Source organism: Megascapheus bottae, chromosome 6, assembly GCF_031878675.1.
Source record: "Megascapheus bottae isolate mThoBot1 chromosome 6, mThoBot2.hap1, whole genome shotgun sequence".
Taxonomy (NCBI): Eukaryota; Metazoa; Chordata; class Mammalia; order Rodentia; family Geomyidae; genus Megascapheus; species Megascapheus bottae.
In genome coordinates, this window is record NC_143514.1 from 20,278,908 (window position 1) to 20,416,990 (window position 138,083).

The following is a 138,083-nucleotide window of genomic DNA, read 5'->3' on the forward strand; positions in this document are numbered from 1 at the left end:
GCCCCGCCCATTGAACTGGGCTTCAAGGAAAGTCCAGCCAATAGAGGATATATCTTGGTCCCTGGTCCCAGCTCCTGCAGTATCATAGTCCTCTTCAGACAAAAGAATCATATTTGGAGTTCTCACTAAAGTAGAAGATGGTGACAGAGTCTTGGTCAGGCCTTGGTCTGATAAGGCCAAGATCTCAGAGAAACTTCCAGCAGGGCAGTGGACACAGGTGATACAGGAAGAAGGCATAATGGGTATTCAGTGAGAATGCAGTTAAATTTAGAGTTATTAAACTGAGGAGATTGCCTAGTAACTGTTCCATACAAACTTGTGAGCTGTTTGTATTATATGGAATTTGATCAAGATATAGAGAAGCTACATTCTGAGAGGGTGAATAGGGAGTCTTTATTAGAAAGCCAGTGACTGCAAGCAGACTCATGCCCCCCACCACTGAAAAAAAAACCTTGCAGCTTCCAGTACACTTAATATTGTTAGCTACAAGGGTAGTAAAGAAAGTAGGGCTGGCATGTAGCTCAGTGGCAAGGTGCTTGCCTAGCAAGTATAACATCCTGGGTTCTATCCCCAGTATCAAACAAGAAAAGACAGAAAAAGGAAGGAAGGAAGGAAGGAAGGAAGGAAGGAAGGAAGGAAGGAAGGAAGGAAGGAAGGAAGGAAGGAAGGAAGGAAGGAAGGAAGGGAGAAAACCAATTTCAACAAACCAGATCAACTAAAATGGAGAGGTAAAGAGGGACACCATGGTGAACTGAGGAGAGGCAGAAGACAGGAGGTATGATGCAATGGCAGCGGGGGTAGAGAGGCCTAAATAAGGTCATGGTTAAGGGGCAAGGCCACAGGGAGCTCAAGAGTTGAGTCTCATGAGTTCATGGTTCAGGACTGGCAGGTCTAGGAACGAATTATTAGGAATTTGGGTGCCTATCAGCTGGGAAAGGAGGGAGAAACGTATAAGCTTATAACCTTAAAATTAGGCAGAAGCTTTAAAGGCTCCAAATTATGCAGAAGACAGCCTAGAAGAAAATCCTAAGGAATTTTAGATGGGGCCCTTCCCATGGTGTGTGTGTGGTTGATTAGAGCTTCTGAGGGCATCCCCAGAGGAACTCTAGTCAACTGACTGAGGGAACAAGTAACAAGAAGGATCTTCCCTTACAATCGCTGAGTCCCAAACATGGAAGGGAAGCAACAAGACGGGTCATTTCCATGCAACGTTGGATCTCCAGTCTACGCTGGCTGTTGAGCAGCCTTGGCCTCTTGGGCTGGACTTAGAACTTGGTATTGAGCTTTTACCGTTGTGCTCACCACTGAAGAGGGGAGGATCAGCTGGTGCTGGACACAGGGAAGGTACTTGGTCAGGAGGAATTCTCCTCGTGGTTGTCTGGGTGGGCCTGAGCTCAGTACCAGGTCCTTGGGAAGCCATGCCCCAAAGGAGAAAAGCAAAACTCACTGGGGGATCCTAGATCCGAGTCACAGCACCAATTAAAGCACCAGCTCAGAAAACCATATGGACACACAGTTACATACAGAGAAAGGAGTTTCTAATGTCAGCTAGGGCTGACAGGCTAGCTCTCTCAAGATGGAGAGAGTAGCAGCCTGTCCCTGAGAAGGACATGTCTTTTATGGTCAAGGGGATAGAGGTGAGAGGATTCCACTTGGGGCAGGTGAGTGTTCAGCACCAGATATATCCCTTATCCAGGGCAGGTCAGCAGCTGTGGTCAGAACCAAGAGAACAACATTCTGCTAATGCAGCTGGACGTTAAAAATACCTGTAGCTTCAGGAATGGGGTGGGAGCTAATGGCCAGGCTAGACCCAGTCATCCAATTTTGGGGAAAGAATAAAGGATCTAAGATGGAGTCAGTTAAACCAAAATGGGGGAGGACACGCTAAGAATAAGTTCTTGTCCATTTAGAAGAAAGACAAGTATGAACATTCGACATGAATGCTTATGAACTATTTGGAATGGATAAGATATTCTGTTTGCACTTTAAATAAAAGTAATTTTGGGAGCTGGGGGTGTGACCTAGTGGTAGAGTGGCTTGCCCAGCATGCATGAAGCTATTTCAGCCATTTCAGGGATAGGAGAAGTTGTTTGCATGTAAAAAGAGGCGGGCAAAACACTACTCACTCTAACTTGGAGAAAAGTGGGCTGGAAATACTTGAATTAAAGGAAGTGTTGGATTTTCTGGTGGATCTTGGAATTTGATGACTAGGTGACTTCATGCTACAAGGACCTAGAGATACTCCTTCACATTTTCCTACCTCACACCTTCCATTCAGCATTTTTCTCCCCCTTCTTCCTAACATAGTTAAAAGCAGGGACAGAGCTTTTTCCCTGCTCCCACCCTATGTTAACCTTCCACCATCAGCCTCCTTGCCCACTGGTAGCTTTTCTAGTAGCCTCTCTGGTAAGCCTCCATAACAGCTGCCTTATTCCAAAGTAGCAGCCACACACAGCACACATCTCCCTGAGTCCCTGTCTTCTTGATGTAAAACAAAACAAACCGGTTCAGATGGAAAAACTGGGAGAAAGAAAGGGTAGGGGTGTCCAAAACAAATTATACTATTTACCTGACTTTTATAACTGTGACCCCTCTGTATATCACCTTTATAATAACAATGAAAACATTTAAAACAGATTCACAACAAACACTCTATAATACTGGTTTTGAAGGTGGTAGTTTTGTGTTACTGGTTACTGGTGCTGCAAACTGGATAATAGTGACTGCTGTTTGTGATGGTGATGATATGTTGCAGTTCTCCTCTAATGGTATGGTAGAAAAGTCAATGTACCTCTCTCCTCAAATACATCCACGTCCTCATATCAGAAACCTTGAAATGTGTGATCGTATACAACAAAAAGTCTATGGAATATAAGTTATGCATCTTGAAATAGGAAGCTATTGTCAACTATGGAAGCTAGTTCAGTATGGTCCAAGAGTTCTTGTAAGAAGGAATCAGAAAGACATGTCAGGATTGGAAAGATATTTTAGGACAATTGGTCACTGGTTTTAAAGATAACAGAAGGGGCCATAGGCTAAGGTAGGCATGTGACCTCATAGTTGAAAAACAAATTCAATAAATTTGAGATGTTTGAAGGTATATTAAATGCCTTTTCTGAGCACATCATAGTAATGCAACAAATCAATAATAAAGGAATAAAATTCACAAATATTTAGAAAAATATTTAAAAAGTGACAAAACTTGCCAGGTACCAAAGGCTCATGCCGGTAATCCTAGCTACTCAGGAGGCTGAGATCTGATGATCTTGGTTCAAAGCCAACCCAGGCATGAATGTCTGTGAGACTCTTACCTCCAATTAACCATCAGAAAACCAGAAATAGTGAGGCTCAAACTGGTAAAGCACTAGTCTTGAGCTGAAGAGCTCAGGGACAGTGACCAGGCCCAGTGTTCAAGCCCCAGGACCGACAAAAACAAACAAAAGAATAAAGTGACAAAACTGCAAGGTGCTTATAGTGACCCTTGATTAAATTCACCCCTTCATCACTCTACCTCATCTGTTTCCTTCCCAAAACAATCCCAAGAGGCTTCTTCATTTCTCTCTGGGGGGAAGGTGAACAGAGACAGTGAAGGAGGGCATATATAGTCTAAACACTCCACATCCATGTATGAAAATGGAATAATGAACTTTATTAATACTGGTTTTACAAGGAACAATGGGAAATAAGAGAGAGTGATGAAAATGATGAGTGTGGTCAAGGTACATTGCACACATATATGGGCGTATCAACATGAAATTCCTTGTACAAATAATTCATGCTAAAAGTTGTGGAAATGTGAAGAAAAAAATTATTGGGATCATTCAAGAGTTTTTAGGAGTCCCTGCTACAAACTAGGACAGAGATAAAATATATTTCTGTGATATATTTCTTCATTAGGTATTTCAACTACTAATTTTATTTCAATAGTATGCCTTAAATTATTCTTTCATAAAAAGAATGAAGTTGCTATGTACTGGCAGCTTATACCTGTAATCCTAGCTACTCATGTGACAGAGATCTGAGGATCAGGGTTCCAAGCCAGTCCAGGCATGAGACTCTTATCTCCAATAAACTACTCTAGAAAGCCAGAAGATAGAGTGCTAGCCTTGAACAAAAAAACTTCTCGCAATCTATGCTAGTAGCAGAATGTATTTGAAGTTTGTATCATGTATCAGAAATTACAAAATAGGTTCTGGTAGCACATGCCTGCAATGCTAGCTACTCAAGCACTGAGATCTAAGGATTACCATTCAAAACGATGCTGGGCAGGACAGTTTGAAACTTTTATCTCAAATTAAATACCAAAAGCCAGAAACAGAGACGTGTCTGAAGTGGTAGAGTGCCCATCTTGAGGGAAAAGCTCTCCCCCCTCTCTTTCTCGTGTGCATGTGCACACACACGCATGCGTGTACACACACACACACACACACACACACACACACAATTACAAAATAGTCTTTTTACAAAATGACTAAATGGCATAAACACTGAAATAGGCTTCCCTGAAATGGTCTTGCTCTAAGGAAGTAATAGACTTTACTATGGTTATCAGTATTAGTCTTGAACCTTTTGAAAATGTATCACTAATAATTGCTTTACCACCTCCACCTCTTCAGCTTCAATCCAGATTCTTCCTTTAGCTTGACACAGTGATAAAGTTGGATGGAAGTTAACTAAAATGGAAATAACACTGAATTTGAAGTTAGACATTAGTTGACACGTTTGTACATTCCTTTGATTGATAAATATTCCCTTAAAATGCCTACTAAGAACTGAAATATGAGTGGAGAGTAATAAAGTAGTGATTAGGTAGACATTCTCTGTCCTTGAAGGGTTTCCACACTCTCATAGCTCTCTCATGTTCTTCTGCCTGGCCAGCTGAATGAGTCACTTCAGAACAGAGCCTGGATTTCTTCTAGTGTCAAGTGGTGCAGTGTACAGAGGGGCTGTGAGGACTGCAGGTGGCTAGAATCAGGGCAAGTGCAATGGCATTTATTGGATACTTAACAAATCAAAAATCTGTGAGGACAAAATTTCCTGAAGTCTGAGAAGGGTACTAGAACAAAAAATAGTTCAGTTCTATAGGGAGAAAAATGAGATTGCTTCAGGTGGTTAATTATTTCATCATTTTTTATTGCACATCTTTTTGTGGTACTGGAGATTCGTGGTGTTGGACTGGCTAGGCATGTACTTTGCCACTTAAACTATGCACCCCACTCCCATTGGTTATGCTTCTATAGAGCTATGATAACTTGTTACTTGGAATAAATGTCTCTCTAGTTTATTAATGGTGGTCAGTTAATGCATTAATTAACTTTAATTCCATGAAGTTTTCACTCACAAACTTACATTTTTACTTTATCTTTTCCCGGTCTTAACAATAAATATTTGCTATTTTAGATACATGTTTTAATCCCTCATCAATCCTACCACTGGAAGGAGATGCACAGTAATTTTACTTTCAGAGGATAGGAAGAAATCAGATGCTCCCTTCAAATGATTGATTCAACCCATTCTGCTCTAGTACAGCAAATCATGCATGCCAATGAAAGCTCCAGGTCAAGGTTGAATAAATATAATCGAAGTCAAAGTTTACCACAAAGCAACGGAACAAAGAGATTCTCAAAGGTGAATGTACCTTGCTGTCATAATTGGCAAGATAAACAGCAATTCCCCACCAGAGCCATTTGGGAAATGTCCGTGATCACCAGTGTTAGGGGAGGTGATGGCTTTGCCCACAGAGGGCCATGAGTTTACACAGAAGGAGCATGAGAATTGAGCCCAAACTCAGCTGGTCTCCTAGATTTAGAGAAACAGCTTCTAGATTTAGAGGACTTAGATTTTGTCAATTGCAAAAGAAGATGTATTTATAGATGAAAGATTCTGAATATGCATCTTGTGGGTGAATGTGCTATGCTTTCTAGAGCTTGGCCCTAGAAAATAGAAGCAGACCTTCCAAGGCACAGGTAAGGGAAGCTCATCTATTTTGATGAGTTTCATGTCATTTTCTTTCCTGTTTTGAATTTGTCATTTGCAAGATGAGACCAGAGAACAATTCCTTAATGTTCTATTCCAACAACCAGTTCAGTAGCAAAACATCCTATTTGTCTATTTGATAAATTGAGATGATCTGCACCTGACATGAGCCAACTATCTTTATCAGCTGGATGCTGCCTTAGTTGATGGGCTGCTCGTTGACACACACACTCCCACATAACATTCAGTTTAGACAATGGTTCCCACACAGGTAACTTGAGCCACTTCTCTGTTTTTGTTTCTTAGTGAAAATGACAGAACCTGTGGATAATTTACTGACTATTTATGTTTTAGTTTGTTTTGTGATAAGTCCTTTCTTTCCCATCAACTTGTTTCATGTATGTTTCCTGGAGGAATGAAATATTTCTCAATTAGAAAAAAAGAAATGCCTTAACAAACTCCAGTTTGGAAGAAATGCTAACCGTCATCATTCCAAGCTTAGTATAGTGGTTCATAGCTTTAATACCAACACTGGGAGACTAAGGCAGACGACCAATAAATCTAGCTTGCCTAGGCTACATGGTAAGATCCTATCTGAAAAATTAAAGGAAAGACAACAACTAGTAGCTCACACCTATAATCCAAACTACTGAGGACTGAGGTTTGAAACCAACCTGGGCAGACAAAATCTGAGAAACTCTTACCTCCAAATTAACTAACAAAATGACAAAATGAATGTTTGGCTCAAGTAGTAGAACAAAAGCATGAGCAAGAAAATTGAGAAAGTGACACCCAAGTGAAAACCCCAGAGCTGGCAATAAATAAATAAATGAAATGAAATTACCAATTTAAATAATTTTTAACACTTGGATGTTTGAATTTTCTTCCTGGGCTATTTTTACTAAACTCCAATGAAAAGGACCAGATTCCTTATCAAAAGAGCCCATCTATTGAACTTTTTTTTTCTTTTCTTTTCTTTCTTTTGGACTCTTGATAATACAAATAGTTGGGTGGGAAACAGAGGAAAAAGAGAGAGCAGAGCACAGGCAATAATTAAAGGGAAAGAGGGGAAAAAATGATTCGAAGGATAGGAGAAGAAGGGAGGGACTTCACTGTTTACTGAGTACCGTCTCTGGACTCAACAATGAGTCAGTAATTACAAGATATATTGGGTTATTTATGTGTGTGTGCAGGGTGGGGGGCTACTAGGGTTTGAACTCATGGCCTCTCTCACTTTTTTGCTTAAAGCTGGCTATCACTTGAGTTATACTTCTATGTTAAGGTTCTTGCTGGATAATTACAGATGAGTCTCAGAGGTTTTTCTGTCCAGGATGGCTTTGAACCATGATCTTTCTATCTCAGCCCCCTGAGGAGGTAGGATTGTAAATGTGAGCCATTGGGAGCTGGCTGGGTAATTTCTAAAGATTGTGGCTCCCGAGTCAAGCAACCTCTGTGCAGAAAATTAACACAAAAGCACATACCTCTTTTCAACAATATCCTTTTAAAATTCATTCATTCTCTCTTGTTCTCTTTCCCACCCCTCCACTCCCTCTTGGATAAGGTCTCACTATATATTCTAGCTGGATGCTAGAAATACAGGTATGCACAACCATACCCAGCTATTTTGCTTACTTTTACTGAGAACATGGTGAAAAGATAGTGGCTGCATGCTAGGATGGGAGAAGTCAGAATCATCCACTTTCCCGCTGCCCTTGAAAGCCTGAGAACTGATCTGCCTTCAAGGTTGTCAGCCTGCTCTTGCCCTCATATCTTTGCAGTATCTGGGATTTGAAGCCCATGTCCCATCAGGCTTCACTATTTGTCTAGTAGTGTTGCTCTGAATACAGGTGGCGAATCTGCTCTTCAGAAGCCACACCATTGCCTAGTATAGAATCAGGGACAACTTCTTCTACATGAAGGGTCCTGATGTTATGTGGGGGGGGAGAGAGGGAGAGAGGGAGGGAGGTGGATGTGTGTATATGTATGTGTGTGAGCGAGTGCTGGAACCTGACCTCAGAACCTGATCACTGTCCCCCAGCATTTATGCTCAAGGCCAGCACTCCTCTACTTGAACCATAGCTCCACTTTCCAAATTTGATTGGTTGGTTGGAGATAAAAAGCCTCAAAGACTTTCCTGCCTTTGAACAACAGTCTTCAGACCTCAGCCTCCTGAGTACCTACGATTACAGGTATGAGCCATTAGCACCTGCCCCTGACAATTTTTAAGGTGCTGGATTACCCTGAAACTTTTCTGACTACAAAGAAAAAGAAAACATTCAAGTAGCAGTGTGAAATTCAGTCCAGGAAAGAATATAGAAATCATGAGAGAGTATAATGGTTTATGGAATTGTAACATTACAAATAAAGGAGGCCAGGATCTCCCTGAAGTTAAATTTAGGATGGAAGACTGCCCTGTGGAACCTTTCCTCTTCCTACTTCATCACTAAGCGCTGATACAAACTAGCTTTTGTAGGCAGAGAGACAGAGCTGAGTGAGCAAGATGCACAGCGAGTCTCAGACTCATGGCTGCCCTTTTCTAGCTGATGAGCATGAGTAACCAGTTAGGGTCTATGTGTCTCCTGCCTCACCTGGAAAAAAAAGTGGTGCATGGTTAAGAGACCTCAACACACAGCGTTTGGGTGAAAATTAGGTGACTCCTATATTTTCCATCACTTAGAAGACTTCCAATGCTCTTCCAGAGCAGGGAGTGGTTTTCTATTATCTGTGTTCCTTGATCAGTAAAGCTCTCTCTAAGATCTCAGGTCAGTAGGAGTGCTTCCCAGTGGGTGGCAAGAAGTCCATTCTTTCCTCTTTCACATGCTCTACCTAGTGAGTTTAAGATCTGAATCATCAAATGCTGGGTATCCTCCTTTGAGACCCAGAACAGCCAGGAAGGAGCCCTCGCAGGTTAGTTTTCGAAGTCACAAGGCTGGATCTACTGGTCCACAGACTGGGCCCTAGGAAACCGACTCAGTGTATAACAGGATCAGGGAATTTCCAAAAGATTGTTGATGTGATCAAAGGTGGCAGGTGTTAAGAAAATGGAGGAGAAAGGAAGAAAACAGGCCGGACTCAGTCTTCCACCAATTATTGAGATAGGACAGCCAGGGACACAGCATTCCTATGGGCTTAGAGACTGTGCAAAGAGCTGAGACAGGAGTTGGGTTTTTATGAGGCCTGAGCAAAGGTTAATGAAAAAGCCAGGGAGGAGGGGGCGCTTTTCAGCTGGGCCCAGGATGGAATGATTACAGCCAGGCTTAGCTAGATTACCCTGCCACCATCACACAGTCTTCACTTATCTTTGGCAGCTTTCCTGAGGTCTGCATGCACCTGGGAAAACAGGGTGGGGTAAATCCTTCAGCAGGAACAGCTTAATGAGCCCCATAATTCCATGAGCGCGTGTGTGCGCATGCATGTGCACACACACACACACACACACACACACACACTTTATCTCAAAGACTGAGAGATTGGGCCAGGCAAGGTAGCTCATGGAGTCCCAGCTATAAGGTGTCTTAGGAAGGAGGATTGCAATCTGAGGCCAACTCTGAGCAAAAATGTAAAAATCTATCTGAAAAATAACCTAAAACAAAATGGGCCAGAGGTGTGGGTCAAGTGGAACATCACTTGCCTCGCAAGCAGAAGACTCTGAGTTCAATCCCCTAAACACTGCTTTGTCCTTTTGCTCCCCATAGACTGTGATTTGGTGCCCATGGCCCTTCAATGGTAAATAGATGTCTGTCTGGGTGCTGGTAGCTCGTGCCTGTAATCCTAGCTACTCAGAAAGCTCAGATCTGAAAATCTCAGTTTGAAGCCAGCCCAAGTCAGGAAGTCTGTGAGACTTCTTATCTCAACCACTAGAAAACTGAAAGTGGAGCTGTGGCTCAAAGTGGTAGAGTGCTAGCCTTGAGCAAAAAGAGCTCATGGTAAAGGCTGAAGCCCTAGTTCAAGCCCCATGACTAACAAAAACATAAAAACAAAAAAGAAAAACAAATGCTCAGATAGCAAATAAGGTCCAATCTGTTCATTTATATGATTTTTGTATTTGTAAGAATTCATAAAGCCGGGCACTGGTGCCTGTAATCCTAGCTACTCAGGAAGCTAAGATCTGAGAATCATGGTTCAAAGCCAGCACACCAGGCCACCAGCCTGGGCAGAAAAGTTCATGAGACTCTTATCTCCAATTAACCACCAGAAAACCAGAAGCAGTTCTGTAGCTCAAAGTGCTAGAACACTATCCTTGAACAAAACAGCTCAGAAACAGTGCCCAGGCTTTGAGTTCAAGCTCCATGACTCACACACACACACACACACACACACACACACACACACACACAAAATACATGCCTATGTAAGCTCTTTGTCAGTTCCAAACCTGTTTTGCTGATGACAAACTAGCTGACTGGATGACAGAGAATCTCTGGCTTTCTTTAAGGCTCTTTGGCCACTCACGGTATTATAGCCACGTGTGTGTACTATATCTAATATAGATTTGGTCACTTATCATTGTCTACTTCAGTCACATGGTCCTCCATAACTGCCTAAGGAGATGTAGATTCAGATCTGGGGGAAAGTGGTCTTAGTTTCTAACCCTGCTGTGGCCACCATAATGTTTGAGGGTCAGATTCTTTATCTATCCCAAGCTCTGAGGTGAGTGAATGGCTCTAACCAAGGTTGTACTGCAAAACATGACATTCTTTCACTCATTCAAAAGAGCCCAAAGCTAGCTAGGTGCCAGTGGCTCACACCAGTAGTCCTAGCTACTAAGAGGCTGAGATCGGAGGATAGTAGCCAGCCTGGGCAGGAAAATCAGTGAAACTCTTCTCTATTTAACCAGAAGTGGAGCCGTGGCTTAATGGTAGAGCTCTATCTTTGAGCAAAATAGTTTAGGGACAGCACCCAGACCCCAAGTTCAAGCCCCAGTAGGAGCACATGTATACACACACACACACACACACACACACACACACACACACACACACACACACTCAGGTTGCTCATACAAACTTTCTCTGGCCATCTGGTTCTGAATCTTCTCCTGTTTTGTTGCACTAAAAGATAAAATCTTTTTATACAGGTCCTAGTTTATCTATTGAACACTGTGAGAGAAAAACCCAGCCCAGTGTTACACTTACTTCACACTGACCTCAGAATTACAGAATTTCCCACATCACACTCATTTGATCTTCTCTACAGGGTGTCATGGAAACAAAACAGAAATAAGAAACTTTCCTCCCTATTCACCCAGAGGCTGAGTGGAGAGGAACATACAATTGGTATGCTAAGGGCCATTTCCTTGAAGGTCAACACTGAGGGGAGGGCACATAGGTTCTATGATCTGGCTTCTAGGTTCTCCAGGTCTCTCAGAGACACTCCACCTAGTGTAGCTTTCATTGTCTCTCTGGCCCATTTCCCTTTAGGTCTTCTTCCTTTCCACTCCCACATCCACACATCCCACACTGCACTCCAGAAGAGCAAATACGAAGTGAGCCTTCCTGCCCTTTGTATTCCTCTTTCTCTGTATTCTGTTTCTGCTGTCCATAGACTAAGGTTGTCCTGATGGAATGGCAATACAAGGCAGGGAGGAAGGAAAGGTTATTGAATGCACATGTTCTTGTTCTGTCTCTCTGTCTCTTTGTCTTTCTGTCTCTGTCTGTGTGTGTCTGTCTCTCTCTGTCTCTTTGTCTCTCCATGTCTCTGTCTCTGTCTCTGTCTCTCTGTCTCTCTCTGTCTCTGTCTCTGTCTCTGTCTCTCTCTCTGCTGTTGCTGGCATTCTACCACTTAAGCCACATCTCCAGCCTAGCTTTTTGTGTATGCTGATACTGGGGCATGAACTTGGGGCTTAGGCACTACCTCTGAGTATTTTAATTCAAGACTGGCTCTCTGGGGATGGGGCATAGCCTAGTGGTACATTGCTCATCTAGCATGCACTGAGCCCTGGGTCTGATTTCTCAGTACCACATACCCGAAAAAGCCAGAAGTAGAGCTGTGGCTCAAGTGGCAACTACCACTTGAGCACACAGATCCACTACTGACTTCTTTTGCCAGTCCTGGGACTTGAACTCAGGGCCTGGGTACTGTCCTTGGGCTTTCTCAAGGCTAGAACTCAACCACTTGAGTCACAGCACCACTTCTGGCTTTTTCTGTTTATGTGGTAACTGAGGAATCGAACCCAGGGTTTCAGGCATGCTAGGCAAGCACTCTACCACTAGGCCTCACTCCCGGCCCAACTACTGGCTTTTTGCTGCTAGTTCATTGGCAATAGCAAAGAGTTTCATGGACTTTCCTGTACCTGCTAGCTTCAAACCACAAGCCTCAGTTCTTAGCCTCTGAGTAGCTAGGATTACAGGTATGACCTTCCAGCACCCATCAACAGCATCTTCAGCACAGTTTTGTGTTGTTTATTTCAAAGATGGAGTCACACATATAGATTTTTCTACCAAGGCTGGCTTTGAACTTCCATGTTCTATATCTCAACATCACTAATAGCTAGGATTTTAGGAGTAAACCTTTAGATCCTTGTTAAAGTTATACTTTTCTTTTAAACCAGTCCTGCACTTCAACTCAGGGTCTGGGTCCTGTCCTTGGTCATTTTTGCTCAAGGCTAGTGCTCTGCCACTTGAGCTACAACACCACTTCCAGCCTTTTCTGTGTATCTGGTACCTGGGAATCAAACCCCATGCTTTGTGCATGCTAGACAAGTACTCTACCACTAGGCTATGCTTCCGGCCCAGTTATACATTCTCATTCTAAAGTCCTTTTCTCTTTCCTTCCTATTCTAGGCCTTGAAACAAAACCACACTAAAAAACATCTTCCCAAACCCCAGTGGTTTTGTATGTCCATATTTTCTGTCAACTAGAACCTTCTAGGTTTTACAGGTTTTATCACCGTGTGTTCTGCTTCGAAGACATGGCTATCCTACCCTGGGAAAACCAAACAATGATAGTGGAATTTGTGCTTCAAGGATTTTCTTCCATTCTGCAGCTAAATATTTCCCTCTTTCTGCTTTTTTTTCTATGCTATGTGTTAACACTTTCTGGAAACATCTTGATTGTCCTCATCGTTTTATGCAACCACACCCTCCATACTCCCATGTACTTCTTCCTGGTGAACTTGTCCTTTCTGGAGATCTGGTACACATCCAACATCATCCCCAAGATGTTACTGATCATCATAGCTAAACAGAAGACTATTTCTGTAGCTGGCTGCCTGGCACAGTTCTACTTCTTCGGATCCCTAGCAGCAACCGAGTGTCTTTTGCTCGCTGTGATGTCCTATGATCGCTACCTGGCCATCTGCCATCCTCTCCGCTACCCTATCCTCATGACCCGACCCCTCTGCATTCTATTGGCTACTGGCTCTTGGTTCTGCTGCTTCCTCCTCACAGCAATCACCGTGGTCCTGCTGTGTAGACTAACCTTCTGTGGACCCAATGAAATCAATCACTTCTTTTGTGACTTCACCCCTCTCATCCATCTCTCCTGCTTGGACACCTCACTGACTGAGACCATTGCTTTTGCCACTTCCTCAGCAGTCACTCTAGTCCCATTTCTTCTCATCACGGCTTCTTATTCTTGCATTCTTTCTGCTATCCTTAGAATCCCATTGGGCACAGGCCGGAGAAAGGCTTTCTCCACCTGCTCTTCCCATCTCATTGTGGTCACCATGTTTTATGGGACACTGGTTGCAACCTACCTTGTGCCCTCAGCCAATTCGTCCCAATGTTTGCGTAAAGGGTTCTCTGTGCTCTATACCATCCTGACACCCACATTCAACCCCATTATCTACAGCCTGAGGAACAAGGACATTCATGAAGCCCTGAGGAAGTGTGTGAGTAAAAAGCCAGTTGTCTTCAGATGATGCCAAAGGAAAAGACCTATTTCAGTGACCAGGATTTGAGCATGACTATGAACACTACCAAATTCCAACAGCCTCAGGTGAACCAGTCTCCCAGACCTGTGTGTCTGCAGATCAGATCCTGCACCATCTTCTGCAGTAATCTTGGATTCTTGTGACAAGGCCTCTATGTGAACAGATAAAGGCATCCACACATTCACTCTGCTCAAGGCACTGTGCTAGACATAATGATAAAAGACTTAAAAAAAAACAGACATAAATTCCCGCGGTCATTAAACTAAGTCTTGGAGAGGAAACCATTAATTGAGCAATTCAAAACTGCAAATGTAAATACCAAGTTACACTTATTCAAAATTGAAACTAATTACTACCAGATGACCTATTAATTAGAATGGTCAAAATATTAACAACATTTGATGCTGACAAGGATGTGGAGGCACAAAAACTCTCAATTATCCCTGGTGGGAACGTGAAATGGTCTTGTACTTTCTCACAAAACCAAACATATGCATTCACAATATAAATGCCTCGTCATGATTTTAGAATTTCCTCAAGTTCGTGAATAGAATGTAATGTAAACAGTGAGCCCTTACTGGACACTGGGTGATAATGCTGTGGCACTACAGGTTCCTTGGTTATACCAATTGTGCCAGTTAGGTGTGGGATTTAGGTATTTATAGAAGGCTTTATGTAAGTGGGGGCAGAAGGTATGTGAGAATTCTTGGTCCTTTTTATTCAATTGTGCTATGAACTTAAAACTTCTTTGAAAACAAATCTACTTAAAAATTAAAATCATTGTAATATGGAACTTCAGTTCCTTTCCCTGGAGTAGATTTGGCAATGTGCTATCTAATCCGTTTCACTCTAGGCTTTAGAAGTGGTAATACAAAGATTTGGAGAAATGAAGCTAAGGTAAGGAAAACCACTATACCTCCAGCACACCATCAGCTCTGCTACTATAAAGAAGAGCTCAATTTGCTGTTAGGGTTTGATATTTAGTGAATGTCACCTCGTCTTGGCAGGCCTTCTTCTAGGCCCTTGTCTACACTTGCTCCTCTTTCCTGCTGACACATGCTCTCAGTTATTAAAACATAGGTGTGTGTGTGTGTGTGTGTGTGTGTGTGTGTGTGTGTGTGTGTGTGTTCTTAGCTTTATAAGATACTAAAGAGTTGCACTGACTTCAGAGTAGAAAATCTGAGGTTAGCATTACACACTCAGATGTATGCTCCCTTTGTGCTAAGAACAGAAGCATATATTGCCTGAACTCTTCTCTTTATTGAATTCATTTATTTTCTAAGAAATTGTATTCCCTCTTCATGGAAGTTGCTCAAAAGTCCAGATGAAAAGTACGTGTTACTGCACTAGATGTCTGAAAATATGCTCAAGCTTTGCTTTCTGAAGAGAGGATTTTTCTCTTGCAACCCTTCTAAGCTGAGAGAATATTGCTGGGATCATCCCAGTGAATGCGAAAGCTGTCAGCTTTCAAATCGGGCTTATTCGCAGCAAGTATTAGATCAGATTGGTGTTGGGGGAAGTTGGCTGGCTGGCTAAGAGAGCTGGCATTTGTATCATGGACAAGTTTTGAATTCATGTGCTGCCATTTTTTAGCACCATGACTTTGGGTAAATTATAGCACTTACAAATCTAAGTCTCGCTTTACTGACAAGGAAGACAAACACCTCTGTGTGCCCATCTCCTATCTCTGAGGAGTCAGGGTATGGATGGCGGGCTGGCTGTCTCACAAGAAGAGCTCAGTGAATGGAGAAATTCATCAGCTCATCTTCCACACCAAAACCTAGCCTACATTATTACCCAGCAGAATTCACTTTGATATTTTAAAGTGATAAATAGCCTGGCACCAGGGACTCACCACTATTACTGGTTACCCAGGAAGCTGAGATCTGAAGCTAGCCTGGGCAGGAAAGTCCAGAAGACTCTTACTTCTAACTAAACACCAAAAACCCAGAAGTGGAGCTCCAGTGGTAAAACACCAGTCTTGAGTGAAAAAGCTACCTGAGTTCAAGCTCTAAAAAGTGACAAATGTTAAGACTCAAGAAGAGAACAACTCTATATTCTTTCATAGATAAGGACAATTAGGGACATTTTCCTCGGATATTTATAGAACAAGGAATAGCTTGTACCACGTCTGTTTCTTAGTCCAGGCTTCTATCCTCAATGCCACACTAACCTATTTACCAAGCAACCAATTTCTATTCTTGCTATGGGAATTCCCATTAGGAACTCCCCTTAAAATGCCCCCAGGATCATCATTTTTCTCTTCTTAGAGAGAGTACAGTGTTTCATAGCACATGTCAAAACCCTTGATGCCCCCAGGACACAGCTTCAAGACTCACAGAGCATCTCCTCTAAGATCACAGCCTGAAATCAGGTCACAAAGTCTCAAGGCTTTTGTGGTCAGCAAATCCCTGTCAATAGGGAAAATATTTCCTCTTTATTCCTTCTATAGGAAGCCACAACTCCCAACCTCTTAAATAGGAAAGAAATAAGTTGGGTTGGAACGAGCTTCCTCTTTGCATTTGACATGAAATGAAATATGAAGGCTAGAGTTGGAAAAGTCTATAGGCCTCCAGGAACCACATTCCTGGTCCTAAAACTGGAAATAAATCCCAAACAGTAGCAGAGAACCACAAAGTACAACATCTGGACCAGTGAGTTTTAACAGACTTAACAGTTTGAGCAAAGACAACTATGAAACCACTAAAAAAAGGAAGTAAAAAAAGCAGTGTTTAAGTCTCACCGGAAAGCAGTTCTGCTTTCATCTATTTTGTTTATTGCTTCTCCATTTAAAACATTATTTGAATATTCTTCTTTTCCTACACACTCCCCACACACATTTTTTTCATGTGTGTGTGTGTGTGTGTGTGTGTGTGTGTGTGTGTGTGTGTGTGTGTGTCAGTAGTAGGGCTTATCCCTTAGCTTTCCCTGTTCAAGGCTACCAGTCAAAACTCAGCTCCATTTGTTTGGGTTTTGGTTTTGGTTTTGGTTTTTTAATTTACTTTTATTGTGTTGTAAAGGTGATGTACAGAAGGGTTACAGATATATAAGTAAAGTAATAAGTACATTTCCTGTCAAACATTGTTACCCCCTCCTCATTTTTTCCCCACTTTCCTTTCCCCCTGACTTCCCCTGCCTCCAAGTTGTAGAGTTCATTTCTGAGCTAGCGTCTTCTGGGTATTACTGTTGCATTGGTTCACCTTTTGACCTCTTTTTCTCCATTTTGTTAGTCCCTATCCTTTACCCAAATCAGATAAACATATATGCATGGCACGGGTACCAGAATCACATACAGTTACTCCCCGCCCCCCCCCTCTCTCTCTCCCTCCCCCTCCTTCCATCCCTCCCCCTTTCTCTATCCTGCTACAGCTGGCTTTGAACCTTAATCCTCAGCTCTCAGCCTCTTGAGTAGCTAAGATTACAGGTGTGAGTCACAGGCTTAGCTCATATTTCTTCCTCCTCCTCATCTCCCTTCCTCCTCCTCCTCTTCCTCTTCTTCCTCCTCATCCTCTTCTTCTTCCTCTTCCTCCTTCTCTTCTTCCTCTTCTTCCTCCTCTCCTCCTCTTTTCCTCTACCTCCTCCTCCACTTCCTCCTGTTCTCTTCCACCTCCTCCTCTCCTCCTCCTCCTTCTTCCTCTTCTTCTTTAACAAACTTTCCAATTTATATAGTTTCTTTCATTTGTGGCATTTGTTTTATTTTTGCTGGAAAAATATACAAAACATGTTTGGTTCAGTGTATATCTTGTAAGTTCAGGAAGGGTGGGTAGACCCTGAATAAGAGGAGGATGAGAGAAGAGTATACAAAGAAGACTCCAGCCCCTGGGATTATCAGCTTCCGTAAAATGATGTTGCCAATCTACCAGCACCATCGCAGCACTGTAAGTTTTAAATTTTTTACTTTTACTTGAAATATAATAACTGTACACACTTACAGAGTGATAACTTGATACATGCATAGAATGTATAATGATCAATTGAGGGTAATTAGCATTTCTATTGACTTAAACATTTACCATTTCTTTGTGTTGGAACCTATGAACTCCTCTATTGTGGTTCTTTATAAAACATAAGCAATTGCTATGCAATACTAAAAGTTTTTCCCATCCTAATTATATTCTGGTACTCATCACCTGGCCTCCCTTCACCCCCCCCATCCTCCCTAGTTCTAATAATTGATATTTTACTCTCCCCTATAAGATCAACTTTTCTATTAGCTCTGCATATGGTGAGAATATGTAGTATTTAACTTTTTGCCTGATTTATTTCACTATATGCAATGTCCCCCAAATCCACCCATGTTACTATACATGACAATATTTTCTTTTTCTTTTTGGTACCAATTCTGGGATTTGAACTTAGGGCTTGGGTGCTGTCCCTGAGCTTTTTGCTCAAGACTAGTAATGCTTTACCACTCGAGCCACAACTCCAGTTCTGCTTGTTTTGATGCTTAATTGCAAATAAAAGTTTCATGGACTTTCCTGCCTTGACTGGCTTTGAACTACAGCCCTCAGATCTCAGCTTCTTGAGTAGCTAAGATCACAGCTGTAAACAATGGCTCCTGGGTAGGATTTCCTTATTTTTAGAATAATAACCTATTTTGTAGTATATGCTTGTACTGTACTATCAGCTCATCTGCTGATGGACATTTTGGTTGTGGGTAAAGGGTAGCCTCTTTAAAAAGTGATGCTGGACCAGGCACTGGTGGTTCACACTGAAATCAAAACTACATAGGAGACTGTGCTCTAAGGACCATGGCTCAAAGCAGCCAGGGCAGGAATGTCTGTGAGATTTTATATCCATTTTTACCACCAAAAGTCATAAGTAGACCTGTGGCTCAAATGGTGGAGGGACAGTCTTGAGTAAAATAGCTTAGGAAAAGTGCCCAAGCCTCCTCTGTTCAAGCGCTAGCATCTCTCCCCCACCTCTTCCCCCCACCCTCCCTCCCCTCCCTCCTCCCTCCCTCCCTCCCTCTCCCTCCCTCCCTCCCTCCCTCCCTCCCTCTCCTCTCTCTCTCTCTCTCTCTCTCTCTCTCTCTCTCTCTCTCTCTCTCTCTCTCTCTCTCTCTCTCCTCTCTCCTCTCCTCTCTCCTCTCTCTCTCTCTCTCTCTCTCTCTCTCTCTCTCTCTCTCTCTCTCTCTCTCTCTCTCTCTCTCTCTCTCTCTCTCTCCTTCTCTCTCTTCCGCGCTCTCTCTCCCCCTCCCTCCCTCCCTCTCTCCCACTCATTGGGCAGATGGACCAAATTGGCATTTTTCAAGAGAGGAAAAACAACCAACAAGCAGAGTGAAGGTGCAAAATTACTAATCAAGAAGACATAAATTGCAACCACATCTTACTGCAGTCAGAAGGCCTGTTTTTTAAAAATAAAAGTAAAAAAAAATACTAAAAAGGATATAGAGAAAGGGGAATTCTTATAAACTGTGGGTGAGAATGTAAATTAAGAAGTTCATTATATAACACATATATGATGTACAGGTTTCTTGTAAAACTAAGAATGGAACTATTAGATGATCCAGCCTCACTGTTTTTGTGGGTAAAGATTGGAAGAAAATGAAATCATCATATCAAAGAGACACCACATACCATGATTGTTTCTAAATAAAAAAAATTTCTGTGCCAGTGTGCGAACTTGAATTAAGGGCCTCTCACTCTCACTTGGCTATTTTTATTTAAGGCCAATGTTCAGCCACTTGAGCCACCTCCACTTATGGCTTTTTTTTTGTGGGTCATGGGGCTTGAACTTGGCCTGGGCACAAGGCTACCACCCTACTCCTGGGCCTGGGCACTGTCCCCTGAGCTCTTTGGCTCAAGGCTAACACCCTACCCTTGAGCTACAGCCCCACTTCCCGTTTTCTAGAGGTTAATTAGAGATAAGAGTCTCAGGTTCTTTTGTGCCCAGGCTGGCTTTGAACCTTGATCCTCAGATCTCAGCCTCCTGAGTAGATAGGATTACAAGCATGAGCCACTGTACCTGGCTCACTTCTGACTTTTTATTGGTTATTGGACATAAGATACCAGCTTGGCCTAGCTTTGAATCTCAGTCCTCAGATCTCAGCTTCCTGAGTAGCTTAGATTACAGATATGAGCACAGGCACCTGGCCTCCTACCATATTTATTGTAGCACTGTTCAAAAGTAGCCAAGGTTTGTGCATTCGTACTGTTGGCTTTTGATTTGGGTGGGGTTTTTTTTTCTCTTGAATGCCTATAATTTCTGGAAGTTAACTTTTAACTCAACATTTGGCAGTAATTTGCCTTGCTTCCTAAAGAGCTGTCCTGTGGGACACAGGACACCCCTACATGGTGGTGGCAATGCCCTCACGTATCTTTAAGGCTCACTTGTGGGTTGGTATGTAAAAGAAGTCTATTGTAAATCCTCTGTACATCACCTTTACAATATTTTTTTTAATGTAAGTCTGCCACAGATGGTTAGATTCCTTCTCATGACAAAAGAAGAGAATGCTACCTGTTCTATAAGATCGTGATGCGTGTCTCGGGGCTATAGAGTCCTTTAGTGATGATGGGGGAGGATATATAGATTTACAGTCAGGGTTGGATTGGAGCAGTGGCAGGAGGGAGCTAGCATAGCCACTGTGGAAATCACTGTGTCTGTTGTTTTCTTATTTTCTTTTCCTTTCTTCCTCCCTCCTTCCTTCCCTTTCATTTGGCTTTTTTGTTCAAGTCTGTTGCTCTACCACTTGAACCACAACTCCACTTCCAGTCTTTTGCTAGTTAATTGGAGATAAGAATCTTTCAGATCTATCTTCTCAGGTGACTTCAGACTGGACTTTCAGATATCTGCTTCCTGAATAGTTGCAATTACAGGTGTGAGCTGCTAACACCGGCTTGGTTGTATTTTCTGAGACCTGTCACTGTTTTCTCAAGCAAGAGAGCATGAAAGAGTACCCAGTCTGCTACTGCAGTGTCATCCCATCTCCATGGTTTCTACTGTCCTTACTCATGTGAGCTCAAAGAAGACAGGACCTTAATAAGAGGGAATTCCCACGTTCATATTGCAATCCAGAGTCTGCAGGACAAGGGGAGCACTTCCTGTGTATTCTTCTATGGCTTACCTGTCCTGCTAAACAAGGAATAAATGGAGGATTGTGGTGTCTGCTTAATTCCCGAATAACTGAGATCAGGGCCCAATCTATTATCCATGTTAAGTGGGCTCTGATTCTGAAAAAGTCAGAAAGATTAGCTAGGTGGTTTACTATTCTGATAGTAAAGACTGACATCATGTTATATTTTGAACTTCATAGAACTTTTCCACACAGTTCTTCATTTGGTCCTGGGAGAAATAATCTTTATGGAACAGATGAGATAACTAAGACTCAAAGATGCTAAAATTCTTTCTCAAAGTATTTTTGTGACTGCCATCTGGTTTCTAGCTTTCAGTTACTCTCATTACATCACATCCTAGTTTATCTTCTAGGAAGATTGTTTCTTTAAAAAAAAAATATATATATATATAGCTACAAATAATCAATTAAGTTCTGTCTTGCCTGGGCCTTAATCTAGTGTGGCTTGTACACAGGCTTTATATACGAGCCCTGTACTGGTACCATTGTCCTAGCTGCATACTGCCACACAGACTGGCATATTTTTATATTTTATACTTGATTTAGGTCCAACCATATATGCACTGTATCTAAGACCTAAATTTTAATCTATTTCTCAATATAAATATTTACGATATATGTAGATGACATAAAGCCAAACATCAGTTTTAAGCACTTGTATAAAATGAAACTTATTAATAGTAATCAACTTACATTGTATTTTCTTTTGAAAAATAACATTCTAAAGCTTAGGGGGAAGATAGATCAAATGGTCCTGCTTAGCAAATGTGATGTCCTGAGTTCAAATCTCAGTACTATAAAAAAATGACATTCTATTTCTACATGTGGTAGTTCACATTTTAATCCCAGCTACTTGGGAGTCAGAAACAGAAGGACTGAAGCTTCAGACCAGCCCAGGAAAAAGTTAACAACAGCCTGTCTCAAAAACAAGACAGACTCCAGTTATACAGGCAGGAAGGATGTAGGAGGGTTGTGATTTGAAGAAAGGTATGGAGAAAGGTAACATAAAATCCTAGCTCAGAAACAAACTAAAAATAGCTAGAGGACTAGATCTGTGGCTCTAAAGGTTAGTACTTGCCTAGCAAACCCAAGACCCTGAGTTCGGTCTCTAGTATTGAACACACAAAGATTTGTTTTAGACTATTTATTTCAAAACTTTACCCTTAGAGGGCACAAGCAAAATCTACAGTGCTACAGGTTAAATTCATTCTCCCATTTGAAGCTTCCAATCTTATCATTCTTCTATGCCTTTTAAAACTCTAATACCCTTGTTTAGTTGGGTGCCTTGGGAGTTGTAGTTGTATTCTCCTTAAATTGCAGTAGTGACCATTTTTCAGTAATCAAGGCAGCTTGCCTCAGTCGTCTAGAATGGTTGGGGGAAGAGCACAGGAATCCAATGGCCTCAATGTGTTCTTAAGATGTTTGGTTTTGTTGCTGGTCAGTCCTAGGGCTGGCTACTGTCCCTGAGCCTCGCTGTACTCAAGGACAGTGTTCTACCACTTGAACCATGGTGCCTCTTAAGGCTTTTTTTTTTTTTAGTAGTTTATTGGCGATAACAGTCCCATGGAATTTCTTGCCTGGTATGGCTTTGAACCACAATCTTTGGATCTCAGCCTCCTGAGAAGCTAGGATTACAGGCATGAGCCACTAGCACCCATCACAAAAGGGTTTTTTCTTTCCACTCCAGATGCATTTTGGTAAGTATTATTACATGCTAGCAGTAATAACTTGTACATCCACACTTAGTTTGGCCAAGCTTAGCTCCTAAACTCCAAGGTTCCATTATCACCCATGACAGTTGTTGAAGATATAATTCATTGAAAGACTAAATCATAAATTGAATTTCTGCTTCTCTTCACAGTTACTTTTCCCCCTGAGATTTTTGAGCATTCTTCTGGATTATTCCCTAACATGAGATTCCTTGATATTGACTTTGCCTCTGTTTTTCTTCCTGTTCCTCCGAATGGATTGCAGACACTCATGGCCAGAACAGAATTCACTCTCGTTACAATCCTATAAGCTTGGGTAAATAGGTGCAGAGTTTTCTTTCCCACCCCAATGGCCACAGCCTCTTCTGGTTTGCAAGTCAAGTACTGGAATCACCTCTTTTAGTTGGTGAAAGAAACAGGCACATCAGAAAAAAGAAATTCTGTTAAAATGGTTGTTTGCTCTGAACAACTCTTCTCTTGAAATACTCTTGCTGGTTCTCTTAAGATTCCCTGTTTACCAATTACTTCCCCATCCACAGATTTTTGTGGTACTCCTTGCTTTCTTCGTCTTGACCTTTCCTCCTGTCTCAAAGCTCTGGCCCCTAATTATCAAGCACTGTATTTACCTACAGTGATTCAAATATGTAGAGTACCTCCTACATGCCAGACACAGTAGCAGGCACTAGAAATACAATGAATACAAGTAGGTTATTAAACACACACAGAGTAACACAGAATGCACATAACTTTGAGTGCAGAGGAAACTCAATTAAAAACAACGAGTGGTAAGGAGATAGGAGAATGTGGCTATCGAGGATAACTCCCTGATCCTATTGTGGGGAAAGGAGATTGCTTCCTAGAGGAGCTTAGTCGCAAAGAATGAGCAGGAATTAGTTAGGTGGAAAAGTGGGAAAAGCTTGGCATTGGTGGTTCACACCTATAATCATGGCTACAGTGGAGGCTAAGATCTTGAGTATAAAAACTCAGGGACGGCGCTCAGGCCTGGTATGAAGCGTTCATGCAAGGGCAGACACACACACACACACACACACACACACACACACACACACAGAGTGAGGAGATATTCTAGATACAGAAAGGAAGAAATAAGGAGAGGAGAGGAGGGAGAAAGGGCATATGAGGAGTGTATAAGAGAGAGGAGAAGGCACTAGATTGATTTGTTCAAGCAATTCAAAGTAATATAGTATCCAGTGTAATCCAGTGTGTGGGGCCTTGGAATGATGGCCAGTGAGGAACGACACAGTTACATTTACATTTTAGAAGGGTCTTCCTCCTGGAGACAAAGTGAGGAAATAGCCCCAGCTAGTCTTGAGGGAGGCTGGAAATCCTGTAATCTAGGTGAGAGACAAGGGCCATTATGCAGTAATGCCTACAAGATAGGAAAAGTTGGCAAGATTTTAAAAATATTTGGGCAATGGTAAAATTTCCAGGATTTGGTGGTAGAGAATGGAGTTGGTGGGAGAGAAGGTAGTTGGTTTCTGACTTAGGCAGCTGAAAAGCTCAATAGGATATCCCTGAGATAGTGAGCATGGAAGCACTGGAATATAGAATTCACTGAACTGAGTTTGATATTGAATTTTAAGTGTAAGTGCAGCTTGAGTGAAAGAAGTCCAGGTCAAAATAGTCTGGGAAAACGTGTATTGTACTCCAGTTAAAGAATATTGAGAACTGACAAGCTCTGCCTTAACAAATTTTTTTTATCTTTATTTAACTTAGTTTCCCTCAAGAGCCTGCCTTCCATTGGAATGCCACAGAGTGAACACCACAACTTTCTCAGAATTTTTTTTCTGGTCAAGCACTGGGTAGTGTTTCAATATCTACTCATGTAATAGATGCTTGATGCTTGGTTGTCAGTATCACAACTAGCTAGTTATAATAGATTTGGATTATGCCAAGTCCATTGATCCTTCCCATTAAAAAAAATTCCAGTAGATGCAGCAAAATCAAAGTTGGAAATATGTTTGTTAAAATACAATAGTCATTGTGTTTCCAAGTAATATTCTCTGACATCTTGAGTTAGAGTAGTGGTTCTGCTTGCCTGCTTATCTGTCTGTCTATCTGTCTATCTATCTGTCTATCTATCTATCTATCTATCTATCTATCTATCTATCTATCTATCTATTTGCTTATCTATTGTGCTTAGCTGGGGTTTGAACTCAGGGCCTGGGTGCTATCCTTACCTTTTTTACTGACACTCTACCACTTGATCCACAGCTCATCTTCTAGCTTTTTAACGGTTACTTAGATATAAGATTCTCATAGACTTTATTGTTTGGGCTGTCTTTGAACATCAGTCCCTAGATCTCATCTCATGAATAGCTAGAATTATAGGTCAATTATCTAGCCTCTTAGAGCCTTTTTAAACTCACATGTAATTAGAAACATAGTAGAAATCAGAAACATTATGAATATATATCACTATTAATAAACAGGGTAAGAAATTCAATAATTTTTTAAATTATAGTTCATAGAGGCAGAACTGAGACTGAAACTCAAATATCTGGGCTCTGACTCTGGTGCTTCTTCTGCTAACCGAATAATTTCTACTGGTGCCTCTTGGGCCATGATTTAAGGACTATATTCAGAGACTACCCTCACATAAAGAGAATCTTGCTTTTGAGACTATAAAGTCTGTAAAAGCCACTTGAAGCCAGCTGGAGAGAGCATGTATTGAGAAGAGAATATGTTCAGAGAAATGCCCTAACTTGACCCAGAAACATTTTTTTAATCGTCAATTATTGGCCAGAAGCTGATGGCTCACTTCTATAATCCTAGCCTTTTAGGAGGCTGAGATCTGAGGATAGAGATCAAAGCTAGCTGTGACAGAAAATTCCCTGAGACTCTTACCTCCAATTAACCTATAAAGAGCTAGAAGTGGAACTGTGGCTCTGGTGTAATGCGCCAGCCTTGAATGAAAAAGCCAAGCAAAAGCAAAAGGCTCTGATTGAAACCCCAGTACCAGTAAGAAAAAAAAAGTCAGTTCTTGTGTTTCACTCCAATCTACCTGAATATAAAATTGTTATTGAGATCAGTCCTATTAATTCCTGTACAAATACGTAGTTTTGAGGTGTCACATTGATTATGAAGTATTGTTTTCCCCCTTATAGACAAAAGTCATCCCTTAAAATCCCTTTAAAGCTCCCCGAACTCAGATTAACTTTTGTACCTACTGGGTCATCAGATTTTCCGTTATTGCTTAGAAAACAGTTTATGGAAAGCTGTGGGAGTTTCTAAAAAACTAACAGGGAAAGGAAGCATTCTGGGCTAAAAGCATAGGTGGACTCAGACTTACTTCCTCCCTCTTCTAGTTGGGGCTTCCTGTCTTCACGGAAGATTGTATTTCTTCTCCCTTCACTTCTCCTTTTACACAAATAGCCCCAGACATCTGTGTTCTGGCCTTGTCGTAATTAGCGCCAAGTTAATCACCAAATTCTGCCTGTAGAACTGAGGGACAGCATCTACAAAAGGTAAGACAGTTAACTTTATAACTTTGGTAAAGCTCTCCAACATTTTATGTAGAGTCTGGTGTCTTCAGAGTCTCTATTTGTATTTCAAGTTACTTTATAATTTCCTGTTTAGATTAGTAGTACCTTGCTAACGAACCCCCAAAGATTTAACAGTTTTCATGTCTGATTTCTCTTTGGGCCTGATTACTTAGGTGCTTACATTATTGCTGACTTAGTTTACTTACTGTGTTTGGTGATTTCTGATGGTTTGGATATTGTGAATGGGATGAAGTAGGGAAAATTTCCTATGTGCTTTGTCTTGAGCAAACTGGTCTTGTGGTTTTGAATGGGTCTTTCTCCAGTTGAGAAATTTCAGAAGTACAGTTAGTGAATCCTACTGTCATTCTTCGGAGTCACTAAATAGATGGATGGCTATAAAAAAGAAATCATACCATCAAAGGTGTTTGGTAAATATTGCTAAAGAGATCAAGCCTAGATCACAAAGGGGGGGATCTTTACGTGTTGGCTTTCAAAGAGCAAGAAAGACATCATGATCTATGGAACACCTCCAGATTCATTTCTCCTTGGCATATGGAGCATGAATATAGATACATATGCCATGAGATGCCCTTACAAAAGACAATCTACCTACATAGCCTACATACCCTACAAACACACAGCAATAATTTATGTGGCATTACTAATGAGCTTCTAAGGACTCAAGAAAGTGACAATTCAGCTTTGGTCCTATTGTAAGAGTTGCTGGTCACTACAGGAAAAATTTGTTTCACCTCTTTCTCCTTTTGCAAAACCATAAGCACCTTTCATTTGCACCCTAGAGGAGAAACAACAAAATTCCCTTTGATCATACCCATTTCAGAATGTAAGGTGCCAAAGGGCTATAGATTTCCAAGGTACCTCAGGGGATACTGAGGTACCCTCTGGGAGACAGGTGTTGGTGGCTCACTCTCATAATCATAGCTACTCAGGAGGCTGAGATGTGAAGACTAAAGTTCCAAGCCAGCCTGAGAAGGTAAGTCTGTGAGATTCTTAACTCCAGTAAACCAGCAAAAAGCCAGAAGTGGAGCTCAAGTGGTAGAGTACTAGCTTTGAGCTAAAAAGTTAAGGGACAACAGACAAGTCCTTAGTTCAAGCTCCAATATTGGTACAAAATAAGTAAATAAAAATAAAGGCCAGAGTTTCCGGTGACTTTCAATGAGCTTTCATTTACCAGTGGGAAATTAAGCACCTCTTGTGGTTTGGAAAGTACTGGTTGGGGGAGGAGGAGGGGAAGGTAGAGGGGAAATTTGTACAGCAGTAGTCCTGTGCTTCAGAAACATTCTGGTAGATTAAAAGAAAAAATACCATACTCCACAGGGATTTGGAAGAAAACCAAACCAGAGAGGAATAATCTGATGGATTAAACAAGTTTTGCTTTCTCAATCTTAAGCCAAGATGTACTGTTTTGAAACTGGTTGAATGGGAGCAGATGGCAAATTGAAATCTGATTTCCTGTGATGTTTCCTGTGTTAAGATAAGTTAGTTCAGTTTAGTTTTGAAATAAGAGAATTAAGTTTCTTTTCTTTCTTCCTTTTTTTTTTTTGTATTAGTCCTAGGGGCTTGAACTCAGGGCCTCAGCACTGCCCCTGAAATTTATTTGCTCAAGGCCCACTCAACCTCTTGAGTCTCCATTGTACTCCCAGCTTTTTTTGTAGTTAATTGGAGATAAGAGTTTCATGGACTTTCCGAGATGGGCTGGGTTTTGAATCACAGTCCTCAGATCTCAGCCTCCTGAGTAGCTAGGATTGATGGCAATAGCCACTGGTGCCCGTAGACAACTCCCCAAAACCCATTCCTCACAGAATCCATTATTACCACTTCATGTTTGGCCACTGGCAAGACATACAAACTAGAAAGGAAAATTGTAGCTCCATAGTTTCTTTCTTTTCCCACTCTTACTTTCCTTTCCTTCCTTCTTTCCTTCTCATCTCCCTTCTTTCCTCCGTTCCCTTTTTCAAACCCTGTCAGTAGTAAGACTTAAACTCAGAGATAGGGCACTGTCCCTTAGCTTTTTCACTCAAGACTAGCACTCTACCACTTGAGCCACAGCTCCACTTGTGGCATTTTGGTCGTTATTTGGATATAAGAGTCTTGCAGAATTTCCTACCTGGGTTGGCTTTGAACTGGGATCGTCAAATATTAGCCTCATACGTAGCTAGGTCTACTGGCACCTGGTAGTCCATAGTTTATTAGACTCTCTGTTTAACCCCTGAATGCCTAGAGATCCTCTGATTTCTCTTGCTAACTTCCTTCTACCCAGCAATATACTAGTGGCTACTCACTATGCTTGATTACTCTCACAAGAATTACTGATGTGGTTATCAATCTCTAAGGGTCTACCATGGAGACATAATTCCAAAATACAATACACGATGCTGTTTTCTGTGATGGAGAGAAAATGGAGAATAGTTGAGGGCTATGCTAAAGACTCCCTGGGAAAAGAGGTGACTGTTGGGGTTTAAAAAAATGAGTTTGCCGGGAGTTTGGCATAGTGGTAGAGTGCTTGCATAGCATGCATGAAGACCTTCATTCAATTCCTCAGTACCATATACATAGAAAAAGCTGGAAGTGGTGCTGTGGCTCAAGTGGTAGAGTCTTGAGAAAGCCCAAGGACAGTGCTCAGGCCCTGAGTTCAGTCCTTAAGATGCAAAATAAAGAAGAAAATGAGTTCACTTGGAGATCAAGGCTAATTAATAGCCTTCCAGACAGAGGGCGTTGTATAGACAAAGCCAAGGAACTGCTTGCAGATTACAAACAAAAGGAAGCAAAGTAAGAAGACTGTGCTCTGCCAAGCCATGTGACCATAGAAGCAGCAAGCCCTTTGCACTACACTACATTTGAAAGCGGCAAGGTCACTGAGCAGAGAAGTCTTGGCTCTAGTCCTGGGCAGAGCTGTGCCACAGACTGTTCACCTGACTGAGTAGTTGGGGCGTGGCTTTAAATGAGGGTAGAGAGACACGTTTCTTCTTCTACTTAGATTTCCCTTTAAATAAGAAGGAAGAAGGGTGGAGCTTTTGTGAAGTTAGAACTATTCTCTTGCTCACCATTTTAGTTCCAGGAACTACCACATTAATTTGGTTAAAGTAGTTTGGTTTGCATTCCTAAATTAGGCAGCCCATGACGGTTCCTGATTTGCCCAGAACATCACCTTAGGTTAAGCTTTCCTATGTAAACACTGAGGACTGAGCACCTGTCCTCGAAGAGTTTCCAGGACCCACTGCCACTGCAGGTGTCAATTGTGAGGCAAAGCCTTGCAATTCATAATCCAGTCAGTTATGTAGAGCCAGCCTGGGCAGAGGAAGAGGAGAGGTTGGGAGGTTTCTGTACCAAGTAGGTCTTGAGAAAGAGGAAATAAGCATTTCTAAAATTAAAAAAAAAAAACAACAGTGTGCAAGGGCTTCCAGTAGAGGTCAAGAATCTCTATATTGAGATGTAGAGGAAAATCTTCTCTTTTTATCATCCATTTCTGACCCAAGAAATCACATCCGTACCTGTAGTCATGGCAAAGCATCTTTGTAAAAAGACTCCTATTCACATTCCTATAATCATGTCAAATGAAAGTGCTATATTCTGAGCACTGGAATGCCAATACTTAGAAGGAATGTGATTAGCTGGGCTCAACTACAATATCTAATTCAAATAAAGTATCTAAGTGTCAGTTGTTTTAGCACTCCAACCTGCTGATTTTTCAGTTGGCATCTCTAAAATTGCTTAGTAGCTGTTTTGAATCTCTCCTGATTTGGGAATGGAATGTTTCCTCCTCCATACTGTATTATGCTGTGCTAGCTTTTCTTAGAGATTTCTTCATAAGCAGGCACAATTAGACTGTACTTCCTTTATATAAAGAAATTTCAGTGCATTTTAACCAAAGCCAACATAATTTTTTAAATATTATTTTATTGATTGTCAGTGTGATTTACAGAGGGGTTACAGTAACATACATAAACTAGAGGGTACATTTCTTGTCGAACATTGTTACCACCTGTCATATTTTTCTGCAAGGCAACATAAAATTTTAATTCATCTATAAATTCAGCTGATCAAAGAACAGTTTTCTGACAAATTAAATATTTAACATATTCAACTTGACATTTTATAATTTAGAAATAAGATTAATGGGCCAGGAGCGTGGCCTAGTGGTAGAGTGCTCGCCTAGGATGCATAAAGTCCTGTGTTCGATTCCTCAGTACCACATACATAGGAAAAGCCAGAAGTGGCACACTGTGGCTCAAGTGGTAGAGCACTAGCCTTGAGCAAAAAGTGTCCAAGGATAGTGCCCAGACCCTGAGTTCAAGCCCCAGGAATAGCCCCCCCACACACAAAAAGCAATAAATTGAATTAAGTTGGCAAACATACTTGACCCTCACCCTGTCTTTTCAACTTTGTTCAAATAAATATGAATTCATGACTGTTCACTCTATACCAGGAACAAATATAACTCTTAAAATTATTCCATGGCACCTTATTCTCAAAATTTACTATTCCAATATAACTGGGATCTTAATTTTTTTCATGGTACTCTCTGAATTCACACTTGCTCAGCTTGGTTAATTTGTATGCTTGCTTTGATGCTTTGTGACTTGAGCCATGCCTCTAGTCTCGTTTTTGGTGGTTAATTGGCGTTAGAGTATCATGGTTGTAAAGTGTGTGTGTGTGTGTGTGTGTGTGTGTGTGTGTGTGTGTGTGTGTGTGTGTGTGTTATGCCTACTGAGACTTGAACTCAGGGCCTGGGTGCTTTTAGCTTTTTCCCTCAAGGTTGATACTCTACCATTTGAGCCACCCCTTCAATTCTGGCTTCCTTCCTTCCTTCCTTCCTTCCTTCCTTCCTTCCTTCCTTCCTTTCTCCCTCCCTCCCTCTCTCCCTCCCTCCCTCCCTCCTTCCCTTCCTCTCTCCCTCCCTCCCTCCCTCTCTCTCTCTCTCTCTCTCTCTCTCTCTCTCTCTCTCTCTCTTTCTTTCTTTCTTTTTTTCTTTCTTTCTTTCTTTCTCTCTCTCTCTCTTTCTTCTTTCCTTCTTGGTGGTCATTAACTGTCAGTAAGAATCTCACAAACTTTCCTGGATACTCAGAGCTTAGCCTCTTGAGTAGCTAGGATTACAGGTGGAGTCACTGATGCCCAGCAAGATGTAATGATTTTATAATCAGAATTTCCTTGGGGTAATTACTCATTTTCAACTTAAAAAAAACCTCCAACACCTTTTTATTCAGATATAAAGGAAAGTGAGCTAAAGAAATAGGGAGAATTTCTTCATTTTCTTTATACAATGAAACAGTAAAGCCAGGTGCCAGTGGCTCATATCTGTAATCCTAGCTACTCAGAAAGTTGAGATCTGAGGATCATGGTTCAAACCCAACTCAGGTAAGAAAGTCCATGAGACTCTGATCTCCAATTAACCACCAGGAAACTGGAAGTGGAGCTGTGGCTCAAGTGATAGAGTGCTAGCCTTGAGCTGAAGAACTCAGGGACAGAGCCCAGGCCCAGAGTTCAAGTCCCATGACTGACCAAAAAAAAAAATCATAATCACTTCTAAGTTTGATTATTCTCACCACTTAATTAGAGGGCAATACAGGTATAGGTCAAAGAAAGGAAGAGGATTGAACTAGAAATCCACAAGATAGTGTTCAGTCAGAGCTCTTTGCCCAGAGAAATCCGAAGGATGAAATTCATGTGTGGCCTCTAGGTTGAGAGGCTTAGGTGGTGGCCTTTGTAAAGTGTAGTTTCGTCACTGAGGTTCCTGGAAACTGATGTCAGGGACTTTCTTCATAGAAGGAATCCTACAAGGACCCCATGAGTCATTGGTGGAGAGCAGCAGACTGTAATTGTGCAAGTTGCCGTCAGTTCCTCTGACTCATGGTTGGAAAGAGTGGGAGGCTCAATAGCTGGCCAAGAGCAGTGAAGAAAGGCTAGGGAAATGAAGCAGTGTTCTCTCTGAATTTACATGGAAATGCGGACACGGCTCTGTGTCGTGAAAGTAACGACTGTATACAGGTTTTCTCCTTGAATTTGAAGTTGAGGAAGAGAAGGGAAAAGGCAGAAGTGATCTCCTTTCAGTGAAAGACCCTATCAGTTAAGATACAGCCAGATTTGGAGCTTCCTTGCTGGTTGGTGTTCTGTGGACAATGAAGTTAAGGTTACAGGTGCCTGACACAGGTTGTCAGATGATTCTAGAATGCTGAGGCCAATGCAAATCTAAAAGCCTCTTTTTGTTGTAGATGAATACAATATGTCTAAAATATCAGCTTATTAGTAGAATTTAAAAAAAAAAACAAGACCACTGACTACAGAATCACATCCATTCCACGCCATCACATTATATGGAGTCCATGAACTACTAAATGTTCATTCAATAGTCTTGTTGCTTTTTTCAATTATGCATTAGGCTTTGAGATTCAAAGATTAAGTAGAGCTTTTCTTCCTCGAGCTCACATTGTAATACTTGTATTACAACAGTATTGGTAGAGATACAATACTAGCACAAGTATGTCCAGGGAAGTGATGGCCGAAGGTGAAAAAACATGACACAATTAAAGATGCTTTTATGGAAAAGTGATACCGAGTCATTAGGACCACTGGTAACTGACCAGATTACAAAGGTCAGAAAGGAGAAAAGGGCAAATTTCATCAAAGATCTCTGAGCAGAAGAATGGAGGCATTAGAACAAGTTGCCATGATTGCTTAACTTTAAAGTTTGTATGTAAAAGGAAGTGTTGCAATGACAGGAACAGAATAGGGTGGGCCTTTCCGTATACGTGTCTGTAGTGGGTGTGTGTGTGTGTGTGTGTGTACATGTACATTTATCATCTCAATAGTTACGTTCATTATCTCAGTCCAGGCAATGAACAAACCCTTCATGCTCAAATGATTTTTCATGGCCTTTTGTAATCTCTTTCACAATCTGTCCCTGAATTCTCTCTACTCATCTCCTTTCCCCTCTTCTCAAGTCTCCATGTAACTACTGATCTCAATTTTGTTGCTACAGATCCGTTTTCATTTTCTAAACTACTGTATAACTGGAATCATACAGTGTGTTAGATTTCCTATAGCTTTGCCCCCTCCTTCCCATGATTATTTTGAGATTCCCCTATTCTGTAACATGACATCAGCAGTTCTGTTGAGCAGTAGTCTAGCCTGCAGTTATGCCTCAGTTTTCTTATGGGTTCATATCTTGATAGATGTTTGTGTTGTGTCAAGTTTGGGAGCACTATGAGGTGCTATGAACATTCCTGAACAAGCCTTTGGAATATTTGCTTTTCTTGGTTAATGTAGAATGAGTAGAATGGCTGCAACAATGTGGTTATATATTTTATATTTCCAGCCATAGAATAGGAGAGCTCCAGTTTTCCTATGTGTGGTTAGATTTAAAAAAAAAAAACATTTTATCTATTCTTGGATGTGTGTAGTTAAGTTATTGTAGTTTCAATTTGCATTTTCCTAATGACTAATACAGAATTTATTTATATACTTATTTTCTATCCATACTTCCTTCTTTGAGGCCCAGTACTGCTTGGGGTGTGTGCAAAGGCGCTTACTCTCATCTCCAATTATCTATTTGAAAAAGCCCAAAATGGATCTGTAGCTCAAGTGGTAGTCTTGAACAACAAGAAAAAATATTCCCTTGCATAACAGGATTTGTTTTCTTTTCTTTACCCTATTTTCACTCTTCTTTTGTTTTGAGATGGAGTTTCACTGTATTGTCCAAGCTAGCCATGGATTACTGAAGTAAAATGATTCTTCTGCCTTAGCATCCTTCTTCCTGAGTAGCTGGGAGTATGGGAGTTGAACTGCCATACTATTCTAGCTATTTTTTTCTTTCCTTTCCTCCTCCTCCTCCCCCTCCTCCTCCTGCTTCTTTTTGGTAGTACTGGGGCTTTAATTCAAGACCTTACACTTACTAAGATGATGTTCTACTACTTGAGCCACAATCCCATCCCTGGTTTTAGCTAGTTATTTTGCAGATGGAGTCAAGAGAACTTTTCTGCCCAGGCTGGCCTGAAACTGTGGTCCTCCAGATCTCAGCCTCATGAGAAGCTACAATTAAAGGAGTAAGCCATTGGTGCTTAGCAATTTGTTTTATCTTATGAATGATTTAAAAAGATTTTCTCCTTTTGGAATTTGTCCTTTCATTCTCCAGTGGCCTTTGAAGAGGTCCAATTTTCTTTCTTTCCTTTTAAAGAACTGTGCTTTTGGGGAGGGAAATGGGAACAAAAACCATGTGAGAAGTAATGCACGCACTAGCTTGCAAATTGACCCCTCTATACATTACCTTGACAATAAAAAAATAAAATAAATAATAAAAAAGAAAAAAAGTACTGTGCTTTCACAGTATCTTATCTGAGAACTTTTTATCTATCCAACTTGGCAAATGTTTTCTCATATATTTTCTTCTGATGATTTGTAGATTTAGGTTTTTACATTCAGAACCCAGATTTATTTGCAGATTTATTTTTTTGGTACCAAGATTGAGTCCAAAGCCTCATATGTATGTACTCAGCAAGTGCTTTTATCATTTGAGCCAGATCTTCAGCCCTATTTTTATATATTATTGGTATTAGAGACTTTATGGGCAACTTCATATTTTTTACATATTGCTATCTAGTTGTTCCAACATTATTGACTTAAAAAGTATCCTTCGTTTTCTGCATATTATCTTTATAGATTGGTTGAAAATCAGTTGTCCATATGTTTCTGAATTTTATTCTTCTCTATTGTTTATCCTAACATCAATTGTCTTTTTTTTTTTTTTTTGCCAGTCCTGGGCTTGAGCTCAGGGCCTGAGCACTGTCCTTGGACTTTCTCAAGGCTAGAGCTCTACCACTTGAGCCTCAGCACCACTTCTGGCTTTTTTTTTCTATATGTGGTACCGAGGAATGGAACCCGGGTCTTCATGCATGCTAGGCAAGCACTTTAACCACTAGGCCAAACTCCCGGCCCCATCAATTGTCTTTAATGCCATAGCTTTATAGAAAGTAATAAAACTGAGAGGAAACAGACTTAATTTTGTTCTCTATCAAATTCATTTTTATTCTGCTAAGACATTTTTACCTGAATAATTTAAGAATTCACTTCTCAATGTTAAAATGTCTGCTGTTATCATGTTGATTGCAATTACAATATATCTCTGCATACATATCTGGAAAGGGATGATACTATAGATTATAGTTTATACATTATCAATTATTTAAATGGAAAAGGGTGAGATTTTAACTATAGTGTAAAATAAGCATGTTATTTCTCTCTACTTATAATATCATCTTCAAATTGTCTTTTCTTTTCTTTTTTTTTGTCAGTCCTGGGTTTGAGCTCAGGGCTTGAGCACTATCCTTGGACTTTCTCAAGGCTAGAGCTCTACCACCTGAGCCACAGCACCACTTCTAGCTTTTTCTATATATGTGGTACCGAGGAATCAAACTTGGGTCTTCGTGCATGCTAAGCAAGCACTCTACCACTAGGCCAAACTCCTGGCCCAAATTGTCTTTTCTTTAGGTTTTTAGTAAATAAATCTTTCTTATCGGTTGTCAGGCTTAGCTCTCAAAAGTTCAGATTCAATATAATTTTAGATATTATTAACTTTTTATTTCTTATTATGCTAGTATATAAAAACATACATGATTTGAGGAGATTGAACCTTGTATCCAGCAAAAGTACTATACTCACTAGTTCTAGTGAATATTTCATGGTTTTCTTTAGATTTTCTGCAAAGACAATCATGTCAATTATGAATGGAAACCATTTTGGCCTTCTTCTCTCTTTAATTTTTAACTCTTTTTATGCCTCATTGCATAGGCTCAGAATGCTAAAAGTGTTAAGAGTAGCTAGACTCACCACTAATATGCTATCATTAAGTACTACATTATGATTTTCACAGACGCTCTTCATAAAGATTAAATACTCCTCTATTCCATCTTGACTGCAAGTTTTTAAAATTAGAAATAAATATTGAGTTGTGTAAATTTTCTCTCTACTGAAGTTTTTAAATGTATTGTCTCAGCATGTTAATATGGTTTGTTAAATAGACACTTTTTGAGAAAGGGTTTAGATTATGTATCCTAGGCTGTTTTTGAACTCACAACCCTCCTGATGGACTTGGATATGTGTCAGATGCCAGAAGCTCCAGCCAGTGTCACTACAATAGCCTTTACTGTGGACTGTCTGTCCTGGGCAGATTTGTTTCAGTAGTAGGTGATCCCTGTGTCTTTTATCTGTGTTTTGGTGGGGTTTTGATGCTGTGTAGTTTCTTGTCTATGCTAGAGAAGTGCCTCTTCTTCCTCTCTTCTCTTTGTATTTGTTGGGGTAGTACTGGAGCTTCAGCTCAGTTTCTAATTTGCTAAGCAAGTGTTCCACCACTTGAGCCACAATCTCTGGGCAAAACAAATTCTTAATGCAAGAGCAATTATTTGGGGGGCTTGGACCCAGGCCTTATACATTTACTATGGAGGTTTTCTACTGCTTGAACCACAACTTCAGCATAAGTACTTTTTTTCTAACACATGAAAGGCATTAATGTACAAAATGGTGAAATTGTTACCCACTCTTTCTCTTCTAACCACCTTCCTGGATGGGAAGACATTGAGTTAAAAAACAACCTCCCCTCCCCAAGCATGGACGAAACTCCCATGGAGGACTCAGAACCCAGGTCAGCCATGTCTTCATACTCAAGGTAATTTTTTTGCGGGGAGGGACTATCCCTGAGACTCTTTATGCTCAAAGCTAGTGCTTACCACTTAAGACATTTCAGTTTCTGAGTGGTTTACTGGAGAGACAAGTCTCATGGGGAATTTTCAGCCCAGGCTGGCTTTGAACCATGTTCTTCATATCTCAGCCCCCTGAGTAGCTAGGATTACATGCATGGGCCACTAGCACCTGGCTTGCTCTGGCTACTGTTTTTTTATGGGTCATAGAGCTTGAACTGTGGGCCTGGCCATTGTCTCTGAGCTCTTCAGCTCAAGGCTACCACCCTACCCCTGGAACCACAGCACCACTTCCCGTTTTCTAGTGGTTAACTGGAGGTAAGAGTCTCACGGACTTTTTAGTGCCTGGGCTCGCTTTGAACCGTGATCCTCAGATCTCAGCCTCCTGAGTAGTTAGGATTAGAGGCATAAGCCACGTGCCCGGCACTCTGGCTAATTTTGAGATAAAATCTCACTTATTTCCCGGGTCAGCTGGAACCACCCAACTCCTATTTATTCTTTCTATAACAACAAGGATGATATGAATGCATGCCCAGCGTTTTCTGCTGAGATAAGGTCTTGAGAAATCTCTCTCTTTCTCTCTTCCTTTTTCTCTCTTTCTTTTTCTTTCTCTCTTTCTCTCTTTCTTTCTCTCTCTCTTTCTCTCTCTCTCTTTCTTTCTTTCTTTGCTAGTCCTGGGGCTTGAACTCAGGGCCTGAGCACTGTCCTTGGACTTTCTCAAGGCTAGAGCTCTACCACTTGAGCCACAGCACCACTTCTAGCTTTTTCTATGTATGTGGTACCAAGGAATCAAACCAGGGTCTTCATGCATGCTGGGCAAGCACTCTACCACTAAGTCAAACTTTCAGCCCTGGCAAACTTTTGTTTGGCTGACCTTGAATCCTCCTGATCTCCACCTCCTGAGGATCACAGACACAAGCCACCAGCACTCAGGCTAGAATGATACTCAATGTGCTATTCCTCCTGCCCTTCACTCTACTGGTCTGTATAGTGAATCCTTTCATTTGTGGCTGTTTTCAAATTGTCTACACACTGGGCCTGTGGGAGATGATGCTGTTCAGCATGTGGCTCCCTACAATGGTGGAGTGTAGAACTTTTCAATCTTGCTGGGGACTATGGCTATGTTTGCAGCTGGTTATATAAAAATATCCTCATCAGTCTTAGGAGAGAGGGCATGATCTCTGTTCATAATCTAATTAGTGTTACGGAGTATGCCTTAGACACATTTAAATGTGCTGCACATCCTGTATTGTCTTCAACAGATTGTGCTGTTACCCATCACCATAGCAGCTTTTCAAAGAGCTGCAAAGCTCAGCCTGGAATTCTCTGCCCTTGTGTTTGGTGTAAACACCTTCACTGTCCTGGCAACACAGACTGTGCTCGCTCAAATTGGAGTAGATGCCAAGCCTTAGAAACTACTTCTTAATTTCTGACCTCTGACAGTTAGTGGGCAGTCATTGTGATGGATTTCTTGGCTAGCAATGCCATCAATGTCATTTTTTTGCCAGTCCTTGGGCTTGAACTCAGGGCCTGAGCACTGTCCTTGGGCTTTCTCAAGGACAGAGCTTCTACCACTTGATCCACAGTACCACTTCTGGCTTTTTCCATGTATGTGGTACCATGGAATCAAACCTGGGTCTTGGTGCATGCTAGGCAAACACTCTACCACTAGGCCAAACTCCTGGCCCTGATGGATTTATTTTTGTTTTCTCTCTGTGTGTGTGTGTGTGTGTGTGTGTGTGTGTGTGTGTGTGTGTGTGTGTGCGTGTGCTGGTTCTCAAGATTGAAGTCTGAGCCTGGGTGCTGTCCCTTAGCATTTTTGTGGCTCAAGGATAGTTCTCTACTGAGTCACGCCTCCACTTCAGGTTTTTGCTGGCTAATTGGAGATAAGTCTCACGAACTTTTATGACCAAGTTGTTTTGAATCATGATTCTCAGATCTCAGCCTCTTGCTTAGTTAAGCACAAGCTACTTGTGTGTCCAGCTCAGATTTAATGTTTTAAATTAAATATTCATGCATGTACATTTTATAGCCTCAAGTAGCACTCAACCCTTCCTCGAGTGATCTGATAATCTGGATCTGAGAAGCCAACAGTGAAGTTCACTTCATGAATTATTTATGAGGACTAATTTAAGGATGATTTGTTTTCAATTCAAAAGTGAACTTGAATTTAGAAACCAAGTAATCAACAGCAGGCAGGCATGGTATTGCAATTCTTGATTAGCAAGTGAGTTGATGGTTTATATAGCACATAAGTCTATATTCTCTTAGCCAGACCCTTAGAATGGAAAGAGCATGGCTTCACAGAGGCCAAGGAATGTTGTAAGTCATGGTTCTATCAGCATTTGCTGTTCTCAACTGCTTTGTCCTAAATTCTGTGTTGCCCCCGGGCATTTGTGTTCAACAAATGAAAGCTGTTCCTATCACTGGCAATAGTTGCTGTAGCTTAATATCTTGTCTTGTACAGTGCATTGTTTGTCATTTTTATTTTGGCAAACTCTGTATGAATGTTTTTGAATTTCTATTTACCATTATATATTTGCAAAAACTTTCTTTAGCAGTATATTTTTGCATTATTCATATGCTTCCCAGAGAAGTTCAATTAGTTAAGGGGGAAAAAAGTAAGTTTTAAAGCTTAGTAATTACCTAAATGAAGAAATCTAATCAGAAATCGGCAGGTTTGCTTGTCTTTAATACTTCAGCAAGGACTGTTAATTCTTAAAAAAAAAAAAAAGCCAAACATATATGGTTAAAGACAGACTATTTTGCTTCGTTCTAGTTTTTTTTGTTTTGTTTTGTTTTGCTTTTATTGTCAGGGTAATGTATAGAGGGGTTACAGTTGTATTTGCCAGGTAGTAGATACATTACTTCTTATACATTGATACCCCTTCTCATGTTTTTGTCCCCATTTCCTTCCCCCCACCCCCTCCCAATCATCTTATTTTCCCTCCTTCCCTTTCCTATTTCAAATAAACAAATAAACGTATATATAAAATACCAAGTAACAAAGCCAGATACAGTAACAATATGAGATTAACCAAAGGACAAAAAAAGAGAAGAGAAATAACATAGTACATTAAGAACAACAATCACACAAGATAAAGCTCTTGTTTCCATATCCTAGAGATCCTCTCATTAGTCTCATCTTTTACTTCATTCTTTCTCTCTTTGTGCCAGTACTGGGGCTTGAACTCAGAGCCTGGGCCTTGAACTCAGGGCCTTATGCTCTTACTTGATTTTTTTCATAAGGCTAGTGTTCTACCACCTGAGCAACACCTCTACACCCAACTTTTGTTGGTTAATTGGAGATAAGAATTTCATATATTTTTCGGCCTGGGCTGGCTTCAAACTACAATCCTCAAATCTCAGCCTCCTGAGTAGCTAGGATTATAGGTGTGATTCACCAGTGCCAAGCTTCAGTCTTTTTTCTTTTAAGTCTTAGCATTTTTTGCCAGTCCTGGTGCTTGGATTCAGAGCCTCAGCATTGTTCCTGAGCCTCTTTTGCTCAAGGCTGGCTAGCACTCTACCACTTGAGCCACAGCACCATGTCCAACTTTTTCTGTTTATGTGGTATTGAGGAATGGAACCCAGGGCTTTATGCATGCTAGGCATTCTACCACTAAGCCACATTCCCCACCCCAAGTTTTATCGTTCTTAAGTTTTAACAGTCAGTTCAAAGCATCTACTAGATTGTTTTCACATTCTCTCCTTACATTCTCAATGTCAGTATTTATCACAAACTTCACTGCTGACTTTGTGATTAATTCCACGACTGCTGTGCTTGTTTAGACAGTTCATTATCTTTTATGGATATTTAAACAATGTGTTAGTTAGCATTCATGGCCATGACAAAATAGTCCATGGTCTCTTGGCTCCTTTGCTTTGGGTATGTGGTAAGGAAGAAATCTTGAGAGGATGATAAGGCAGATCAAGGATGCTCACCTCTTGCTACCAGTAAGGGGAGGAGTAAGACTAGGAGGAGGAGATGATTAGTTTAAGCTAGCTTGGGCAAGAAGTTAGCAAGACCTCCTCTAAACCAATAAGAAACTGGTGTGATAGTGATTGCCTGTAATCCCAGCTGTGAAAGAGGAAGGAGGCAGAAAAGAAGGATTGCTGTCCTGGAGAAATATGAGATCCTTTAAAAAGAAAATACCTAAAGCAAAAAAGGTTTAGGGTTTAGGGCATTGCTCAAGTGGTAGAGGCCCTGAGTTCAAACCACAATAAAAAATAATAAATGACTAAATCTATAAATAAACAAGGAGGGGGAAGGAACAAAATGCACATGGTATCCTTAATATGTGGCTATTAGATCTAAACAGTACAAGAGCGAGGACTCAATATTTGCGTACCCAATGCTATGGACATGGTATTGGAATTATAAACACAACTAGATGGACATAAAAACTATGACTCTATAGGCATAATGTTTTATTACATAGATTAATATGTATCTATGACATACAAACCCTCAGCCTAATTTTAATTATGTTCCAAAATCTAAGTGCCAGTGATTGTATATAGAGATTCCCTTCTTGAATACTAGTTTGTTAAACATTGCATTTGAAATATGATGTAAAAATCAATGTTAATAAATTCTTCAATAAAAAAAACAGGGGCCGGGAGTTTGGCCTAGTGGTTAAAGTGCTTGCCTAGCATGCATGAAGACCCAGGTTCAATTCCTCGGTACCACATACATAGAAAAAAGCCGGAAGTGCTGCTGAGGCTCAAGTGGTAGAGCTCTGGCCTTGAGAAAGTCCAAGGACAGTGCTCAGGCCCTGAGCTCAAGCCCAGGACTGGCAAAAAAATAAATAAATAAATAAATAAAAATAAAAAAAAACAAGGAAGGGGACTGAGACCCTGTATCATGGTTCACTTTTTGTGGCTCCACTGTATCATGGTTTTTATTTTTGAAAACAGAAATAGTGATCCCTCATTTATCCCCAGAGCTACATTAGAGACCCCAGGAATAGGTGAGAATCTGTGAAGTAGCAATAAGTGAACCTGAGCTAGTGAGGGACGACTATCTAACGTAACACAATAGGTGAGGGGTCACTGTATACTCCAAATACCCTTCAAGGCCACCTCCCCAGCGACCTACTTTCTCTAACCAGGCCCCACCTCCTAATAATACCAATGAGGACCAAGCTTTCAACACGTGAGTCTTTGTAGAACATTAAGGGTCCAAATAATACAAATAAACATCAAGAAGAACTTATGCATTTATCCAAGTGGTTTTGATTTCCAAGCTCTTTGTTACTTTCTGTACTCACTGGTCTCATTTTTCTTCCACCTGAAGGACTTTCTATAACATGTCTTTTAGTATGGATCTACAGCTAGAAAATACCCCATCTTTTATATATCTTGATAACTTTGCTGTTTCTCAGTGAAATTTATTTTTGACCAGATATTAAGCTTTCTATAAACATACTTTTATAAATTTAATCCTATGTACCTAACATAGCTTCATTCCTTCTGGCTACTTTAAGATGGTTTAAAATCTGTTTAAGGCATTTTTATTATAAAGTGACTTTGTGTAGCTTTCTGAATGTTTCTTACAGTTGGAATTTATTAAACTCCTTAGATATATGAGGAAGAATTTATTTTTTCTTTCCACCTTTATTTCTCTCCCTCTTTGGGGCTTCCACTTACATGTACGACCTTAAAATTGTTTCTCAACTTACAAATGGTTCTGCTCTCCCCCCCTCTCCTTCTCCCTCCCTCCCTCCCTCCTTCTTTCCTTCCTTTCTTCCCTCCCTTCCTCTCTCTCCCCATCTTTTTCTCTCTCATCAGGCCTGGGGTTTGAACTCAGAGCTTGGGCACTGTTCTTGGGCTTTCTCAAGCCTAGGGCTCTATCAGTTGTACCACAGCACCACTTCTGGCCTTTTCTGTGTATGTGGTATCATAGAAGTAAACCCAGAGTTTTTCACATGCTAGACAAGCACTCTACCACTAGATCATGTTCCCGGCCCCAGCTCTGTTCTTTTAAAAATGATTTTCTGGGCTGGGTGTTTTGCCTAGCCGTAAAGTACTTGCCTAGCATGCACAAAGACCTGGGCTCAGTTCCTCAGTACCACATACATAGGAAAAAAAAAGCCAGAAGCAGTGCCGTGGTTCAAGTGGTAGGGCTCTAGCCTTGAAAAAGCCCAAAGATAGTGCCCTGCCCCTGAATTCAAGCCCCAGTGCTGGCAAAAAAAAAAAATGATTTTCTGACTTGGAAAATACATTTTCTTACTGTCTTTAAGATCACTAATCTTTTCTTCTGTGATGTCTGATCTAATCTACTGTGCTTTTCACACATTGCAGTTTCATTTTCAGAAGTTTAGTTTAAGTCTTTTCATATTTTCCATGTCTCTGTTTACCTTTTTGAAACATAATATCTAGCCTAATGACAATCAAACATCTGGATGAGTTTTAATTGATAAATAATTTCTACTTTGTGGGTTGTACTTTTTAAACTTAATGCATGCTTGGTATTTTGAATGAATTCATAGTTTGTGATGTTTTTCTATTGACGAGTACTAGCTGTTTTTATATGCTTATATTGACCTGTGTTCTGAGGTATACTTACGTTACTTGGAAAAGGTTTTATTTTGGGGAGCATGTTTTTAAAGATTTGCTGTATAGAACTGAAACTGTATCCAAAATAGATCTATTTATTCTCTTCTACACACTCATTCCTGTGAATCTGGAGGTTTTTCAATGCAGGAAGAGGAACTAGGCAATGGTCATATGATACCCAGCCTCGATGTTTGTTTGACATGTGTGTACTAGTTGGTACTCAGCAAATTTTTAGTGGGAACTTTAGTAGGGCCACCAAACTTGTCCCTATACTTTACAAAGCAATGGTGACTTGGCAGAAATGGGAGATTGTCCAAAATTATCAAGGTGGGCCCTATCTAGACATATAGGTCCTTAGAAGACATAGGTTTAAAGAAAAAACTAGAAAATAACAAATGTGATCATAAAAACAAAAGGTTGGAGTGGTACTGGAAGAGGTCAAGAAATGTAGGTGTATTTTTGAAGCTGACAAAGAGAAGTCAGCAAGATACACTCCCTAAATCCTTCAAAAGGAATGCAGACATTTCAACTGCCTTATATATGTCTGGTTTACAAGCTGTTTTATAGTATGAATAACTCTATACACTCTTTTTTTTTTCATCACCATACTTTTTAATGAAAAAAAAAACAACACAAAAAACCTCATTTTAAATTGTAAAGGAAAAAATAATGGGAATGGGACAGCAGAAATCTTAGCAGCACAGTGGTTAAACAAATTGAAAGTATTAATGCACAAACATTAAAATATTAAAGCATATATGTTGCATATAAAGTACAGTACAGAACCAGGAGTGCACTATATTGATTAGTGCTTGATAGAAGAAACGATTAGCTTTGTTCTCCTCAAAGTGTCTACACAGTTCCACTCGCATGGCATTTGCCCCACACAGCCAGCAAGCTTTTTTCTTCAGTTATTCACACCTTGGTCAAATCTGAATCATAAACTTCCACTTCCAAATACCAATATTCATTCACAAGGAAAACCAGTATTTCCGTCTCACCACTGAAGAGGAATTTTGAAAGTTTACAGTCTATTCTAGGACACAAGTTTAGTTGAAAACTTCAGGAATGAAGACCAGTGGTATAGCAGCGTTCAAATATATAAACCGTAAAAATAAGACATAAAACTGCTGCTACGGTGTGTGTCCTGGTTGGGATTTAGTTCATCCAATTGATTTTTAGTACAAAACTAGAAATAACCTCTTCTTCATAACATCTAACTCTATACACTCTTAATACCTTAGAGAGAAAACTCAATTTTTTCTATCTTTACAAGCCATTTTATAGTGTGAATAATGCCATAGAAACTTATTCCCTTAGAGAGAAAACTCAGAATTTTCTATCTGGATTCCCAGGATTGAGGACCAGTTCTAGGATCTGGGCATTGACATCCTCATTGAGAAAATTAAATTCTCTTTGAAAATATCAAGTTCACACTGTTATCTTTTCATTTTTCCCACGGCTTGTTAATTGGTTTGTTTTAATTCTGCTGTAAGATTGGCAGCTACTGTGGATATCTAAGGCTTACTCATGGCCATCTAGAACAGAAAGCTCCACAGATGCTGGAAAGACAGAAAGTCACCTAGTCCCACTTATTCTCATGTATAGCAGTTCGCATACCAAATTTAATGTGTGTGTGAATCTCAGGGCATTTAAAGAATAGCTGATTATGGTACTGCCCTTGACCCTAAGGGCTGAGACTCTGTAAGTAATTGCTAAGTCACAAGTCTCTAATTCTGCACACACTCAAGACATCTACCTGGTCAGTGTCACTGTGACTCATCCTGTTCTAGAAATGACTCCTGTTTACTGATATCATGATTAAGTCAATGTCAACTAGAGCTTGCTTACAAAGGTGCAAGTTCAAGACAAGCCATTGTGTGTTAGAGATGTGTGAATTTGATTAAAGTACATTATAGACATATATGGAGCTATCACAATGATACCCCTTTGTACAATTAACATACACTAATAAACACACACAGAGGAAGAAGAGAAAGGACAGAGAGAAAATATAAACCAATTGATACCTCAGTCCAGAAAGTAAGTCATTGTAGAGTTTGGAGAAACCTTACCAAAGAAGCAAAGAAGCTATACTTGATTAAACATGTCAAGGATGGTCTTGAACCCTGAATAGCTATGAGCCATATCACTCACTTCCTTTGTTCTTCCTTCTACTTTGTAGGGCACGAATATCCAAGCATGAGTATGAGTACCTTAAAATTACTGAAGTATATCCTATTTGTCTTCAACTTGCTTTTTTGGGTAAGTTCATGAGTATTGCTGAAACAACCTTCCCCCAGCTAAACTTTCCTTTGCAGTCCTCTACCAAAGAAGTCTGGTGTGGAATGCAACTCATGCTAATATACAAAATGGGGATCCGGAACACCTAGTGGTAGTATAAAGGAGTAATAATTTTTTCCTCCCTCTTCTCATCCTGCCAGAGTATAAGCCTACAAAACTGAAATGTGCTGGTGTGATTATTTAACTGGGGTGCTTTTTCTCTCCTTTTGTCCTTTTTTTGCCAGTCCTGGCTTGAATTTAGGGCCTGAGCACTATCCTTGGACTTTCTCAAGGCTACAACTCTACCACTTGAGCCACAGCATCACTTCCAGCTTTTTTCTATGTATGTGGTACCAAGGAATCAAACCCAGGTCTTTCTGTATGCTAGGCAAGCACTCTGCCACTAGGCCAAACTCCCAGCCCATGAAGGTGGTTTTTCTAGGGGCTGGTGGCTACTGCTGCTCACAGCTGGCACCTACTGGTCAGATACAAATCTGCAACTTGGGTATTCAATAATACTCTCCAGTTCCTTTAGAAGAATAGCTGGTTGGAAGAGATGCCACCTTTCCTGGGGATGTTTTGTTGTGCCACATTTAGCTATTAAAATTCAGACAGAGGACTGGCTGGTACTGGTGTCATGAGAAGATTCCATTGCTGCACAACACCCCTTACTTGGGATTGGATCCTGGGCCTTGTATTTGGTCACCAAGTGCTCCACTATTTGAACTATGCTTCCAGCCTTTTTGTTCCTGAGATGGCTCTTGCTGAATTAACATCTCTAGTTTTCTCCCTAGCCAGATGAGCTACCTCATGCAGGGCATCTCTTTGGCATGGTGCTAGTTTCCAAAGGAAAGGCCATCTGTGAGGGGACAAGGAATAGGATATCTGAATCATGAACTTATGTTCATATGGTGTGGTTCATAGAGGAGCCCTTTCTTTGGTAGCTGGAAATGAGTAGGATGCAACTCAGTGAAACTCCATAGGACGAATGTGAGATGATCTCTCTTCTAGGAGTGTGAGAAGCTGGGTAAGGTAGTTGTTTATGTCTTGTGAATCAATGGCACCAGGTGGTTCTAATGTCGAGCAAGCGATATGTATGAGGAGATACTCACCAGCTGACCCGGGTCTGTCATAATATTCTTCCTTTCAGGTTTTTGGCTGTTGCACTTTGGGCTTTGGGATCTACTTCCTGGTCCACAACAACTTTGGAGTGCTCTTCCATCAACTCCCCTTCCTCACACTGGGCAATGCACTCATCCTTACTGGCTCCATCATCATGGTGGTTGCCTTTCTGGGCTGCATGGGCTCCATCAAGGAGAATAAGTGCCTGCTGATGTCGGTGAGTTGCCCTAAGTAGAGGAGAGGCAATACTGCTAGCCCTAGGTACCCCACCTATAGGTACAGGATTGGTACCTCAGAGAACCCAAGCCTGTCCAAAGGATTTTACTTCTGACTGAGACCTCAGGGACAGACCTAAGAGATGACTCGGGCCAGGCCAGGTGGCTCACACCTGTAATCCTAGCTACTCATGAGGCTGATATCTGAGGATCTCGGTTTAAAGCCAACCTGGGCACTAAAGACCATGAGACTTTTATCTCCAATTAACCTCTAGAAAACCAGAAATGGTGCTGAGGCTCAAAAGGATAGGGTGGTAACCTAGAGCTGAAGAGCTCAGAGACAGGGCCCAGGCCCAGAGTCCAAGCCCCATGACCCACGAGAGAGAGGAAGAGAGGAAGAGAGAGGGAGAGAGAGGGGAAGAGAGGAAGAGAGAGGGAAAGAAGGTGAGAGGGAGAAGGAGAGGGAGGGAGGGGGAGAGGGAGAGAGGGGAGAGAGAGAGAGGGAGAGAGAGAGAGAGAGAGAGAGAGAGAGAGAGAGAGAGAGAGAGAGAGAGAGAGAGAGAGAGAGAGAGAGAGACTCAGATCTGCCCCCCTGGTGTCTAGTTGTAAGAACACACATTCCTCACAGACCAAGAGAGGTCTTACAAGGCCGGAGCATCTCTTGTGCACCAGTCCACCTGGATCCTCCTAGGGAATGGAGGGATAGTCAGAAACTTGGATTCGTATTGTGACCATGTCTCTACTTTGCCACAGTTTTTTATTCTGCTACTGATTATCCTCCTTGCTGAGGTGACCTTGGCTATCCTGCTCTTCGTGTATGAACAAAAGGTAAGTGAAGAAGAACACAAACCACTGCCTGATTGCTAAAAGCTGGGAGTGAGCAGTGGAGAAGTTGGTACCAAATAAATGTAATGTGATAGTGAAACGGGATGGCTGAGATGAATTGTAAGTGGGGAGAGGAGAACGTGCCACAAAGGAAGGTTGTGTCTGATTGGAGCTGATGTTTCTGCTTAGTTTTCCTCTGCATGGTTATCTGTGGAGCATGGTCCACCAGGGTGGCCAGTGACTGGCACAGGCCTTGCTTTCATCACCCTTTCTCCGCCTTCACTCAGCTATTGCTCTTGAAGGACAAGAATCTGCTTCATACCTCTTCCTTCAGTGCCAGCTCCCTATCAGCACTTCTTCCCACATGTGTACTTTCTCCCCTCACATCCCCAATTCCAAGGGAAAATGGTTTGAAAGGAAGGGACAAGTGGCTCCATTACTATCCATTTCTTGGTCCTTGAATTCACCTGTCTTCTCTGCTGAATGTTCTCTGCCCAGCTGAATAAGTATGTGTCCGAGGGCCTGAATGACAGCATCCAACGTTACTACTCAGACAACAGCACCAAGGTGGCATGGGACTTCATCCAGACAATTGTGAGTACACATGGAATCTTCCTCAGATCAGCCTGGATTTCATATCCAACCTTCGTCTCTACAAGCATTCCTTTCTTGGAGGTTTCAGACTCTAAGGCCTGTACCCAATAGCTCCAGTTTCAGAATAATGCTTTATTACCAACAGAGAGCCTAGAAATCAATCTGATTGGTACAAAGTTCTCTGCATTCTCTGATCCTTTACTACATCAAATAGGCTCATTGTCTAAGCTTTTATGGGATGTTAGAAGACCCAACTGTATTAGACTAGTTTAATGTATCTTCCAACATTTTAATTTAAAAAAAAAAAACCTAATTGCTATTGTACAAACACTTTCTATTCAGTACCTGACTTACCCAAATTAGGTTTGTTACATAGTATGTAAGTGTCTCCTCTCCCATCCACAAAGAAGGTTTAGGGAGGCCTGAACAGGCACAATCTAAACCAATACCATTATAACGAAATACTGGCTTAATGTGAAATCGAAGAAACAATATAAGAATTAGAGGAGAGACTGGAATTGGGTGACCTGGGGAAAATCACTTAATCCTTTTAAATCCCAGTTGTTAACTTCAAAAAGATTTTCAATGAAGCTTTAAAGTTTTTGTAAAATATAATTTTCACACACACATAGATTCACAAAGTTAAGAAATATCAAGCAGAATAAACCTCTGGCTTCCTATCACAGTTGATATCTTGCCAGTGTCATCTCATCTAATCCTTTATGCTTTTTATTTTTGCTAGAATAGGTGTGTGTGTGTGTGTGTGTGTGTGTGTGTGTGTGTGTTCTGGTGTGTATTCTGGTGTGTATTCCCAAGGCTAGCACTCTATCACTTGAGCCACAGCTTCACTTCTGGCTTTTTTGATAGTTTAGCTGGAGATAAATGCCTCATGGGCTTTCCTGCTCCAGCTAGCTTCAAACCACAGTCCTCAGATATCAGCCTCTTAAGTAGCTAGGATCACAGGCATAAGCCGCTGGCACCCAACTGTTTGCTAAAATATTTTTTAATATTAAATATACCATCTCACCCACCAAATATCACTAATTGGTCTATAATCAGTTTATCCTAGCTTTCTCAAAATTGTCCAAATCAATATCTAAAGAAGGAACTTGGGTTTGGTTTAAATAGTTTAGCACTTATCTACCAAGACCCTGAATTCAATTCCTAGAACCATATGCTCTGTGAACCTAGACATCCGATAAGGCTCTATTATATGTAAAGATTCTGAAGTACCTCCTAGTGCATCATGCAAGCAGGTTTCAGTAGCCAGGCACAGTGGCTCACACCTGTAATCCTAGTTGCTCATGAGGCTGAGATCTGAGGATCACAGTTCAAAGCCAGCCCAGGCATGAATGTCTGTGAGATACTTATCTCCAATTAACCACCAGAAAACTGGAAGTAGTGCTGTGGCTCAAGGGGTAGGGCAGTAGACTTGAGCTAAAGAGTTCAGGGACAATACTCTGGCACAAAGTTCAAGCCCCACCACTGACAAAAAATATCTTCCATGATTTTTTTTTTTTTGCCAGTCCTGGGCTTGAGCTCAGGGCCTGAGCACTGTCCTTGGACTTTCTCAAGGCAAGAGCTCTGCCACTTGAGCCTCAGCACCACTTCTGACTTTTTTCTATGTATGTGGTACCAAGGAATTGAACCTGGGTCTTCATGCATGCTAGGCAAGCACTCTACCACTAGGCCAAACTCCCGGCCCCTCTTCCATGATTTTTTATAAAAATTGTTGGGATAATGTATAGAGGGGTTACAGTTACATTTGTCAGGTAGTAGGTACATTACTTCTCCCACATTGTTACCCTTTCTCATGCTTTTGTTCCTATTTCCCTCCCTCCAACCCCTGTCTTCAGTGATCTTAAAACTAGTGCCAGGCATGGTGGCTCACACCTGTAATCCTAGCTACTCAGGAGGCTGAGATCTGAGGATCAAGGTTCAAAGCCAGCCCCGGCACAAAAGGACCTGAGACTCTTACCTCCAATTAACTTCTAGAAAAATGGGAAGTGAGGCTTGGCTCCAGGTAGGGAGGTAGCCTTGAGCTGAAGAGCTCAGGGACAGCACCCAAACCAAGTTCAAGCCCCATGACCCACAAAAAAAAAAAAACTAGTTAGTTGGACAATGCCTAGTCCCAGAGTTCAAGTCCCATGACCAACAACAACAAAAAAGAGTGAGTTAATTGGTCTAGATGTGGTCATCCTGTTGATGACTAAAAGTACTCCAGAGCTGGATGCTGCTGGCTCACATCTGTAATCCTAGCTATCCAGGAGGTTGCAGTCTGAGGGCTGTGGATCAAAGCCAGCCTGGGTAAACAAATCTGAGAGGCTCATCTTCAAATAGCCAGCAAAAACTCAGTAGTGCTGGTAGCTCTAATGCAGGTAGTCTTGAGTGGAAAAAGTCAAGCAGGACCACAAGTCCTTGAGTTGAATCCCCTGGGTATATAATTCTTGATCTGTAAAATGTAAATAAATTAGATGTGCCCTCTTTTTATTTTGAAGAGGTCTATGGGAATAAAGTAGAACAGATTTGAAATCCCTTTGTTATAAGGACTTTATAGCAGTAGACTAGTTCTGGACTTCTTGCTATAGTCAGAGCCAGCTTTCCTCCTATTGACTGACCATCGTGTTTTGGGGGACTTGGCTTCCAGCTGAATTGTTGTGGCGTAAATGGCACTAGTGATTGGACCAGTGGGCCGCCAGCATCTTGTCCCTCCAATCCAGAAGTGAAGGTAATTTTGTTGGCAACTTTCTTCTTATTGACATGATTACACATTTAATTACCTTGGGAACTATGTCATAAAGGGTCTATAAGAAGAGGGAACTTTGAACAGAACATGACAACCCCAGGTGACTTAAAAAAAAAAAAGAGAAATCTAAGGATCTAGTTCATTTGGCTGCAGATACTGTGAAGACTCTTGACACACTAAATCATTAGAGCTTGTATGACAATAGCTGAGGGTATATTATCATACAGTAGTCATTAAAGGGAAGTTTCATTGTGACATTTCCAAGCTTGTGTACAATATATCCCAATGGATCTTTGGCCCTCTTCCCCCTTCCCAGTACAACTTCCACTAGCCTGGATTCATTGTTCTATCTTCATAGACACAAACAAGCTATTTTAACTATACTCATTCATATTCACCCTCCCCCTTAGCCCAATCCACTCAAGTGGTATGCTCCCCCTTCTTACAGAGCTTATTTCTCTATCCTGGTACCCTCAATCAATATCTCTCATTGAGATTCTCTATAGTGGGAAAAGGATTTTGCCTACTTTTTTAGTGTCCTTGTAGTATATAGTAAAATGTATAGGCTTAAAGTAAGAGTTTTTCCCTCTACCTGTTTCTCTGTTCTTCCTTGACTTTAGTGAAATGAATCATGAATGAAGGAGTGCAGACCAGGGGGAGAGAGAACTGTAGAATTGTTGAAACCACCTTCCACTTAATTTGGATCTCTAAGATAGGTTCAGAGAAGAAGCCAATGTCATTTTACAAGAAGACCAACTATCTAAAATACCCATGCCTATTTAGACATCTCCCAGGTGTTTTAGGTTTGTGGATAGAAACTGGGGAAGCCACTAATGAGCAAATGGAGTTTAGCCAGACTGTGATAGATTTACTGGTTGCAAAAGGTAAGGTACAAACAAATCCGACATTACTAATCCTGAATATATGATCTAATCCTGAATATAGGACTGAACATATAGACTAATCCTGAATATAGGACTGCATTGCCTATATTCTATTTGTTAATCTTAGATCAGCACTGAGTTTTGAAATAATCTAAGTACGTCTACTGCTGACCTTTCCCTTGGGAGGAAATTTAACTTGTCAGAATCTAGGACATGTACATCAGATACCACTATAATGATAATACCACCAAAGAGGTTCTCATTTAATATGCTCTATTTTATACTTGTTTCCTTATCAATACAAAGAAAAATAAAATTTAATGTATGGAATAAGTATTCATAAGTACACATTAATATAGTTATAAATATTAATACCCAGAAAATAAATAAAATTTAATACCTAGAAGTCTCTTGGCATTATAAAGGTAAAATGCAGACTATCATCACAAATTACCCTCCTAATAAAGTTGAATTGAAGAATAGTACCATATATACGTGATTTTTTTTTCTCTTTAGGGCTGTTATATGAAAGTGCAACAGTGGTTTTACTCCAATTTCTTGTATATTGGAATCATTACCATCTGTGTTTGTGTGATCCAGGTAAGAGCTTAATTCCAACACTACTGTAAGAATTCAATGAGTGAAACTCTATAAGATTTAGAACAGGGAGTGGTACAATAATAGTAAGTGAACGATAAATGTTATCTGTTGTTAGTATATGAGTTCTCCAAGTGACCAAATAATTCTAATTTCAATTTGACTTACGGCATCCAAAAAACATATGCTAACAACATCTATTTAGTTAATGTGTCCCTAGGGACCATAAGGGAATCACAGCCAAATTAGCACCATGAAGAACTTGGCATTGACTCTTTTTTTATTTTTACCTGTATTAGAGCTTGAACTTGAGGCCTAGACACTATCTTGCACTTCTTTTTGTTCAAGGGTAGCATTGTACCTCTTGAGCTACAGTGCCACTTTCTGCCTTTTGGGGGGTAGTTTGTTGGAGATAAGAATCTCACAGATTTTCCTGCCAGGGCTTGTTTCAAACCTTGATCCTCAGATGTCAGCCTCCACATGAGAGCCACTGGTGCCTGGCTTGGCAATGAGTCTTTTCTCAGATTGTCTTGAAAAAAAGTTTTGACTGGTGAATCAGCCCACTGAAAAATCATAAAATTATAATCATTAACCTTTTGGCCACTGTTGAACTAAAGTTCAACAATTAAAAGGTGAAATCTGAGTTTCTTTGTATTCTTTTTTTTTGTATTGTATTTGTAATAACTATTGTAAAATTACAAACTAAATTAGAACCGAGAAGCACAGAGACAAGTGATTTTTCTCTGCTTGAAGACCAAAGAGACATAGGACATGGAAAAGGCTTAGTGTTTAGTTAAAACAGTGCTTTTGTGACTTCTGAAGAAGACAAAAGAAAGCTTTAAGCCTCAACATTTACATCATTGCCACTTTCTCTTCTTACTTTTTGTTGTTGTTATTGTTGTTGTTGTGGCCAGAGCTGACGCTTAAACTCAGGGCCTTGTGCTGTCCCTTATCACCATTGTTCTTGTTTTTCTCCACTCAAGGCTAGTGCTCTACCACTTAAGCCACAGATCTGCTTTTGGCTTTTTGCTGATTAACTGGAGATAAGAATTTTCTAGGCCAGGTGCTGGTGGCTCATGCCTGTAATCCTCCCTACTCAGGAGGCTGAGATCTGAGGATCGCAGTTCAAAGCCAGCCCACGCATGAAACTCTGTTACACTCTTATCTCCAATTAGCCACCAGAAAAACAGAAGTGGTGCTATGGCTCAAGTGGTACTAGCCTTGAAATGAAGAGCTCAGGGACAGTGCCCAGACCCAGAGTTCAAGCCACATGACCAAAAAAATAAAAGTTCCCCAGATCTTCTTGCCCTGATTTCAAACCACAATCCTCACACCTTACCCTCCTGAGTTAGCTAGGATTATAGGTGTGAGCTGCAAGAGAACTCCTAAGGGTGAAGGGATGGATGGAAGGATAGCCAAAGCATGATAGCTTGATAGAGAACTGGCTTCCCTCTCACTGTCTCAATTCTTTTCTCAGGTGCTGGGGATGTCCTTTGCACTCACTCTCAACTGCCAGATTGATAAAACCAGTCAGGCCCTAGGTCTGTGATCTGCCCTGTGCTGGAGAGACTTGTTTTATCTTTGGGAATCCAAATCCTTTACAACGTGCAGCCCCATGTCATCATCTGCTGGACTAGCATCTTTGTCCTCCTCTCATCTCTCCCTTGTTTGGTTCCTGTCTTGTATGACCAAAGAAGCATGTGTCAGACAGGCACTCCCATCTCAGGCAGCATCACCACCATTTTACCCACTGATGGCAGCAGCCATGTACCTCAAAATGTTTGAAGAAAACCTGTGACACTGCTGGCTTGGAATGATTTTATCTTTTTGCTGCCAAATTACTCTCCAGCCACTGAACCATGAGCAGGGCACTCTACAAAGTCACACGAGAGACCAGATGAAAGGAGTTCTGGGGCCAGATTCCTTTTTATCTGGGGCCTTGGCTATAAGAAAGACAGAGTACTCATTCTTCAGAAGGGACGGTAGCATCTTATTTCCATTATTAAAAAATGCCTCATTGACTTATTGTACATCTTTCCAGTTATTCTTACCTTGACTTCATACCCAGTCTTAACCTTTGAGTTACATATCTGGGAAGATCCCAGAAGCAGTAGTGTATCTGGTGAGTCATTTAATAATCACAGTCATAAGAGTTTGAAAAGTTTGTGTATTATGTAAGGTTCTTAATGTACTTTTAGGTTTTTTCATTAAATAAAATAGCTTATGAACTTGATTGCAACCATTCCTATACCTCAGATACTTCTTCTGTGACTGAACCCGATTGCTTGGCTGGAAAGCTAAGCATATTAAATTAGCTATTGCTGAATAACAAATTAGTTGCAAATCTAGCAGTTAGAAATAAATATCTGTTTTGTTTGTAGGTATGTTATATATTTACATGGTGTCTGCTTCCCTGGCAGGGTCTCACATAATCCTCCCACTTTTATCTCCTGAATATTGGGATCACATGTGTGTACCATCATGGCCAGCTAACCAACATTTTTACTATTTAAATTTTGTAATATGAAGAATCTGGGAGCAGCTGAGCTAGTTAATGGTGGTACAAATTGTCATATTTTTTAATGTTGTCTTATATTGGATGGTACAGGAGATTAAATTCAGGGTCTCATACTTGCAAGGCAGATATTCTGCCACTTGAGCAATGCCTGCAGCACCTTTTTGTGTCTGATCATTTTATGCTGGGTCTATCCTGAGCAACGATCCTCTTATTTGTGCTTCTCCATATCATGGGGCATCTTAGGCACCCACCCCTGTGCCCAGACATTATGATTCCTCTATCCCAGCAATAAAGGATTCCTACCACCATGCCAAGACATTAGGTAAGATAGAGCCTCAAAATGTTTTACATCCAGGCAAGCCTCTAACTCGGATACTCCAATGTCCATCTCCAAAGTAGCTATGACTATAGGCTTGAGCCATCACTCTCAGCTGATTCTTACTATCTCACAGAAGTATAATCAACTGGTTAACCATGCCTGCAGCTATCTTGAGTCTCAACTCAATGGAAATTCACCACTATCAAGGTCTCCAGATCATTACCATGTATCTTTCCACAGATCGGCCTTATGAGAGACAGCAGCACATTTCCCCCATAGTGAAACATTCAAGACAGAGCATGAGATAGAGCACCCAAAACAGAAGCCAAAACCCTCTTATAATACAACCCTACACTGAGCAACACTGGCTCACATCCATAATCTTAGTTACTCAAGAGGCTGATATCAGGATTGTTGTTTGAAGCTAGCCTCAGAAGAAACACCTATAAGATACTTATCTCTAATTAACCAGCAACATTCCATAAGTAGAGATATGGATCAAGTTGCAGAGTGCCAGCCTTGAACAAAAAAGCTGAGCATGAGCACTAAATCCTGAGTACACACACACACACACACACACACACACACACACACACATATATTCTAACTCTTACAAACTGCTAGGACACAATAAGGAATGCCACATTGCAGCCAACCACCAGAATTATAGAAAGTGATAGGCAATGTTTTCTTGCTCAGGGTATCCAGAACCAGCACCTTGACTTTGGATTACTGGTCTGCAGGACTGGGAAGGAATAAGTTGCCATTGTATGAAGCCACCAAATATATCCCAGTAAATACAACAGCACACAGAAAGAATGAAAAATATGAAAGTGAACTTAAAAAATAAGATCAGAGAAAATCTAACACAAGTGTAAGTGTGATTGAAAGGAGAAATTTAAAGCATAATAAATACAATACTTGAAGTTATGACAGAATGTTGAACTGATAGAAAGTAGAATCCACAAATAAGGCCAATGAAGTACTTTCATGAGCTCAAAAACCCAATTAGGATACACATCTTGGTGAACCCAGATTAAAGGCTCAGAAAACAATTTAAGTGTCCATATAATTTGTGGTTATAGAAATCGGCAAACACGGGCCGGGAGTTTGGCCTAGTGGTAGAGTGGTTGCCTAGCATGCACGATTCCTCCGTGCCACATACATAGAAAAAAGCAAAAGGTGGTGCTGAGGCTCAAGTGGTAGAGCTCTAGCCTTGAGAAAGTCCAAGGACAGTGCTCAGGCCCTGAGCTCAAGCCCAGGACTGGCAAAAAAAAAAAAAAAAACAGAAATGGGCAAACAGAAAGTACAGTTCCAAACTACCTACATCTAGAAGTGTTGAGTCAATACCACAAACAATTTGATTTTGATTTTTGACAGTCTTGGGGCAAATCATTCATGAGGTCTTCATTAGCCAACTTGTAGAATTAGAATGGACTAGAATCAGACTTCCTTAAAATTCAGAGCTGCAGAGTAGGCTGCAGGAGGGGGAGAAGAATAGGAAAAAGGAAACCTCCTTGTCTTTGCAGACCAGATAAGATGGGCCTAACTGTATTAATAGATCTCAGAACTGACACTTGGTTTGAAGCAGTTACAAATATAAACACGCCCAAAGACCTAAAATATGCCAACTTCAAATTTCTCTAAAGGAAGGAAAATACATATTATGCTTTAGTAAATACACAGAAATACAATTTTAAGCACACTGTCCAATGGTCAATCAAATACAAATCATAAAGGAAAACAATAGCTTGGTGCCAGTGGCTCATGCCTGTAATCCTAGCTACTCAGGAGGCTGAGACCTGAAGAGTGTGGTTTGAAACCAGCCTATACAGGAAAGTTCACGAGACTTTTATCTCCCATGAACCACCAAAAAGTGAAAGTGGAGCTGTGGTTCAAGTGGGAGATCATGAGCCTTGAGCAAAAAAGCTAAGGGACATTTTCCAGGCCCTGAGTTCAAGCATCAGTGCTGGTACATGCACATACATGTGCCTGATGAAAACACACACACACACACACACACACACACACACACACACACACACACACACACTTTCAAACCAAAAACAATACAACATGAGGAAGAACCAACAGAAACCAGTCAGCAGAGATCTGCACAGACTTCAGATATTGGCTGGACTTCTCACACCCTTTTTAAAAAAATCAACTATGCTTACAGTGTTATAAAATCATAAGCCTTAAAGTTTCTATAGGAAATAAAAAACCATTAAAATAATAGTAACAAAAACTGAACAAAATCTTACAAATGAAAAAGGCAGTAAGTGAAATGACCAAATTGATGTTTTACAACAAACTACACATAGACACATAACAGAATTTATTATTTACAATACAGAACATGCTATGTATATAGCATGGAGATACAAAAATATCAGAATGCCAGTATGAAAACAAATATAGAGAATATAATTTGAATTCATTTGAAGAGTATTAAATAGTCCAAAGGTACTATTTAAAGAGAGTAAGGCAATGGATAGATGAAAGACTTCCAAGTATTTGGTTTAAAATACTCTTATTTCAAGGATAAAAGTGCAACATCATATGTTTTATAAAGAAACTTCAGTGACTTTTATCTTTGTCCATGAACAGGATTATCTCAAAAGTGGATTATTCCAAGTAGAACTACACAGTGGAGTTTGCAGAAGACTGCAACTAGTGAAGCTTTTCCTGGCCATCTTGCTTGTCCAGGTTTCGGGACAAGATTAGCCTCTTCATTCTGTATAAGTCTATGGCTACCTCCTTGTGTAACTCTGGAAACCTCACCTCTCTCATCCTTCAGAGGGCCCAGGGCTCATACTGTGCTCTAAGATGGTACATTCAAAAAAAAAAATAAAGATGGTACACTCCCCAATATTAACATTTGTGTGATGCTACTTCCTCCATAAGAGGTCATAAAGAGGCCAAACTGTCTGTGATGTCCTCTTGAAGAAAGAAGAGAAACTAGTTGGTAGAGAAAGAAGTAGAAAGACAGTTTCTCTGGAACAAACCTGAAAAGATCAGATCTTCTGTTCCACTGGTCTTTGGGTCTACTTCTGTGCCAGAACCAAGCTGTTGTTAGTATAGTTCTGTAGAAAAGTTTGAAGTCTAGATTTTTGAAACCTCCAGCACTACCTCCTCTCCCCTCATCGAACCCAGGTTTGCTTTTGTAATTCACAAAATGTTGTAATGCTTTTGTGTGAAGAATGACTGGAATTTTGATAGGTGCTACATTAAATTTGTAGATTGCTTTTGCCAGTATTCCCACTTTTACTGAAGTACTTCTGCCAATCTAAGAACATAGGAGATCTCTCCGTTTCCTGTCTTTTTTTTTTTTTTCAAAATTATTCTGAGCACTAGTGGCTCATATCTGTACTCATGAGAATGAGATCTGAAGATCACGGTTTAAAGATAACCCAGGAAAGAAAGACTGTGAGATCCTCCAAAAGTGGAGCTGTGGCTCAAGTAGTAGGGCACTATCCTTGATGAGGAACAGGATGCTGGCCCTAAAGTCAAGCCCCAGTACTGGCACATACACATACACACACACACACACACACACACACACAGAGAGAGGGGGGGGGGGGAAACTTCGTTTTCATTGTAGAAGTTCTTCAATTCTTTGGTTAGGTTGATTCATGATTTTATTGAAGCTGTTGGAAATGTTGCTTTCCTGCTTTTCCTAGTCTTTGCTGGTATACAGAAAACTTTACCAAAGCTATTTATTAGCTCTAGGCGCTTGGTGATGTACACTCTAGGATCCTTTAAATACAGAATTATGCCATCTGTTTTTTTCTTCCCTATCTGGACCACTTTATGTCCTTCTCTTGCCTTATTGCTCTGGGTAGAAATTCCAGTATATTGAAAAGGAGTGAAGAAAGTGTAATATCATTCTCATTCTAGATTTCTAGAAGAAATCATTTTAGTTTTTCAACACTGAGTGTGATGCCCACTGTAGATTTGTCATAAATAGCCTTTGGAATGTTTCTATTCCTAGCTTCTCCAGAGTTACCATAAAGGAAAATTAGATTTTTTCTTTTTTTGCCAGTCCTGGGTTTGAGCTCAGAGCCTAAGCACTGTCCTTGGACTTTCTCAAGGCTAGAGCTCTACCACTTGAGCCTCAGCACCACTTCCAGCTTTTTTCTATGTATGTGGTACCAAGTTATTGAACCCATGTCTTCGTGCATGCTAGGCAACCACTCTACCACTAGGCCAAACTCCGGCCCTTGTCAAAGGAATTTTCTTATCTGTTCTGATAATCCTATAATTCTTACCTTTGGTTCTGTTCATATGTATTATATGTTGATTTATGTATATTGAACCAGACTTGCATCCCTGAAAAGAATTCAACTTGAATGTATTGTATAACTTTATTAGTTGTCAAATTAATTTGGCAAGTATTCTATTATGGATTTTTGCACCTATGTTCATGAAAGAGATTGGTCTGTAGTTGAATCTGTTTGGTTTTGGCATGATTGTGATGCTGGCTTCATAAAATGAATTTGGTAGAAATCCTTTTCTATTTCATATAGAAATAGGGTTCTTAGTGTTTTCTTTAAAGGTTTTGGTTTTTGTTTGTTTGGTTTTACAATTCATCTGTGAAACAATCAGAATCTCAACTTACCCTTTTTTTAATTGCCATTTCACTATTTCTTATAGATCTGTTTAAGTGATTTATATCCTGATGGCTCAGTTTTGGCACAATGATATTATCTAGAAACACACCCATTTCTGTCAGGATTTTTCGTCCCCAGTCCCTCTCTATCAGGAGGGATGGGAAGAACACCCCCCCCCCCCGACCAGGATAAGCCGAGCAAGGAGATGGCCCACTGACCGCCCACACCCAGCCCTCCTTCCCCAGAGGACTAACAGACCCGTCAGGCAGGTTCGTCTAGGTAGGAATCTCTCTTCATTCCGGAAGTCCCTCCTCCTAATATCAGGTGCTCAAGCCTATCAGCACAAAGGTGGGCAGGACAGGGAAGTCCACGTGTTTACTCCCACTATAGGTCTCAGCAGAGTGATAAAGCAACACATTTGTAACTAATGGTAATCAAGTCTTGCGCCTCGCCTCGTGGGCCTTGCCTCATTGCCCCTTGCCTGAAAGCAATATCACTTGCGTGCTGCCCTGCCTCTCAGCAGAAAGTAATTACCAACGATATAGCTCAAAGTTAGACATGGCGTTACTCAGCCTCCAGCATCTTCCCCATCTTTATTTTAGAAAAAAGAAAAAACCTAGGATATGTGGGGCTACCATCATATCAGATTGACTGTGCCTGTCGTAGGTGTCTCCAAGCTCACTAGTCTTCTTACCTGTCATGGGATCACCAAGCACTCTTTACTTGGCTCCTGTCTTAGGTTGATAGGCTAACAGCTGGGACTTGCCCGTCTTTGACTGCCAGCCGTTCATTTAAGTAAGCCAGACCTGAGGGGATGCACCTATTTTCATGGCAGCAAACACCTGCCGTATTAGCATTCACTGTCTACGTTGACTTTGCATTATTTTCCTTGGGAGTCTTCCAATTCCCCCCCCCATTTTGTTTTAAAAGCAACAATTCTAATGTCTAATGTACACGCTGTACTATCCGTTGCCCTTCTTGCACATCTGTTACTACTGTCTTCCATGTCTCTAATTTATCCTATCTCATTTTCCAAAAATGACTCTGGTCCCTTCAATTTAAGAGGGTTGATGGGTGAAGATCCATCTTGTGTAACTTTTTCAAGCTGACTCAGGGGCATTGTCCCTATATTTAGCTAGGGACCCTAAAAAGCTTAGCCTATTTTCCTCTTTAAAACAATGCAGTAATCCTTTTGAGACATTGGAAACATTCAACTATGGGTGGTGGCTCCTTATCTTACAACTGCACCCGAGCACAGGATTTCTAAATCACTACCACTTAATTCTTCCTCTTTCTCAAGTATTTCTCCAAGCGTCTCTGCACTTCTTTCCACCTGTTCTTTAACTATTTGTTTGGATGAAAGCAAGCACTCCCGTATAAGTTGCCACATAGTTTAGACTTAGATTTACCCAACTGCCTTTGTGTTTCAAGTATAAATTATATAGCATGCTGACAATTTAACCTTGAACATGTTCACTCACACCTGTTCACATACACATTCATACTCAAAGATCTTAAAGCGTGCAAAATTCATATTGGCCGTTCATTTTCCAGAAGTTTTTCTTCCAATTTTTTTCCATGCAGCCAGCAACTGTGGCTTCTTTTACTGCAGTACCATTAGCTTTAAGTAAACTCTTTTATAACTCTAACCATCCGAGTCTTGGAAATTTCTGAACCCATTATTCTCCGTTCTTTCTGAACCCATTATTCCCGGTTCTTTCTGAACCTACTTTTCCGGTTCTTTTCTGAACCCATTATTGCCTTGCCCTTACTCCTCTGGCCAGAAACTTCTGCGAGGTTCCTCAGTGTTTCCCAGCCATGCCGAAGTAACCTGCCACAACACCGCGGCGCTTCAGAGGTGGATTGAGAATGATCATTGTGCAAGTCTTTTACACTTACTTGTAGTCTGATTTTGGCTTTTTTCTTCTGTTTTACTTTGAGTCTATTTGTGTCTTGCCCAACATAGTACACCTGGCTGCTTCTGCTGTGTTTACCTTTCTGCTTTGACACAGCTGCAGCTTGTCATCTTTCTCCTTAGCTTTGGGAGGAGTTTTTGGTTTTTCTTTTTTCTCAATTTTCTCCTTGTGGGTTGCTTTCTTTATGGTTTTTTTTTCTCTTTTTTTTTTGTCTTTTGCTTTCTTTATAAGTTTTCTTTTTCTTTTGCTTTCTTTATGGGTTTTTCTTTTTCTTTGTGAGAAACTTTAGTTTGTATTTTCCTTTCAGGTTTCTCTGGTCTTTTAGTTTTTGAGTTTTTCTTCTTTGACTTTTGCAGTTAGTTGCTTCCCTTTCCCCAGTTTACTACCTTTCACCTCTTTCATAATCTTCTCTTCAGTCTTTTCTTTAGCCTTAGCTTTCTTCTCTTTGTTTTCTTCATTTCTAGTTTTTCTTTCTCTTTCTCCTTCTCCTTGTCTTCCTCCCTGTCTTTTTCTTTTTTCCTGTGAGCAACTCCAGCCTGCATTTTCCCTTCGGGTTTCCCTGGCCCTTCAGTCCCTCCTCCATGTATCTCTCGCTTGGCTCAACTCGCCCATGGTTTTGTGATAAGCACTCTTTTCGTGCCCCTTTCTTGCCCCACGTTGGGCGCCGGAATGTTGGGGTCTTCCGTCCCCGGTCCCTCTCGATCAGGAGGGACAGGAAGAACACCCCCTGACCAGGATGGGCCGAGTGAGGAGAGGGCCCACTGACTGCCTGCACCCAGCCCCACTTCCCCGGAGGACAAACAGACGCATCAGATAAGTTTGACAAGGCAGGAATCTCTCTGTATTCCAGAAGTCCCTCCTCCTAATATTGGGTGCCAGAGTCTATCAGCACAAAGGTGGGCAGGATAGGGAGGTCCACGTGTTTACTCCCACTACAGGTCTCAGCAGAGAGTGATAAAGCAACAACACATTTGTAACCAATGGTAATCAAGTCTTGCGACTTGCCTCTTGCACCTTGCCTCTTGCGCCTTGCCTTGTTGCCCCTTGCCTAAAAGCAATAACACTTGCGTGTTGCCTTGCCTCTCAGCAGAAATTACCAATGATATAGCTCAAAGTTAGACATGACTTTACTCGGCCCCCAGCACATTTCTACCACATTTTCCAGTTTGCTGGTATAAAGGTTCACGAAGTATTCTTACAATGTTCCTAATTTTACTCATATTTGTGATATCCTTCTTCATCCCTAATTTAGGTGGGTGATTTTTCTTCTCCTTTTGGTAAGATTTGCTAAGGGCTCATGAATTGTTTACTTTTGCAAAATACCAACTTTCTGCTGATTTTCTAGTTCTTTTAGTGTCTGATGTATTTCTAGTCTGTATTATTTCTTTCTACCTGCTGGGTTTGGCCTGGCTTGTTCTTATTTTTCTAGGAACTAGAGGTATATCATTAGGAGCAGAGATGTCCCTAATTTGCTGACATAGGTGCTTATAGGCATGCATTTTCCTCCTAGTACTGCCTTGGCTAGTACCCAAAGGTTCTGGTATGTTCTATGTTCATTTTTTTTAAATTTATTTTTATTGTAAAGGTGATGTACAGAGGGGTCAGTTACACAGGTCTGGTAATGAGCACATTTCTTTTTTAACAGTGTCAACTCTTTCCTCATTTGTGTGCTCATTTTCATTGGATTCTAGAAAGTTTCTTATTTCTTCTGTTATCTCCTTGATGACCCACTGATAATTCAGCAATTCAGTATGTTCTATGGTTTCTTTTGCTTTTAATCTCTTATTACATTATAATCTAACAGGATGCAGGAGGTTATTCAATTTTCTTAAATTTAGTTCAGATTTGCTTTATAACCAAGAATATGTTCCATTTTGGAGTGTTCCATGGGCTACTGACAAGAATATGTATTGTGCAGGTACTGGATGAAATATTTTGTGCATATCTGTATGTTGACTTTGGATAAGAAATACCATCTTCAGCTGGGTGCAGGTGGCTTATGTTTGCAATACTAGCTACTCAAGAGGCTGAGATCTGAGAATCATGTTCAAAGTTAGCCCACGCAGTAAAGTACATGAGACTTTTATCTCCAATTAATACCCAAAAAGAAGTGGAGCTGTAGACCAAATAGTAGAGCACCAGCCTTGAGTGAAAAAGTAAGGAATAGTACCCAGGCCCTAAATTGAAACCCTACTACAAACAGAAGAAATAATAGCTCTGTAACAAGCAATGAGACTGAGGCAATAATAGTCTCCCAATAAAGTCAAGTCCAGAACTAGATAGATCCATTGTTGATTCCTAACAGATTTTTAAAGAACATCAATGCTCTTCACATTATTCCATAAAATAAAAAGGAAAACTGAGTCTATCAAACTCATTCTAGGGGCTGGGAGTTTGGCCTAGTGCTTGCCTAGCATGCAGGAAGACCCAGGTTTGATTCCTTGGTCCCACATACATTAAAAAAAAAAAAGGCTGTGGCTCAAATGGTAGAGCACTAATCTTGAAGAAAGCCCAAGGACAGTCAGTGCTCAGGCCCTGAATTCAGTCCCCAGGACTGGCAAAAAAACAAAAACAAAAACACCAACACTCAAGCTGGAAATCGTTGACTCATGCCTATAAACCTAGCTGCTTAGGTGGTGAAGATTTGAGAACTGAAGTATGAAGCTAACCAAAACAGAAAATCCATGAGGCCTTATCTCTAATTAGTCTGCCAAATGCTACAAGTGGAGCTATGGCACAAGTCTTTGCTTAAGCAAAAATGCCTAGTGAAAGCACCAGGTCCTGAGTTCAAGTTTCAGTATAGGCATAGACACAGGCACTGGCACAGACGCACAGATGCACAGAGACAGACAGATAGATAGACACACACACACACACACACACAAGCAAAACAACCAATACTAAAGGGAGTTAAATGGATGGCTTACATGGTGAAGCATTTGCCTAGCAACCATGAGACCCTGAGTTCAATCCCTAGTACTACATTCCCACCTGGTTTTTCTGTGTATTTTTCCCATTGTTTATTTATATGTTAGGACATGAAGAAGGTAAAATTTTAACTTCCATCCATGATCCTATTTCTCTTTTAATCTGGGTGGAACCTGGAAGAAAAGCAGCAATCATTTTTTTCATATATTTTTATTGTAATAAAAGAGTTACATTATATTCATCAGATAGAAGGTGCATTACTTCACAAACATTCATACTCTTTCTCATGTCTTGGTCCCCATTTCCCTTCCCCCACCCCCAACTCTCATCTTGTTTCCCCCCTTTCTCTATCCTATTTCAAATAAACAAATAAACATATATACAATATATCAGATAACAAGGTAAAATACTGTAACAATATGAGATAACCAAGGAACAGCAAAAGAGATGAGAGATGATAGTACATTAAGGACAACAATCACTCATTATATAGCTTTTATTTCTATATCCTAGAGGTCCTTTCATTTAGCATCATCCTATATGGCCTTATGTATCTAGGTTTTTCTCTATTGTAAATCTCTGCTGACAAACAAGGGAAACCATTGAGCCTATGTTCCTTTGAGTCTGGCTTATTTCACTTAATATGATTTTTTCTAAGTCTTTCCATTTCCTTAAAAACGGGGCGATGTTGTTCTGACAGCAGCGTAGAATTCCATTGTGTATAAATACCACATCTTGTTGATCCACCCATCAACTGAGGGGCATCTGGGTTGGTTCCATATCTTTGCTATGGTAAATAGTGCTGCAATGAACATTACTGTGCTAGTGGATTTAGTATGTCCTTGTTTCTGGACGGTTGGGTAAATGCCAAGGAGTGGAATTGCTGGATCATAGGGGAGTTCTGTGTCTTTTGAGGAACTGCCATACTGCTATAGTGGTTGAACGAGTTTGCACTCCCAACAGTTGTAGTAGTGATCCCTCCTGGCCACATCCCCTCCAGCATCTGTTGTTATTAGATTTCTTGATCCTGGCCATTCTAACTGGAGTGAGGTGAAATTTTGATTTGCATTTCTTTTATGGCCAGAGATTTTGAGCATTTCTTCATGCGTCTATAGGCCAAAAGCAGCAATCTTAAAACTATTTTTTTTTTTTTTTGCCAGTCCCGGGCTTGGGCTCAGGGCCTCAGCATTGTCCTTAGGTTTTCTTAAAGCTAGAGCTCTACCACTTGAGCCACAGCACCACTTCTGGCTTTTTTCTATGTAAGTAGTACCGAGGAACTGAACTCGGGTCTTCTTAAATACTAGGCAAGTACTCTACCACTAGGCCAAACTCCCAGTCCCCTAAAACTATTTTAAAAAGTGTTTTCTATGCCTGGTGACATAAGTCAGACTTAAAAGTATGGGAAAAAATTGATGCACCATTGCTGAAACTTTTCCTGATTCCGTCTAAAAGAGAAGTTCTACAACTATATGGAGTAAGATTCTATCAGCAACTTGAATGAACTTGAAAGCAGTCCTCTCAGTACCACCGGGTAAGAGGTTGCTCAATTGACAACTGAATTTCAGCTTTGTGAGACCTCAAAAGAACCAAATAAAGTCAACTAAAACTAATGACCTAGATATGTAACAGCAAGTTTTAAGTTACTAATTTGTTAACTATTATGAAGAAATAAAAAAACAAATGCAGGCCATTGAACTGTATGATCCTTCTCAGTAGACAGAAAAAATAGGTAATCCTGTTGGGCTAGCCAGTCTTTGAGTGTTTGAAACACATATTGCCCTGAACTAAGAAAGTAAGTCTGGTAGTCTTTGATTTAGACAAGTCAGGCCTTACTCTGGTTCTGGTTGTTGAGAGTAGGTCAAATTCTACTGACTTGAAAACTATCCAGAATAACTGCTACTCAACTGGAGGGTCACAAAAATGCACAAAATAAGGAATGAAGACCAAATACAGTAGAGGAAAATAACTATAGAAATATTAAAAACAAAATGGAAGCTACTGAAAATAGAATGTGAATCCCTTTGTAACCAACTAAAGTAATATATCTAAATATGCTCACAACTGCAGTTTCAGTTCAATAACTGGGATGCTCTCATTTAGAAAACTTCAAAAGACAGATTTTTCTTTTCTCCCACGTTCCCATGGGGATGAACTTTAAAAAATGTCTTTGTAAATCTAGACAAGGTTACAACACTCCTCTCCCTATCTTCCTAACCACTGAATGAAAGAACATTCAGTACTGTTAAGAATGCAACTCAGGAAACTCTAATACCAGTACATGAAGAAATTAGAGTGCTCAAGTCCAAAGTCATATGTGTCAAGCATGTACATCTGGAAGCTCATGCTCCTGGCTTTCCTACAGAATTCTTCTTCCCTGCCCATCAGGACTGTGGCTCTCTGAGATGAATACTTTCATTTCCTTTCTCCAAAGAACCTGATCTCGGTATTTGTGAATTCACATTGAGTTCAAGGAACTAGATTTCTGGAAGCAAAATAAGACTTGACAAACAGACTTGAGCAAAAGTGGTAAGAGACCCAAACACACTGACAGAAAGAACCTCTTCTAAACTAATGGAAGTAAGCCGTTGAAAATGACTGCTGAAGGAATAAAAATTTTGAAATTTATGAAGACAAATATTCTATAAGAATCCACAGAGGGTCTGGGAATTTGGCCCAGTGGTAGAGTACTTGCCTAGCAGACATGAAGACCCAGGTTCAATTCTTCAATACCACCACATACACAGAAAGAGCAGGAAGTGGTGCTGTGGCTCAAATGGTAGAATACTATCCTTGAGAAAGCTCGAGGACAGTGCTCAGGCCCCAACTTCATGGCCAAAAAAAAAAAATCAGAATACAAAAATAACCTACAAAGGCTTTTTAGTGGGTGCCAGTGGTTCACACCTACTTCTAGCTACTCAGGAGGCCGAGATCTGAGGACAAAAGCAGGAGGTCCATGACACTTTTTGTTGGTCATGGGGCTTGAACTCTGGACCTGAGCACTGCCCCTGAGCCCTTCAGCTCAAGGCTATTTATTGCTCTACCATTTGAGCCACAACACCACTTTCAGATTTCTGGTGGTTAACTGGAGATAAGTTTCACAGACTTTCTTGCCTGGGCTGGCTTTGAGCCATGATCCTCAAGATTTCAGCCTCCTGACTAGCTAGGATTACAACGTGAGCCACCAGTGCCCTGGCCTCATGAGATTCTTATCTCCAAAAAAACACTCTGAAAAGGCTGTGGCTCAAGTGGTAGGGTGCTAGCCTTGATCACACAGAGGCTCAGGGACAGTGTCCTGAGTTCAAAGCTCTAGGATTGGCAAAACAGAAACAAAAACACTTTAAACAAATAGAAATATACTATAGAGAAAACACTATCTAGAGGGTAAAATCAAATTGCTTTCCAAGAATAAAGATCAGATTAGCTATCTTTAGCAGTTAAACTTACCCTTTCAGCCATAATGACCCATGTCTACCCAAGATCCAATTCACACTGGTATTGCATATGCCACTTTCCTTAGTACATTTGACTTCTTCTATTCCTCCCTCTTTAATTTGTTCTCGCTACGTTCCCTTTAAGTAACAATTCACTCAAAATTTTTGAGACGGTAAGAAAAAGATCTAGGCCAAAAGAGGGTAATACGACACATAGTAGCATGTAATGAGGTTAAAAATAGGTGTCTTCAATTATGTTCCTTGGGTCTTTAAACATTAGTGGATTTTATTCTCTGTGAATGAGGAGTCACTGCAATGAAATAAGGTGTGCTTTGTTGTGTTTGTAGAGGATTGCTGGCTGTTGTACTGAGATTAGGCTTGGCAAACACAAAGACAGAAGACAACTAGAGATGTGAGAGATTTGTACTATTTTGAAGCTTTTTGACACAAAGATGAAAGGAAGACACCTAGAAAAGTTGTGAGATTTGTTACTATTCTGAAAAGGTTCTAGTTAGGTAGACAATAAAAGAAATTTCCATTTTTTAACATTTTCTGATATTTTATTAGTCTCATTTTAAAAGTAAACCAGAACTTTTATTATTTTTGATAGTTGTACAAAGGGGTTTTTATTTTTGGGTTAATGCATCTTGACCAGTGTCACCTTTCCCATCACTTTTGACTTGAGCAATTGGGGGGAGCAATTTCAGTTGCTGTCATCAGCTAAAAGGGGTGAAATTACAAGTAGGTCCAGGAAAATAGCTTTAGATGTACATTTACAATTTCAATACAGATTTCAACTGGCAGCTGGTTACATAAATCTGCAATCCAAAAGACTTGGTAACAAAAGATTTAGACAAATCTACAACTTGTCACCATAAAGCTTTAAAAGCAATAAAACTAGAACAGGGGAGAAAGCAAGCAAAAGCAGAGAAGCAAACCAAAGAAGAGTTGTGGAATATTTAAAATAGCCAATTAAGAACTGACGAAAAGACAGACTGAGCTGTATAACATGGCAGAAGAATGGTTCCAGAAGTGAAGAATGTATGTATAAGTTTATCAAGGAAAAGAACCAGGATGTTTGATTGTTTTTTATTAACAACAAAATCTTCCCCCCCCCCCCCCAGTCCTGAGGCCTGGGCACTGTCCTTGGGCTTACCTCAAGGCTAGCACTCTACCACTTGAGCCACAGCACCGTCTCTGGCTTTTCTATGTAAGTGGTACTGAGGAATCGAATCTGGATCTTCATGTATGCTAGGCAAACAATCCAACACTAGGCCAAACTCACAGTCCTCAAAATCACTTTTTAAAAATGAAAGAATATACATAATCCAATGTATATTAATTGTGTGGAAAAATAAAACAGTGGTAAAGGGTAAAGTCTGGGGTGATTAGAAGTGATAAAACTCATTGAAAAGCTGAAGACTGCTCACTTAAAGCAGAATACAGAAATAGAATAACGGCCATACTTTGGTAAAATCACAGTTATACATGAGATATCCTTAGTTGTGAACACTCAATAATGGGAATATGAACTTCTCATTTTTTAGTACTTCAGCTGTATTTTCTAATTTTTAAACAATACATATGCATTGACTCTGCCGTAAAATGTTTTACTCATTTACCAAAGGAGATAATTTATGAAACTACGTTCCACTAGTAAATTTTGAAGACTGAGCAACACAGCAGTCACTAGTGACCTTGAAAGATACTTCTGAATATAGGAGAAACAAAACCTGAATGAAACAGATAGTATACCTAAAATGTTGAATACTGAGTTTCCGTATGAACAGCCAATACATATCATACTCAACTGGAAAATATGTTCACAGAATAACGTGTACACAATCATTTGTAGTAGCCCATAATGAAAACAACCCAAATGTCATAGATGATGACACCTGTATCAAAAGGTGTTAGAAGTGGTCCATTCCATCTTGATGGTTCCACAACAAACCATGCATGAAATATTTGGGGGGGAAAGGTATCTGCATTCAACATGTTTAGATATTTTCTTTCTTACATACAGCATAGTTATCCATATAGAATTTAAATTTACACTGTATTTATTGTGAGCAATCTAAATTTTATAGTGTATAGGAACATGACAGGAATGTAATTCAATATCACTTTTACATAACAAACTTGAACATCCAAATTGTGGTACCCTGGGGGACTTCTAGAACTAATCTACAGATACTGAGGAATAATGACACAGCCATACTATGGAATACTGTTCAGCAATAAATAATGAGGGACTTACACATGCTACAACACAGATAAACCTTGAAAACATTAGGCTAAGTGAAAATGAATATGAAAGGAAATTCTATAAAAATCAAGTGCTGCTTAGGTCAAGGGACAAAGAGCCAGGCACCAGTGGCTCACACCTATAATCCTATTCAGAAGGCTGAAATCTGATCACAATTTGAAACCAGCCAGGGCAGAATACACTGTGAGACTCTTAGCTCCAATTAACTACCAGAAGTGGTGCTGTGGCTGAAGAGCTCAGGAACAGCTCCCAGGTTCAGAGTTCAAGCCCCCAACCAACACAAAGAAAAATAAAAGAAAGAAAAAAAGCCCTTTCATTATTGAGGAAGATTTGAATATTCAAATAAAGCTGTCATTTGTTTCAAGAAACAACAACAAAAAATAATGGCAAGTAGAAGATACTTTCGTGTTATATGAATATGAATTAAGAGAGCAAAAGCACAATAGTAAAAGTTGATTTACAGCTAATTTCCTTTCTTGGCTTGTAGAGTTTCAGTAGCTTACAACCATTAGCTATTGTTGGAGTAACACTTGACCAATTTGGTTAAAGATACAAAAACACTGTACAACTATTTAAACTTGGGGAACTGTAAAGGAATAGAAAAATACTACTCTTTCCACACAAAAAAAGGTATCTAATGATACAGATACCCCATGTAGTTTGTTAGTCATGCGCGGATCTGCATTTTCTGTAGTCCTTAAATAAAATTTTGTAATACAAAATCTTTGTATCTTTGTATTCAAGGATACTCTCAAAATACACCTGTAACTAACTTAGTCTCTTGATAGCTAAATTTTGTTTTCTGTGGTTTCAGTTACCCAGTCCACTGCTGTCCAAAATATTATATAGAAAACTCCTGCAAGAATTCCTCTTTTTAAAATATATGTCATTAGTGTGATGAAATCTCTCATGGTCCTACATAGGACAGTAATTATTCTTCTGTCCAAAGTAATCACACTGCATACAATACCTACCCATTATTCACTTAAGTAGATTTGGGTTGTTGGAACTCTTGTCATGTTATTACATTTGTATACAGGATTCAGTACTGTCTCAAGTCTTTGAAGTATAGGACATTATTTTCGGTTCATCTTCTTACGCATTTCTTCAAGAGCAGCTTCTTTCTCTTTCAGTATTTGTTTAAGTCTTCTTATTTTTTCATCTCGGATGGTTTCTTCCAGTTCTGGTGGTGTCACTGGGAAAACATCTTCAGTGTAATTTTTATTAAAGGAATGACTCTGTTCAAAAGCTTCATTATGACTCATTACTTCTTTCTCCTGCTTCTCAGAGGAGCAGTGTTCAGTCTCTGCACGTTTTTCTTCTGAGGTTTTTCCGTGGCTTGTGACAATGTTATATTGTAATGCATCTGAAGCTGGCAAAATATTGCTAAGGGTCTGGGAATTGGTGACATCAGTTCCTCCATTTATGATGGTATTAAATGCACTCTTGGTTTTTCTCTTTTTCATGTGATCCATCTTAATTGTTTTTGCTTTCCTCTTTTTACCAAAATTCTGTTGCCAGGAAAAGATTCAAGGAAAAATGAATGTTACTACCATATATTTATTTATATATAAAATGTGCTCTCAAATTTAACAAGTCTGCAAGAACAAATATTTAATGATTAAACTTGGTTTAATAAAATTGAAAGGGAGAGCAAGGGAAGGGGTGAATTGTCCAAAGGAAATGTACTCTTTACCTGACTTATGTAACAATCACCCCTCTGTTTCTACACTTTCAAATAAAAAATAATAATAAAGAAGAAACTGAAAAGATGCATATAATCAACAACACAATGGGTTACACTGTATGTCAAAATGAGTTGTAATATCCTAATCATATTCATAGTGAATATATTGATATACTGATATGATTGGTATTTTCCTGCCAAAGTCAAGTATTAGAAGCCATACTGAATTACCATCAACATAAAATGGAGCCTGTGAAGTATGTGAAAACTCTTAATTCTTCTTCTTTTCCTTTATGAAATAGGCACATGTAGAACTTTCTCATTAGGGAAAGTTAAAAGTTTAGAATACCAGATGACAATGTAGTAAGTAGAATGACAGTAGATAAAATTATTTGCATTATGATTAACTATATGTGTTACCTAAAAAGTATGGAGTTAACATTGCAATCACCATCTCCATGTCTGCATTTTCTATTCATTTAAGATTATAATTCTTCAAAATACAGTAGACAAAAATAGGTGAATAAAAACACTTAAAGCAAGTTTGTTTCTTTAAATTACTACATATTCTCTCATGAGGAATAAATACAAATTTTCAAAGCAGAAGTTGTGAGCCTTTCACTTCATTCTAACTACTGCCAGTCTTCCAGAATGGACACTTGTGTCATATGCTCAAGCTTATAACTAAATTGGACAACAATTAAATTAACAATGAATTTAAATTAAAACAATTTAAATTAAGTGGGGCTATACTTTTTATCTGTGCACATACGATTCTTTTTCAACACTTTTCATTATAATACATGTATTTGCCAATCTGGTAACTAATAATCATCATTCACACTGTGCACAAGGCTAAAAAAGCATTTTACCTGTTTTCTTTCTTCTTCCTTCACCACAGACTCTGTCTCTTTGTGTATTTTATTTTCCACCAAACTATTAAAGGACTGAAACCCTTTTCCAGAGCCCAAATTGTCAGAAATTCGAGTAAGGCATACTCTCAAATCCTTAGTGAGACCAAACATCTTTTTAAATTCAGCATCATTCCTCTGATATGGTGCCTTATTACTGCTTCTTTGAGAATCTTTCTTGTCATTTCTTCGAGTGGCTTTTTCTATTGTGGAGGCCATTTCATTCTGGATCTGGAAATTTAAAAAAAAAACACAAACAATATTGCTAATTACACATGTTATTTTATCTGACAAATAAATGATTAATCTTCTGTAAAAGTACACATCTTACTTTAAAGTCTGTATTACCTTTACCTAACTGAACTTAGCTAAATACAAACTCAAACCACTCTCCTAAAATACCCCTTCTAATTTGTTGTACCATAAAATAACAAGTAGTCCATTCTCAAACAACTGAAGGGAGAACAGAAATTAGTGACAACCTAAAAATAACCTAATTGGGGATGTGATTCAAGCTTGTAACTCCAGCACCTAGGAGACAGAGGCAGGAGGATTAAGAGTTTGAAACCAGCCCAGGCTACATATCAAGATCCAGTCTCAATAACTTTTATCTTCATAGTACAATTAATTCTGAAGTGAAGGGGAAATATAGTGACAATACAGTATTAAGGAGGCATCTAAAGCAAGAAAGGATGGGTACAAACATTTAGGAACCACACATACATCTTATAAAAAGGGTAACTTGTGTACGTATTAGGTAATTGGATATGAAATCAGAAAGAAGGGCTAGAAAAAGGAAAAATAAAACTTCCCCCCAAAAGAGAAAAAAATAAACTCAGGAAAAAGAAAACCCAAACAATACTCAAGAGAAAAACACCAAAGACACTGATAATATTGTATATCCACATATGACTGAAAGATACAACAAGCCACAGTACCTAAAAAAATTGCTGGGTATCTCACCATCATCAATAACAAAAGAAACTCCTAAATGAAACGTATTCCAGCTTGTCTATATACATAATATTGATTTCTTCACATACTACACATAGATTATAACATATTTATATACATGTACACACGTATGTATACACATACAATTTTACTCATCTTTGAAATCACAGTATCCTTCCCCAATGCTGTTGCTCTGATTTTTGTTTGTTTTCAAGATTTAGTATGTCACATTACTCAAAAGACAGACACTGCATGGAATTTCACATTTGTACTCCTAAGGTATTTTCACACAGGAAAGCTTTGTTGTAATTAAGCAATGTATGATACTCAGAGTAGGGGTGGGGGAGAAAGAGGTATCAAAGATAACCTTGAGAATTAAGAAATATTTTCCACATAGTTATAAGAATAGTACCCTGACATGGGAAAATTACCTTTGGGTCTTGGTCTCTGAAAACACACTGTTGTGAAGTAACAGTTGTTGCATCAACAGAGGAATTTAGTTTCTCTATGCTCTGGATGACATTTTCTTTTCTGGGGGCATTCTGTCCTGTACTAACTCCATCTGCAAAGACTGGCACTGTAAATAAAGTCTTACTCTGTTTTAGACAGTTATTGGATTCTTTCATATTGTGTGGGTTTGTGGTAGACAGAGATGGTTTCTCCACCTTTTTATTCTTCTCTGTCCTTAGATTGGTCATGGAAGCAAGCTGAGTATTTGAAAATGAGTTTGTCTCCATCTGGAAGGATTTACTTTTAGCCAAAACAATATTTACAACCTCTCTGGATATATCAGTGACTGGACTTGAACTCACTATCTGTGATGTACCTTTTCTTAGTGGAATATCAGAAGAAATGGCATTCTGTTGGTTAATTTGTGATGGTAGAACATCTGTGCTCTTTTTAGCTAACAGATAGACTTTGCCATTAAACATGATCAAAGCATTATCTTTAATAGGCACACTTATGGGCTGTGCCCCACTAGGACTGGTGGGACTCAATGGAGTCATACTTATGGAATTATCGCACATACTTTTATCTACAAAGCTTTTTAAAATCTTTGAAGCCACATTATTTGAAGACTTAACAGGAACAAGACATGGAGCATAAGGCTGTAGATTTTCTTGAAAAATCCATTTCACTGGAGCAGCTTGGCCACCTTTTAAATGTGTTTCTGGAGCAACCTTCTTTGGGATTTGTGTTGTGTTTAGTATCACTGTCTTTGTTTCCTTAACAGGCTTTGGATAAATATTCAGAAAGTTCTTGGTAACTACACTTTTCACTGTATTAACAGGAGACACATAAATAACTGCTGGTATTTGGGAGGCCTCAACTGTTCCTGGAGTACTTGTAGTTGTAGTTGCAAGAATCTTTTGCTGAATTGAAGGAGGCAAAGATGATGCAGGTACAGATTTCACTTCAGCGTGGGCTGGAATCTGTAAATGATGCCCAGAAGGCAAAATTGGAGACATCGCCATTGAAGTACTCGGGGCATTGACTATAAGATAGGATGAGTCATTTTGTGTTGAGGGAGGAACAGCAAACGTTTGCATGGTGAGTCCATCGATTTTCACACCATGACTCTTAACTTTAGGAACAGATGAAGTGAAATTTTCAATTCCCATAGAAGTAACTCTACCTTTTTCTGCTGTATCTACCGTTCTTGTAAGAAAACAGTTTGAAGAACTGGCTGGCTGAAAAATGGGCAATTGGACTGATGTACTTGTGGAAGAGCTGGAAATCTGAGTCTGAAAAGTAACTTGAACTGGTTTTCCTGTATTCCCTTTCAAAGCATCAGACATGACTGAAGATTGAACTAGCGGGGTAAGACTTCCTGAAGAATTAGGAATTGGAAGTAATTGCAGGAGATTTTTTCCATCCGAGCCAATCGTCTGAACTACTTGGTACATGCAGCCTGAAACACTTAAAAGAACATTTTGAGTAAATAAATATTAACATACTTCATATAAACATTTTAAGACAAGTACTTATAAATCCTTATTTAAACTCTTTAAGTTATATAAAAGTATGTAATTTGCTACTTTGAGTTTTTTAAGTGATATACTGTGAAAGTTTTTGAAGATATAGGCCAGCTTTGGTTTAGTTACATGATTAGGCAATGGGTATGAGATATTAACAAGTATTCTGAAGGTATTACCCTACTAGAATAGATTTCTCTTAAAATTACTGATATTCTTTTCTCCTTTCCCTTCTATCCATTTCCCTTACCCTTTCCTTAATCTTAATGAGCAGACTCTCATTCCACTTTTATGCTTATTGTATTTTCCTTATTCTTCTGTTTCCTAAACCTATCATTCCCACTGACAAGGACTCACACACATTCTATTGTCAATTCTTTTCTTTAGCTTAAAACATCTCATGTGGTAAGGCAATATTTCAGTTTGCCACATTACTGTATTGTAGATAACTGAGTTATTTATGCAGAAACAATTTTATTGTTTTAGCATATTTAAAGGGTTTAGTACTAAACAGTCCTTACTAAAGAACTTATTACATGGGAAGGGGTATCAATGTTCAAGAAATGTACTCATTACCTGATGAAACAACTGTAACCCCTCTATACATAACCCTGACAATTTTTAAAAAGAAATTATTTCTATTAGTGCACTATCAATCCATACATACAATACTATAGCAATTCCAGCTAAATTAAATAACTAAATGAAGGTAGAACTGACGCTTTTAGTCTAGTCAATTCTGATTCCTGTGATTATGAACTATGTACAAACTGCCAGATTTTAAAAACACCAGTGTATATTCATCTTTGTATAACTGAGAACTCTGTTCAAGTATTTCTATATGATTGGGAATTACCTGAATGTAAATCTTTCAGTTTCTGGAAAACAGGGCACTCCCATGGAATGCAGGGCACTTGTTTTATCTAGAGGTCAATTCACAGCATGAATGAAAACTATCCAAATATTATCTGACCAACTGAACTATCCATGCTTTTCTTTCATAATTAATCTACATTATGTATCAATATTTGTTTGCATGTTTACAGACTGTCTCATGTTAAATTCTAGCAGCAAAACTGCATAGTCCATGTTCTACAAACTCAGTTCAATTTTAGATGAGTGAAAAACAAAGAACCAAATGTATAGGCAGATGCCGAGCACAGTGACTTGGAATGGGATGAAGACATGGCAAGAGCATGGTTTGAAGTTAATGTGGACAAAAGAACCAAACAGATTTAATCTCAAAAAATAAAAACAACAGAGATTCCCTTCTTGAATACTTTTTTGTTAAACACGTCATTTGAAATATGATGTAAAAATCAATGTTAATAAATTAATTTAAAAATTAATTTAAAAAAAAAAACAAGCTAAAGGTTTAAAGAAGGCTTAACTTCATGGCCTATCCCCTTCCCACAAAGTTCATCTGACCTGGCTGAGAATTTATTCTACATTGATTGAATTAAAATGTACTAAGTGTGAGCCAGGCTGGGAGGAATACATCTGTAATTCCAGCATGTGAAAGGCTGAGGTAGGAGAATGCAACACAGTAACACCCTGTCCTTAAAAAAACAAACACCAGGCAAGGTAGCTCACTGTAATCCGAGTTCTAAGGAGGCTGAGATCTGAAGATATCAGTTCAAAGCCAGCCCAGGCACTAAAAAGTCTGAGAGACTCTTACCTCCAATTAATCACCCCAGAAAACTGGAAGTGGCACTGTGGCTCAAGAATAGGGTGGTAGCCTTGAGCTGAAGAGCACAGAGATAGCATCCAGGCTCAGGCCCAGAATTCAAATGCCACAACTGACCAAAAAAAAGAAAAAAGAAAAAGAGAGAGAGAGGAAGAAAGAAAAGAAGGGAGGGGAGGGGAGGGGAGGGGAGGGGAGGGGAGGGGAGGGGAGGGGAGGGGAGGGGAGGGGAGTTTGGCCGAGTGCTTACGTAGCATACAGAAAGACCCAGGTTCACTACCTTGGTACCACATATATAGAAAAAGCCAGAAGTGGTGCTGGGGCTCAAGTGTCAAGCTCTAGCCTTGAGAAAGTCTAAGGACAGTGTTCAGCAAAGTCCCAGGAGTGGCAAAGAGAGAAAGAGAGAGAGAGAGAGAGAGAGAGAGAGAGAGAGAGAGAGAGAGAGAGAGAGAGAGAGAGAGAGAGAGAGAGAGAGAGAGAGAGAGAGAGAGAGGAGAGAGAGAGAGGAGGGAGAGAGAGAGAGAGAGGGGGGGGGGGGAGAAAGAAGAAGGAGAGGAGGGAACCCCAAAGCAGCCAGGCAAGATGGCTCATGCCTATAATCCTAGCTACTCTGAAGGCTGAGATCTGAGAATCATGGATCAAAGCCAGCCCAGGCACTACAAAGCCTGTGAGACTCTTATCTCCAATTAATTACCAGAAAACTGGGAGTGGTGCTGTGGCTCAAGGGGGAGGGCAACAGCCTTGAGCTGAAGAGCTCAGGGACAATGCCCAGGTCCAGAGTTCAAGTCCCACGACAGACCAAAAAAAAAAAAGCAATCATAAAAATTGACTATTATAGTTCAATCATCAGGGGGGAAATGGGTCGATAAACTATAGCATGTAGGCTAACCTGAACAACTCTGTATTTGTACAACCCACAGCTAAGAACAGCTTTTACATTTTGAAAAAATGAAAGTATAAGTCAAAATTATTTTTACATGAAAATGATAACATTCAAATATCAAGGCCTATGTTTTAACAGTCACACTCACTTTTATACTTTGTATATGACTGCCTTCATGACACAACAGTAGTAGAGGTGAACAGCTGCAGCAGGAATCATGCAGTTCTTTTAAAATATTTACCATCTGGCCCTGCTCAGTCTCTTATCTTTGTCAACCTCCTATAATTTGTGGATACATGCACAGGTAATTATCATTAAATGAGATAAATAACATGTTTGAAGGGGTACAAAAATGCTTACTTGCAAAATACTCTTTCCAAGGCTTTCAATTTTCTTTGCTTGCTCGTTCTAGCTAAACAGAATTCTTGATATTCTATATTTTTGCTAGGTGATTTCTTTTAAGTAAGTGTCTTCACTTGTCTTTGATTAATATTAACTGAATACTTTTTTGAGGGGGTCATAGGTCTTGAACTCTGCCTGGGCACTATCCCTGAGCTCTTCAGATCAAGGCTAGCGCCCGACCCTTAAGCCAATACCCACTTCCCATTTTCTAGCGGTTAATTGGAGATAAGTCTCAGATTCTTTTGTGCCCAGGCTGGCTTTGAACCTTAATCCTCAGATCTTAGCCTCCTGAGTAGCTAGGATTACAGGTGTAAGCCACCAGCGCCGGCAACTAAATACTTTTAAGTGATCACTTCATCCAATATATGTATAACTCCATTCAGACACATGCTTATACATCCAAAACCTCCCTTGATATTTTCCTCAGTCTTAAAGGTTCCTAAAATTCATTATGACCAAATTATTTCTGCCCTCCCAAACCCCCAAAATTCTTTGATATTTCATCAGTCTTAGGTATCTTTATGAATGAAAGCATATTAATCCTTCTTTCTCTCACCCTCTATATATCCAATCTAGTTGATATTTTTCCTTAAATTTCTTTCCTCTGTTCAATTCTTCCCAAATCACTTATTTTAGTCCAGACAAAACTTAATACCTGGCTTTGACTACAGGAATTCTATGGCTGGCCTTTTCTTTTCCTCTGTAGATACCCTTACCTTTTTCAGTATACCAAAACTTGTCCTTCCCCAACTTAACACATCTTTGGTTTCCCACTATGCTTACATCAGTAGAAAGAAAAATTACTTCTGATGCAATGAAAGCCAAAGAGTGTGAAGTATACTGGACAATTATAGCAAAAGACTCTTAAAGAGGCCAAGTGGGTTGGTTGAGAATTTAAAACAACATGGAAAAACAACTGACAAGTAACAGGGTCAAAAAAGGGATGTTTGCTTTTTACAAGATTAAATATACTGCAACACATGTTCATATGAGCCCCCACTCTTTTCAATACTTCAAATCCTTTCCCTCCTTTTTCATTTGGAGACAGAAATTGATCATTAAGGAGAGTGGTGATAATTCTAAGAAGCTAGAAAATGAGAACCAGAAGACAACTGGAGAGAACTGAAACTGAATGAAATCTCTGGAGAAAGACTGCCTTTCATTAGAATGAGAAGTTATATACCAGTTTATAGCTTTGATGACATACAGCTTAATTGTGAGCTAATTTACTCTCATTTTGAAAAAGGGTATGAGCTCAAGCCCAGGACTGGCAAAAAAAAAAAAAAAAAAGTATCAATCTGTGCTCTTGTGATAATTTCCCTTTTTTACTAAATGTAAGTAAAAAGAAAGCATGCTGCTGAATTCATCCACAGTTGTAATGGCTTCAGAAGAGTGTCACAAAAATTAAAAGAACTTAAGGAACTGACAGAACAACTGAAAACAATTAAATGGAATTTAAACTGGCTAAGAAGAAAATGAATGAAAGGATAGAGGAAATAAAGGTATTTCTTGGTTTTGCAGGCCAGGACTTGGGGCATATAGCTCAATAATTAAGTGTGTGCTCAGTGTGTACAAGGCCCTCTGTATAATCCTCAGCACTAAAATTTGAGTTACACTGTATTAAACAAGCTAGAAATTAGAAAGCGAGGCATTTACAAAACAAGATGCCTGAATTGATTATTTGTAGATGCAGCAATTTTGTATGAAATGGATTGCAAACATGGATACCTGAAACAGCTGAGATTTGAGGACCATGGTTTTGAAGCCTGAAGCCAGCCAGGGAAGAAAAGTCCATGAAATTCTTATCTCCAATTAGCCACTAAGTGGAGCTGTGGCTCATCTTCCGCTTTTTAACCTTGAGCAAAAATGCTGAGGGAGTGCTGGGAGTTTAGCTTAGTGGTAAGAGTGCTTGCCTAGCATGCATGAAGACCCAATTTAGAAAAAAAAAAAAAAGCCGGAAGTGGTGCTGAAGCTCAAGTGGTAGAGCTCTAGCCTTGAGAAAGTCCAAGGACAGTGCTCAAACCCAGGACTGGCACTAAAAGATGATATTTGTACTGAAAGACCAGGTGACAAGTAAATTATTCGCACGGATGATGAAGTCATATCAGATTCAGGGTTGGGAAGTGGTCCCAATTATGAGTCCATAATTAAAAACTTTCTTTTGCCGCTTATTTTCTTTCCTATAACTCTACTAAAACTTCCTGAAAGATCACCACCAAATACATTATCACAGGTAAGTTAAGTCTTTATTCTATCCTGTTCTCTAATTGCTATGCTGCGATTAGACAATGCTGGCAAATTATCCTTTCATCTTGAAGCTCTTCTCTTACATGGTTTCCAATTCAGAATCCACCCATGACTAATCCCCAAGTCCATCAATGCATACTTCAGTTAGCACTACTTCAACTATTTCCCTCACTATGGCCTCTGCAATCATGATCCCTATAGTTAGATTATTGCAGTCTTATTCCCAATGTTGGCCATAGTTCTCTATCCATGTCTTCCCAAGTTAAAGCCCATCATTTAATTGGGTAGGGAAGGGGGGAAAACAAGATGAGGGGTGGGGGTAAGGGGGAGGGAAATGGGGACTAAAACATTTGAAAGGGTATCAATATATGTGAATTAATGCACCTTCTATCTGGCAAATATCATGTAACCCTTCTATTAATTACAATATAAAATATTTGAAAAAAAAAGCCCATCATTTAAAAGTCTACAAATACACTAAACAACTTGTTAAAAACTAGCCTTCCAATGGTGTGCAGCACTGCTCTGTCAATTATAAATTTTCTTTTAATCACCCTTTATTATTACCATTGTTTTTATTTTTTATTCATCCATATCACCTGGTGTACATGCTTCCAAAAGTCAAATAGTCAAGAAATTTATCCTAAATAAGCCAACAAGTCTATTTTTTTTTTTTTTTTTTTTTTTTTTTTTTGCTAGTCCTGGGCTTGAGCTCAGGGCCTGAGCACTGCCCTTGACTTTCTACTCAAGGCTAGAGCTCTACCACCTGAGCAACAGCACCATTTCTGGCTTTTTCTATGTATGTGGTACCAAGAATTGAACTTGCGTCTTAGTGTTTGCTAGGCAGGCACTCTACCATTAGGCCAAACTCCTGGCCCCCATCTCTCTTTTTTTTTACTCCATCTTCTTTTTCTTCATCATTTCAGTATCCATCTTCCAGGCGAGCCCTCATTACCTACCTTTGTGTAGTATTATTCTTCATCTTATCTCTACACTTGATGCTTCAGTTTGTTTTTTGTTCTGAATGTAACTATTGACCAGTGTGTCCCTCTGGTGGACTGTTTTCATACTAATGACTTATAATTCAAGATTTTAATGCTTATCTCTGTCAATTCAGTTTGACAAAAAAATTATCTACAATACAACCTCTCTACATAATTTCTGCTCTTACCAGACTCCTTTATAACAGGAACATTATTTACAAATTCATTAACTTTTTCTACAATGTCAGGTTCAAATTCTATTTCCATTAAACATCCACTAATCACACACATTTATACATATTTCTTTCAATTATGGAATCTCTAAAGAACTCCTATTGATACCAGTAATGCTGCAAGTTATGTCTTCTATATTGGCAATTACCTACTAGCCACGGGCAAAAACACACATACTGGTACTAGGGGAGTTCAATCCTCTAGAGCCTCATGTTCTTATCTTGCTATTTTTGCCACAGCTGTACTTCAACCACAGTTCCATTTCCAGCTTTTTGGAGATAAAAATTCATGGATTTTCTGGGTGCAGTGGCTCACACCTATAATGCTAGCTACTCAGGAGGCTGAGATCTGAGGATCATGGTTCAAAGCCAGCCTGGGCACTAAAAATTAGTCAGTGAGACTCATCTCCAATTCACCACCAGAAAACCAGAGGTAGCACTGTGATTCAAGTGGTAAGGCAGTATCCTTGAGCTGAAGAGCTTAGGGACAGCATCCAGGCCCAGAGTTCAAGTCCCATGACTGACCCAAAAAAAAAAAAAACAAAACAGAATTTCATGGACTTTCCCCAAGCCTGAGCTGAATTCAAATTAAGATCCTCAAATCTCAGCCTCCTGCATAGCTAGGCATACCAAGCTTAAGACATCAGCAATGGGTCCTTTTCTTATTTTCTTTAATGAATACAACTGTTTTCTCAATAATGTTAAACTCCTTATGAGAGATCCCATCAATGATTTTGCAATGGTTCCTCCAATACCGAGTATAGCAGGTACACAATTATGCCATGTGCAGTAGCTCAAATCTATTACCCTAGCTTCTGAAGAGAATGAGTCCTGAAGATTGCAGTTAGAAGCCAGCCTAGGCAGGAAAAGTCCATATGGCTATTATCTCCTGTTAACCATTAAAAAAAAAAAAAAAAAAAAAGGTTTAGAGGTGTGGCTCAAGTGGTATACTGCACTAACTGTGACAGAAAAAACTAAAAGGCAACACCCAAGCACTGGCTCAAGTCCTAGTACCAGCTAAGAAAAAAATTTAAGAAGATATTCTTCGCAATTTCCATTTAAAGAAAACTATCTCAATGTTTTTTTATTGTCCCTTGGTGCAATTTTGTCCTTCAGTAAAATCCCACTAATAAATCAGAAGCTCCCACAGAGCAGAACCCAAACCCCTCCAGTGCATATAGTCAGAGATTCTCATACTCTGCTAAATATCATAAATTCCTTGAAGGCAGATTATATTATTTGCATCTATATCTTCTGCATGTAACACAGCAAATGGACTTTTTAAACAATTCTAGCTGAACTGAACCCTACAAATAATTTTTTACAATAACATTTGCAACACAATGAAATGAGAAATGCAAAATGCTGAAGAGATAGATGATAAATCAGGGTGAAATTCATATTAATATATAATTTCTTGAGATTATAAAAAGGAAACTTTCACATAATTCTTCAGATTGTAAAAAGGAAACTTTCACATAAGAGATTAGAATTCTCCAAAAACATGAGAAGGGGTATGGGGTATCAATGCACCTACAATCTGGCAAATGTAACTTTAACCCCTCTATATGTTACTCCGGCAATAAAAAAAAAAAAAGAGAGAGATTAGAATTCTACAAAGATTCTATTTTCTTAAAGATTACAAATTCTGCTGACTAATATCATAAATAAAACTAGAATTGTATTCTACATCCATTCTTTGGTTTGGTTGTTTAAAATCATCACATTTTAGCTAAAGAAGCGGTTTATTAGCTAAGAAACTATACTAAAAAGTATAATGCATTTTAAAATATTTTCAAAAAAAGAAAAAAGGAAAATTTAGATTAGACACTTCTAATTCTGGCTCTCCCATTTACTTAGTTAACTGAAAAAGGGATTTAACTTCTTTTATTTGTTTAGTGGGCAAAATAACTATGCGTTATAGAATTCTTTGTACAGCTACACACTAATAAGAAAATGGGGCTGAGAGCGTAGCCTCATGACAGAGTGCTAACCTAGCATGTATGAAACCCTGGGTTTGATTTCTCCATACCACATACACAGAAAAGGCCAGAAGTGGCGCTGTGGCTCAAGTGGCACAGTACTATCCTTGAGCAAAAAGTGTCCAAGGACAGAGCCCAGACCCTGAGTTCAAGCCAAGACTGGCAAAGTAGTAGTAGTAATAATAATAATAATAAAGAATAATTATGGAAAGAAAATAGAATAACAGTCTGAGTGCATGGCAGCTACCATATTCCATTAAATATGCAACTAGTCTCCAAGAATAAAAAACAAAGTCAGACTCGATGTTTTGAAAATGTGATTTAAAAAAACAAAACAAAATTTTAAGGGCTTGGAGTGTAACCTAGTTAGTGGTAGAGTGCTCGCCTAGCAAGCCCAGGGTTCAATTCCTCGGTCCCACATACACAGAAAAAGCCAGAAATGGCACTGTGGCTCAAGTGACAGAGTACCAGCCTTGAGCAAAAAGTGTCCAAGGACAGTGCCAAGGCCCTGAGTTCAAGCCCCAGGACTAGCAACAAACAAACAAACAAACCTAAGCGATGAAAACAAAAAGGCCTATTAAGCTGGGCATAGTAGTCCCAGGCCCTCGGAGGGCCAAGGTATATGGTTCAATTTAGCCCAAGTATTTCAAGACTGTCTTTTTTTTTTTTTTTGGCCAGTCCTGGGCTAGAGCTCAAGGCTTGCATGCTGTCCTTGGACTTTCTCAAGGCCAGAGCTCCACCACCTGAGCCTCAGCACCATTTCTGGCTTTTTTTTTTTTCTATGTATGTGGCCCGGGTTTTCATGCATGCTAGGCAAGCACTCTATCACTAGGCCAAACTCCCTGCCCCTTCAAGACTATCTTCATCAACATAGTAAAACCCCATGAATATAAAAAAAAGGCCCATTAAACACATTATTTTGTAGTTTTTGACGATTTACTATTCTAATACTGGTATGAACGAATCACATATTAGAAATTGGATAAGAACTTTGGAGGGTAATGAACATATTTTCATATTTTAGATATTTTTGCAAATATGTTTATATACTAGTAGACCATTTTCCATTTTACTATGCTATATCATATACAAACATATAATGCATATAAGTACCTATAGTATATACAATAATAAAAACCATACATTATATACATGTGTTATAATTATTAACTTTAATCCTAGTGGCAAGATAAATATTTCCATTAACTTTTTTTCATATATTTTTATTGTAATTAATAGAAGAGTTACATTATATTCACCAGATAGAAGGTGTATTACTTCACATACGTTGATACCCTTTCTCTGTCTTGGTCCCCATTTCCCTCCCCTCACCCCTGCCCCTTATCTTGTTTTCCCCCTTCCCTATCTGATTTCAAATAACCAAATACACATATATACAATATATCAGATAACAAGGTGAAATACTGTAACAATATGAGATAGCCAAGCGACAGCAAAAGAGATGAGAGATAACATAGTACATTAAGGACAACAATCACACGTTATTCCATTAACATTTTATAACTGAGAAAATGGGAGTTAGAAATACAAGTAATTTATGCAAAACTACATGCTCTCCTTTTCACTGCTGTATTTACTGTAGTACAGCCCTACCAAAACAGTGCAAAAATTCAAATGCATTGTCATAGATTTCAGTTAGCTTATATAATGTGTATGTTTCTTTTTTCCCACATTCATAGAAATTATAAAAGAAAACTCTCACAACCAAATGTACACTGAAGGCTGACGATGTGGCTTACGCGTACATTAGATCCTGAGTTCAATTGCAATACTGCTGAACACTCACATTGAATTAACAAGGAACCATCATAACACCTAACCCAGCCATCTACTAAAGATGCTAATTTTAGCTAAACATTGGAAAATAGAATTAAAGGTAGCAGAGACACCAACTGCCAAATACAAGGTATTCTAATTCCTATCATTGTAGAGCTTCCGTTATAATATTTCAACGTTGGTAGCTCCTGATTTCTAATTTCACTTTTCTCTTGATAACTTTGTTCCTTATTTCATATAATTTACCATTATTTATACAGAAAACTGTCATAAATGACCCACCCCTTTCATCACGATAACTTGCTGAGAAAATGTGCCCATTTCTGTTTTCCACTGCAGTTTTTTAATTTAACCACTACCCTACTTCACCTAGTTTTTTAGCTGACTCTAAAAATACATCTGAAAAAGAATTGTAAGTCAGGTTCACACTACCACACCTTATCCAAAAGATTTAATGCCTTGCCTCTATCTTCTCACAGAACGTTGTGCACAATGCTATTATAAAACATATTACATCAGCTCTTCTTCAACTACAGAACCAGATTATAGTTTTTCACAGGAAAGAAATGTCAATATCCTCTTCTTCAGTCTCTGAACTTACCACAGTATCACATGGCAAATACTCAATAAAAACTTGAAGGATAGCATGGTGGCTCCTGTAATCCTAGCTACTCAGGAGGCTGAGATCGGAGGAGTGTGGATCAAAGCTAGCCCAGGTACTAAAGTCTGTGAAATTCTTATCTCCAATTAACCACTAGAAAACCTGAAGTGGCACTGTGGCTCAAGGGTAGGGAAGTAGCCTTGAGCTGAAGAACTCAGGGACAACACCCAGGCCGAGTTCCTGAAGGAACTATACAGTATCATTTTTAAAAGCTTCTAGATTTTCTACCTACATTTATAAAATTAATTATAGCTTTTACCTTTCATGCCTAAACTTGTTACTTCAAAGAATAAATACATTGTGGAGTGGCACTGTGGCTCAAATGGCAGAGCACAAGCCTTGAGCTGAAGAGCTCAGGGACAATGCCCATCCATAGTTTAAGCCCCATAACCTAAACCAAAAAAAAAAAAAAAAAAAAAACATTGTATAACACATTACAGGAAAAAAAAAATTTTTTTTGGCCAGTACTAGGGCTTAAACTCAGGGCCTGAGCAGTGGCCTTGGGCTTTCTCATGGCTAGCTTTCTACCACCTGAGCCACATCACCACTTCCAGCTTTTCCTGTGTACGTGGTATCGAGGAACTGAACCCAGAGATTCACGAATTCTAGACAAGCACTCTACAACCAGGTCACGCTCCCCAGAAAAATTAACACAGAAAATTTCAAATATCTATATAAAATAAAATCAGTGATTTTATGAAAAAGATAAATGATTCTGTGCCACAAAAATATCATCAGAAAAAATAAAAAGTTTAAACTTCCAATAAACCAAAGAATGTGATATTTAAGATGTGATACAAATATTTGGACATCCCATACTATTTGCAAAACAGAACAGAATCAAATAACGCAACAAATAGCAAACAGCTTCAGAAAGGTAACTGGCAAATGTGATTTAAAACCTCTACAACTTAAGGAAGTAAATAACAAACCAATGCATTAAACTTAAAATGACGTATGAATGTTACCAAAATTCAATGTTAAATCCAAAACCAAAAGGATCAGAAACTGGAAAATATAGAGCTCAAACACACAAAATATACTTTAAAAGAAGTCTTAATTTTGATATTGAAAGAATACAATCCTAAAATGAGTTGTGTAATGCCAGCTATTATCAAGTATCCCCGGAGAAGCTAAACAATAAAATGACTCTTCCAATTAACCCCAAAAAAGCTGGAAGTGGAGATGTGTCTTCAGTAGTAGAGTGCCAGGTTTGAGCAGAGGAGACCCTGAATTCAAGCCCCTGTACCACCATCACTAACAAAAACAAATGGAAATGGAAATTACAGCAGTACAAGTACTCAAGAATTAGTGTTTTATGATCTTCAATAGAATAGTTCTATGTGGGAATTTCTTCAACAGTGCCTTAGACCAATGTTAGTGACAATTTCCTTCTGTGCATCCTTTTAAAGAACCAAAATCACACATACACAGTAGGTAGTTAGTGAGCACTCATACTGGAGGGGTTGAGGCAGGAGGATGTGAGTCTGGGAGTTCTAAGACTGCCCATTTAAAAAAAACAAAACAAAAAAACAAGTAGGTGCAGAGGGCTCTGTCTGTAACATAAGCTACTCAGGAGGCTGAGATCTGGGGATAGGGGTTCAAAGCCAGAAGCAAGTATGTGAGATTCCAATAAACCACGGAGGGGTGGGGGGTGTACAAAAATTGAACTGTTTCTCAAGTGGTAGAGTGCTAACCAAGAGTACAAAAGCTTAGGGAACCCATGCCCTGAGTTCAAGCCACCAAACCAACACAAAATAAGCAAACAACAAAAATAAAACCGGGTGCCAGTAGCTCACTCCTGGGCTGAGATGTGAGGAGAATAAGCCAGCAAAGAAATAAGCCGATTAAGACAAGACTCATTTTCAACCACCAAAAGTCAGAGGCTCAAGTGATAAAGCGCTAGCCTGGAGCACAAAATCTGAGAAACAGCGCCAAAACCCTAGTTCAACTACAGGACCAGCAAAAAAGGAAAAATAGATGATAAAACTCTGAAAAAAAAAATACAAAAGAAACCTCCCTCCAGTGCAAGTAAACTAACATTTAAACCAGGTGCTGTTGGCTCAAACCTGTAATCCTAGCTACTCAGGAGGCTGAGATATGAGGGTCCTGGTTCAAATCCAGCCTGGCATGAAAGTCCATGAGACTCATCACCAATTAACCAGCAGAAAACTGAAGTGTAGCTGTGGCTCAAGTGGTAGAACTCTAACCTTGAGCTGAAGACCTTGGGGACAGTGCCCACATCCAGAGGTCAAGCTCCAAGACAGACCAAAAAAAAAAAAAAAAAAAAAAAGTAACATTTAAATAATGCTTTTTTCCCCACAAAAATTATTAGCTGGGTGCTGGTGACTCATGTCTGTAATCCTAGCTACTCAAGATGCTGAGATCTAAGGATTGCAGTTCAAAGACAGCCAGGGAACCAAAGTGATGAGACTTTTCTTTTTCTCTCCAGTTACTCAGTAGAAAACCAGAAGTGGCACTGTGGCTCAAGGAGGAGAGCGGTTACGCCTCAAGCTGAAGAGCTCAGGTCCAACACTCAGGCCCATAGTTCAAGATCCATGACCCATCCAAAAAAAAAAAAAAATAGTAATACAGTATTTTTAATCAATCTTTTTTAATCTGGGCACTTTTACAGCCTAGAAAACTAAAGCACTTGGTCTCATAAATACAAGCTGTGATTAATACCAGATGGCATGATTTTCTTCAAAGACAAATCTCCTTTTGAGTCTTGCGTTAGTTCTCATGCTGTGTTCTTCATTTTCCTTCTGCAGATCTATTAACTATTCGTTTCGTCACTGCAAATTATACACTAACTGTAGAAAGTACAAGTACATGCTTATGGTAATATTTTGCTATCCTATCATCCCGACCGTACTTTTATTTTTAATAATATTAAATTATCAATAATCTATTTCCTAATTTATACCGAAGTCTTTCTCTAAAATTTCTAGAGCGAAATGTACTGTTGGTGTTCCTGTAAACCCAACACCACAGAAATAGAAGCAAGATGGTGAGTTCCAGCCTTCACTATGGAGATAGCCGCCTCCTCAGGAGGAAAAAAAAAAAAACCAACTCAAGTCAAGCTTTCTTCTACATAGACACCCAATGAAACAGCATTGTTACAGCTGTTTCAAGTAAGCTACCCCAAAGAGCTCTTGCGTAATTTTTCTCTCTTTCCCTTTTCATAAGAAGCTATGATTGGAAAATTTAACAACATTCTCCTTGCTTGTTCTAGATTGTTTTTCTTCCATTTTCTTTGGTCATTCGCTCGGTTTTCACTTGCTAATAATCCGCGCTTGCTGGATACCAGTGTAATCCTATCTACTCAGGGAGCTGAGATCTGAGGATGGCGGTTCGAAGCCAGCCGAAGCAGGAAAAGTCCGTGAGCTTTTTATCGCCAGCTAATCACAGAAGAAATGGTGCTGTAGCTCAAGTGGCAGAGCTTTTAAGCTTAAGAAAAAAAGAAAACAAGGGCGGCGCCCAGCGCCTGAGTCCAACCTCCAGGTCCAGGCAAAACACACAAAAAAACGCGCTAACCACGGCGGCGTAGGCTTTTGCTCCACCCCCTCCGTCAGCGTCCAAGAACCTTCCAGAAGGTTCTCGCTTGAGATGAAGTCGGCCATATTGGATTTCCTCCGCCAAGGAGATTTACTAAGTGGGCCAATGAAACGTGAGACGCTGCTGCCTGGCGTCTCGCGGAGCGGAGCCCCGGGCTGAGACCTGGGAGTTGGGACGAGCCGGGGCGGGCTCTGCGACGCTCGGCGAGCCCGAATTCCTTCGCCGCGAGCGGGTGGCGGCGGCGGGCAAGCGCGGCGCCAGCCTCCGGACCGAAAGGCAGCGGGTGAGGGGCGGGCGCTGGCGGCGGCCCAGGCTGTACTTACCAGTTCGAGGCGGGGCCTGAACTTTCCTCCGCGGAGTTCAGGAAGACCTTCTGCAGGTGATTAGACATTTTTAGAGAAGAGGACCGAGGACGGCGGACCCCACACAGTGGGTAGTGTTAAAAACAAGCTTTGCGACCGCGCTGAGAACAGAACGAGAGAGCGGCCGGCTGCACTTCAGCACGCAGAAACCGTCCCGGTGACGGCGCCGAGTGCAGAGCGGCGGCGGGCGGCGAAGGGGGCGTGTCCGGAGCGTTCCCCCCTCCCTAGCGCGGGAGCCGAACCACATCGAGACCGGAAGACTCCTGGGGACTGCGGCGGGGTCCTCCTCCACTGGAAGTGCGCGGAATCCGAAGACTCCGCCCCCTAGAGCCATGTGATCACATGCCAGCCAATCGGAGCTGGCGCTGGAGACGTGATCTTACGACGCTCTCCCTCTGCCCCGCCCTAGCGGGGCTGTGTCTGTAATCAAAACAGCCAATGACTGATGTGCCGACTCCGCCCACCGCAGCGACTATTTCGCTCCCTCAGGACTTAGTAGCGCTGTGGTTTTCTAATCGTCACGTCCGGTGAAGAAGGTGATTGGCTTTTAAAGGCCCCACCCTTATGATGTAGCCCAATCGCAAGTGCAGGTTGCTGTCTCTTCTTCCGGATCAAGGAACGAGTCATAAACGAAAGGTGCCTACGCAAAACGAATTGGTTCCGGGGTCAATTGCAAATGTTTCTATCTTTTGTGCTCGCGGCTGTGTCTTCTGCTTCCACCAGGGTTACGGTGGCGCCGGCGGACTCGTTACGCTCCCGGCGACGGGAAACGAGATGCCTGGCTGTCTCTGACGGGCTTTATCTTCATACATTTCTGAATGCATCTGGATTTTTTTTTTTTACCTGAAGCTTTGCCTCTAGAGTTTTTATTCCAGTGTATATGCCACGGTGAAGACTCTCCCTTATTGACATAAAGATGAGTCATTCTTCAGTTTGTTTCTTTATAGAAACATCTTTAATGCCACTATTTTACTTAACAGAAGAGAGTATTTTTGGAAGTTGCTACAATACTGTGATTAAGTTCCCATCCGAGAATCCGCTGCAGGCTTTTAAGGACTAGAAATTGGAGTGGGGTTGGAAATGCAGGGGAAAGAATAGTTTAGAATGCCCACCTTTATTCGGTTTAAATAATAGTTGGATCACACAGGTGACTGGCAAAAGTTAATTAGAAGGCTTACTTTGGTCTTTTTATTTTTCTTTTTCAATTGTCCAAGACCAGGACTCGAACCCGCTATCTGATGCTTCCTTTTGCTCATTGATGCACTACCACCTGAGCCTCATGCTCGTTGGGAGTGCTCTCTGCCACTTCAGCCAATTGGAGTATGGCAGTTAATTGGAGAAGTCCTCTCATGGAACGTTGCTGCCCCAGCTGGCTCCAAAACTCCAAGTCTCCGTCTCTAGTGTAGATAATATCACACGCAATTCATATCTTTTTCAGTCAAGCTTCTAATAGTCATCACCACTTCTTATAAATAAGCCTGTCATTGTTTGGATTCGCTGGGAAGGTAGATCTAAGCATAAAAGTTTATTAGAGATCAGAATCTATGGAAAGAGGAAGCAAAATTAGGTAGAATGAGGAGAAAGACAGCATCAACAAAGGCCCCATAAAAGTAAAAACCTATAATAATTTTTGAAGATTTCTCCAGGGAGAAAGAAAACAAAAACATATCCTTTTAAGTATGTAAAATCAAAAGCTGGGCACCACCATGTACAGGATGCACACCTATAACCCCAGCATTTAAGAAGCTCAGACAGAAGAATTATGAATTTGGAGCCAATCTGAGCTAATTAACAGGTCCAATTTGAGTCATACAGCAAGAGAGCAATGGTTAGCTATGGTTAGAGTTAATTTCTGTAGGCAAGAAGGATCTTTTAAGCAAGGCTGTCATTCTGAGAGGCGAATATATGTTTGTTGGCAGCACTATCAGTAAATGGAATAACACCTTTATCCCTGAGAATTCTGGAAGGTATATCATAGCATCCACTGATCCCATTAAATTACTTATACAGCAGCTTATTGCAGTTGATACTGTTAGCCCCATACTTGCTCAAAATCGTTACTCATCAACACTAGTAGTTATTTCCTTTGTGTCATTGGTAATGTGATGGTTTACTCCTACCTATTTGTCTACTTCTCTTTATTGTCTGTTGAAGGTTCACCCTTCCCTTTCATTCCTGAAATAAGGGACTTGCTTAAATTTTGGTCACCAATCCTTTTCTCAAACTGTCCTGTCTCACTAGATGATTCCATCTATGCTCATTATTTGAATTACCACCTCCAACCCCAAATTCCAACGTGCCTGATACTATCCTAAGAGTTTTGCAAATACTAATGTAATTACTCCTAACATAGGGAAAAAATTTTAAAAAATTACATGCAGATGGAGAAACTATCCATGGAACAAGAGTCCATGATTTTACTTCTTTATGTTTCCATTTGGCTTGATATAGCAACACTGATTTATTTTCTAGGATCTGAAACTGAATGTCTAAATGCACTGTTGAGATCTCCTTTGGAAGGTTTGAAAAAGCCACTTCAAATAAAATATGTTCATAACCAAACATGACTTTCTATTTTTCTCAAACATTTTTTCCTTTTTCAATGCTAGCACTAGAAAGAAAAAAAAAAACCTATTCTTTTAAAAATGTGAACTCCAAAGCTGGGCACTACCATGTACAGAGTACATTCTTGTAGTCTCAACAAGTCTGAGGATGAAGCAGGAGGATTATGAACCTAAAGCCCGAAGGTCATAGCATTGGCTACATAGAAAAACTCTCTGTAAAAAGGGAAGAAGGAATAACTACATAGACATAAAAATGTATGATGGGCTATATACTCTATAGACATAATGTTTTATTAGAAAGATTAATATGTATCTATGACATACAAACCCTCAGTTTAACTTTAATTATGTTCTAAAACCTAAGTGCCAGTCATTATATAGAGAGATTTCCTTCTTGAATACTAGTTTGTTAAGCATTGCATTTGAAATATAATGTAAATCAATGTTAATAAATTCTTTAATAAAAATGGGGGAAAAAGGGAGAAGCTTGAGGCTGTGGTGGAGGCAGCAGCACTGGGGGGACGGTGGCGGGGGAGCGAGAGTGAGTGAGGGAGTGGCCGAGTGAGTTTACCCCTAGGAGGGGGTGAGAGGCCCGGGGCTTACCTGGGAGGAATGGGTCACTGCTCCAGCTAGCAGCGAGCCCGGTTCCCGGGGCCCGGCAGCAAGGTGGCAGCTTGCTAGTGAGGAGGCGGGGAAGCGAGCGTCCGTCCGGCCCCGCCATGGAGGGCATGGACATGGACCTGGACCCGGAGCTGATGCAGAAGTTCAGCTGCCTGGGCACCACCGACAAGGACGTGCTCATCTCCGAGTTCCAGCGGCTGCTCGGCTTCCAGCTCAACCCGGCCGGCTGCGCCTTCTTCCTGGACATGACCGACTGAAACTTACAAGCAGCAATTGGCGCCTATTATGACTTTGAAAGCCCAAACATCAGCGTACCCTCTATGTCCTTTGTTGAAGATGTCACCATAGGAGAAGGAGAGTCAATACCTCCTGATACTCAGTTTATAAAAACTTGGAGAATCCAGAATTCTGGGGCGGAAGCTTGGCCTCCAGGGATTTGTCTTAAATATGTTGGGGGAGATGAATTTGGACATGTGAACCCGGTGATGGTGAGATCGCTAGAGCCCCAAGAGATTGCAGATGTCAGCGTCCAGATGGGCAGCCCTAGCAGAGCAGGAATGTATCAGGGACAGTGGTGGATGTGCACTGCTACAGGACTCTAGGATGGAAATGTCATCTGGGTGATTCTCAGTGTGGAGCTGGGTGGACTTTTAGGAGTAACACAGCAGCTGTCATCTTTTGAAACGGAGTTCAACACACAGCCACATCGCAAGGTAGAAGGAAACTTCAACCCAAAAGAACCGACACTCAGATGAAAACAACCTAAAAGACCCTGGGGGTTCCGGGGTCGACTCGATCAGCAAAAACACATGGGCTCCTGCTCCTGACCAAACCGAGCAAGATCAGAATAGACTCTCACAGAACTCTGTAAATCTATCCCCCAGCAGTCACGCAAACAACTTATCAGTAGTGACTTACAGTAAGGTAGGTGCCCTGAGAGAAGAGGAGAAGGGGCAGGTGGTGGGCCTTGGGATTTGTAATACTCATTCACGGCAAACCTAGAATACTAGATTGCCACTCCCCAGAGGCAGTTCTTTAAGATTTCTTAGCTCTTCTGCCAACAGCAGTGATACAGAAGCGTACCCCTTCTCCCCTCCCCCTACAGTATCCTGTGGATACTGCGTCATCCACATTCATAATTCACTCTTGTCTGTCTACTCTGGGTATTAGAAGACTGAGTTTCTTTACCTTTAGAATTAAAAAAAAGGATATCAAAAATATCACTAGCCACTGTTAAATGTACACAAACCTTAGAGTAACAACAAAATACACAACAATGCCCAATTGTGCATTTGTTGTTGTTTTTATTAGATGGGTTTTGTCCTCCGAGTAAAAAGGCAAACTCTGTCACTGGCTTTTCAGTTTATTCTGTTTGAATATCTTATTATGGATATCTTTTTAAATCTCTGATTCAGTTACTGATACCTTTTTAGTCTTTCTGACCCATGGATTCCCTATATTTCAGAAATTTAACCCATAGTGGCTCAAAGTATCTTGATTTTTCAGATGTGGGGATGAAAGCATTTTTTAATTGCAATTTTAAATATTCTGATTGTTGCAGACACTCTTCTAGGTGTTTCAAGTTCTTGATTTTTTTTTCTTTCTCAAAGCTAGCTGGCCAAGCATCTCCCACACCTTGCTAATTGATGATGATTCCTGGTTCCTAGTTTTGATTAGCTGAGTGACAGTTATGGTGATGCTGAGAACTCAGGGCTGTAGGTGGTTGGTTTCATGGATTAGTAGTGTGAACATCTTAGTGCATTCTCCATTGATAAATAATGGTGTGCATTTAAGCCTGCATCCCCACCTGTATAACCGTATAGAACTGTTTAAATCTGTCTTGGCTTCATGCTGGTTATCTACCTTCAATTTTAAAAAATAAAGTTCATTTGAGGAAAAAAAATGGGAAAAAAGAATGTTAGAAAAATAAAAAAGGGGGCCGGGAGTTTGGCCTAGTGGTAGAGTGCCTGCCTAGCATGCACGAAGACCTGGGTTCAATTCCTCGGTATCACATACATAGAAAAAGGCAGAAGTGGTGCTGTGGCTCAAGATAGAGCACTAGCTTTGAGGAAAGCCCAAGGGCACTGCTTAGGCCCTGAACTCAAGCCCAGTACTGGCAAAATAAATAAATAATAAAAATGAAATTAAAGGAAAGGACAGAAGGAAGGAAGGGTGGGGGGAGGGAGGAAATGGAAGAAAGAAAGAAGGGGGAGAAGGAGAGGTAGGGAAGGAAGAGGGGATGGAAGAAATGCTAGGCTTGGAATGTTGCTCATGCTTGTAATTCCAGTTACTTGAGAGGTAGAGCTTGGGAGGATAATGGTTCAAGTCCAGACCTGGGGGGTGGGGAGAGATAGTAAAATGCCAGCAACAAATCTGAAGCTAAACTGGGCATTAGAAGGTCATTTCTGTTATCCTAGCAATTCAGGAAGCTGAGAACTGAGGTTCAAAGCCAGTCAGGGTAGAGAGAGAGCAAAGATCATTTTCTTGAACTCAGGGACTGAGTACTCTCCTTGAACTTTCTCAATATTAGAGCTCTATCATTTGAGCCTCAGCACAACTTTCAGCCTTTTCTATGTAAATGGTACCAAGGAATTAAACCCAGGTTTTGTGCTGAATCCAGGTTTGTGCTGATTCCTTCCTCTTGCCTAATAATTTCAATAGCTAATAATTTCAATAATGAATTGTGTTTGGGAGTTTGCTTAAATCCCATCTATGAAACAACCCTGAACTCTCTGTTAATCTGTATATTATGGATTAATTCTTTGATAGTAGTTTCCATGTAGAAAATAATCCTCAGGAAACAGGTCAGAATAAACATTAATTGATCCTCATAGATTTTTAAATTTTTTTTTGGCCAGATCTGGAACTTGAACTCAGGGCCTGCGCACTGTCCCTGAGCTTCTTTTGTTCAAGGCTAGTACTCTACTACTGAACCACTGCACTACTTCTGGCTTTTTATGTGTATGAGGAATTGAACCCAGGCTTCATGCAAGCACTTTACCACTAAGCCATATTCCAAGCCCTACGTTAAATTTTGTAAGGGCCATGTTCCCTAAGCATCTTTCTTCTCTAGTTGCTTCCAATGTATCTATTTACTTTATTATTATTTTCTTAGTACTGATGATTGAACTTAGGGACTCATGATCAATTCCTTTCATCAGTTGTTTTATACAGACCATTTACTATACCAATATATATGAATGTTTGTGTGCATATAAATATGTACATATTTTAAAGGGCTGATGAAATATGAACTAATACAGTGTTGTTAAACTACAAATTTGAATGCCTAGAGTCCTGCACAAGTTATCATCAAACTCAAGAGAGTGATTTGAGTATAATTTCAACGTTTCTAATTTTCTCTAGTAGGACATTTAGTTCTATTTAACTTTGGTTGTTTTTTTTAACCAGTCCTGGGGCTTATACTCAGGGCCTGAACACTGTCCTTGGGCTTTCCCAAGGCTAGAGCTCTACCATTTGAGCCACAGCACTATTTCCAGCTTTTTTCTGTGTATGTGGTACGGAGGAATCGAACCCGGGTCTTCGTACATGCTAGGCAAGCACTCTACCACTAGGCCAAACTCCAAGCCCCCTTAACATAGGTTGTTTGAATATACATTTTTTTGTGCCTGTCCTGGACTTGAATTCAAGATCTAGGCATTGACCGGGAAATTGTATTTTGCCAAGGCTAGTATTCTGTCACTTTAGCCACAGCTCCACTTCCAGCTTTTTGGTAGTTGATTGGAGATGAGTGTCACAAATTTTCGTGGCTGAGCTAACTTCAAATCTTGATTCTCACATCTCAGCCTCCTGAGTACCCAAGATTACAAGCATGAGGTGCCTGGCTACACATTTTTTAATGATACTGGAGTTTGAATTCCAGGCCTTACGCATCTTTGGCAGACAAGCTGCTGTGTGTGTGTGTGTGTGTGTGTGTGTATGTGTGTGTGTGTGTGTGTGTGTGTGCGTGCGCGTGCGCGCACGCATGTGCACTAGGACTTGAACTCAGGGCCTCATGCTCTCATTTGGCTTTTTGCTCAAGGCTGGTACTTTATAACTTGAGCATGCCTTCACTTCTAGCTTTTTGCCAGTTAACCAGACTATTTTATTATTAGGTGGGCATGGGTGGCTCAGCCTCTAATCCTAGTTACTCAGAAAGCAGAGATCTGAGGATTATAGTTGAAAGCCAGACAGGCAGCAAAGTCCATGAGAGTCTTATCTCCAATTAAACACCAGAAAACTGGAAGTCATGCTGTGGCTCAAGAGGTAGAATGCTAGCCTTGAGCTGAAGAGCTCAGGGACATTGCCTAGGCCCAGAGTTCAAGTCCCATAACTGACCAAAAATTTTTTTATTGTTATTGTAAGGTGATATATAGAGGGCTTATAGTTACATAAGTCTTTTTCTCTTTCTTTCTTTCTTTCTTTCTTTCTTTCTTTCTTTCTTTCTTTCTTTCTTTCTTTCTTTTTCTTTCTTTTTTACCAGTCCTGGGACTTGAACTCAGGGCCTGGGCACTGTCCTTGAACACTTTTTTTCTCAAGACTAGTGCTCTGCCAATTAAGCCACAGCACCACTCCTGGCTTTTTCTGTGTATGCAGCACCAAGGAATTGAACCCAGGGCTTCTTGCTTCCTAGACATGCACTCTACCACTAGGCGATGCTCCTGGCCAAGAGTTACTTTTTGAACAATGTCACTCCTTCTCTTGCTCTAGCCTAGATTTTCTTCCCACCCCACCCACAAGTTGTATTGTTCATTTTCAACATAGTGTCTAGTGAGTACCACTGCTGCATTTGTTTACCCTTTTCCCTCCATTTGTGTGCCTCCCTTAACCTCCCAAAGACTTATAAATGAACTAACAAGACAAAAAAGAAAACAGCAACAACAACAACAACAAACCCTTGTTTCCATTTCCTGGAGTTCATTTGGATAAATGTTATTTTGTATGTTGGATGCATATGGATGTTGTGCCTTGTGTTTCCCTCCTAAGAGTATCCTCCTTTGGTTTTGCTGTGTATGAATGCCTAGAGTCTTGCACAGTGTATTTTATATCTAGATTCTGCATATGAGAGAAATTCATACCATTTGTCTCTCTGAGCTTGACTTTATCTCACTTAATATAATTTATACGAGGTCCATTCATTTCCCTGCAAAGAACATATTATTCCTTCTGATGGCTGTGTAAAATTCCATTGTATACAGGCACTGTAAAATCAGCTGAAAGGAAACTCCACAGAGGGTTTATTGTGTGAGGAAAGAGCAGACACCTGCCGCTCGAGATGGAGTCGGGAAAACAAGAGAGCTTATGGCGAGAAGTGAGAGATTATATAGGGGGAGGGGTATAGCCACAGCAGAAGTGCATGTGATCTCAGAGGATGGGGAAATACCTCAGTCTGGGGGACCTCCCACTGCCCCCAGGCATGCCAGTTGCCAGGGTTACAGGTGCTGGGCAGGAATTTCCAGGGTGCAGTGGGAGAGAACCAAAGGAAGAAAGAAGTCCTTTCTTCCAGGTGGACCTAACATGTACCAAATTGCTTAGAACCACTCATCTACTGAAATATTCTGGTTATTTTTTAGATAAAGTCTTTCTTCGTGTCCAGGTGCATGTCTGCTTTGTGATTCTGTTTTTAGGCTTCCAGTCATAGAGATGATGACAGATTTATGCCACCATTCTAATTTGTTTGTTTGGTTGGGTGGGTGGTTGGTTGTTTTTGCCAATCCTGGGCCTTGAACTCAGAGCCTAAACACTATCCTTGGGCTTTCTCAAGGCTAGTGCTATATCACTTGAGCCAAGCAGTACTTCTGGCTTTTTCCCCCGATGTATATGGTACCAAGGAATTGAACCCAGGTCTTCATGCCTGCTAGGCAAGCACTTTAAAACTAGGCCAAACTCCCAGCCCCCATTCTAATTTCTTTACATGGACTTTTCTCACTGGGTTGGCCTGGAATTGCCATTCTTCCGTTCTCAGTCTCCCAAATAGCTCTTGTGACTAGCATGTGACATCACAACCAACTATTGCCTGAGAAAGTGCTTTGATAACTGTTCTGCCCATACTGGCCACAAACTGCAATCCTCTCAATCTCACCCTAACAATATACATTTTTGTATATGCTTATTTGTTGTTCAGTTTTAACGGTAAAAATGCTAACCAAATTTCTGTAGTTTGACTCTGATTATTTTGATCTTCAAAATCTTTAAAGGGCATATTCTACTACCCACAATTTCTTATGAATTCTGAATATGAAACCATGGTTTCTGGAAATTTGTATATGTTTTTGAGCATTTCCATGTTTTATTTCTCTATAGTGAATTTTCTTTTGTTTTACAGATCTGTTGATTTAGCCAGTTACCAATGGCTCATACTTATGCTAGATTCTCAGAAGACTGAACTCCAGAGGTTCACGATTTTAACCCAGTCTAGGCAAAGAAGTCTGTGAGAGGTCATCTTCAAAATTATCAGCAAGAAGCTGGGTTGGAGGCATGTCTCAAGTGGTAGAGTCAGTCTAGCAAGCAAGCCAAGCAAGAATACAAGGCTCTGAGTTCAAGCCACAGTTTCAGAAAAAAAGAAAATGTATCATATACTGTGAACTCTGAAAATCTTTTTGTTTTGGGGGGGAGGTTATTACTGTGCTTTTTGCCCTTTTTTGGGGGGGTACTGGGGTTCGAACCTAGGACATTGCACTTACTAAGCTAGTGCTTTGCCATTAAGCTACATCTCCATCCTAAAAATCTTTAATGTACATCACATCACATTTTTTGCTTATAAAAATATCAATGCAAGTGGCAATGTGGCTCAAGTGGTAGAGCACTAACATTGAGCTGAAGAGCTTAGGGGCAGCGTGCGGGCCCAACAACCAACCCAAAAAAAATTAATGCAGAAAAAGTACTGTACTTTAGAAAGCCCCATGTTGTTTCTTACTATTCAATATTCTGTTAATAAGAATAAGCAGCATTACCACCTATATCTCCTTGGCTTAGTTTATCCTTGTGATAGATATTTATTTTGACTTTTACAGCATATTCGATGGTTTCTTTGATATATGTTATTGGAGATAGCCACAGTTCATTTTTCCTTATGAATATTTCTCATTATGTAAGACCATTATTTATTCATCTTAATATTGAGGAGTGTTTGTCATCTTTCTATCCTTTAGCTGTTTGAATCCTCTTTTGCTGCTCCTCTAGGAAAGTTATACTGGTATTCTTTTTTTCCTACCAAAATGAAATATCCAAGATAATCAAGTAATAAAGGGTAAAGTTTCTGTTTGGCCCACAGTTTTGGAAGCTGAACTCCATCCATGGCTGATTTGTACTTGGAACTGTGGAGAGATATCACAATATCATTACATGCAACTATTTTTTTCATTCCATAGCCAGAAAGCAAAGCAAGCCAAAAAGGTGATTGTGATCTCAATTGCTTTTAAAAGCATATCTCTAGTAACATAAATCCACCCCTCCAAAATATGGAAGGAAATAAGATGGAAACAGAGTAAGATCTTCTGCAAGATTGGATAGTTGGATAGTTACATGTAACCAAACAAAAGACACAAGAGCTTAGAAAATCAAGTAGCAGACTCTTTCCTCTTATTTTATTATTTGGAAAAAGGAAGACACATTGAAGAAGGCAGACAGGAGAGAGTTTCTCTCCCAACTCTGAATATCTCCGTGGGAGAATGTTGTATCCCATTCAAAGGATAGGCGAGAACTATGTCTTAACCTTAAACTTAAAACCTAGCAACAGCTGGGCACCAGTAATCCTGTAATCCTCATGCTGTAATCCTAGCTATTCAGGAAGCTGAGATCTAAGGATCATGGTTCAAAGCCAGCCCAGGCATGAAAGTCCGTGAGATTCTTAAACAACCAGAATATCCGAAGTGGTGCTGTGGTTCAAAGTGGTAGAGCACTAGCCTTGAACTGAAGAGCTGAGGGACAGTGCCCAGGCCCAGAGTTGAAGCCCCACTGACAAAAACAAAACAAAATCAAACAACAAAAATAAAACTAGCAACAACTCTTCCAAGGTGAAATCCAATATTGAAGAAAACGCCATGGCTTCTACCATCAACAAATACGGATGGACTAGGCTTATAGCAATGTACTGGGTCAGGCAGCAAAGAATCTTGAGAAGCATGCCATAAAAGGTAGCTCACGTACTTATTTCAGAATCTAGTGTCAAGTCTGCCATAGAAGGGCTAAGCACCCTGTGGAAATTGGAAATTCTAAACTGGCCCTGCATTAGGCATATTCATATGTATCTGTATGATGAATTGAGTGTTAAACACATCATTTCTAGGTTGGAGTAGGCCTTTGAAGTACCTTTTCCTCCTCCCAAGACCTTAAAGGCCCCTGCACTTGTAAGACTCGGGTGTAACTCACCTTAGCACCATTATTAATGGTCAAAACCCACTGTGTAGCACCAGAGCTATTGCCAGGCTAATACAAATGGAACTTTAGTATTTCCCTGGCATCAGGCAAGCAACTGTTCCCCAGTGGGACAATCTCATGTTCACAGCATCACTGCCAGCTGCCAGCTGTGATATCCATGCAAAAACTGTGCAGGGCCCATGACTGTGAGACTCAGAGTCAAAGAAGCTTATCAGCAACTCAGGTTTCCAAGGGTCTGCCTGTATGAACACTATCCCAACCTCAGGCAACATAATGTGGAATAAGACTCCATTCACTATGGGTAGAGAAGTCAGTAAGCACGTGACTTTACCCTGGCACTCCATGTTGGGGCTGAGAAACTTAACACTGGAAAGTTCCTAATGGTATCCAGCTCCAGGGCTCTGTGTGGACCTCTAGAACCTCTAGAACATCCACAGTGCTAGGAAGACACCAGATCCAAATCTATTAGGTAACATCACCTGGCAACGGGCATTGCCTAGAACTGTGGACCTTATGTTTGTGAAGCTGTAGGCTCAGGTGTAATGCAATGTGGTGGATTCAGTGACTAGCTACATACAAACCCAGAGATTCTTCACATCTATGGTGACTTTTTCTAGATATGGGAGAAGCAGTATCTGACCATAGGTCAGTAATTCGAAGTGAAGCATCTGAGTCCCTTTCCCACAAGGGTGAGGTTTGTGAAGGCAGACCACTCTCTCTATATACCTTCCTTTTTATTTGCTAGAACAATACAACAGCAGGACATTGAAGAAATCTTGGCTTGGGTTATCCTCTAGTGCTGAAACTATGATAACACACAACAGATTCTAGGCAAATCTGGATCTTGGTACCATCTAAGCTGAAACAGTGGAAGTAGTTAAAGTCTCAGAGAAAATAAGCAAGCTACTTAGAATGTTTGGAAAGACAAATTTTCAATATATGAGATTAAAAAGGCAGAAAGCAATAACTGGTCCTTCCATGTCCACATGGTATTATATTTCAACAAGTATGGAAAGCTTTCAGAAGCTGGGTGTGGTGAATCACGCTTGTAATCCTAGCTACTCAGGAGGCTGAGATCTGAGGATCATAGTTCAAAACCAGCCTGGACACAGAAGTCTGTGAGACTCTTATCTCCAGTTAACTACCACAAAACAGGAAATGGCACCATGGCTCAAATGGTAGAGCAATAGCCTTGAGCTGAAGAGATAAGGGACAGCACCTAGGCCCAGAGTTCAAGCCTCATGGCCAACAAACAAACAAGCTTTCAGAAAACTACAATATCATCTAGTACTCAGAATATGGTGCCAGAAAATGTCCAGACAAAACTCAATATGAGAAGATGAAGAAACTTTAGAACAATCATTTTAAGGAAGCTCAATGAGGAACTGATTGAGAAATACTTCAGTTTCTCTAACTAAGAAATGTGACAAAGAAATGGAAGCAATGACCAGGCCTAAGAAGAATGAAATAAGAGGAGCTAAAGGCCTTTGTACTAAATAGTGAGTTTAGAGTCAAATCTGGGGCTACATAGTGAGATCTTGTCTCAAAAACTAATGGAAGCATTTTTTTTACCAGTCCTGGGCTTGAACTCGGGGCTTGGGCACTGTCCTTGGACACTTTTTGCTCAAGGCTAGCACTCTGCCACTTAAGCCACAACACCACTTCTGGCTTTTTCTGTGTATGGGGTATCGAGGAGTCAAACCCAGGGCTTTGTGCATGCTAGGCAAACACTCTACCACTAGGCTACGCTCCCAGCCTCTGGAAGCAACTTTTTTTTTTTTTTTTTTTTGCTGGCCATGTTTTATTTGTCCTTTTTCTTCGAACAAGATAACCAAAGATACAGACAGTATTCAGCAAAATAAAATAGATGGAACCAACTCTAAGCCTGTGCTGTCCCATGCTACATTTAACCTAGTTTATTCATGCTTGCCTTGGGGATGAGGACTAGATCATTCAGTAAAAACAACGAATGTCTACCATGGACGACTTGGGAACTACAATAGTAATGTACCTTAATTACTTCCATGCACAAATCTAACATTACAGGCTTTAAAAAATAAACACAATTAAGACTTCTAAGAGCATTTTATAATATAATTCCTAAATTTTCTTTGTAGATAGATCAAGCACCTCCAAAATACAAATTCCTATACACAGTGAGTACTTACTTAAAATGAACAGGTAGTAGTGGATGAAGTAAGGAGGCGGGACTGCAGGACGAGCTGATGGCACAGGTTCAGCTAGGTAGGCAACAAACCAGGGTGCCACGTGGACTAAGTGTAGTTGCAAAGAAAGGGTTTATACTAGTGAATTTTTTTTTATCATTAAATACAGAAAATAGACTGATTTGCTAAAATAAATAAGATGTGATGCGCTAGGGACCGCAGAACACTTGAGAGGATGGTGTGGACACCGCCTCGCAGAGGGCATGCTGGGGCTGCAGTGGAACTGGTTCTGCCATGGACTTGTTACGTTGAGGTAGATAACACATGTGTACCAAACTCGGCATTCATCTTCAGTTGCTGCTGGTATCATGTGCTTTAAGAAATGTGTACAGTATGAAAGAGTGGAAAATACTAATGAATGAAAAATGTTTTGGAAAAAAAATAGGCATTTCATGCAATTATGTACAGTCTCACTGTGTAAATTTCAAGGCAAGGTTTTTGTTTCCTGTAAATCACCTCCTTGTAGGAGAACACCAAGTGTCAGCACACTCGTCTCCCCCCTTGTATTAGTCACTCTATTCCGTGTGTGCAAAAGACATGCCAGTTACAATGAAAACTCTCACAGGGAGAGAAAAAAAAAGACAGGGTTTTAAAAACCAAGAACAAATTAATTCCTTACTAAGTGATACCTTCTGATTCAAGATGACTTAAAACTAGTAATAAAAAAGACAAAACACATTTCATGAAAAGTACGAAGAGAACTATCTGCTAAGTGTTTAGGTGTTTGAGGATGCTGCTGTAGGTTTTGGGAGGGATCTGAGGGGAGGATTTCAAAGCAGATGGTGTTAAGGTGGCCTGGACTGACTTCAGTGGTGACCCCATTTGGCTGGGAAACTGGGGAATGCCTATGGACTGGAGCTGCTTGTTGAAGAGGAACTCGCTGCTGTGGCTGGCCCCGAGCCCGTCCTCCTCCTCGGGCTCCGTTTCTAGTACTTCAGACTCATCCTTCCTGCTAAAGAACTTGTCCAGGTAGGTGGTGGATGTGTTTTCCTCCTCAGCTTGCTCGTCCTTCCTAACCTCACAGTAGAACTGACTGATAAGGAAGCATTCCTCCCCGCTGCCCACAAACTGGCTGTCCCAGGACGACTGGTACCAGGCTTCTAGCTGTACCTGGTTCGCCATGCCCTTCTCCTGATTCTTTTCCATCTCCTTCTCAGCCCACTGCTGGGAGGCTTCCTCTAGTGCTATCTGGGCCTTCACCAACCCGTTCCGCTCACACTTGGACTTGCCTCTCTTATCCGATTTGTCTTTGCTTTGTTCTTTCCAGTTGGAAAGGTCTATAATAAGCTTGGGCTTGTAACAATGGTTCACCTCTCTCTCTCTCCACACTAAGCTGTCAAGGTATGACGGTGACCTCGTTTTGTGGTTACAGGTGTGGCTACACTCCAGGTCGCAGTACTTGTTCTCATGATGGTCTGGGTACTGCCAGCAGGGCTCGGTGGAGTAATTGGTGTCAAAAGCAGGGTCCTCCAGGTACTTCTCTCGGTCTCCATCCAAGTATTTCCGGGGGTCCACTTGTACCTCCTCTTCATCGGTGACGTCGGACATCGCTCTCGGGTCAAGCTGAACTTCATCAATATCAAAATTGTTATGTATAGGCCAATCATGCTCAGAAAACTGACAATCATGGTACCTTTCCCAGTTATAAATGTGACTGTGAGTTTCATCCATACGCAAAATATCATCCACTTCATCTTCGATGTGAAAAGGGTGGCTTGAAATGGGCTCATCCGTGGGAAAGGAGTAAATACCCATGTAAGGGTGAGAGAGCGCTTCCTCCGCCGTCAGAATCTGCTCCAGGAAGCCCAGTGCTTCTTGGCTAATTCCCGGAAGCAGCTGACTTAAAGGTTTGTGTGGCTCAGTCATGTCGTTTCTAATGTAAACTGGAATTACGCTGAGAAGCTCCTGACGGTCCTCCTCATGGACAACAGGAATAGACTCTAGAATCAGCTGCATCTGTTCAAGTTCATGTGCACCTGCAAAGAGGGTTTTACCAGCCAGCATTTCAGGAAAGATGCAGCCTGCAGCCCACATGGCAATAGCTTCAGTATAGTTGTTAGGAGAAAGTAAAAGACGTGGGGGGGGGGGCGAAGGGGGAGGGTAAAGGGTACCAAGACATGTGAAAGGGTATCAATGTATGCGAATTAATGCACCTTCTATATGGCAAATATCATGTAACCCATTTATTACAATAAAATAAATAAATAAATAAAGTAAAAGACGTGGAGATCTGTACCATTTAGTAACCAGTCCTTCAGAAAGATGACCCTTATGGGAATAGTGAGGATCCACGATCCGTGCAAGACCAAAGTCGCCGATCTTCAGCACCAAGTCTTCGGTATTGATGCAAAGATTCGCTGGTTTGAGATCTCTGTGCAGCACGTTTGCGGAGTGGATGTACTTGAGCCCGCGCAGCAGCTGGTACATGAAGAGCCTGGCGTGCTCCTCCAGGAGCGGGCCCTGCTCCAGCACGTGCGCCAGGTCTGTATCCAGGTACTCCTGAACTCTGTAGACGCTTTCCAATTGTTGAACTTGTGTAAACAAGGAAGAAAACGGGCATCAAAAGGAGAGATCTTTCCAAAAGGGAGAAGAAAAATAACGCTGCTTCCACAGCGAGATGTGTTGTGGATACTCATCACAGATGCTGGTCAGGCCGGTTGAGTTCCCCTTCGATTTAAAGCTCAAAAATCTCTATTCATCTGGAGACTTAAAAAGATTGCAGGACTCACAGTTCAAGAAAGGGGCAGCAAGTCTGCAGACAAAGTTGAAAGGAACACTCAAGAAACTCAAACGGAATGAAATGACATACTATGCACTCCGATTTACTGTGCTAAACGATTTAACATTTAACAAGAATGGGAATAAATACGCGCACGACAGGCTTCTATGAACCTTCTCCTCACAGTGCAGATTCGTTCAGTGTTTGGTCCTGAGCAACATCGTTCTAAGGTGCTGGTAAGCACGTTGGCTGGTTGCTGTATATCAGCAGGAAGCCCTGGTGGCTGGCGGCTGGCAGAAGAGGTCTTGTTAGTGATCAGGTGGCTCCAGCTCACCACAATCACAATCGAAGCTACCGTCCATCTTATTCTGGCACCACGGGACTCCTCCGGTTCATCGAGGGGATTCGGGGCCCACAGACAGACCCCCGCGGCCGGCTCCGGTCTCCGGCTGTGCTGGTCTCGGAGGCTCTCGCTTTGCCTCAGTCGCCACCACGTACCCCCGACCCGCGCGCGCAGGAAGCAACTTTTAAAAATCAAATAAAAATTCTTGAACTTCAAAGTGGGCTAGATGGAAACAGAAAAGAAAAGGAATGCAAAGCATTGGTGAAATCTGGCAGGAACTTCAGAACAGTATTAAAATAAGAAATATTCCAGTTATTGGGTTTCAAGAAGGACTTGAAGATAAAAACTGAAAGAATTGTACAAAAAAGGTAATAGCTGAGCACCAGTGGCCCAGGCCTGTCACTCTGGAGGCTGAGATCTGAGGATCTTGGTTCGAAGCCAGCCCAAGCAAGAAAGTCTTTCTCCAATTAATTCTTATCTCCAATTCATCAGCAAAAGACCAGAAGTGGAGCTGTGGCTCCAATGGTAGAGAACCAGCCTTGAGGAAAATAAAGCGAAGGAAAACAGGGCGCAATCCTGCGTTCAAGCCCCAGCATAGGGACAAAGAAAACAATGGGAAGCTTCCCAAACATAAAGAAGGATACACACATGTAGTCTCAGGTAGGTCAAAGATTAACAGTAGAATTTATCCCAGGTGTGCACCTACACATTTTATAGTCAAGGTCTCCTGGTGAAAGAGTCAGAGAAAGTTATTGAGGCTGCAAGAGAAAAGAAACAAGTAACATACAGTTTGCTCCACAATTCAGTAGTCAGTTTCTCAGCAGAAACATAACAGGTTAGAGAGTAAGAAGGACAAATAGCAAGTGTTTGCTCTCATGTAGAATGAAGGTTTTCGCTTGAAAATAAAAAAGAGACAATTTAGGAAGAAGATATGGACAAGCAAGAGGAGAAAGGGAACAAACAGGGTAATAAGAGAGATAGTGATTATGTCAGAAGTATATTATGCACATGTATGAAAGTGATGTAATGAAACTCATTGTCAAAGAAGGAAAGAAGGAAGGAAGGAAGGAAGGAAGGAAGGAAGGAAGGAAGGAAGGAAGGAAGGAAGGAAAAGAAGGGAAAATATTAAAGGGAAAAATAATTATTCACTAGGAATTTTGTACCCAGCTAAGCTATCTTTGAGAAATAAAGAATGGCAAATACTTTTCCTAGACCAAAACAAAACAAAAACAAAAAGGTGGAGAGAACATAAGTGTAGATTTATTCTTCTTTAAGAAAGGTTAAAGGGCCGAGAGTTTGGCCTAGTGGTAGAGTGCTTGCCTAGCACACACAAAGACCTGGGTTCCATTCCTCAGTACCACATACACAGGAAAAAGCCAGAAGCGGTGCTATTGCTCAAGTAGTAGAGCTCTAGCTTTGAGAAAACCCAAGGACAGTGCTCTGGTCTTGAGCCCAAGCCCAAGACTGGCAAAAAAAAATGTACATTTTTAAAAAATTCAACATTTTCTAATATTGGAAGGATAATAAATAAACCATTTGAATCTTTTCAGTATGAAAACTAAAAATAAGATAATCATACATTTAATGGTGATTTACTTCTGTAATTCTAGAAAACAGGAGACATTTGTAGGAGAATTGAAATCTAGGATGGTGTGGGAAAAACTTGAGATCCATTTGATAAAATTATAACTATAAAGCATGACTTTCTTGGAACATGGTTCAAGTAGTAGAGCACCTGTACAGCAAGCATGAGGCCATGAGTTGAAATCTTAGTATCACTGGGTGGGGAGAGAAGAGATAAAGAAAGAGAGAATATAAATGTACATAACTATTAAACTGTAAAAGGTACTTTTTATACTAAGATAGATAATAGAATCTGTCATATGTCATATGGTCAAAGTTGAAACCAGTGAGTATTCTTCAAAATTATAAAAAAAAGTTAACTTTAGTTATTTGCAAGTCATATATGACAGCAAATTTTTTCCACATATTTTTCATTGTAATTAATAGAAGAGTTACACTATATTCACCAGATGGAAGGTGCAATACTTCACAAACATTGATACTCTTTCTCATGTCTTGGTCCCCATCTCCCTCCCTTCACCCCCACCCCATTACCAGTTTTTCTTATGAGGCTCACCAAATTCCTTTAGTTCTCTTGATTAAAAGCTATGAGCCATCATAGTTCTACAAAGCCTTCTTATTTTACAAGACACTATTCCAGTTCAATATGAGCTTCATAACATGACTCTATTTGTCCAATCCACTCAAAGAAGTTCCTTTCATAAACAGTACTTCCTTCATCTTTCATCTGTTTCTCTGTGAAGTGCATTATAATTTTGATCCCTTTCATCTCTCCAATAAAAATAACTGTCATATAGTAAACTTAAAAGCTGGTTGCTGTGCCCTGATTTTAATAGACCTTCCTGTATTAGTCACTGTTCGTCTAAATTTCCTGTTTGAAAATAGGCCCCTCAAATGACTCTTAGGAAGCTAAAACATATTTTGCCTACAGTAGTAGGTGGGGAAGGGGCAGATGAATGGAGAGAGGATTGGTGGGTGGAAACAGTCATAATACTCTATGTACATACATGAAACTAGAACCAGGTAACTTGAGGAAATAGAGGGGTTGGGATAGATATAAGAGAATGATGGTGGGAGATTTTGATCAATATTCATTGTATTTATAAACTGATATATTGAACTGAAACCTCATTGTACAACTTCTGAAATATAATAAAAATAAATAAATGAGAAAATAGGTTCCCTATTAGTATACATTAAGTGTACAAGGAAGTTTCATTGTGATATTTCCATACATATATAAATATACTTTGATTATACTATTATTCTTTCTTATGTTACTCCTCCCATGCTTTTTTTTTTTTGGTTAATCTTGAGTCTTGAACTCAGGGCCTGGGCAATGTTGTTGGGCTTTCTCAAGGCTAGTTCTCTACCACTTGAGCCTTATTACCACTTCCAGCTTTTTCTGTGTATGTGGTACCAAGGGCTTCATGCGTGCTGAGAACACATTCCTGATCCTCACCTTTAAAAAAAAGATTTTAACGATTTCATTGTACTATTTTCGTAGATGCATACAACATATTTCATCATATTCATGACTGACCACCATCATCTATCCCCTCCACTGGTTCCTTCAGTGGAATACTACATATACATGTACATACATATACATGTATATACATACATACATGCATATGCTCTATGTATATACCATGTACATATGTTGTACTATATATGCATATGTGATGTATCATCATATCAATTTTTAAAAATGAACCAGAAGTTGTTAGTTCATGTTTAGAATCCTAGCTACTCAGGGGGCTAAAATTTGAGGATCATAGCTTGAAGCCAATCCTAGGCAGAAAAGTCTATGAGACTTATCTCTAGTTAAATGCCAAAAATCCAATAGTGGAGCTGTGGCTCAAGTGACAGAGTCCTAGCCTTGATCAAAAGAGCTCAAGGCAGAGGAAGCAAGATGGCACCAAAACAATAGGGACCCAGCCTCGCTCTCTCCCACAAATTGCTCAAGGCAGCACCCAGGGCATGAGTTCGGGCTCCAGGATCTGCGTCTTCCAGTGGAAAACTAACTACAATTCAGGAACCTTCTGCTTTAGTGATATTTCTAGATATCTTGTGGTCGTGGCTTGTCAAAATACTTCTATGGTTAATAGTACTAAGATATTGCATTGTGTTCTACTAAAATCAAGAAAAGAAGTATGACATTTATTTGGTTTATTTTGTTTTTGAAAGCAACATATATCTCATTTTGTGCATTAGTATGGCCTATTACTTATGGAGTGATCCCAAAGCTGCTAGTTTTAAATAACCAGTATAAATGAATTCCCAATAACTTTGTATATTTAGGTTGATTAGTAACTGCAGGGCTTATAAAGTTTATTAATATGTTTATTAATCACAGTTCTAAAAGCTAGCAAATCTAAGAATAAATCATACCTGATATATGGTAAGATCCCCTTTTCTTGTTAATAGGTTACAACTTTTCACTGGATGCACACCTAACTGAAGGTCTAGACTGCTACTTGAATGAAACATAATTGGAAATTGGTAACAGTTGAGATCTCTAGGCTCTTTTACAATGGTACTAGTCCATATCATGAAAGTTCTGCCATGATTACCTAATCACCTTACCATAAATCCACTTTCGTTTTTTTTTCTTTTTTTTAATTGTAATTAGTAAAAGGGTTACATGATATTTGCCAGATAGAAGGTGCATTAATTCACATACATTGATACCCTTTCACATGTCTTGGTACCCATTTCCCTCCCCGCCATAAATCCACTTTCTAATAGGATAAATAAAAGCTGATGTATAAGATTCTATTTTATTTCCTCCTGAAGGCTTATATTCATCTCAAAATGTAAAATGCATTCAGTCTATCTTCAGAGAAAGTTTTAATGATTTTAATATTATTCAAAAGTACAAATGAAAGTACAAAATCTCTCTGGAACTCAAAATGGTTAGTTATAAACCCTTGTATCATCCAAAAGAAAGCTAGATATTTCTAAGATTCAATGGCACAAATCACATATACCCATTTCAAAAGGGAAAGACAGGAAAATAGCATAGAAGTATTCGGTGAAAATAAGACCAAAACCCAATGTGGCCACCATGAAACCATGTCCAGTATTAAAGGCATGTGGTTTCATAACATGAGCTTGGGCATCCCAGACACTTTGCCCTTACTATTTACATGATCTCTCTTCCAGAAGGGCTCCACTCATTGCCCAGGAGTTCCCTCTTAGAGCTGTTCTAAGTTCTGTGTATCTCTAACATCCTGGAGTTTCCATGATTGCTTGGGATCCATTCTCACAACTTCATTCATCAGTGGTTGCCACCCAGGCCTTCCTTGGAAATCTGGGTAAAAAAGATTTTTCCTTTTTTTGTTGTTGTTTTCTTTTCTTTTTGTCTTGCTTGTTCATTTATCTGTCTCTGGGAAGATACAGAAATGGAGGGGAGAGAGGGAACAAATACAGTAGTGATACTCACTAAATGCTAGGTTGAAAATAAACTATACAACATGTAGACGGGAAAGGAGGGAAAAAACTGAAAAAGAGCAAGAGAAGGGGTGACATTTTCTAAAAAGAAATGTACTCTTTACCTAAATTATATAAGCACATCATATTTATAATAACAATAAAAATTAAAATTAAAGACATCTGGGTGGAATTGTCCATGATTCCAAATATCCTGTAATTTGCACATCTGCCAATCCAGCATCAAGTGGAGAATGATGAAGTCTTCCACCACAGATCAGGAACTGATCAATCAGTAACTGACACACTCGTCCGTAATTAGATCAATTTGGACCACAGCTTCAGTAGTTTCTTGTTGTCTAGGCAGCCAAAAAATGGTTAAATCCTGAGATAACACTTTCTCCTAGGCTGCCATTGTATGTAAAGGTACTTTCTTTTCAAGGGAAGTCTTTCTGGTGAGTTTACTCTTGCATGCCTTGGAGCCTGTGATGAGTTTAGTCTGGCCTTTTTGAGATGGCATCTTTCCTTTTGTTCTGGTGTAAAGTTATTGATCTCTTTTCATTGGCATTAATATTTTCAGAACCCATGCTTTCCTAGCCCCAATCTTATATAGACTTTTTTTTGTTTTTTGTTTTTTTTGGGGGGGGGCAGTTTGCCAGTCCTGGGCTTGGGCTCAGGGCCTGAGCACTGTCCCTGGACTTTCTCAAGGCTTAGCACTCTACTACTTGAGCCTCAGCACCACTTCCAGCTTTTTTCTATGTTTGTGGTACCAAGGAATCGAACCCGGCTCTTTGTGCATGCTAGGCAAACACTCTACCACTAGGCCAAACTCCCGGCCCATAGATTTTTTTTTAATCATTGAATTACAAGTTGTCTGAACTTAGTATCAGGATTATGCTGACTTCATAGAAAAGTTTAATATGTTTCTTCTATTTCAATTTTTGTAATAGTTTAATCAGAAATGTGGTTATTCTTTAAAAGTTTTGTATAATTTGACTGGAAAGCCATTAGATCCTGGATGTTTTTAGGCAGTAGATTTTTAAAGCTTCGATCTCACAACTCATTGGATTGTTTAGATTTTCTATTTATTTTTATTCAATTTTTATGGGGATATCCTCAATAATTTATACCTTTATTATGTTTTTCAGTCTTTAGTATATGATCTTTGGTATTTCTGTTGTGTCAGTTGTAATGTCTCTGTTTTTTTGTTTGTTTGTTTTTTGTTTTTTAAAGAATTTATTAATGTTGATTTTTACATCATATTTTAAATGACAAGTTTAAGAAACAAGTGTTCAAGGAGGGAATCTATTTACAATCACTGGGACTTAGTATTTAGAACTTAATCAAAATTAGGCTAAGGGTTTGTACGTTATAGAAACATATTAATTTAAGAAATAAAACATTATGTCTATAGAGTCATAGGTTTTTATGTCTATATAGTTATGTTTATATTTCCATTACCATGTCCATAGCTTTGGGTATGCAGTTATTGAGTCCTTGCTCTTGTACTCTTTGGATTTAATAGCTACATATTAAGGATACCACGCGCCTTTTGTTCCTTAGGTCTTGACTTGTCTCACTCAACATGATTCGCTCTAAATTCATCCATTTCCCTGAGAATGCCATTATTTTATCTTGTCTGTTGGCTATGTAGAATTCCATTGTGTATATATACCACATTTTCTGTATCCATTCATCTGCAGTAGGGCATCTGGATTGTTTCCATCGCCTGGCTATTGTGAATAGTGCAGAGATGAACATAGCTGAGCAGGTGTCCTTATAATATCTTGGGTCATGATGTTTAGGATAGATGCCCAGAAGTGGTATGGCGGGATTGTAAAGGTCTATTTTCAGTTCTTTAAGAAACCTCCACACTGCTTTCCAGAGTGGCTGAACTAGTCCACATTCCCACCAGCAATGTATTAGGGTTCCTTTTTCTCCAAACCCTGCCAGCAACTGTCATTGGTAATGTCTCTGTTTTAACTCTGTTTTATTAATTTTATTCTCTTTTCTCTGAACACCAATTTTGTTTATCTTTTCAAAAATCAAACTTTTTTTGATGGTCATGGGGCTTGAACTCTGAGCCTGGACACTGTCCCTGAGCTCTTCAGCTCAAGGCTACCACGCTGCCCTTTCAGCCACAGCATCATTTCCAAAAGTCAAACTCTTTATTTCACTGATTTGTTGTAGGCTTAATTGTGCTTGTATCTATTCATGTTCTGACCATTAACTTTGAATTTTGTTTGCTCTTATATGTTAGTTGAGATTTTGTTGCTTTGACAAATAAAATAAACAAGGATGAAAAACTTACTATGGCTCATACTTTCAAAGGTCTCTGTCAAGAGTCAGACAGCTCCATTGCCTTGGGATGAAGATAAGGAAGTACAACATGGCAGAGAGGACATAGTGGTGTAGAGACAGCTGGGAAGCAAAAAGAAGTAAATAGAAAGGGAAGGAGACAAGATCCACTTATAAAGCACAATTAAAGTTTCTAATACCTCCCAACAGTGTTATCAAAATATAAAGCTTTCAATAGATCAAGTCATGAATTAGGTCAGAGCCTTCATGATGCAAGCTGGTAACCAAACCAGTAGCACTTGAGCAGTCAGGGGTACTTCATATCCAAAGCACAGTACGCCTTGTCTGATTGCAAAAAATTTACACTTACTTCATGATGGAAAAAAGTGTGTTTTGTTCATCTTTATGAGTCTCCCAAATCTTAGTAGTTGGTCATTGCTCAAAAATTCATGCCCAGGGGCTGGGAGTTTGGCCTAGTGCTTAAAGTGCTTGCTGAGCATGCAGGAAGACCCGGGTTCGATTCCTCGGTACCACATACATAGAAAAAAGCCAGAAGTGGTGCTGTGGCTCAAGTGGTAGTGCTCTAGCTTGAGAAAGTCCAAGGACAGTGCTCAGGCCCTGAGCCCAAGCCCAGGACTGGCAAAAAAAAAATTCATGCCCAAATTCATGTCTTCTGATACCCAGGACAAGTCCTTAGCTATGCATCCCTGTAAAATTGAAAAAATAAGTTGTATGCTTATAATATAGAATGGCACATGGTAAACACTTCTATTCCCAAATGATGAACAGAGATATCGAGGTGAGAAATAGGACCAAAGCAAGGCTGAATCCAAGTCATGAAAGCATTAGATCTTTTGGCTCAATGTCTGGCAGTTGCAGCACATAGTGGCATATCTTGAGTTGCATGTGTATTCCTACGCCTTTTCTGACTCCATCCAAAAAGACTTCCTGGGCTATTTTCTTTAGTTCCTTCCACTTCTCTCAGCACATATTCCAAATTCCTGATATCTTCCACCTGCCAGGGTTTCCACTGCATTTTTGGCTTTACTCCTACAGCTTCACGGACCACTCTCTCAGGGGATGTCCACAGGGAATAACACCTCACAACACAGTGCCTAGACAACCAGGCTAAGCAGAAGTCTCCACAGCTCCATCCCTCCTGCCTTCTACATACTCAGAAACCAAATCATATGTTTCACACCAATCTCTGCTACCAGCTTAAGTGTTAATTAAAGCCACTTAGACTCACCATCTGCAGACCCTAAGAACCTGGATAGCTGAATGTGAAAACATGTCTAGGGAATAAACACCTCCTCTCTCTTTCTCTCTTCTCTGCCTCCTAGTATTGCTCTCTTTTCAAAGGAAAGTTTTTTTCAAATTACTTTAGACATTTACACATTTGAGCCTGTAATGTGGAGAGTCTTGATTATTCCTGAGATTCCCTCTAGGTGTTTTCCTTTTGTCTCAGTGCAAAGTCCTCAACTTTTTTTACATCACTCCCTTTAATGATCACAACCTTCTTGCCCACTATTGTACATTATATTCCTTTTCTGGACCAAACTGCAAATTTTCAAGTGTTTCTGCTCTGCCTTTTTTCTTCATTTGTCACTAACTCCCAGCAAACTACCCTTAGATAAACCTATATACAACAGCCTGATTCGTGGGGTGCCTTGAACTTAGCTTTAGCAGATGAATTAATTCTTTGCCTATAACCTCAGTCTCACCCAGAGTCTTACAGCACAGATAAAATGTAGATATTTTGTGTGATGTAAGGTGACATGATTGCTTCCTAGAATAATTTTTTTCTTTGTGCCCATCCTGGGGCTTGAACTCAGATACTGGATGCTGTCCCTGAGCTTTCTCTTTTTTCATATATTTTTATTGTAATTAATAGAAGGGTTACATTATATTTGCCAGATAGAAGGTGCATTAATTCACATACATTGATACCCTTTCACATGTCTTGGTGCCCATTTCCCCCCCCCGCCACTCCCACCCCTCATTTTGTTTTCCCCCTTCCCTATCCAATTTCAAATAACCAAATACAAATATATCCAATATAACAGATAACAAAGTGAGATACTGTAACAATATGAGATAACCAAGGAACAGCAAAAGCGATGAGAGATAACATAGTACATTAAGGACAACAATCACTCTTTATATGGCTTTTGTTTCTATATCCTAGAGGTCCTTTCATTTAGCGTCATACTATATGGCCTTATGTATCAAGGTTTTGCTCTATTGCAAATTTCTGCTAGTACAGCCCAAGGTTTCTACTGATTATGACAAATGAGGGAAAACATTGAGCCTAGGTTCCTTTGAGTCTGGCTTACTTCACTTAATATGATTTTGTCTAAGTCTTTCATTTCCTTACAAATGGGGCGATGTCATTCTTTCTGACAGCAGCATAGAATTCCATTGTGTACAAATACCACATCTTGTTGATCCACTCATCTACTGATGTCCCTGAGCTTTCTTCACTCAAAGCCAGTACTCTATAACCTGAGCCACAGTTTGACTTCCAGCTTTTTTTTCTTTTTCTTTTTTTGGTAATTACTTGAATATAAGAGTTTTATGGACTTTCCTGTTTGGACAGGTTTTGAATCTTGATCAGGCCTCAGCTTTCTGAGTAGCTAGATGATAGGTATGAGCTACTGGCACCTGGATTTCTACAACAATTCTTCATAGGCCTCATTTGTACATGAAACCTTAAACATTACATATAAACACATACTTTTCTTCCCACGTATTATCACTATTCTGGTTTTCTGAGCTTCTACCAGAATTGTCCATTAATCTCTGCTTACAAAATTCTACAGCTTCCATGTAGCTTGTTTTTCAAACTCTTTTGATACTTCCTTCAAACCAGTTCCAAAAACTTTTAAAGGAAAAAGTCAAATAGTCCTGGAAACAACCCCACATTTCTGGTGACAATTTTCTGTGATAGTTACTTTTTGCCAGTCCTGGGCTTGAGGGTAGGCTAGAGCTCTACCACTTGAGCCTCAGCACCATTTCTGGCTTTGTTTCTATGTATGTGATACCGAGGAATCGAACCCAGGTCTTTGTGCATGCTAGGCAAGCACTCTACCACTAGGCCAAACTCCTGGCCCCGATAGTTACATTTTTTTTTTAAAAAACACTCTAGCAAATACCTGAAATAAGCTAGTTAAAAGGAGGAAAGATTTTGCCTCATACTTTCGGCTGAAGTTTTACTTCAGGCTTCATTGCTTTGGGCCTGAGGAGAGGCAGAACATGTTTGCAGAGAGGGTTTAATGAAACAGACCTTCATGCCTCACAAAGGCTGGGAAGCAAATCTCTATTTATCTACTTTCCCCAGCAGGTCTCACCTGCTGAAGTTTCAACTAACCTTTCAAAAATTACTCATAATTCAAAGTCATAAATTCATCGATGGATTTATCCACTGATTAGATCAGAGCACTAATGGTTCAGTCACTTCCTAGAAGCCTATTATCTAGCCACAAAGCCTCTAATACATGAGCCTATTGGGAGGCACTTCATATTCAAACCCAAGCATGACATATTAGTTGTTTGAAGAGATCTTTCTATGGACTTTTCAAATACATATTTCTCATTATATATGTTCCTTTCAGTATTGCTTCTACCACATCTCACAGATTTGGGTATGATATGTTATCATTTTCAGTAAATTCTATAAATCTTTTTCTCTTACTTTCTTCTACTATCCCATCAATTAGAAATGCATTTTTCAATTTTCATATATTTGTACAGTTTCTATTTTTCTTTCTATTTAATTTGTAATTTTAATCCATTTTGATTAAAGGTACATGATTATGGTTTCAGTTTAAAGAATGTGACTTGATTTATAGCCTTAGATACTATCTATCTTGAACAATGTTTCATGTGCTGATGAAAAGAATGTATACTCCACAACTATTGGATACAGTGCTCTGCAACGTCTATTAGGTCATTTTCCTTAAATTATAGCCCAACTCAGATGTTTCCTTTTGACTTTCCATAAGGATGATTGGTCCACTGATGAAATGGTATGTTGAATTCTCCTACTGTTATATCAGAACATCTGTTCATTAGGTCTAATGGGGGAAAGACATTTGATTTATGTATTTGGGTAGTTATGGATATTTTCCCCTTGTTTTTCATGCCCTTGTGTTTATGTTTATGTAGTTGATGCTGGCATTCATTTTTTCTGATCTTATGCAATAGCTTTTTTATTTTTGCCACTTCTGGAGCTTGAATTCAGAGCCTAGGCACAGTCCTTGGGCTTTCCCAAGGCTAGAGCTCTACCACTTGAGCTACATCACCACTTGCAGTGTTTTCTGTGTATGTGGTACTGAGGAATCAAACCCAGGTCATTATGTATGCCAGGCAAGCACTCTACCACTAGGCTATGCTTCCGGCCTGAAATAACTTTTGACATTTTTGTGTAGATATCATCGAACAGGTGTTTTGTGTTTAGAGAAATTCAAAACTAAATGTCTGTATGATTTTTATCATCTTTGAGTATACAGTTTCTTTGAAATTCTCTAGACTAGACCAGTTGTGGGAAACATTTGGCCTGATAAACATATTCACTTGTTACAGGACAGGATAAATATGTATGTTCTCAAATATATCTCCTTATCAGCTCTCTGAAGCCACCTGCTTGTCTTGATAGTCTTTTTTTTTTTACCAATGGTGTCATAAATGCTCACACACACAGATATGACCTTGCATAGGAATTTGTCTTCCAGGTACCAAGTGCTGAGCTCTGATGACACTGTGCTGCCATCCTTATGGAGGACAGTGAAGAGAGAATTGTCTCTAGCACCCTTATGGCAAACTCAGAAGATACTAACAGTTGTAGCAGTAGCAGTTATATTCCAGAGCCACATGATGGAAATGAGACATATCCTCAGACTCTTAGGATAAATGTGGAGGTCTTCTGAACCTGCAGCAACAGAATCTATAGTCTTGGAGCTACAGAATGGAATGGCGCTTTTGCAGCTACTATCTGATAAGCCCAGAAAATGCTTACTTCTGTGGCACTGATGATAGGCTCGCTGATTTGTAGCACAATGATTTGAATGAGACATTCCCTTGTTCCCACAGGACAATTACAGGCAGTACTGGGGACTTCTAACACAGTTAAGACACTTTGTTTGGAGATTTTAGATCCACAGGATACCTTCCATATTGAAGGGCACAGGACAAGTGTTATCAGGGAACCAATACATCTAGTCCAAAATCTAAATCTGTGAGTTGTGGGAGTAATGTTGCCCAGATTTCTGAGATCCATGGAGATAGCATTTGGGTTAGTATGAGTAGTGTGAGTGTCATTTGATGTATAGGACACAGGAAAAATCTTCATGAAGTACCTTGGGCTGAAGAGAGTGATTCTGAAGCTGGTAGGTTTGATATCGACAGTCCTGATTCTTCCAGAGTTGAGTTGAGTATCCTTAGGTCCCAGAAAGAAAGATTAGACGACAAAGATTTACCATTGGGAGTTAATGATCTGGAGCTGAAGAACACCAATTATTCCTTTTCTGGTTTCTTGAATATGTCAAGTGATATCAAGGCTTTATGCCAGCAGCTGAATTCACATGGCTGTAGTCTGATTAGGACAAAATCTATCATGCTAGTTTGGGGACAGTGGAAACTACCAGTGATTTTTGCAGAGCTGTTTGTAGAGCATTCTTAGATCAGAATGCACAAGCACGAATGAAATTTAGAACTTACATCCCTGCCTACAATTCAGTGTCTTTGGGATAGGAAGAGAACTTTGCTGCTTATGCCAGCAAAGTGCTATTAGAGAGTGTGATTCCAGTAACTGAAGTTATGAGTTCAAAATAAATGGTCTGGGATTTGCCCAGTCCTGTATATTCCCAAATGTGGGTGAAACTAGGATCTTACTCTTTTTTTTTTGCCAGTCCTGGGCTTGAACTCAGGGCCTGAGCACTGTCCTTGGACTTTCTCAAGGCTAGAGCTCTACCCACTTGAGCCTCAGTACCACTTCTGGCTTTTTTTCTATGTATGTGGTACTGAGGAATCGAACCCCAGTCTTCATGCATGCTAGGCAAGCATTCTACCACTCGGCCAAACTCCCAGCCAGAAACTAGGATCTTAAAGAACTATCTACAGTCACTAAACTGTGGCCTGGGGAGAAGATCTTTTGTCATTCCCATAGAAACAAACATAGGCAATTAGGCTGGTAGTCATAAAAGCCAAATTAGGTCCTTAACTTACAGGATGATGAGGGAGCCATCTTGTGGTTGTAAGGCACGTAAAAGCCCTAAGAATCTGACAGTATTCACCACTATGTGACCTGATCATAGCATCATGTTAGCTATATGGATCAAAAACTGAGTAGCTGCTTTGGATCATCTCCAGCACCACGCTGGCTGCCCGCCTGGCTGTCAGCTGCCCCAGGAAGCCTGCCTAGGCTCCAAGGCATCGTCCAGGCTCAGGTCCCAGATGTGTGAGCGAGCACCATCTTCACGATCCTGGTGCCATCCCGGATCTCAGGGACCTTGATGATGGCTGTCACAGTTGCCATGATGTTCACCAACCTGGCATTTGTTTGCTTAACTTGGAGATTATAGTGTTGCAATACACACAGTTGTACTGGTGCCTTTATTATGCACTGACTTGCGTTCTTTTAGCTCATTTCCAAGAGTGGGATCACTAAATCAATGACCGTGGTTTTTTTTTTGTTTTTTGTTTTTTTTTTTAGGAATCTCCATACTGACTTCCATACTGCCTTCCAACCAAAAGTGTATTAGGATACTGTTTTCTCACACTCTCATAAGCATGTGTTGTAGTTCAAATTCTTTATGTATATATATATACACATATATATATATAATTTCTGAAAAGAAAAGTCATAGGGTCTGCTTTGTCCAATTCAACTATAAATGTTACATTTACAAAAAAATGGATAGTGTATCTTTAGATATCTCCTTTAAACAATATTTTTTCCAGTCCATTGTTGTTTTAATCTGATCAACAAGCCCAGAAGAAACCTGTGAAGCTCCAATCATTTTATTAATAGGAAAAAAATAATGGTTTATTAGCAAAGAATTATCACCTGGTTGAAATTTTAGTGTATCAGGCAACTTACATTATGTCTACTTCAAAAAAGGACAACACATGTGACATGTGTTCTATGTCATCAGTCTGAACATAAATACTTGGGATATTCAAACTTCTGCAACCAGTTATGAAAGTATTATAGTTAAAGATATTCCAAATGATTTAGTAGGAAGAAGGAAGGGCATTGTTCAGCACAGATTTGCATAGTTTTTTCCAATCTATATAAACATACATGAACAGACAGCTGTCAAAATGTAAGGTGAAACAGAGACTAAAGTTTACACTCAGTTTGACAACAGGTAAATGACCTCTCTTACTGACCAACAATACACTGTTGTACTCTGATCCTCTTCTCAGCTTTGGCCTTGAGCCTCTCTCAGTGGGAAATGAGTCAGTGAAGGACAGATGAGCACTTCATGAATGTGGAGGCCAGATGATTCTAGGTAAGAGCACTGACTCAGTTCTCAGAAATAAATGTGTGTCTTTTCCAAGTTGAACATCCAAATATACACTTTTATGTGTGAAAGTAAAAAAAAAAAAAAACCATTACTACATTCCTGAAGCAAATTTGTAGTATGTCCCATTTTCAGAGGCTGTGGAGGTGAAGCGATCATAGCATTCCTTCATCTCTTTGTCCACCATTTTCCCTTCAGGCTCTTCTAGTGGAAATTCTGTGACCAAAAGTGGCAATAGTGGCCACCAGCAATCACTTTGGAATTCCAGGGTACACTGGTGCCCTGAATACCTTCCTCTGAGAATCCTTGTTTGGCCCTGTTGGGCAGATTTCTGGGGCACCAGAGCCATCAGCAGCCGCAGGAGGAGCAGCAGCTGTGGAAGTAGAGACAAGGTCACATGGGGACCTTGGAGAAAGCACAGCCCTCCATCCAGGCCCCTGGGGAGGCTGGCATCTGCCTGGGAAACAGTGGCCTCACGGTGTCATTTATGGTGCTGATGATGACACAAGCAGCCCAAAGCCTCAAAGACCAATGGCATGACCATTCGCTATGGCCCTGGTCCTCAGCTAGGTCACAAGCAATGGCTGCCATGAGTTTTGCATGAGTTCAAAAGAGAGTGGGGGCGGGGCCCTGAGTCTTCACACAGGGGCCTTCTCGAGAGGCCAGGAGGGGGGAGGGGGAGGGAGGGAAGAAGCGTAGCTGTGGCAACAACAGTGATGCAAGCAGCTTGACGACCCAACGGCCAAAGGCTTGGTCACCAATGGCTATGGCCACGGGCTCCTGCGAGGTTGTACCCAAAGGCCACCCCAGTCTCAAAGGGGTAAGAGGAGAGAGCAGGGCGCTCTGAGCCTTCAAACAAGCCACTATGTGGCGAAGACCTAGGCAGCAGCTGCCAGGAAGCCAAGGTCATGTCAACAGGTGTGGCAGAGAAGGCTTAGAGGCTGCAAGTCTGGTTTATATTTGTTATTTTAATATTTCTATAAGTTTACTATTAATAATCTTCTTTATCCCCAGCTCAGTTGCTATAAACTAGGACCCTCACAGCTCAGCCTTCTGTGTAGCTAGGTCTTCAGAAGGCTGAGATTTGAAGGATCCTTGGAAACCAGAGATGTGCCAACTGGGCACTGGAGTTCACCTTGATGGTCATTCTGACTAGAGTGATATTTCATTTTTTTTTCTGTTTTGGTTATTTCCAGTCAAGCACTATCCTTGGACTTTCCTCAAAGCTAGCGCTCCACCATTTGAGCCACAGCACCATTTCTGATTTTTCTGTGTATGTGGTACTGAGGAATCCATCCCAGGACTTCATGTATGCTAGGCAAACACTCTACCATTAGGCCACACTCCTGGCCCCTCATTGTTTTTTTTTTTTTAATTTTGTATTGTATTTCCTTGTCATGATAATGTTTAGAGAGGTTACAGTTACATTCATCAAGTGGTGGGTACATGATTTCTTTTTTATATATTTTTTATTGTAATTAATAAAAGGGTTACATGATATTTGCCAGATAGAAGGTGCATTAATTCACATACATTGATACCCTTTCACATGTCTTGGTACCCATTACCATCCCCTCCCATCTTGGTTTTTCCCCCCTTCCCTATCAAATTTCAAATAACCAAATATAAATAAATTCAATATATCAGATAACAAAGTGAGATACTGTAACAATATGAGATACCCAAGGGACAGCAAAGGACATGAGAGATAACATAGTACATTAAGGACAACAATCATTCGTTATATGGCTTTTGTTTCAATATCCTGGAGGTCCTTTCAATTAGCTTCATACTATATGGCCTTATGTATCAAGGTTTTGCTCTATTGCAGATCTCTGCTAGTAGAGCCCAAGGTTTCTACTGATTATGACAAATGAGGAAACCATTGAGCCTAGGTTCCTTTGAGTCTGGCTTACTTCACTTAATATGATCTTTTCTGTCTTTCCATTTCCTAACAAATGGGGAGATGATGTTTTTTCTGACAGCAGCATAGAATTCCATTGTGTACAAATACCACAACTTGTTGATCCACTCATCAACTGAAGGACATCTGGGTTGGTTCCATATTTTTGCTATGGTGAATAGTGCTGCAATGAACATTGTTGTGCTAGTGGATTTAGTATGCCCTAGATTCTGGATGGTTGGGTTAATGCCAAGTAGTGGAATTGCTGGGTCATAGGGGAGTTCTATGTTTAGCCTTTTGAGGCACTGCCATACTGCTTTTCATAGTGGTTGAATGAGTTTGCACTCCCACCAACAGTGTAGTAGTGATCCTTCCTGGCCACATCCCCTCCAGCATCTGTTATTATTCATTTTCCTGATCCTGATCATTCTAACTGGAGTGAGGTGGAATCTTAGAGTTGTTTTGATTTGCATTTCTTTTATGACCAGAGATGTTGAGCATTTCTTCATGTGTCCATAGGCCATTTTTGTTTCTTCTTCAGAGAAGACTCTCTTTAAGTCTTTGGCTCATCTTTTAATGGGATGGTTGTTACTTTAGAGATTAGTTTTGGAGTGATTCAATTTTTTGAGTTGTTGATATATTTTAGATATGAGGCCTTTGTCCGTTGTTTGGTTGGTGAAGATCTTCTCCCACTCTGTAGGCTTCCCAATTAATTTACTAGCTATGTCCTTTGCCATACAAAAGCTCTGCAGTTTAATGCAGTCCCACTTATCCAGCCTTTCTCTCATTTGTTGTGATTCTTGGTCTTTATTAAGAAAGTTTCTACCTGTGCCAAGGAGGCCTAGTGTATCACCTATTCCTTCTTGTAAAGTTTTCAGTGTGTCAGCTTTTACCTCCAGGTCTTTGATCCATTTGGAGTTAATTCTAGTGCAGGGTGACAAAGAAGCATCCAACTTTAGTTTTCTGCAGGTGCTTAACCAGTTCTGCCAGCACAACTTGTTGAAGAGGCTGTCTTTCTTCCATTCTATTTTTTTGGCTCCCTTGTCAAAGATTAAGTGGCCATAGATCTGTGGTTTAATATCTGGGTCCTCAGTTCAATTCCATTGGTCTTCAGGCCTGTTCTTGTGACAGTACCAAGCTGTTTTGATAATTATAGCCCTGTAATAGAGTCTAAAGTTTGGAATTGAAATTCCTCCAGCGCTGTTCTTTCTGCTAAGAAGTGTTTTTGCTATATGGGGTCTTTTATTATTCCATATGAAATTTTGATTTGCCTCTTCTATTTCTTTAAAGAATGCCATTGGGATATTGATGGGTATTGCATTGAATTTGTAGATAGCCATTGGCAAGATTGTCATTTTCACAATGTTGATTCTTCCAATCCAGGAGCATGGGAGGTTTTTCCATTTGCTTAGTTCTGCTTTAATTTCCTTTTTTAGGGTTTTAAAGTTTTCATCAAAAAGGTCCTTTACATTCTTAGTTAACCTAATTCCTAGGTACTTTATTTTCTTTGAGGCTATTGTGAAAGGAGTTGCTTTCCTGATTATTGCCTCTCTCCTCTCACTGTTGGCGTAAAGGAAGGCAGTTGATTTCTGAGGGTTAATTTTATAGCCTGCTTGGGTACATTATTTCTCAAACCCTAATATCCCTTCTCATGTTTTTGTCCCCCTTTACCTCCCTACTAGCCCTCCCAGCCATCTTGTTTTCCTCCTTCCCTTCCTTATTTCAAATAAACAAATAAATATATACATATATATATAGTATACCAGTATACAAATTCAGATATAGTAACCTCATGAGATTAACCATATTTTTATGTGCATTTCCCTTATGATTGAAGATACTGACCATTTTCTCATGGCATGTACTGGCAATTTGTACTTTTTTTTTTGCCAGTCCTGGGCTTGGGCTCAGGGCTTGAGTACTGTCCTTGGACTTTCTCAAGGCCAGCACTCTACCACTTGAGCCTCAGCACTACTTCCAGCTTTTTGCTATGTATGTGGGGTACAGAGGAATCAAACCTGGGTCTTCGTGCTTGCTAGGCAAGCACTCTACCACTAGGCCAAACTTCCGGCCCCCAATTTGTACTTCTTCAACTGAGAAGTATCTGTTTAATTGTTCATTCATTAAGGTTTTGATTCTTGATGGCTTAATTTTTTAATTTCCTATATATTCACTTATTAGTCTACTATCATATATTTGCAAACATTTTTTTCTCATTCTATAGGCTGAATTTTCAATATGCTGTGACATCTTTTGCTATGTAAGAGTTTTTTAGCTTACGAAATGCTATTTTGTTAACCTTAATTTTTATTGCTAAGCTACTTGAGTTTTATTCAGAAATATCTTCCCTATACCAATAAGTTCTAATGTTTTTCTTATTCTGTACTGTAAAAGTTTCAGTTTTAGGCCATATGTTAAGGTTTTTGAATTATTTTAAATTGATACTGGTACCAAGTAGAGGTAGGAATCCAATGTTAGTCTTCAACATGTGGACAAAGGTATTCTTTCATTCCTAAATTCAACTAAAAACTGGAACTATGACCCCTTATGTTTTGAACCTAACAGAAATGTGAGACAGTGGTGTTCCATCTACAAAAATATCTTTAAATCCAAGGTTTCCTCATCTAGAGGAGAAAAATTCCACATGGAGTCTTGACCACAGGAATGGATCAGTTGTCATCTTACAACTACTGTCTCAATACAAATAACACTACCCAAAACATCATCTCACTCAGTGACATTGTAAGAAATTACTATGAAAATATTTAAGAGAACAAAGCCTCCAACCCTGAACCCAGATGGATACATCACAGTGAGAGATCACATAATTCAAAAATAAAGAACATGTCATTCTTAAAATCCAACAATGATGCAATGGAATCTTAAGTGAGAGAGAAGAAGAAGAAGAAGAAGAAGAAGAAGAAGAAGAAGAAGAAGAAGAAGAAGAAGAAGAAGAAGAGGAGGAGGAGGAGGAGGAGGAGGAGGAGGAGGAGGAGGAAGAGGAGGAAGAGGAGGAGGAGGAGGAGGAGGAGGAGGAGGAGGAGGAGGAGGAGGAGAAGGAGGGGCCAAACAATGGGCACATTAAAGCAAGGTTGAGAGAAATAGCCAATAAAATCAAGAGGTAAATTCAAGAGAAATTTGACAAGAAAATAGAGACAGCTAAATGAACTAAAAATGGAAATGCAGAGAAAGAGGATTTCAAAAAAAGAGAAATCACCACCCTAATTCAAAACACAGTTGAAAAAAGCCCATGAAATTAAAAATAGGGTATCAGAGATTGAAGACAAAACAGTGGAATTAGTTCAAACCCTCACTGGCATTTGGAAAAAAATCAGAAGATGCCAAAGGAATTTGAAAGTTCTCATGGAGGCCAGGTGCAGTGACTCACACCTATAATCTTAGGTACTCTGGGGGCTAAGATCTGAGGATTGTGATTCAAAGCCAGCCTGGGCATGGAAAGTGCATAAGACTCTTCCAGTCAACCATCAGAAAAACGGGAAGTGGTGCTGTGGCTCAACATGGTAGATTGGTAGCCTTGAGCTGAAGAGCTCGGGGACAGTGCCCAGGCCCAGAGTTCAAGCCCCACGACTGACAAAAAAAAAATAATGATCTCATGAACTGCATCCAAGATCAAATGTGCAGATTATGGGAATGGATGAGAGAGAAGAAATGAAAACTAAAAGGACTGAGAACCTGTTCAGCAAAGTTGTAGCAGATACCACATAAACAGAAAAAGCCAGAGGTGGCACTATGGCTCAAGTGGCAGAGTGATAACCTTGAGCAAAAGAAGCTCAGGTACAGTGCCCAGGCCCTGAATTCAAGCACCAGGACTGGCAAAAAAAAAAAAGAAAAACAGCTTGGTATTGGTACAAAAACAGGCCTAAATAGAATGGAATAGAATGGAAGATCCAGAAACAAGCCCAGATACATACATCCATCTGATATTTGGCATGAAAGCCAAATACATACTTTGGAAAAAAAAGCCTCTTACACAAATGTTTGGAAAACCAGACATCCATATGCAAATCACTAAAATTAGATCCCAATCTGTCACTTTTCAGTAATATTAACTCAAAATGGATCAAAGACTTTAGCAGCAGGCCTACAACATTAAAATGACTGAAGAAAGGAGTAAAAGAATAATTAAAGCACAATAGCATAAACAGGAAAGTTCTGAGTAGAGTTCTAGGAGTTCAGCAAAATGAAGAGAAAATTGACAAATAGGATTGCATCAAACTAAAAAATTCTACACAGCTAAGCACACAGTTATATATTCGACAAGGGCCTAATATGCAGCATGCACAAGAAAGTCAGAAAACGAAAATGCACAAAGTCAATCAATTAATGTGCAAATCTGCTAAATAGTAATGTCTCAGAAGCAGAAGCAAAAATGGCCAATAAACACTTGAGGAAATGCTCAACAGGTTTGACCCCAAACAAAATACAAATCAAAAGAGCCTTGAGATTCCAATTAAGACTGACTATCAAAGAGAATATGAACAAAAACAAATGTTGATGAGGATTTGAGGGAAATGAAACCCTATTACACTTATAGTAGAAATGAAAAGTAGTGCAGCTAGCCTGGGAGCTGTTTGGAGACTCCTCAAAATACTAACATGGAGCTTCCCGATGATGCAGGGATACCACTAGAGCAGATTATTACAAGCCACGATATATTAAAGACAGATGCATGTCTGTGATTATTCACACACTATTCATGACAGCCACGAAAGAAACAGCCCAGAAACAGTCCTACAACATATCAGTGAATCAAAAAAATGTGGTACAAATATAAACAGAATTTAACTCATCTTTTGGAAAGAATATTATGCCATTTGCAAAGAAATGGGAAAGTTATGTTAAAGTGTATCAGGCTTACACAAATGGCACATCATTTCTTTCATATGTTCAAGTTAGAAAAAATGCGATCATGATAACTATGTAGAGGGTTATGGTGCATATTTACACGAATTGACTAAAGAAGGTTTACTTATAGTAGAGTAATCCAGTGTTGTAACTCCTTTGAAAAACGAAGGAACAGTTTAACAAATGAATCAGGAAGCTAACCCATGTTTGGTGTAGGAAAGGCAATGAAAGTGGAAGTATATGAATGGAAGGAGAAAGGTTGAACAAATATAGTCATTATAATCAATGCACCCTATATAAAAATTGAACTACATAACTTGAGGATAGGGATTGAAGGAGGAAAATGAGAGGGAAAGGTAGGAGGGTGACATTGATCATGATACATTATACTCTTAACCTGACATGGGGAGCAAGAACATGTTTGTTCAGCTACATAATAAAAGTGAATCTTTTTAAAATAATACATTAACAGTAACAAACACTAATAATAGTGAAAGATGAAAACTAAATGGATTTTAGAAAATGATATATAAAAATGGTCTAAGGCTGGGTGCGGGTAGCTCACCCTTGTAATCCTAGATACTTCAGGAGGCTGAGGTCTGAGGATCACAGTTCAAATCCAACTAGGGCACGAAAGTCCATGAGACTCTTATCTCCAAGAAAACTGGAAGTCGTGCTATGACTCAAGTGGTAGAGCACTAGCTAGAGCTGAAGAGCTCAGGGACAGTGCCCAAGCCCAGAGTTCAAGCCCCATGATTGACCAGAAAAGAAGAAAGAAAAAGGAAAAAATCTAAGACATTTAGAGATACGCACAAACTTCTGAATAAATTATAAGAGAACATAAAAAATGAATGAAAATGCAGGATATGAAACAGAAACTGAAAGACAATATAGAAATTTAATAAAGTAAAATAGAAAATCTGTAAATGTAAAACTGAGTAAGTCAAGTAAAAACTTCCTGCTATTTTGGCAAAGTTTTGGAACAGTCTAGTCATTCGAGGAAGCAACAACAACCCAATTAATGAATGGGCTAATGTCTTAAAGAGACTTCTCAAAAGAAAAAGTAAATATGACCAGTTGACATATGAAGAAATGATCAACATCTCTGGCCACAAAATGCACCTCAAAACAATACTGAGATTCCATTTTACCCCAGGAAAACTGGCCATTATCAAAAAAAATGAACAAAGAGAAATGCTGGTGGAGACTTTAATACACTATTGGTGAATATTTAACCTTTATTAACAGTATGGAGGTTCCTCAAAAAATTAAACATAGAACAACTCTATGACCCAGCAATTCCACTCCTGGACATTTATACAATAGAGCATAAATAAGGTTACACTAAAACTACCAGCACAACCAGGTTTATTTCAGCATTGTTTACCCAAGATATTATTTCATCCCGATGCCCTTCGATGAACAAACGAATCAAGAAAATGTAGTATAGACAATGGAATTCTACTCATCCATTGGAAAGTGATATTGTACCATTTGTAAGGAAATGTAATGACATGGAAAAAAAATTCTTAAGTAAGCAGGACCCAGAAAAACACAGGTTCCATGTTTTACCTCATTTGTGGGAGCTAGAATGTGCCTATAGATCTACAAATAAACTTTCTGGGTGGTATCCAAGCAGTTATAAATGAATTAACTGAAGTATAATTAATTGTATGGTGAATGTAAATACTATAATTCTTCAGAAAGACTAAATCAAAGCCTAACAAACTAAGTACCAGGAAATGGGTACTTGTGAGAGGGAGAGGGGCAAGGAGAGAGGATAAAGATTGAATTGGGAGCTGGGCACATGGTGGCTCACGCCTGTAATCCTAGATACTCAGGAGGCTGAGATCTGAGGATCATGGTTCAAAGCCAGGTCGGGTACTAAAGTCCATGAGAATCTTATCTCCAATTAACCACCAGAAAACTGGAAGTGGTGCACTGGCTCAAAGAGTAGATGCCTGGCCTTGAGCTGAAGAACTCAGGGACAATGCCAAGGCCCAGAGTTCAAGTCCCACAACTGACCAACAAAGAATGAATTGGGGACTGGAATGAAAGAATGCATTGTATAAACCACCAAATTGAGAAAAATAAGAGAAGGGTATGTTAAGAGGGGGTAATATGTCAAAGATCAAGATGAATTATATATCTAAACTGCTCTGTTAAATGGGAAAAATTCAATACATAACCTAAAATTAAGAAAAGTGAGGGAGCATGTAGGGTGGGAGGGGTGGGTAAGAATGTTGAAAGGGGTGACATCGATAAAAGAGGCACTATATTCATAAACTACTCTTGGATGGCAACTTTTTTGTACAATAGTAAGGAAAAAACTCAGTTGAAAGCTTCTTCAGACAAGTACATCAAATAGACCATATCAGGGCTGAAATACAAAGTACATATGTATGTTAGAACAGTCAGATGAAGATAAATAAAAATGTGTAACTAGAATATGCAAGACTCATGACACACCATTAAAATATTAAAATTTATGAATGCTAAGCATAGAAGAAGGGACAGATGAAAATTAAAGACATAGAAAACATTCAATAAAATAATAAAAATTTCACAAATATCAAGTGTAGTTATCTGCATATAAGAGGCTTTTAGGACAGAAATGGACAAAACAAGGAAAATTTATTTAGAAATGTTATGGTTAAATATTAGGCAATATAGAATAAGGGACTAATTTTGAAAGCTACAAGGAATAGCTACTTTTGAGGTCCTTTGGCCACTACCTTTCACAAAAAAGAGCGAAGTACATTCGCTCCTGTATAATTCAATTTTTTTGTTTCAGTGTCTCAAACATCATTTTCTTTTGTCACTGTTGATTCTGTGTTTTGATGGAACTGAGAGAAATAATGTGAAGGACTTTGGAAAAATTAAGCTGGGAAATTTCCAAAGACAATGAAAGCAAATCAATATGAGGATGATTTTGTTGTTATTTTGTGGGTGACATTTCTCAAATATGTAGAGAAATTCTTGGAAAAAAAGAATTTCTATTGAAACTAAGCAGTAGTGTAAGTACAGAAAACAGAACTACTAAATGAATTCATTATGCTAAGCAGAGAGATGAAATTTCATAACATAATATGTGCTTTGAATAGTATTTAGTGAAAAAAATCATAAGTCAGGTGAGTATTTAACCTAAAATACTAAGATAAAGCAATGATTGTGGTTTTGTGGCATCAGAAATAACTATCTTGAAATTCACTGTGTTTACTTGCAGATATAGGCATAGTCTAGTCACCAGAAGGACATGCAGTCCATGTTTTTTTGAGTCTGGCTTACTTAATAAAATTTTTTCCAAGTTTTTCTGCTTTCTTATGAATGGTACAATATCATTCTTTCTGATGCAAGAGTAAAATTCTATTGTGTATATAGACCACATTTTCTTGGTCCATTGGGGCATCTGGGTTGATTCATATTTCCTTTGATAAACAATGCTGCTGTAATGAACATGGTTGTGCTGGTAGCTTTAGTATGGTTTTATTTGTGTTCTGTTTGATAAATGCCAGAAGTGGAATTGCTGGGTCATAAGGAATCTGTTTAGTTTTTTAAAGAACCTCCATATTGCTTTCCAGAGTGTTTTTTTTTTAACAAGTTTATATTCCCACAAACAGTGCAGAAGAGGTCTCCTTTGGCCACAACCCCACCAGCTTTTGTTATTGTTATCCTGATAATGGCCCTTCTAGCTACTGTGAGGTGGAATCTCAATGTTGTTTTGATTTGCATTTCTTTTATGCCAGAGATGCTAAATATTACTTCATATGTCTATTGGCCATTCTTCTTCCTCTGAGAGGTGTCATTTTAAGTCTTTAGCACCTTGATTAATTGGGTTGTTGATTCTTTGAGGATTTACTTGGGGGTGGGTAAAATGTTAGCTTTAAATATATTTTAGATATAAGTCCTTTGATGCAAATCGGTGAAAATCATTTATTCTGTGGGCTATTTATCTTCTTATGTCCTTTCCCACATAGAAACTCTTTAGTTTGATCAAATCCATTGATCCAGTCTGATTTATTGTGATTCTGGATCTTTACAGTACTTAGTAAATTCTGACCCAGACCTAGGAGCCCTATTGTTTATCCTACCCCTTCCTGTAAATGGTATTTATGGTATCTGGCCTGGTGCAGGGTGATATATAAGTATCTAGCTTCAATTTTCTGCACATGGATAGCCAGTTTTGCCAGCATCATTTGTTGAAGAGGCGGTCTTTCTTCCATCATGTGGTTTTGGTTTTTTTTTTTTAATCAAATATTAGGTGGTTTTATGCTGATGGGTTCATCCCTGGGTTTTCTATTCTTGTGCCAGTATCAAGCTATTTTGTTGTTGTTTGTTTTATGACTAAGGCTTTGTAATAGTTTGAAGTTTGGTACTGATGTTCCTCCAACACTGTTCTTCCTGTTAAGTATTGTTTTTTTTGCTATTCAAGGTCTTTTATTAACCCATATGAAAATTTGGATTTCTTTAGTTCTTTGAAGAAAGTTGTTGGGATTTTGATGGCTAGTGCATTGATTTTGTGAGTTGCTTTGGTGAATATTGTCATTTTTACTATGTTACTTCTTCTAATCCAGGAGCTTGAAAGGTTTTTTTTTCATTTCCTTACATCTGCTTCAATTTCTTTTTTTTTCCAGATGTCATAAAATTTTCATGATAGAGGTCCTTCACATCTTTGGTTAGTTGCTAGGAATTGGTTTTTTTGTTTTTTGTTTTTTTTTTTGCCAGTTGCGGGACTTGAACTCAGGGCCTGAGCACTTTCCTTGGACTTTTCTCAGGGATAGAGCTCTACCACTTGAGCCACAGAACCATTTCCAGCTTTTTTCTATGTATGTGGTACCAAGAAATTGAACCCAGGTCTTTGTGCACTCTACCACTAGGCCAAACTCCTGGCCTAGGAATTGTTTTTTTGAAGCTATGACAAATCAAATTGCTTTTCTAATTTCAGTCTCAGTCATCTCATTGTTGGTATACAGAAAAGTGACTGGTATTTCTAGGTTGCTTTTAAACCTTGATACTTGGCCAGAGTTTAGCATCAGATCAAGTAACTTGGGGAAGGAATCTTTAAATACAGTATCATGTCATCTGCAAAGAGGGAGAGTTCTTTCCCAATTTGGATCCACTTTAGGTTTTTCATTTGCCCTAAAGCTCTTCCTACAAATTCCAGTACTATGTTGAAAAGGAATGAGGAGAGTGGATATCCTTGTCTCATTCATGATCTTAGAGAAAATAGTTTTAATTTTTTTTAACCATTGAGTTGGCTGTAGGTTTGTCATAGCCGTAATTACATCGAAGAATGTTGCATATATTCCTAGCTTCTCCAGAGCTTCTATCATAAAGGGGTGTTGAATCTTGTCAATTTTTTTCTAAATACATTGAGATGATCATGCAGGTCTTGTCCTTGCTTCTATTGATGGGATGAAGTATACTTAATGACTTACATATATTGAACCAGCTTTACATCCCTTGAATGAATTCCATTTTATCATAGTGTATGATTTTTTTATGTAGTTGTTGAATTTGGTTAGCCAGAATTTTATAGAGAAGGTTTGCACTGATGTTTTGCACAAGACGTGGGTCTATAGTTCTCTTTCTTTGATGGATCTGTATCTGTTTGGGAGATGAGTGCTATGCTGGCTTCACAGAATGAGTTTGGTAGTGCACTTTCCCATTGTATTTTATTGAAGAATCCGAGGAGTATGTGAGTTCTCCTTTGAAAGCCTTATAGAATTTGGCTGTAAGTCCATCAGGTCCTTGGCTTTTCTTGAATGGGAGGCCTTTTATTATTATATTTATTTCATTACTTGTTATGAGTCTATTTAGTTGGTCTAAATCTTCTTGGTTCAGTAGAAGTATATCAGTGTTCTTGAGGAATGTTTTCATTTCTTCCAGATTCTCCAGTTTGTTAGCATAAAGGTTAACAAGAAATTCCTTATAATACAATGAATATTGCGTGTTACTGTTGTGATGTTTCCATTTTCATCAATAATTTTGAATATACTTTCTACTTTTTTAGTCAGATTTGTAAAGATCTGCCAATTTTTATTTTTTCAAAGAACCAACTTCATAATTTGTTCATTCTTTCCATATTTTCTTACTCTCTATTTCATTTATTTCTAATTTATTTTCTATCATTATTTGTCTCCATCTACTGGTTTGGGGTTTGGCCTGTTTATGTTTCTCAAGGAGCTTGAGGTACATCAGTAATATGTTGATTTGAGCCTTCTCCAATTAGTTGATATAGGCACTCAGAGCTATAAATTTTCTTCTGAGTATTGCCTTTGCTGGAATTTTGTGTGTTCATTTTTATTAAATTCCACAAGTATTTAAATTTCTAATCTCTTCAATAATGTACTTATCAGCAATGTGTTGCTAAAAGAATTTTCTAGCTGGACACAGGGGCTCATGCCTGTAATCCAAGCTACTCAGGAGGCTGAGATCTGAGGAATGAGGTTCAAAGCTAGCCTAGGCAATAAAAAGTCCGTGAGACTCTTAACTCTAATTAATCACCAAAAAACTGGAAGCAGCTCTGTGGCTCAAGGGGCAGGGCAGTAGCCTTGAGCTAAAGAGCTCAGGGACAGTGCCCAGGCCAAGAGGTAGGGTGGTAACCTTGAGTTGAAGAGTTCAGGGACAGCACCCAGGCCCAGAGTTCAAGTCCCATGACCGGAAAAAAAATTATTTTCTATGACAACTTTTGCTGTTGAGCTCTAATTATATTCTGTTGTGGTCTGACAGGATGCAAGAAATAATTTAATTTTTAAAAGTTGAACAGATTTGCTTTGTGATCTAAAACATGATCTATAGTGGAGAATGTTCCATGGGCTGTTGAAAAGAATGGATATTCTGATGCTGCTAGGTGAGATATTCTGAAAATGTTAAGTATAGTTGGTCAACACAATTATTCAGGTCTGAGGTCTTTTGTTGTTGTTGTTGTTACTGGGGATCGAACCCAGGACATTGTACTTGCTATGCAAGCACTTTGCCACTGAGCTACATCCCAAACCCTAGATCTGAGGTTTTGTTGCTGAGAGTTTGCCTGGATGATCTATGCAGAAATGACAATGATGTGTTGAAGTGGCCAACAATCAATGTGTTTAGATCTATGCATGCATATTTAGATCCAATTGTTTTTGTTTGATGGAATTGGGTACTTAGCATTTGGTGCACAGATATTTAGAATTGTCACATCATCCTATAAAAAGAGTTGTAATGTCCTTTGTCTTTTCTTAGTAATTTTAATTTGAAGTTTATTTTGTCTGATATTAGAATTGCTACTCTGGCCATTTGCTTGAAAGATTTTTCCAGTCTTTCACTTGGACAATGTGTCTGCTTTTGTGGGCAAGATGTATCTCTTTCAGACAGCAGATAAACAGGTCTTGGTTTTTTTGTTTTGTTTTATTTTGCCAGTCCTGGGGCTTGAACTCAGGTCCTGAGTACTGTCCTTGGGCTTTCTCAAGGCTACAGCTCTATCACCTGAGCCACAGCACCACTTCTGGCTTTTCCTGTGTATGTGGTACCAAGGAATAAAATCTGGGTCTTTGTGCATGCTAGGCAAACATTCTACTACTAGACCAAACTCCCAGCCCCGGTCTTGATTTTTGATCCAAGTAGTTACTCTGTCTTTTAATTGGAGAGTTAAGTCCATTGATATTGGGAATTAGGACTGAGAAGTGTCTTGTAACTCCTACCACATTATCCAAATTCTTTGTCTGTGCCTCATATTTTCTTATTACATCTGGTTCTCTGATAAGGAGCATTTTCTCTGTCAGTATCATGTTCTTGTTGATTTTCTTTATAAAGTACATCTTCAAGTCTCTTCTGCAGTCCTCATTTAATGGAGAAAAATTGTTTCAATTTTTCTTTGTTATGGAACATTTTTATTTTTCCTTCCATTTATGAAGGAGAGCTTTGCTGGGTACAATATTCTGAGTTGGTAATTGTTTGCCTTTAGTGTTTGGAATACATCATGTGAAGCTCCTCTTACTCTCATGGTTTCAGCTGAGAAATCTGTAGTTATTCTGATTGATTTTCCTTTATAAGTAATCAATCTTTTCTCTCTGATTGCTTAAGGATCCTTTCCTTGGTCTCTACTGATCCTGTGTAGATTATAATGTGGAATTATGATTCTTTTCTGGTCTGGTCTTCTTTGGTGTTCGGAAGGCATCTTGTAATTGAACAGGTCTTTCTTTTTGGGTATTTGGGATGACTCTGCTAGAATTCTGTGAAATGTTTTCTATTTCATTAGTTGCCTGTTCTTCTTCCTAGATATCTATCAGCTGCAATTTCAATCTTTGAATTGAGTCCCAAAGTTCCTGCAAACTCCTTTCTTGTTCTTGGATTTATTCTGTATAATTACCTCCTCTCACTTATTATATCTGCTCTATCAATCTAGTCCTGAGAACTTGTCTTCTATATCATTTATTCTATCACTTTCTACTTTATTATTTCTGCTTTCTGTTTGATTCTATGGACTTTTACCTCTGTTAAAGTCTTATTTTAGAATTTCTAAGGACTTCTTTACTTGAATGATTTGCTTGTTTGTATTTTCCTTAATCTCCTTTAATTGGGTAGGTGCATTTTCAGTGAACTCATTTTTCATCTGTTGTATTTTATTTAGCTTCTTGTTTTTGTCCTATTTTT

At 39.7% G+C, this 138,083-nt stretch overlaps 4 protein-coding genes and 1 pseudogene across 6 annotated transcripts; 3 read left to right on the top strand and 2 right to left on the bottom strand.

Moving 5' to 3' along the window:
• The first annotated feature begins 12,886 nt into the window (after window positions 1-12,886).
• LOC150061495 (olfactory receptor 11A1-like) lies at window positions 12,887-13,837 on the top strand. The gene has a single exon (XM_090333962.1). The coding sequence runs from the start codon at window positions 12,887-12,889 to the stop codon at window positions 13,835-13,837; it is 951 nt and encodes a 316-aa protein (XP_090190088.1).
• Window positions 13,838-25,954: 12,117 nt separating this feature from the next.
• Window positions 25,955-54,896, top strand: Cd53 (CD53 molecule). Its single transcript, XM_090333696.1, has 8 exons — window positions 25,955-26,121; window positions 45,589-45,668; window positions 46,837-47,025; window positions 47,777-47,851; window positions 48,347-48,442; window positions 51,090-51,170; window positions 52,589-52,672; window positions 54,147-54,896. Exons 2-8 carry the CDS (start codon window positions 45,606-45,608, stop codon window positions 54,216-54,218), a joined length of 660 nt encoding a protein of 219 aa, XP_090189822.1. The 5' UTR covers window positions 25,955-26,121; window positions 45,589-45,605; the 3' UTR covers window positions 54,219-54,896.
• A 14,020-nt stretch (window positions 54,897-68,916) lies between these two features.
• On the bottom strand, window positions 68,917-91,280 carry Lrif1 (ligand dependent nuclear receptor interacting factor 1). Of its 3 annotated transcripts, XR_016535919.1 has the most exons (5): window positions 90,945-91,280; window positions 74,647-76,135; window positions 73,223-73,492; window positions 71,638-72,174; window positions 68,917-69,212 (listed from the first exon to the last, which is right to left on the bottom strand). XR_016535919.1 is itself a non-coding variant. In XM_090334400.1 (4 exons), exons 1-4 carry the CDS (start codon window positions 91,010-91,012, stop codon window positions 71,740-71,742), a joined length of 2,262 nt encoding a protein of 753 aa, XP_090190526.1. In that variant the 5' UTR covers window positions 91,013-91,280; the 3' UTR covers window positions 69,512-71,739. The 3 variants fall into 3 exon arrangements, 2 of the variants coding, with proteins under 2 accessions (XP_090190526.1, XP_090190528.1); XM_090334400.1 differs by lacking the exon at window positions 68,917-69,212 and having other exon boundaries at window positions 69,512-72,174; XM_090334402.1 differs by lacking the exons at window positions 68,917-69,212; window positions 74,647-76,135 and having other exon boundaries at window positions 69,512-72,174; window positions 90,945-91,030.
• A 2,960-nt stretch (window positions 91,281-94,240) lies between these two features.
• On the top strand, window positions 94,241-95,148 carry LOC150061498 (protein ILRUN pseudogene; annotated as a pseudogene).
• A 10,332-nt stretch (window positions 95,149-105,480) lies between these two features.
• LOC150061499 (mitogen-activated protein kinase 6-like) lies at window positions 105,481-121,686 on the bottom strand. The gene is made up of 5 exons (XM_090333964.1): window positions 121,630-121,686; window positions 120,169-120,318; window positions 107,676-108,056; window positions 107,001-107,313; window positions 105,481-106,853 (listed from the first exon to the last, which is right to left on the bottom strand). Exons 1-5 carry the CDS (start codon window positions 121,684-121,686, stop codon window positions 105,481-105,483), a joined length of 2,274 nt encoding a protein of 757 aa, XP_090190090.1.
• Window positions 121,687-138,083: the final 16,397 nt, after the last annotated feature.

Excerpts from the sequence above, each read along its gene's own strand:
- LOC150061495 (XM_090333962.1), top strand. The coding sequence starts at position 12,887 with ATGGCTATCCTACCCTGGGAAAACCAAACAATGATAGTGGAATTTGTG.
- Cd53 (XM_090333696.1), top strand. The coding sequence starts at position 45,606 with ATGAGTATGAGTACCTTAAAATTACTGAAGTATATCCTATTTGTCTTC. Across the intron at positions 47,026-47,776 it reads ATAAGTGCCTGCTGATGTCG|TTTTTTATTCTGCTACTGAT; the intron begins GTGAGTTGCCCT and ends ACTTTGCCACAG. Across the intron at positions 51,171-52,588 it reads CCTCCAATCCAGAAGTGAAG|GGCTGTTATATGAAAGTGCA; the intron begins GTAATTTTGTTG and ends TTTTCTCTTTAG.
- LOC150061499 (XM_090333964.1), bottom strand. The coding sequence starts at position 121,686 with ATGGCAACTGTGACAGCCATCATCAAGGTCCCTGAGATCCGGGATGGC. Across the intron at positions 120,319-121,629 it reads TCCGGGATGGCACCAGGATC|GTATCCTGTGGATCTAAAAT; the intron begins GTGAAGATGGTG and ends TCAATATGGAAG. Across the intron at positions 108,057-120,168 it reads CTATCATCAGTGCCACAGAA|CCCACTTTGAAGTTCAAGAA; the intron begins GTAAGCATTTTC and ends GTTTCCATCTAG.
- Lrif1 (XM_090334400.1), bottom strand. The coding sequence starts at position 91,012 with ATGTCTAATCACCTGCAGAAGGTCTTCCTGAACTCCGCGGAGGAAAGT. Across the intron at positions 76,136-90,944 it reads TCAGGCCCCGCCTCGAACTG|TGTTTCAGGCTGCATGTACC; the intron begins GTAAGTACAGCC and ends TGTTCTTTTAAG. Across the intron at positions 73,493-74,646 it reads TCAGAGACCAAGACCCAAAG|ATCCAGAATGAAATGGCCTC; the intron begins GTAATTTTCCCA and ends TTAAATTTCCAG.